We start from the raw sequence: 144,179 nt of genomic DNA, 5'->3' as shown, positions 1-144,179 counted from the left end.
AGACGCTACACCTCCAGGCACACTCAGAAACACAGCAGATCGATCAGAGGCACACTTGCATATTCATGCACACTCACACACATATACAGCCCACACCCCTATACTCACCTCCCACATCCTCACACTTACACACACACATAGAGATGCTCACACATGCATACGTACTCACACACTCGCACACGCCTGCAGACACACACATACATGCTCACATACCCTTATACACACATTCCCAAAAACATGTAAAAAGTGCAGTACATAAAATAATTTTAGGTTATTCACACATTTTCAGAAATCTTTAATAGTTAGTGATTTATTTTAATATGTAATAGAGAAAAAATGACCAGCCTATCAAACCAGGGACTTCACAGCAGTGATTGTTTAAGACACAGCTAAGAGGGGCGCCTGGGTGGCTCAGTGGGTTAAGCCTCTACCTTCGGCTCAGGTCATGATCTCAGAGTCCTGGGATCGAGTCTCAAATCGGGCTCTCTGTTCATCGGGGAGCCTGCTCCCCCCCTTCTCTCTGCCTGCCTACTTGTTAACACCCCCCCCGTGAAATAAATAAATTAAATCTTAAAAAAAAAATGACACAGCTAAAGAAGGTAGAGCAAGATTTAAGTGAAAGGGAGTGAGTTGCTTTAAAGTAAAAAGTTGAGGGGTGCCTGGGTGGCTCAGCGGGTTAAAGCCTTTGCCTTTGGCTCAGGTCATGATCCCAGGGTCCTAGGATCGAGCCCCGAATGGGGCTCTCTGCTCAGCAGGGAGCCTGCTTCCTCCTCTCTCTCTCTGCCTGCCTCTCTGACTACTTGTGATCTCGGTCTGTCAAATAAATAAATAAATAAATATCTTTAAAAAAATATATAAAGTAAAAAGTTGAGTAAATTGTGGCAAAGTTATATGAATGATCCCAGAAGGTCCTCGGTTTGGGGAAACACGGTAGCAGGGGGAGTGGAGGGCTGGGGGCTTTGCATGGGACATGTCGGGGAGTGTTAAGACCTCAAGCTGCAGAGGAAGCATGTCAGCCATGGAGGGAGACTCAGGGACTCTTCTAGAAAGGAAGGGAAACGTATTGGTTTCTTTCGTTTAGGTTTACTACTTTCTGTGTTCCATCTAAAAAATAATTTGTCTACTCCAAGTTTATGAAGAGGGTCTCCTATGTTTTCATACAGAAGCTTTAGAGTTTTGGCTTTTACGTTTAGGTAAAAGCCTAAACGTAAAACTAACTTTTCTTTGGTTCTTTTTTATATATATATAAGTTTTTGGTTTTTTTTAAAATTATATTTATTTTTTTAATTTCTTTTCAGTGATCCAGAATTCATTGTTTATGCACCCAGTGCTCCATGCAATGCGTGCCCCCCATAATACCCACCACCAGGCTCACCCAACCTCCCACCTCCTGCCCCTCCAAAACCCTCAGTTTGTTTCTCAGAGTCCACAGTCTCTCATGGTTCGTCTCCCCCTCCAATTTCCCCCAACTCCTTTCGAACTAACTTTTGTGTATGGTAGGAGACGGGTCAAGGTTCATTTTTTTCTATATGAGTAACTTGTTGTTTCAGCACGCTTTGTTGATGTAACTTTCTTTTACCCACTGAACTGCCTTGATGTCTTTCTCAAAATCAATGAACTATATTTTGCATGGATCTGCTTCCGGGCTCGCCTGTCCTACGACCACACTGTCTTGATCATCCTGATCATCACAGTCTTATTACAAGTCTTCAAATCAGGTAGTGTGGAGTTCTACACTTTTTTCCTTCTTTTTAAAGATTATTTTGGCTATTATTAGTCTTTTGCATTTTTTAAAAAATATTTTATTTATTTATTTGAGACACAGAGAGAGCACAGCACAAGCAGGGGGAGAGGCAAAGGGAGAGGCAGGCTCCCCACTGAGCAGGCGTGATCCCAGGACCCAGAGATTACAACCTGAGCCCAAGGCAGCCGCTTAACCAGCTGAGCCACCGAGCACCCCGGTTCTTTGCATTTTTATATAAGTTTTAGAATTTGCTTAGAATCGCATTAAATCTATTGCATTGAATTTGAGGAGCCCTGATGTCTTCACAATACTGATTCTTTCGATCCGTGAACAGGGCCTATCATTCTGCTTGTTTGCTTCTCAGTCTCCTTCAGGAATGTGCTCTCATTTCCAGCGTATAGCGCTTACACATCTTCCATTCAAATTATTCCCAGGGGGTGCCTAGGTGGCTCAGTGGGTTAAAGCCTCTGCCTTCGGTGCAGGTCGTGATCCCAGAGTCCTGGGATGGAGCCCAGCATCAGGCTCTCTGCTCAGCGGGGAGCCTGCTTTCCCACCCTGGCTGCCTGCTTCTCTGCCTACTTGTGATCTCTGTCAAATAAATAAATAAAATCTTAAAAAAAATTATTCCCAGGTATTTTAGGCCATTATATGTAATTCTATTAACATATGATATATGTAGTTATATATATATGATTATATATATATATATATATATATATATATATGCATTTTTTAAAGTAATCTCTGTGCCCAGTGCAGGGCTCGAACTCAGGACCCTAAAATCGAGGGTCACATGCTCTACCAACTGCGCCAGCCAGGCGCCCCAGCTTGTATGCATTTTTAAAATGACATACATGGCATTGTGTTGTGGATGTCGTTCTGTTTCTTAGTTTTTATTCTCAGCCCTACATTTTCAGACCCATCCCTGTTGCTCTGTGCACATCTAGTTCATTATTCGCACCGAGAGCATCACTCTTCTGATCAGTAGTCTGCATTTGCCCCTTGAGCTTTCCTCTCCACCTGTCTCCTTCCTGCTACATGCCCTGGGTTCCCTTGCCCTCCGAACTCCCAGGGGGTGTGGCCAGTCAGGGACACAATCAGGAGATCAGAGGGCAGGGAGAGAGAAGAGAGGTGTCGGGATGTGTCCCTCCCTCCTTACTGAGCCCTTAGCTGAGCTCCTCTCCCTGACGCCGCAGCCTCTGCCAGGTGGCCCGCCCTTAGAGCTACAGTTCTGGTGGATTTCAGTTGTTCTCGCCACTCGTCCCTCTTGTTAGATCTCAGGCTCTACCATTCCTTGTTGGTCTCCCTGAGCCATGCCCACACCTTATAACCAGTCTTTTCCTAAACTATCCTCACTCACCCCTTTCAAGCCTGCATCTGGGTCCTGCGGGGACCCAACTGACACAGTAACCCATGATGGACATGCACCACACTTTGCCTCTTCACCCCATTGCGATGGACCCTCAGATAGATACCTCTGGTTCTCTGCCACCCATAAACGCTGCTCCACGGAATGCTTTCCAGCAGCCTTCTACCAACTTAGGCACTGGCTGGAGAATCCATTTAGGATACTCACCCGGAGCATGTCCTAGGGAACCTGGGCCTCATTCGACTAGCTGCTGTCCGGTTAAGCTTCAGAACAGCAGCTCACCTGCTCAGCAGAAGTTCATGGGAGTCCCTCTTTACCCACCTCCACACCGAAGCCAGGCATCACTAGCTCTCCTATGTTGCCCGTGGATAAGGTGTAAAAGGAATCTCGTTGTTCCTCTCATTTGCATTTCTCTGATTACTCATGAGTTTGAACATCTCTTCAGATGGTTTTTAGCCTTCAGATTCCTCTTTTGCAAATTCCTGGTTTATACTCCCTTATCACTCTTCTTGGGAGATATTTAAAATGTAAAGCACTGTACAGGCATCAGTGGGCAAGCCTGGCCTGTGGGAAGACTGTTTATAATCTTTACACGAGTCGAAGATTTTCCCTGCCTTGCCTCCACATTTTACTCTCAGTGGGCTCCCCTCCCCTACTTTGCTGCCTAACCCTCTCCGCGGCTCCTCAGCTTGACCTTTTTTTTTTTTTTTTTTAATATTTTAGTTATTTATTTGACAAAGAGAGATCACAATAGACAGAGAAGCAGGCAGAGAGAGAGAGAGAGGGAAGCAGGCTCCCCGCTGAGCAGAGAGCCCAATACGGGGCTCGATCCCAGGACCCTGGGATCATGACCTGAGCCAAACGCAGTGGTTCAACCCACTGAGCCACCCAGGCGCCCTCAGCTTGACCTTATTAGCACAGTGATTGGCTGAAAAGTCAGTCTATCACAAACACTCAGCATGGAAAATTGGCATATAGATAGACCTTGACTCACTAATTTATTCATTTAAATAAGCTGGACACTAGGCAAACCTCTGGGCTACAGATACAAGTCCTTGAGAAGCTCCTAGATGAATACTATCCAGTGAACTCCTACTACACAGGCAGACTGGGCTAGATAGGGTGGGACAGAGAGGTCATTGTGGAATAAAATATGTGAAATCATGCTGAATAATAAATAGAATCACTTGCATTTAGGAAGCACTTAGAATGTGCCAGGCACCATGGCAACTGCTTTGCATACATCATCCTGTCTGATTCTTACAACAACCCTAGAGCGGCAGTTCTCAAAGTATAGTCCGCTGGCCTCTGGGGATTCCCAAGACCCTTGCAAGGGATCCCTCAAGGTTAGAACTATTTGCATGATACTACTAAGATGTTATCCGTCTTCTTCGCTGTGTGGACATCAACACCAATGGTACAAAGCCATGGTGGGCTCAGGACGCTGATGTGGGAGCAGGAGTCAAGGCAGTGGCACCCAACTCTACTAAGGGCCGTGGCCTTCTTGGCCGCCACACATCTGCAGATTCCAGTTTCACCGAGGAATGTCCTTGACGAGGCAGTAAGAATTATTGTCTTGTTAAATCTCCCCCTGAGAGCCTATCTTTTGACTATTCTGTGCGACAGAATGAGAAGTACACAGAAAACACAACGATTGCCCTCTACAGTACAGTGGCTGTCTCGAGGAAAAGTACTTGTATTTTTGGGTTGGGACTTAAATCAGCCACCGTTTCATGGAGCATCATTCTGACTTGAAAGACAGCCTGACAGACAATCACGTATTCATATTTGGGTATTTGGCAGGCATTTCCTCAAAAATAAACAAAATGAGACTGCTGCTTCAAAGAGAACAGCAAATTTGGGGAAACTTGTATCTGACACCGTGAACTTGACAGCTTCCTGATGCTTACAGACTTTTCTGATGAAATTGGTGGTATTAGCCATATGGGTTTTTTTTTTTAATGTTGATAACAAATGTTATCTAATGGTTTAGAAGATTTGCAGAGTCAATAAAACAATATTTTCCAAATGACAAATGCGTGACATTGCAAGATCCTGCGTGGGTTCAAGATACACTTGAATTCAAGACAGACAGGGATTTCAATGGGACAGACTATGAGAAGATTTTTGGATAGATTCAGGTTATGCATCACAGTTGATCTTTAGGAAATTGCCACTTGATTTTTGGTATAATGTCGAAAAGAATATTCACAATAATTTGAAATAGACCACGCTAAATACTCCTGTCTTTTCCAACTGTATATCTCCATGAGACTGGATTGTCTTTGTATACTTCGACCAGAAGTACGTATCTCAACAGATCGAATATAGAATAAATAATGAGAATCTGGCTATCTTCCATTGAAAAGACTTGCAAAAATGTAAAAGAACATCATTCTTCTCCTAAGTATTTTTGTTTTGGAAAGCACAAATAACTTTTAAAACTAAAAATAACATTGTTAACATGCAATGGGTTGGCTATTGTTCTTTTTAAAGGAATAAATAAATGTGTTTTAATTTCTCAATTTTAATTTTTAACATGATACATACGGATAAACAAAAATATAGCTATAAATAAGAATGTAACTTTTTAAAAAAGATTTTATTTATTCATTTGACAGACAAAGATCACAAGTAGGCGGAGAAGCAGGCAGAGAGAGAGGAGGAAGCAGGCTCCCCACTGAGCAGAAAGCCTGATGCGGGGTTCGATCCCAGGACTCTGGGATCATGACCTGAGCCAAAGGGAGAGGCTTCAACCCACTGAGCCACCCAGGCACCCCAAGAGTGTAAATTTTTTTATAAATAAGTATTCAGCTATAACCTGCATAAATAAAAATTCTTCCTGGGTCATGAGACCAAAACATCTGAGAAGTGTTGCCTTAGAGGTGGTTATTAACCAAAATCCATGGATGAAGGGACTGAGGTGTGGAGGTAGGTCACACAGCCCATGGGAAGTGACGCCAGGATCCAAGCTTTGCTTACCCACCACACAGGGCTGCCCTGCAATATGTCAGAAAACAAGGGAAAGATCTGGAAGGAGATTGTGTGGGTCCCAAAGAGATAGCAAGCACATCTGAACTGGGGTGAGAGGTCGGCATAAGGAACTAGGGAAAACCTCTCAGAACAGGGGACACCTGAGCTGGGATTTGAAAGACAGGTAGGATTTTGACAATTCAAAAATTATGAGAGACTCCATGAGTCAGTTTGTTTTATCTCAACAAAGTCTAGACTTGGGATTCATGAGGACAGTCTGATGGACTCTGGCTATTGAAAGGTAGAACCTGCTGCAACCAGTCTCGAGTTCAGGAGTCACTGGCTCCTTCCACTGGTGTAGACTTGGCAGCTGCCGGTGAAGCTCTTCTGCACGTATTATTTCATTTGATCTCTGTAAAAGCTCTGGGTGGGAGGCTGGCGAGTGTCACTGTTCCCATTTCACAGAAAAGGAAATTGAGGCTCCAGAAGGTTAAGAAGCTAATCACTGTGGTTAGTCAACTCCATTGTGGAGACCGAGGATTCAGGAGGCAAGGGTGGGAGGAAAACTGTGGTTACTGTATATCCTTTTGTGCCTTGAGTTTTTTTTTTTTTTTAAGATTTTATTTATTTATTTGACAGACAGAGAGAGATCACAAGTAGGCAGAGAGGCAGGCAGAGAGAGAGAGGGAAGCAGCCTCCCTACTGAGCAGGGAGCCCGACGCAGGGCTCGATCTCAGGACCCTGAGATCACGACCCGAGCCGAAGGCAGAGGCTCAACCCACTGAGCCACCCAGGTGTCCCTGTGCCTTCTGAGTTTTATACTTTGCAGGGACTAACAATTCAAGCACAGACATGAAATGGCTTTTATAAATGAGGTCACATAATTTTCCCAAGGTCACGGAGCTAAGAAGTGGTGGAACTAGGATTCCAACTCCAAACGCTGGGTCCCAGAACCCACATCTTAACCATAATGCTTTCTGCCCTTCTAGAATATGTTATTTTCCAGTTTTAAAAACTATGAAACATGGACATAAATGGAAAACATTATTATCATTATTAATAATAGAACTGGAGGGGCGCCTGGTGGCTCAGTGGGTTAAAGCCTCTGCCTTTGGCTCAGGTCATGGTCCCAGAGCCCTGGGATAGAGCCCTGCATTGGGCTCTCTGCTTAGCAGGGAGCATGCTTCCTCCTCTCTCTCTGCCTGCCTCTCTGCCTACTTGTGATCTCTGTCTGTCAAAAACAAAACTAAACTAAACTAAAGTAATAGAACTGGACTTTGTGAGAGGCTGAGACTTGCGCCTGTCAGGAGCTGCTTTAGTCTAATCAATAATGGGAAGTCAGGCCAGTTGAAAAGGGAGGGGACATCCTTGGACATGAGAGAAGGACAGCTCCTCTTCAGCCCCATCCTGATCAAGCAAAGAAAGAGAGAGAGCAGGTGAGAGACAACTGACCACTTACACCTATGGTGGTGAGGGGTGCAGTTCACCAACTCATTAGCTGGTCCCCAAGTCCAGATTCCCTTCTGTCCTGTTAACCACCCTCTGGACTTGACCCTCCCTTTTCCCACTTCTCCCACTTCTCCTTTTTTTTTTTTAGAGAGAGAGAGAGAGAAAGAATCCTTGCTCACAAGTGGGGGTTGGGGGTGGAAGAGGTAGAGGGAGAGAATCTTTTTTTTTTTAAGATTTACTTATTTGAGAGAGAGAGCACGCCTGAGCAGGGGGTGGGGCAGAAGGAGAGGGAAAGGGGAAGCAGACTCTGCTGAGTGGGGACCTCGATCCCACAACTCCAAGATCACTTACGACCTGAATTGAAACCAAGAATCGGGCCCTCAACCAACTAAACCACCCAGGCACCCCGAGGGAGAGAATCTGAAGTAGGCTTCATGCTGAGTGCAGATCCTGAACCGGGGCTTGATCTCACAACCCTGAGATCACAACCTGAGCTGAAATCCAAAGCCCAATGCTTAACTGCCTGAGCCACCCAGGCACCCCCATTTTTTTTTTACAAGATTTGTTTATTTAAGTAATCTCCACATCTAACCTGGGACTTGAACTCATAGTCCAAAGACCAAGAGTTGCAGACTCCACTGAATGAACCAACCAGATGCCCCTGGACCTGACTGTTTTCACTTGTGACAGAGTGGAATGTGTTTCTGCTCCTGGAAACCAACCAAATCTGACTGAGTCCCTGCCTTAGGCACCTGCTGGGCCATTCACTTCACTCTTGTACTTGATACGCTCCTTTGGCTGGGATTACTGCCACAGTCTCCTAGCTGGTCTGCCTATTTCAGACGTTGCCCCCTTTGCTTATTTTCCATGCAGCAGCCCACAAAGGAGATTCTGCTAAGCCGTCAAGCGGATCATATCATTCCTTTGCACAAAATGCCCTAGTGGCTTCCTCTCACTCAGAGCAAAGGCCAAAACCCTTTCTACAGACTGCAAGACCCTGAACAATCTGACATCATTTCCCACTATGCCTCCCTCACCCAACAACAACCATATGGGCCTCCTTACTCCCCAAACACCAGCAGTACTCCTGCCCCAGGGTCTTCACACTTGCTGTTCCCTCTGGTTGGAGCCCTCTTACTCCGGAGACCTGTGTGACTCACTTCCTCACCTCCTTAATTTTTACCAAAGCATCATCTTCTCAGTGAGGCCTTCCACTCTGGTTGAAATTAAACCTCCCAACATTCAAAATCTTGCTTTATTTTTATTTTATTTTATTTTATTTTTATTTTTAATGTAGCACAGAGTATCATGAAACACACCATAGATTGTGTGTTTATTCTAAGTCTTTACTATCATATAAGCTCTATGAAGATGGAGATGTTTGTCTGTTTTGTTCTTTGATGTACCTTAGTTATCAAGAGCAGTGACTGCTCTCTCGTGTGTGCTCAATCACTGTATGTGGGATTAATGCATTATCTCATTTAATCTTCATGACAACCAGGAGAGGAAGGTCCTGTCACCTCTCATAACCCATGGTTAAGTGGCTATGTACTTGTCGAATAAGCCCAAAGAACTTGGCTTATTGGATCAGAAAACTTTCCCTACTGATCACTTTAGGAAGGGGTGAAACTATGACTCAAATGAAAATATGTCATCCGGACAGGTCAACATCAACATATCATCAGTCATCAATACCTCGGCAAACACTCATTTATACACTGTAATCAACTTATTGGATTTTTTTTTCTTTTACTTCTACCATGTAGAAGCTAAGAGCTAAGAGCTGTGAGAATTCCCAAGATGAAGCAAAAACATAGAGTTATGGAGGTAATAGTTAAGATACTATTGATTCATAATCAATCGATACTCAATCAGAAAGAAAGCAGGAAAATGAACAAAGTAGAAAACAGGGGTGCTTGGCTCGTTCAGTCGGTAGAGCATGAAAATCTTGATCTCAGGTTTATAAATTTGACCCCCACACTGGGGTGGAGATTAACTAAAAATAAAATCTTTTAAAAAATATAAAAAGAAGGGGCATCTGGGTGGCTCAGTAGGTTAAGTGTCTGACTCTTGATCTCAGCTCAGGTCTTTGTCTCAGAATCTTGAGTTCAAGCCCTGCATTGGGCTCCAAGCTGGGCATGGAACCTACTTCAAAAAAGAAAAAGAAAAGTAGAAGACATATAGTAAGATGATACATTTAACCCCAAGTGTATTGATATTTACATAAAGTAAAATAGTCTAAATATTCCACTTGAGGGCGCCTGGGTGGCTCAGTGGGTTAAGCCGCTGCCTTCGGCTCAGGTCATGATCTCAGGGTCCTGGGATCGAGTCCCGCATCGGGCTCTCTGCTCAGCAGGGAGCCTGCTTCCTCCTCTCTCTCTCTCTCTCTGCCTGCCTCTCTGCCTACTTGTGATCTCTCTCTGCCAAATAAATAAATAAAACCTAAAAAAAAAAAAAAACAAGAGTTGCATGCTTTACTAACTGAGGCAATCAGATGCCCTGAAGCAATTATTTTAATATTAGACAGAGTACACTTCAGAATAACAAATATTACCAGGGATAAAGAGGGACCTTTCAAATTATAAAGGATCAATTCATCAAGAAGACATAGTAATCCTAAATGCATATAAACCTAATAAAAGAGCTTTACAATATATCAAAAGATAAAAGGGAGAAATTGGAAATCCAAAATTATAGTTAGAGATTTCAATACTTTTCCTAGTAATAGAATAAATAAAAAATAAGAATATAGAACAACTTGATCTAATTGATATTTATAATATACACTTAAGGACAGTATTACTTAATTAAGTTCCTTTATAGTGCACGTGAGAAACAGTCAACAAAACAGACATATTCTGGGCCATAAAACAGTCAAATAAATGTAAAGTGATTGAAGTGAATCAGAGTATATTCTCTGATCACAAGAGACTTCAACTAAACATCGATGAGAAAGATTTCTGGTTAATTTTTCAAATATTTGGAATTTTAAAGAACACTTTTAAAGAAATCTAGAGTCAAAAATACCCCAAACCACAAAAAATCCAAGGGACATAAGGACATACTGTGAATTGAGTGAAAATATAACATATCAGAATTTGTGGGATACAGTCAATGCAATGCTTAAAATAAAACTCATAGTGGGGAGCCCGGCTGACTCAGTAGTACATGTGACTCTTGATCTCAGAGTCATGAGATCGAGACCCACGTTGGTTATAGAGCTTACTTGGAAAAAAAAAAAAAAAAGATTTGGAAATGTCAATTGTATCTCAATAAAACTGAAAAGAAGTTACAAATACTCATAGCATCAAACACTTATATTAAAAAAATTAAAGGATCTCAAATCAATAAACTAAGTTTGCACCTTAAGAAACTAGAAAAAGAAGAGCAAATTAAATTAGCCCAAAAGCAGGAAACAATGATAATGTGGAGATTAATAAAATAGAAAATGAAAAAGCAGATTAATGAAACAAACAATAGAGAAAATTGATGAAATCAAAAGCTGGATCTTTGAAAAGATGAATAAAATTCTTAAACATCTAGATAGCCTGATCCAGAAAAAAGAAAGGAGACATAAATTATTTCTATAGGAGGGGTGCCTGGGTGGTCAGTTGGTTAAGCATTTGTCTTTGGCTCAGGTCATGAACCCAGGATCCTGGAATCAAGCCCCAGATCATGCTCCGTGCTCGGCAGGGAGCCTGCTTCTCCCTCTGCCTGCCACTCCCCCTGCTATGCTTTCTCTCTGTCAAATAAATAAATAAAATCTTTTTAAAAAACTTATCAATCAATCAATCAATCAATCATTCCTGCTGAAGTACAAGACTTACATATTGAAAACCACAAAACTGGGGTGCCCAGTGGCTCAGTCATTAAGCGTCTGCCTTCAGGTCAGTTCATGATCTCAGGGTCCTGGGATCCAGCCCTGCATACGGCTCCCTGCTCCGGGAAGCCTGCTTCTTCCCTTTCCCACTTTCTTTGCATGTGTTCCCTCTCTTGCTGTGTCTATTTCTGTCAAATAAATAAATAATATCTTAAACACACAAACACACACAAAATAATGTTCAAAAAATTAAACAAGACCTAAATAAAATTGAAATCTACTCCATGTTCATTGATTGAAAGAGTTAATATTGTTAAGCTAGCAATACTCCTCAAACTGATCTACAGGTTCAGTACAACCCTTGTCAAAATTCTATTGGCCCCTTTTGCAGAAATGAACAAACTGATCCTAAAATTCATATGGAAATGCAAGGAACTGAAATAACCAAAATGATTTTGAAAAGGAAGAACAGGGGCTGCCTGGGTGGCTCAATGGGGAATCTGCTTCCCCTCTACCCATCCCCCCGCCCTCTGTCTTGTCTTTCTCTCTCTCTCTCAAATGAATAAGTCTTAAAAAGAAAAAAAAAGAGGGGTGCCTGAGTGGCTCAGTCATTAAGCATCTGCATTCAGCTCAGGTCATGATCCCAGGGTCCTGGGATAGAGGCTTGCACTGGGGCTCCCTGCTTGGCGGGAAGCCTGCTTCTCCCTCTCCCACTTCCCCTGCCTTGTGTTCCCTCTCTCACTGTGTCTCTCTCTGTCAAGTAAATAAATCTTAAAAAAAAAAAAAAAAAGCCAGAAAGAAAAGAAAAAGGAAGAACAAAGTTGGAAGACAAACATTTCGTGATTCCAGAACTCACTACAAAACTATCATAATTAAAGCAATGTGGTATGGACAAAGGATAAACATGTCTATCAATGGAATAGAGCTGACCATCCAAAAATAAACTTATACCTCTATGATCAGTTCATTTTCTATAAGGTTGTCAAAAACCACTCAATGGGGGAGAAATACTCTTTATAACAAATGGTGCAGAGATAACTGGATATTCACATTCAAAATAATGACATGGAATTTTTATGTCACCCTATATTAAAAAGTTAACTCAAACCAGACCAAGGATTTAAATGTAATAGGTAAAATGATAAAACTCTTAGATATAAATGCTTGTGATCTTAGATTATGTTGTAGTTTCTTTTTTTGTTAAGTTTTTTTTTTAAAGATTTATTTATTTTGAGAGAAAGAGAGAGCAAGCATGAGGAGGGGCAGAGGGAGAGTGAGAAGCCCAAGCAGACTCCCTGCTGAACAAGGAGCCTGATACAGGGCTTGATCCCATGCCCCTCAGATCATGAGCTCAGCTGAAATCAAGAGCCAGAGGCTCAACCAACTAAGCCACCCAGGCACTCCTATTCAGTAGTTTCTTAATTATGATACTAAAACCGCACGCAACCAAAGGGAAAAAATTAAATTATTATGCATCAAAGGACACTATCAAAAATGTGAAATCACAACCCACAGAATGTGATATTTACAAATCATGTATCTAATAAAGGTCTAATATGTATTCTAATTTTATGTATTCTAATATCTAGAATACATAACTCAACAATAAAAAAGACAAACAGCCCAATTTAAAAATGGACAAAGGATTTGAACAGACATTTCTCTAAAGAAGATATAAATATGGCTAAGTCATTAATCATTAAGGAAATGCAAATCCAAACCACAATGAGATACAACTTCACATGCACTAGTATGACTATAATAAGAAAATGGAAAATAATAAGTGTTGACAAGGACATGGAGAATTCGGACACCTCATATACCGCTATCAGGAGTATAAAATGGCCTGGCCATTTTGAAAAACAGTCTGGCAGTTCCTCAAGAAGTTAAACAGGGTTACATATGAACTACTAATTCCACTCCTACCCAAGAGAATTGAAAATACATGTTCCCATGAATTTGTACATGAGTGTTCATAGAGGCACTATTTGTAATAGCCAAAACCAGGAAACAACTCAAGAGTCCATCCTGATACACGGATAAACAAAATGTGGTATATCCATGCAATGGAGTATCATCCAGCAATAAAAATGAATGAAGTACTGATACATGGTACCCATGGATGGATCTTGAAAATATTATGCAACGTGAAAGAAACCAGACACAAAAAGCCATGTATTATATTATTTCATTTCTATAAAGAATCCAGAATAGGCTAGTACATATAAACAGAAAGAAGAAGTGGTCAAACAGAGAATGGGGGAAAGAGGAAATTGGGAGGTATGAGGTTTCTTTTTAGGAAAATAAAAAAGTTCTAGAATTAGATAATGGTGATGGTTGGGCGCCTGGGTGGCTCAGTGGGTTAAGCCGCTGCCTTCGGCTCAGGTCATGATCTCAGGGTCCTGGGATCGAGGCCCGCATCGGGCTCTCTGCTCAGCAGGGAGCCTGCTTCCTCCTCTCTCTCTGCCTGCCTCTCAGCCTGCTTGTGATCTCTCTCTGTCAAATAAATAAATAAAATCTTTAAAAAAAAAAAAAAAGATAATGGTGATGGTTGCACAATGTTGTGAAGATAGGAAATTCCACCAAATTATATACTTCAAGATAGTTAAAATGGTGAATTTCATGTTACATGGAATTTATCACAATATAAAAATTATTTTAAAGTAAATTGATTAAAAAAAAAAAATCTTCCCACAAAGGAAACTCCAGGTCCAGATGGCTTTAATAGCAAATCCTACCTAACATTTAAGGAATAAATAAGATCAATTCTACACAAACTCCTTCAGAGAATGGAAGAAAAAGGGCCACTTCCCAGTTCATATCTCAAGGCCAACACTATCCTGATATCCAAGTCAAACAAAAGATTTGATTAGAAGATTAAGAAGAAATGAATCTCTAAAGTACATAGACCCTTAACAAAATTTTAGCAAATCAATTCTAACAGTAGATAGAAAGGGAAATGAGGCATGTCCAAATCAGGTTTATCCCACGAATAAAATGTTTATTTACCATTAAAAAATTAATCAATGTAATTCCCCATACTAGAACAATTTTTTTAAAAGCCTGCATGATCATCTGATTAGAGTCATAAAAATTTTGACAAAATTCAAAAGCCCTTCAGTAAACAATAGAAGGGAATTTTCCTAACTTGATAAGGACATCTTTTTTTTTTTTTCTTCCTTTGGGTAGGTGCCACAGTGTGGAGCCCAACACAGGGCTTGAACTCACAACCCTGAGATTAAGACCTGAGCTGAGAATAAGTGTCAGATGCTTAACCAACTGGGCCACCCAGGTCCCTTGAAAAGAACATCTTTTTAAAAAACTCTGGGAGGCCCAGATGGCTCAGTAGGTTAAGTATCTGCCTTCAGCTCAGGTCATGATCCCAGGATCCTGGAATCAAGTCCCTTTCTCCTTGCTCACTGAGGAGCCTCCTCTTCCCTCTCCCTGCCTCTCCCCACTGCTTGTGCTCACTCTCTCGGACAAATAAATAAAATCTTTAAAACAAAACCAAACCAAAAAACTTTAGCTAGGGGTGCCTGGGTGGCTCAGTCAGTTAAGCGCCTGACTTTTGGTTTTGGCTCAGGTCATGGTCTCATGGACATGATCTCATGGCTGTGAGATTGAGCCCCAGCATCTCCAGTACAATGTGGAAAAGAAGTGGTGAATCAGACATTTTTGCCCTTTACCCTTTACCCAATCTTTGGAGAAGAGCATTCAGTTCTTTCAGCATTAAGTATTATGTTAGCTGAAAATTTTTACTTTTTAATTTTTTTTTTAAAGATTTTATTTATTCATTTGACAGAGAGAGATCACAAGCAGGCAGAGAGGCAGGCAGAGAGAGAGAGAGAGGGAAGCAGGCTCCCTGCTGAGCAGAGAGCCCGACGCGGGACAAAATCCCAGGACCCCGAGATCATGACCTGAGCCAAAGGCAGCGGCTTAACCCACTGAGCCACCCAGGCGCCCTACTTTTTAATTTTTTTAAAGATTTATTTATTTGAGAGAGAGAGAGAAAGAGAGTGAGTGGGGGGAGGGGCAGAGGGAGAGAATCTTTAAGTAGACACCCTGCTGAGAGTGGGGCCCAGGATTCGGGGCTCAACCAGGGGCGTGACCCCATGACCCATGAGATCACAACCTGAGCTGAAACCAAGAGTCGATGCTCAACTGTCTTGGCTGAGACATCCAGGTGTCCCTTACCTTGAAAATTTTATGAACACCCAATTAAAGGGACAGATACACCATGTTTATGGATTGATAGACTCAATATTGTTAAGATATCAATTCTCAGGGTGCCTGGGTGGCTCAGTGGGTTAAAGCCTCTGCCTTTGGCTCGGGTTGTGATCCTGGGGTCCTGGGATCGAGCTCCGCATCGGGCTCTCTGCTCAGCGGGGAACCTGCTTCCCCCTCTCTCTGCCTGCCTCTCTGTCTACTTGTGATCTCTCTCTGTCAAATAAATAAATAAAATCTTAAAAAAAAAAAAAGATACCAATTCTTCTCAAACTAAGCTATTGGTTCAAAACAATTCCAATAAAAATGCCAGTTGGCTTTGTTTGTTCGGAGAAATTGAGAGGCTGACTCTAAAATGTATGTGGAAATTAAAAGTATGTAGAATATTCAAAACAATGTTATGAAAGAAGAAATTTAGAGGACTTATGATATCTGATTTCAAGACTTATTACAGGGTCACCTGGGCGGCTCAGTCAGTTAAGCGTCTGCTTTTGGCTCAGGTCATGATCTCAGGGTCCGGTTCCCTGCTCAGTGGGGAGTCTGCTTCTCCTTCTCCCTCTACCACTCCCCTCACTTGTGTGCTTACGCTTTCTTTCTCTCTCTCAAATAAATAAAATCTTTTTTTTAAAATATATTTTTTTATATTTTTTGTTTATGTATTTATTTGACAGAGATCACAAGTAGGCAGAGAGGCAGGCAGAGACAGAGGGGGAAGCAGACTCCCTGCTGAGCAGAAAGGCCGATACGGGATTCGATTCCATGACCCTGAGACCATGACCCGAGCCGAAGGCAGTGGCTTAACCCACTGAGAAACCCAGGCACCCCTAAATAAAATCTTTTAAAAAATAACTTCATGAAAAGCTACATAATCAAGACTGTGGTATTAATATAATGGTAGACATATAGATGAACAGAATATTATAGAGCTCAGAAATAGACCAAAACATCTATAGTCAGCCAACATTCTTACAAAAGCACAGGTTATTTACTGGAGAAATAGTAACATTTTCAACAAATGGTGCTTGAACAACTTTATATACATATGAAAAGAGCTAACTTCACCCATTACCCCACATCATATACAAAAGTTAACTCAAATGAATCCTAGAAATACAAGTTTTTTATATTGACTTTGTATCCTATGACCTTGCTAAAGTCGCTCGTTAGTTTTGGCTAAGGAGATGGGCAGGCAGGACAGGAAGGAGAGTGGAATGGGGGTCATGCTTGGGGCTGCCTGATTTAGATTAGGTGGTCAGGGAGAGGTGACATTTGAATAAATTTGAAAAAGGCAGGAAGACATGCTGGGGACAGCCAGGCATGGACCTCTCTGAGAGGGAGTTAGTGTCTCCCAAGGCTGCCTGGAATCTGCACACACACCGGTGATGGGAGCAGAAGCTGGGGGTTGAGCCCGGGTGTGCCCCTCAGTAACAGCCTGTGGGAAGGGGCTTCTTTGGGCTGGGGTAATACCTGCCATACTTCTGTGCACCCAGACTGATGCTAGTAGCCGGTTGACAGCCTAGTGGGCAAGAGCCTATTGTCTGGGTAGCATGGGGCAAGGAAAGTCACTTGTCACTTCCCTGGGTGGCAAGGACACCAGCACCCTAGCTGGGGACCCACGAGCCTCCCTGATGTCTACTGGAACACAGCTTATGTCACAACATGGGACTTTATATACTTATTCCCTTATTTGTCATCTGTCTGTGTCATGGTCTCCTTGGGGACAGAGACCCTCGAAAAACAAGCAAGAGACCCCAGTTTCCATGTTATGAGCAATCTGACAAGCCCCCTCCCTTCCCCCTAACCCTATGAGTCCCCAGGGATTCCTGGTGAGGAAGTCAAAGTGGAGGGCCGGATGCCGGAGCACACAGGTGGTTCAGGCTCCGGGAACACACTTGAGCGGGGTTGATTCATAGTTCTCGTCCCACACAGTGAAACTGGAGACTACGCTGCACATTCCTTTTTCCCGCAATTCTCACAACTGCTCCACTCTACTTTTGCCATTTCCCAGATGAGGAGGACCCAGCTTAGAGTTTAGGAAATTTCTCCAAGGTCCCACGGCTAACAGGTTGCAAATGTGCTTCTCTCCAGCAGCCGGTGTCTTTCTTTCCATGCTCGTACACACTGGCCAGGACGCCTGGCGGGCTGAGCTTCAAAATGGGGCTCGAAGCCATCGGCGTTTGTCACGGTGAAGGTGAGCTCGGATAGGCGTTCTGAGAGGCTGTTGGCTCCTCTCAGACACCAGGAAGCCTTGGGAAGGAGAGGGGACTGGCTGAGAGCCTGCTTCATGTGTGAGCAGCCATCCTGGCCCAGAAACACGGCTACTCTGAGGATCCCACTGGGGCTGGCCAAAGACCCCAGACACAAGGGCAAATCTATTCATTTGGAGGGAGGATCCCATAACAAACGGAATCATCAGCCAAAGGACCTAGCTTGCAGCACCTGTGAACTCACGGGGTTGGGGGACGACAGCCCACCTAGGGAGACATCAGATACAAAGCTGGGGCGGACTCACAGTAGGTGCTCAATCTCTGGTTGCTGTTGTTATAACAGAGACTTCATTTCCTCATGCAAAAATTGAATTGGAAGCTGAATTTCCTTCTGAGCTGAGACCCAGGGAGCTCTTCAGGGTGAGGGCTGTGGAAACCAGATGAAATTTGTTCCTAATGGGGGTTCTGTGGAAGCTCAGCAAATAGTCCTATCAAATTAGCAGGCCCAGTGGACACGAGGGAACACATTTCTTCCTGAGCCTGGGCCCTGCTTTCCCTCGTCCCTTGGAAATCAGATTATGAGAAGGGCAGGGTTAGGGAGGAAACTGAGCTAACACAATTACCAGCCCTGGCTTGTTCCCCTCGGCCTGGGAATTGGGCAGGGAGGAGGGGGAGGCAAAGGGGAGACAGAGCTTCGGTCAGGAAGCTGCAAATCCAAGAAAGTAGACAGGATGAACCTGTTCCTGGTGCAGGGCCCCATCTCCACCATCCCACCCTGGAATTAGCTGTCTCGTCTCCACGCTGTTCTCATGCAATGTCTGTAACAGAGCTTTCCGTCCTCTCTTGGAGATCAGTGTGGTCATTCCTTTTATAGCCAGAATGCCATCTAGCCTCGGCTTGAAGCTTCCTAGTGATGGGGTGATGGGGTTTTATTACCCATTAAGGCCTCTATTCCATTATTGATTCAAAAGCAGCCAACTCTAGGCAACACCACTAATGTGTGGTCTCAGATTTGCCACAAACGGGATGTACAAACTTGGGCCCCAGTTTTCCCATCTATAAATGAAATATGGGGTCCTGGAGTAGGCATCATGTTCGTGTGCTCAATGTCCTTCCACCCTCGCCCACTGTGAGGCAAGTTGTGATTTTTCAGGTGAACTGATTTATCAAAGCTCATCAGCCCAGCACCAGCCTCTCGCCGCCATGGCCTTAGGAGTGTCATGGGCATTGCCCTGGCTGTAGTGGTCCAAAGAGAAAAACTGAGACTTACAAAAGTAGTACTTTAGAGTCACACAACTGGGGCACCTGGCTGGTTCAGCCAGTGAAGTGTGCGAGTCTTGATCTCAGGGTTGCAGGTTCAAGTCCCATATTGGGTTTAGAGATTACTTATTAAAAAAAAAACAACAGGGTGCCTGGGTGGCTCAGTGGGTTAAGCCACTGCCTTCGGCTCAGGTCATGATCCCAGAGTCCTGGGATCGGGTCCCGCATCGGGCTCTCTGCTGAGCGGAGATCCTGCTTTTCTCTCTCTCTGCCTACTTGTGATCTCTCTCTGTCAAATAAATAAATAAATAAAATATATTTTTAAAACAACAACAACAACAACAACAACAAAAAACAACTTTCAAAAAATAAAAAAGTCTCACGACTAATGCTGGCAAAGCCAGGAAGGAAAAACATGGCTTCTTAGTGTCACACTGTCGACTAAGGATAAACTTATGGTTGGTTAACAGAACGCATAGGCCCTGAATATGTCCTTTCTAAGTTCCATTGTGAGAAAACCCTCGGCTGCAGTCTGGCTGAGAGCCACATCAGGGGGTGGAGGAAGGGAGCTGTGTGGAGCCAGTCAGTCCTGCCCTGGAATCAGCTCCGAGTCAGTTCCAGGGCGCTGCAGGCCAGTGCTGGGTTTCCAAGCCGGAAGGCCAGAGGCAAGTGTGCACCATTTGAGGGCAGTGGCCCATGGGCAGGGTTAAGGTAGGTGAAGCTCACCCAATTCCAGTACGAAACCAGAAGCACAAAGAGGAAGGACCCACGGGAAACCACATGAGCATACTCTCCATCTTGTTTTTCTTTTTCTTTCTTTCTTTCCTTTTTTTTAAAGATCTTATTTATTTATTTTATTTTATTTTATTTTTTATTATTTTTTTAAATATTCTTTTTTTTTTTTTTTTTTAATTTATTTGAGAGAGAGAGACAGTGAGAGAGAGAATGAGCGAGGAGAAGGTCAGAGAGCGAAGCAGACTCCCCATGGAGCTGGGAGCCTGATGTGGGACTCGATCCCGGGACTCCAGGATCACGCCCTGAGCCGGAGGCAGTCGTTTAACCAACTGCGCCACCCAGGCGTCCCTTATTTATTTATTTTAGAGGGAAAGAGCATGTGGTCAAGCTGGGAGAAGGGCAGAGAGAGAGAGAGAGAGAGACTCCCAAGCAGACTCCGAGCTGAGTGTGGAGCCCAACATGGGGCTTGATCTCACAACCCTGAGATCATGGCCTGAGCTGAAATCAGGAGTCGGAAGTTTCACTGACTGATCCACCCAGGCACCCTGTTTTTCTTTTTAAATATCTTTATTGAGGCGTCCCTGGCCGGCTCAGTCAGTGGAGTGTGCCACTTTCAGTCTCAGGGTTGTAAGTTCGGGCCCCATGGTGGGTGGAAAGATTACTTAAAAATGAAATCTTAAAAAACAATGAAAAGATAGTATCGTCGTTGAGATAAAATTCACATACCGTGAAACTCACCCATTTAAAGTGTACCATGATTTTTAGTGTATTTACTGAGCTGTACAGTCACTACAGTCTAACACATTTTCATCATCCACAGCCCTAGGTAACCTTAACGTACTTTGTTTCTCCAGATTTGTCCATTCTAGAAATTTCATATAAATGAAACCGTACAACATGTGGGGGCTCCAGTGACCAGCTTCTTTCATCCAGCATGATGTTTGCAAAGGGCATCTGTGTTGTAGCATGTGTCCCTACTTCATTTCTGTTTATGGCCAAATAATACTGCTTACATGGATAGACCACCTACATTCATCCACTCACCAGCTCATGGACATCTGGGTTGTTTCCACTTTCTGGGTATTATGCATAATTCTGCTATGAACATTAATCTACACATTTTTTTGTGGCCCTCTCTTCTCTTGGTTTATTCATGCATCTTCCTTCCCCCACGGAAGACAGTTCTCCTATATGTCATATGTATCTTTCATTTAATGTTTTTATGATAAATGTGCATTCCTCTTCTGTGCATGCATTTTTAATCTGCATACATGGTATGGTGTTACAGTTCTTATTCTGTTTGACGTTCCACTCAGCCTTGTGCTTTTAGGATCCATCTATATCGCTATGAGTAATATATTTGATCCATTACTGCCTGCGGCTGTGTGGCCCTCGGGGGACTGGGCTGCTACCACATTTGGCATACCTACTCCACAGGGAGGGACAAATACTTCCCTGGCACCCCCCACAAACCCACAGTGGACATCGTGGTTCAGGTCCCCTTCAGAACCTTGGTGAGAATGTTTAGAATAGGGTGCCTGGGTGGCTCAGTGGGTTAAGCTGCTGTCTTCGGCTCAGGTCATGATCTCAGGGTCTTGGGATCAAGTCCTGCATTGGGCTCTCTGCTCAGCAGGGAGCCTGCTTCCCTCTCTCTCTGCCTGCCTCTCTGCCTACTTGTGATCTCTCTCTGTCAAATAAATAAATAAAAAATCTTAAAAAAAATGTCTAGAATAGGCATCCAGGAATGGACTGCTGGACATGGAATCCATGCATACTTACTGTCAGTAGTGCCGGTTGGGAACAAGATCAGGGACACAAGGAGGAGATGGAATTGCTTTCATCCATGTTTCCCGCACAGCCATAATAGCCAAGACATACATTCACCATCCAGCCTTGCCAAGGCCCGGGACACCAGTACCGAGACGCACTGTGCCTACTGAAGAATAAAGATAGACCTTCATTTCTCATCTTTTTCTTTCACATTGCATCACTTTGCTAAGTTTTTAACTTAATCCCCTAAAGCTTCTGGTCTCATAAAGGAGGGTTGTTCTTTATCCCTTGTGGATTACAATTCTGAAGGAAGACTACTGTTCTAAACACTTTGCTTTGTTCTTGGGGTACAAAGATCTTTGACCCTGTAATGACCATTTTCTCGTTTCAAACTGGGGAGAAGGTGCTGGCAGGGAACTGGCTCCGAGAATCCTGGCCAGCACTCAGGAGTGCCAAGGAATGGGAGGAAAAGGGAGAATTCAAATGATCCACTGGGAATTTTTAGCTCTGATGTCAGTGACTTCCTAGAGAGAGAGATTAAAATCCTCATGGATAGTAGAACCTGAGAAATTTCTTCCATGGGGGAATTTCCTACATGTGGGGACGGTCACCCATTCGGGCAAGGTTGGGGGTTGACAGATCACTGAGAGTGTACTGAAGAGGAGTGGTTCCTTGGTTAAGTACTCACTCAGAGCTTACCTGACACACCCACACCCAAGGGGGCCTCTTCTAACACAGCAGATGGGCACCATCAAAAGCCTTTTGCAAGGAATCCATTTGTATGTAATATGAATCCCTTTGTCCTCATTTTGGTTTCCTGAGTTTGGATTTCTCTTGATTGGCTTTTCTGAAAGGGAAAGCCATAGTCCTGGACAGACCAAAGCTCTCTGCACTGTCCCAGCAAGTGCCTGGGACGGGACACAGTGACTGTGTGTGCCTCTTGCTTCCTTGGCCGGCTGCTACTTCTTTCTCCTCACCAGCGGCTTCTTTTCAAACTCTACGTCTGTGGAGACGCTTCTATGGCTGGCTTAACTTGGAAGGATTTAGGACAAAAAGAGAACCCAGCATTTCCCAACACTGATGTTTGTTTCTAGGATTGGGTTCTCGTAAATCCCAAGAGAGAATAGGTGGGAGAAGGTGACATCTTTGAAGTCACCGGGACTCCCTACTTCTGCTTGTCCTCAACACGGTGCTTAACACCAGCATTGTGGACATGGGGTGAAAGGTCAGCAGGTCACTGGACTTGAGTGAAGACACGATTATGATGACAATAGGAGCAGCTCTCCTTATCCAAAGCCTGCTGCGTGCTAGTCATTGTGTCGGGGGCCATGTGTGTGCTTGCACAAATCCGCACGATAGCACTGAAGGTAAGCCTCATCTCAACTTTGTGCATGAAGAAATTCAGGGTCAGAAGTATTAAGTGACCTGGCCCATGTCACAGAGTTTCCGGGTTTTACTTTCTGCTTCCCCAGGCTACCTTGGACCTCCACTTTCCACCCCTCCTGGGCCCCCATCTCGCCCTGACTCACTACTTCTGCTATTCTAAGGCGACTGGGCTCTGATTCAGAGCATGAGGGAAGGAGGTTTCTTGGCACCAGGAAGGGACACAAGGCTCAGGAGACAGTTTACAGATGGAATAAAGCTTGTTAGTTCCCTCTCTGCTGGGACTGAGGGGAAGCAGCAGCTGGACAGAAATGCCCAGACGTGGGGGCGGGGGGCAAAGGAGGGTCTGGTCATGAGAAAGCAGGGCCAATGCAGTAGCCCCTTCTCAGTCTTACCCTCTGACTCCACTGCCCCTTCCAAAGCGAGCCCATGTGCCCCTGAGGGAGGCAGGCTGAACAGCAGAAGCAGCCTGGGAAACTGGGCAGCTGAGCCTCTCCTAGGCCTTGAAGTCACACTGGGGCCCAAAGGGAAGGAAGTCGATATGACTGTGGGGCTCAGCAGGTGGCACAGATCTGAGCTGGGCTCAAGTTTTCCCTCCAAGTGCCCACTTTCTCCCCACCCACTATGCAATGACCTGGGCTCTCAGGCTGGCTGGCCATGGGGCTGGTGGACCTGCCGGGAAAGAGGAAAGGAAGATTGGGTAGGGGAATGTGCCGCACTCTGGGGAAGAGCCCAGAGTGCACTCGGCATGGGGGCAGGGAGTGAGTAAAGGAGCAGAACTGTGGAGCTCAAATGTCTCCCTTTCTGGACTGGGAGCTCCACTTGACGCAGCCTGCAGGCCTGTGGTATACAGCTGGGCCAGGAGTGCCTCCCACAGCTCCAGGATGGGCTGTTCCAGCTGAATGGTAGCCCTCAGGGATAGGCAGAAGCATAGGCAGATTCTTGCCTTCCGGTGTCTAGAGATCATCTTAAGAGGCTTCCCATCATTCCAGATCTTGAAGGTGGGCACCCTGGAGCTTAAGCACCATCCAGGAATTGAAGAAGCTGTCACTTATCCTGGGGTCAGGTGTCCCCAGCAAGGGCCTGGATAGAGATCCCCTTCTCCCCTTTTTTTTTTAAGAATTTATTTTTAAGTAGGGGTGCCTGGGTGGCTCAGAAGGTTACAGCCTCTGCCTTCAGCTCAGGTCATGATCCCAGAGTCCTGGGATCAAGCCCCGCGTCAGGCTCTCTGCTCAGCAGGGAGCCTGCTTCCCCTCTTTCTCTGCCTACTTGTGATCTCTGTCAAATAAATAAATAAAATCTTAGGGGCGCCTGGGTGGCTCAGTGGGTTAAAGCCTCTGCCTTCGGCTCAGGTCATGATCCCAGGGTCCAGGGATCAAGCCCCGCATCGGGCTCTCTGCTCAGCGGGGAGCCTGCTTCCTCCTCTCTCTCTGCCTGCCTCTCTGCCAACTTGTGATCTCTGTCTGTCAAATAAATAAATAAATCTTTAAAAAATAAATAAATAAATAAATAAAATCTTAAAAGAATAAGAATTTATTTTTAAGTAATCTCTACACTCGATGTGGGCCTCGAATCCACAAGTCCAAGATCAAGGGTCACATGCTCTACCAACTGAGCCAGCCCAGTGCCCCCAGAGATCCCCTTTCTGACTCCCAAGTCCTTATTCCTGGCTCCATGGGCACCCAAGGCTGCTGTGGCAGAGTCTTTGATCTATTACTACACATCAGCAATCACAAGAGCCAACCCCAACTGCAAACAAAGTCTATATGATCTTGCTGGACAAAAACAAGCTGATCGTCTTGAATGAAGACAGAGGCCTCTAGGGCCTGCTACCCCAACCACTCCAGTCTATCCTGTAAGTTTGACTTCTTTCTGAAGGAGACCCAGAGGCACACTCACCTTGGTCCTCTTTTCAGGCTCTCATCCCTCCTCCTGGCTCCCCCATGCTCCTGTTGTCTGGTGCACCGACTTCGGGATCAGCCCAGCCAAACCTCTTCCCTCCCTTCCAAGCGGAATCCAAGGACTTGCTTCTTCCTGAGTTCTCCGTTCCACACATTAACACGAGGAATGAAGAGGTAAAAGCGGTGTAGCCGTTAAGGAGGCAGGGGATTCAAACCCCACTCCTCAGGTATATCTCAAGCAGGCTTGCTGGTCTTAGGGGGAAGGATGGTTGCTGCCTGGACCCCAAGTCAGGGGAGGAGAGAGGAGTGAGTAGGTCTCATGTAGCTGCTGCCTAGACTCTACTGGTTTCACGAGGAATACCCTCATTCAACAGGAGCCCACACGTGGGACGTCTTCACAGGTCCCTCTACAGAAGCACAAGCTGGGGGAGATGCAGGATTTGGACACGGCCTGAGTGGAATGACAAGCTTGCCTTTATGCCAGCCCTTGGCCCACAGTCAGACTTGGAATGAGGCAGTCTCCACCAACCTTTCCCAGGAGGCGAAGCTTGGCAGCTCCTGCCCAGGGAGTTCCAATCTGCTACTTGGGGAACAAAATGCAGGAATTTCCTTTGGGCAGCAAAGTTTAAGACAGGAATAAAGATAAAGGGGTCTGAGCTTTAAGCGGCTTCTCCCAGCTCATTTCGGAAAAAGATCTCACCAGGACCTGACAGCTAAGAGGAGCACAGTGGTTTGAAGCAGTCTTCCCGGCCCTACAACTGGGCAGATACCATTTCAAATTTGTTCCATCCTCTTCTAGTCCTGGAGTGCTCACAACTCGAAAGGGTCTGCTTCTGTCCTTAAGTCCCTGCATACCTCAAGCCCCGCCACCTCAGCTCCCACCCTCTGGTTCCTTTGATCTCTTCCTCCAGTCACCAGGCATGTTTAGTGCTCCTCTCTGAAAGTCTTCCAAGGGATTTATTGACATCTCCAGGGGCTGAAATGTTAGGGAGGCATGCAGCAATCCGGGAGGGGTCAGACTTGCTGAATGGTGCAGGGATGGGGGGCGTCAGTCTGAGTTTAAGGACCTTGTGTTGATTTTCTGGGGGCCTGGGTGGTCCAGGCGAGGCTGACCTGGATTTTTCTCTGCACCAGGCCCTTCTCTCCTCACTGCGCCTCCTTGCCAGCCATTTTCAATTGTGCTGCTGTGGCTGTGTATTGTAATCAGAGCCTGGAGTCACGCTGGGTGAGGGTGAGACCAAGGGAAGCTCCTCCGCCCAAACAAAAAACCACTTTAGGAACAGCAAGATGTCAGGAAAATGCTAGCCTCAGAGGCCAGGCCAGGCCATTTTCTCTCGAACATGCGGGGGCTAAAGTGGATGATGGAGCTAACCCCCTCCTCCCCCCGGGTCCCCTCCACCTCCTTCAGGACAAGGTCAAAAGTGCTAATTTAGGTCTGAACACTTCCATGCCCTCCAGTGCCCCCCACCCTTGCTCTGGCTTCTCTTCTGGTGCATGTGTTCTATTTGAAAAGCTTTCCCCCCCCCAAGTATAATTCCATTGCCTCTTTCCACCAGCAATTCAAAACCCTCCTGTCTCATGTTTCTCTGCCTGTCCTCTTCAAGCGCCACGAGTGTACCCTGTTCTAGGTCTGTCTTGAGGGTTTAGTGGGCTGGGGCCCAACTCTCCCACTTTTACCCCTTTGGCCTAACCAGACCACTGTTGGCTTTGTTATGGCTCAGCTTCTTCTTGAATCAGATGTTACAGAATCTCTCTCTCTCTTTATCTCTCTCTCTCTCTCTCTCTCTCACACACACACACACACACACACACACACGCAAAACAATCCCGCATGGAAAACTCTGGTCAAAACTTTTCCTTGGCACACACCCTGAGCATTTCCATGGCTTGCCACTTTCCTGATTCTCTAGGGCTGGTCCAACGCCAGACTGGGGAATTTCAGCTCTGAAGGCCAGAGACAAGTTTGCTGTCCCAGCTCCTGAGGTCTGGGTCATCTCCAGCAGTACCACAACAAGACTACAGTTTCATGAAATCTGCCACTCCCCTCCTACCTCTTGCAGACTTGCAGACTTACTGTCGTAAGCAAGGAGAGGTGAGGCACCAGCCAGCCAGGCCTGCCTTTTTTTTTTTTTTTGGAAGCTCCCAGCTCACAGGCATAACCCTGAGATTATTGGCTTCCCAAACTGGAGGGGATATTCAAGGCCTTACACACTGCTTTAGAAAGGTCCATTTTAATGGGGGATAATGTAATTCTTTTCCTACGGTTTCAGATTAAGGTTTGCTAATAAATAGTAAATTCTCCAAGAGAGAAACATACTGTCTATATTGCTTGGCAGACCCCATTTAAAAAAGCCTTCTACATGGTATACACATTGTTAGCAATAAGCAAGGAGAGCCAAAAAGAGAGGATGTGTTGGGGCGCCCGGGTGGCTCAGTGGGTTAAGCCTCTGCCTTTGGCTCAGGTCATGATCCCAGGGTCCTGGGATTGAGCCCCGCATCGGGCTCCCTGCTCAGCGGGGAGCCTGCTTCCTCCTCTTTCTCTCTGCCGCCTGCCTTCCTTGCCTACTTGTGATCTCTGTCAAATAAATAAGTAAAATCTTAAAAAAAAAAAAAAAAGAGAGAGGATGTGTTAATGACAGCACACATTTTAGTGCTTTCTATGTATCTGGCACTGTTCTAAGCTAGATTTATAGTTGCTCATTTAATCTGCTAATGATACACAGAGACAGGCACTCTCCCCAGTTTATAGGTGAGGACCTTCAGGCTCTGAGCAGTTGCACACCTGCCAAAGAACTCGGCTCACCGACCGGTTCTGGTAGACATGGCAGGGATGTCTCAGGAGTGAGAACTCCACAGGATGGGACCGAAGAACCCATGGAATTGAAGGAATCCAATTTTAGAATTGAGAGGGACCTCAAGAGTTTGAGTGACTTGCCCAAGGCTCATGCAGTGACTCTGCTGAAGAATTAGTACAGAATCCACTTCTTTTGCTAGTTCAATGCCATTTCCAGCCCAGGTAGAGGTAACTCTTAGGAGGAAGAGAGAAGAAGTTAGCCTTCATGATTAAGGTAGGGTCTTGGAGAGGCTAGAAATGTTAGAACACACTGACATGAAAAGAAAGTTAAGAAATGATAGTAGGGGTAGGCCTCAAATACCATCACTAACCCATCTAGGACTAGTCAAGATGTCTGTCACCCCTTGAAAACCTATGCAATCTCCAACAGCCACATACTCATCTGTTTTTGGTACATGTGAGAATGTCCTGGTGTTCAGACCGTTATAGGATCATTATTTCATGGAATGTATGCATTCTTGCAGAGAGAATGCATACATTCTGCATATACCAATATGCACACCAATCTGCATACCAATCCTGCATATTCACTGACTTCCACTGTATTTTTATTTAAGATTTTAAAGGAATCTCTACACCCATCATGGGGCTCAAAATGACGACCCTGAGCATAGAGAGCTGTCCTCCACTGACTGAGCCAGCCAGGCGCTCCTTGACTTCCATTGCAAATTAAGGTTTTTACTCAGGGATTTTGGTGCATCTTGATGACCAAGTGTTTTGGAGGCCAGTCCATGGCATGTTCAGTGCCAATTCTGTGGATCTGGAAAGCTGCTGAACTCACCTAGCATTTCATTTCTCCCATTGCAGTCTTCCCTCCAACTGCCTTCCCTCCCAGCTTCCCAAGGCCACAAAAACATCTCACGCTGAAGGATCCTGGGTTGGCATCCAGTTATCTCAATGGTTTATTGCCTTTCTCCAGCCTTGGTGGGGGTACTGACAAAGCCAGATAAGAGGGAGACTGCAAGCTGCCATTCTATACTTCAACTGGACTATTCCATTAGCTCATGGCTTTGGGTTAAAGGAGCTCATTTCCCAATTCAGTAATTGGAAATACTAGCTACCCCATTTCCCTACAATGTGACTGTCTTGTCAACAGGCACTGCAGGACCCTTCTGCACAGCTCAAGTAAACCCTGCTGAGTGGAATGGGGCAACTCCTCCTGCTTGTCCCCGGCCATGTTAGTGCTGGCCTCAGGGAAGTTTCTCTTTGCCTCTTAGACTCTGTTGAGTACCATCGCATCACCTCTGCACTAACGGTGAAATGCAGTTAGGGTGTACATGGTTCAGATTCTTTTCAGTTTTCTTCTGTTGCATGTGAAAAAATTCAAAATTACTTCCAAGCCACTTGAGTTCCTGTTCTTTCATGCCAGTGTGAGCTGAAATACCCCATCTTGGAGAGAACCACACACATTGTCCATAGCCATCATCTTCTTAGGCAAGTCTGCACTCACTGGGCCTTACTTCACCTTACGGGCTTCAATGCCGGCCCATTGCTTTGTGTAGGTCGGAAGGAGCGGATGACGGCCTTCCTTTGGAAGCATCTATCTTCCTCACAGGAGTCTTGGTTGGCAAGAACTTTTCAGTTAATGGAAAGAGGCAGCTTTACAGGCAGGATATAAAAGGTCTTTTTCCTTTTTCTTAAGGAAAACGTCTGCAAACCATGCTTGGAACAGGGCAGAAAAAGCAACTTGGTATTTGGAAACATCAAAAACTTTCCTTTGGGGCTGTTCAATGTCCCTTCACTGCACCACTCCCTTAGTTCCAACTAATAGAAGGTCAATTCCAGGATCTCACAATCATGAGTCCGTCCTGGTAAAGGAGACCAAGTAGATACCTCCTTTCACCCTACAATTCATTGTCTAGATGTGACTTTGTTCCATCCCTAGAGAGGCAATGACCACTGGCATGAACATGGAATACCGGTTTTTCTTCTAGTCCTCAGAGTGGCTTTGAATCAAGTTTCAACTAGGTAAGAACTGAAACAGGAAAGACGGTTAAGGACCAGGGGTGTCTAAGCAACTAAGTCTTCCCTGGAAGAGAAGAGGAAGCCGGGAGAAGTGAATAATAGGTTTATTTGCATATACACAGGAGAAGAGCTAGCTTTGCTGGGAGTCACAGGAGGGGCTTGTGAGGAAATAAGGCTTCAGCAGAGGAAGGCACCTTGACAAACAAGGGACTCCTGGCTTAGTAAATCAAGCACAGTTGCAACCTTCTTTTGCCCCCAAGCCAACTATTCATTTAACGCATTTACTGCTGTCCTAGAGACACTGGAATCACTTACAAAACCAGACGGAAAATAAAGTGGAAAGAAACGGTTTTACCTATCTGGACCAGCCACTTAAAAATTTATGTACAGGATGCAGAAAACAAATCGTAAGAGGCACTTTCGAATAGTTCTTAATCTAATCAGTGCCATCTGTCCAGCTAGTAAAAATACCATCACGGAAGAATTTGGGGATCAAATGAGCCTCCAAAGTTGGGGCCTCAATTAACAAGGATTTTGGCGAAGGGACTCTAGAAATGGTTCCTGCCAGGTTTTCAGGCCCACGATCACAAGACAGGAGATTTCTGGAAAGGAGAGTAGAGTGGCTACAGAGACTAGCAATTCTCTGCCTCCTCCAGTTATCTTGTGGGCTTATCTCCTGGCAAGTTGAACCTGGGGTGCTGGGAAGAGTCTCTCGTTGCTAAAAAAACAGTCTTTCTTGAACACTAAAATTAAACCAGAATGAACTTGACTTCTCTTTGGAGTACCCAAATAGGATTAAGGCTTTTAACCTGAAAAGACCCAAGTTCTGCGTTTGGAAACTGTAACCACCAAGTGGCAAGTTCCCAAGCGAACTTAACTTCTTTTTCTCTAGGAAAAGTGGATTGTCCTTAGAGAAATGAGAAGGGGCTAGCTACCGATTAGATTAAATAAAACAAAACAAAAAGATTAGGTAGGCTGGCTAGGAAGGGGAAGAGAAACACACACTGAGTGATTATATCTTTTTTTTTTTTTTGTATATAAAGGATTAAAAAATTCCAATTTAATAAATTTTGGAAAAGCAAATGTAAAATGACTTGGGCTTATAAAACCAGAATTTACAATTATCTGTGAATAGTCAAAGACAAATCATAGAACCATTTTGATTACAAATCCAAAGTAGTTCTAATGGTTACAGAATCACTCTCCCACTCCCCCTCCCCGTGAGATTCCAGTTGTTCAATCGTAAGCATCCCCACTGCTACTGATACTCCATCTCCTCCTAAGACAGTGTTTTCACACCCAAGTCACATCACACATACCAGGCACGTCTTCCCTTTCACAAAGCTTAGCCAGATGATGTCTCCTTTTGGCTTAGATCAACAACCTTCCTTTTATAAATAATCCCTCTTCCCCCAGTGCCTAAATTCATCCAAGTCTTCATCCTCCACATGGTCCCGGTCCCAGTAGGACAAGTCCTCCTCTAAAAAGAACGTTGGATCGGAGAGGCCACACCAGTCACATATCTGGTCCTTTCTATGCCAATGCTGGCTGCACCCAAGTGGTCTGGCACCTCTGCACCCAAGAAAGTTAAGTGTGTGCTTCTTTCTCTCTCTCTTCCTCTTTTCTTGCCACTATTCTGCCTTTTCATGACATCTGTGACGACGGGATATCTGGTCCTTCCTAGATCTTCCTGTCTTGTGCAACCCTTCACTGATAACCAAGTGACTGCAGAACCACTGTGATGCTGAAAATCTCTCGGGTTTTTCCCCCTCTCAGTGAAATGGAGTCTCTTCTAGGAGCCAGAAGCCTTAAACCAGAGACTCCTCTCTGCCTCCTAACATACCAACTCAACTGGACTCTGTTTCTTCGAGATGCCCACTGCTCTGCAAGATCTGGTCAGAACACCACAGCCTCTGCTACTTGCGAGCCTGCGGGAAGATGCCAGTTCCTTCAATCATTTTGGGTTGAATTAAATGAATATAGTACCACACTCTGCTCTTCACGACACTTTTTCATTAACATACCTAGAACGTCCGCTTAAATAGTCTGAGCACAAAGCTCTTGAGAGCGGTCTCTACCCCCTCCTCTCCTCACACAGGACCCCGGGAGTGCCCACTGGCCCTTAAGAGTGTCTCTTAGGAGCTAGCACCTAACTGGTTAAAGTGTCACCCGCAACTAGTCATGTTTTCTGGCCCCCGTACAGTGTGGGGCCGCACTGCTCAACCTGCCACAGGTGAAATGTATCAGGGGATCTGTGTTCTCTGGAATCTGATCTTAAGTGCTAACCTCTCATTAGCATTAAAAAGGCTTCACTTTTAGTACATCCACATTAAATGCTCAGAGAAGAAGTGCTACTAAGAGAAAACATGGAAGATTTCTCTAAGGATGGACCCATGCTTTCCATTCCAGCCAGCCAATGGGCTGAGGGCCTGTTTCATTCTCCCCTTCGTTCTTTCAGCATTAGTCCCATTAGTCCACGACTCACGGGCAGAACAGCTGGATGCAGCAGGCACTCACTGTTAAGACCAGAACACCTACAGCATATAAACAAGGTGAGATGGCAAAAGATACAGATCCACAGATCCTTTCTCATGGAGAAGGGAAAGAAAAGCCTCTGAGACAATGAGCTCACACGGCCGGTGAACACACACGAGAACAAGTCAAATGTCTCAACAAGGATTTACTTTAACAAAACGCACAAGTACGCGATGCTCGAGTCTTACTAGAAAGGAGTCACTTGGATTTTTTCCTTTCCTCACACAGCACAAGCCAACGGCCAGCTAGACATTCAGACCCATTACTGAATAGAAGGGAGCAGCATCAGACACAAAATTTCAGGCCCTGGTTTTATGTGCCTTTAATACTTTTTTTCCTTTCCTTTGTGTTCACTAAACAGGATTTAAAAAATTTTTGTAAAGCTACTTTTCATAGCTTTTTGTTTTCCCTTTGTATTTATCATGTTTTAAATTTCTTCTCTGAAGAGGAATTCTCTGAATCTGTATCTTCCAATTCGACTCGGTGCCTTTTGAGGCCACTATGGCCATGCACAGCCCTGCTGCTGTCTGTGTCTGCGGGGTCAGTGGGGTCCTCTCTCATTCCAGCACTGGGGGTCTCACAGGCCATTTCAGACCCACAACAATCTTTGTGTAGGAGTGGCCCTGTCAGGGACAAGTTATCATGGTCAGTATCTGAATGTCCCGGGGAAGAGCATGCCACTGCCTCCAGATCTCCAAAGTTCTGCCCATTGTTGTGTGGATGAGGGGGGCGGGGGTGTAAGCGTCCATTGTTGTGGTTGGCACAGATGGTTTCAAGGCTCCTCTCCTCACTGTCATCAGACTGGGTCCTGGGACAGCTGCCAGACCCACTGCTGAGAGTGGAGCCAGATGCCTTGGGGACAGGAGGAGAGGGCGGCTCCTCAGCCCGGCTGCTTAGGGCTTTGCTCAGGGCCTTCCCATTGAGCTTCTTGGTTTCAAAAGAGTGTTCTACAGAGCCACCATTGTTAGCATCCTGGGAGGGGTCCTCTGGTGCCTCTGCCCAAGGGTGGCTGCTGTGCTCCTGGCCTGGGCCACTGCTGGGATTTCTAGCAGAAGTCCCTTCTTTAAAAGCATCTTTGCTGCGACCTTCAGGGGGCAGGTCCTGGTTCCTCTGGCCTGCGGGGGTGCTGAGACAGGTTTCCTTACTGGAAGAAGGGGCTGGGTTGTCCTTGTGGCTGGTTCCTGCCCTCCCTTCATCTGCCTCCCCAGACACGAGGGAGCTCTCTCCGTCTTTGTTACTGGAGTAGGAGATATAGGAGTAGCGGAGCCACTTGTACGCTTTATAAATCTTCCGTTCGACCGACTCCATGTCGGAAGTTGGGGAGGCCCGGCTGGGCTGAATCTCCAGCGTGGAAGTGCTCCGCTCAGGGGAGGAGGGCGGGGAGGAGGAGAGGTCATCCACCTTGATCTGAGGGTAGTCACAGTTGTCCTCTCCGATGTAGGCGCTGGCGGGCTTGCTGGGGGGCGCGGGCCTCTCCTCCCGGGCCGCCTTCTGCCGGCGCCGCAGGGTATTGCGCTGCCGCGTGGCTGTTCTGCGCTCGTTGAGCTCCTCCTCGTCGTCGGAGCTGCTGGAGCTGCTGGAGCTGCTGGACTCGTCCTCAGGGCTGGGAGACCGCGGCCGCGGGAAGAGGTCTGTGTCCAGCTCCACCTCACAGGCGTTCTCTTCGGAGTCAGACTCGTTGGAGAGGGCCAGGAGGCGTTTGTCCTGGTAGCGCCGCAGAGCCGACAGGCGCTGCTGGCGAGACGCCGCGTCCTCACATGTGGGTGGTGGCGGAGGGGACGCCACTGAGTTGGCGGCGGGGACCCTCAGGGGCCCCAGGTGGAAGGCGCTGTCGGCATTCTCGTCCACTGTGGGTGGAGGGGAACGGGGCAGCGAGGCCGAGGACTCGGAGTCGGTATAGCCGGACCGCTCGCTGACCCCTGCGTGCAGCTGGAGGATGGTGCTCTCGCTGAGGTCGCTGTCGGAGTCAGAGCTCCAGCCCTCGATCTCGCGGCGCACCAGGGAGTCAAAGAAGGCCATCATCCGCGGGTCTTCCTGCACGGACTGGTTGGCGTAGTCATGTGACAGGCCACTCCCACTGTTCAGCACCAGGCTGATGTACTCTTCATGGGTATAGAGGCAGCGGGAATCATCCTCAATCCGACCGTCTAGGTCTCCTGTACACCCCGGCTGCTTGTATGGGCTCCAGATCTGCACAGAAGGCAAAAACAAAACCAAGGAGGCCTGATTGAAAGTACTCCAAAGCTGGTGGTGATAAAGAACACTGAGGCAGAGCTTCTCCGGGCCCTTCCTGTCACTTAGCCAGGACTTGCTAACCAGCTTTAAAAATACACTCTTTACCAGACTGTATTATGTGGGCCACATATGAAAACAGAGGCTTCTAGAGTCAGGTGTTGGAAAAAGCATCGTCTAGGACATAGCATTAGCCTAGGGTCAGGAGACCTAAATCTTGTCTCTTGACCCAGAATAGTCACAACCATCTCCCCTACCAGCCCCCTCCCCTTTAGCTTCCTCTGGGAGTAGCTTGGAAATTACAATAACCCCCTTCATAATTGCAAAGGGTAGGGGATGACTTGAAGATTGGCCAATATGTTCAAAACTCTCAGAAGACTGAAGCTGTGCACAGAGAGGCACCACTTTTCCAAAGTGAAAACAGACCCAGCAGTCAGTCCTCTGTAGTAGTTAATATTTCAGCCTATAACTCCATTTCTCCCTAACTGCAACATTTCTATTTTTAACTAATGGGAATTGCTTACTGGCGCTTGATAAGAATAGCCAACTGCCTACACTGCATTTCCCTCCTGGACATGCAGGCATTAGTTACCCAGGAAACTGGGTTCTCTTAACCAGGTTGCTGCTGACCTGCTCCCCAACTCTCCTGTTAGCTGTAGGAATAGGCAGGACACCCCCCCAAAAGACCATCACCCCACTTAACACTCCTCCATGCTATCATCAAACACATGGGCCGGTAGCCAAAAGAATTACGCACAATTAGGACTCAAACTCAGGTCTGCCTGACTGCAAAGACCCAACTTTACAAGCAGAATAAGTTATGCAAAAATCAAGTTCAAGGTAATTAAGCTGTCACTGCAGATGAGAACAATTAGCTTCACCTGACTACCAGACTGGTCCACAGAGCAGCACACAGAAGCTCAGTTACATCAGCCGGTAGCCATGGCAACTCAGATGAAATTCCAGGCGATTCTCTTGCCTGACAGGCTGGTGTCTATCTTTAGATGGCACCCAACCCAGAAAACAGAGCTCTTCATTCTCTATCCTCTATCAAGACAATGGCTTTGCTTTCCCAAAGCTATCCAAGGACAAATTCACCTCCTTTTGAGTACTTTCTTGAGGCCCCATCCTTCCCATGCTTTATTTGCAACTTCTGAGAGGTAGCACCTTTTTGGAGGCTCTTCAGTTCAAAAGGGGCTGGAGAAACCTAGGTTGGCTCTCTTCATCAACTCCCAACTCAGATTCATTTCTCCTTCAACTGTTCACAGCCTACACCTCCTGGGCTGTTCTCCTTGCTCCATCTTCACCACCTGACCCGGGGGAGGTTTAAGGCAGTGGTTCTCACACTCAGGAGTACACAGGAGTCACCTTCAGAATCTTAATGGTGTTCACTCCTGAGCCCCACCCTTAAGAGATTCTGATTCATGAAGTCATCAGCAGGTACCAGGGCTCTGCAGTTTTAACAAGGGGAAGACTAACTTCTTAAGAAACACTAGAATACAGTTAGAAAATAAGTAGCAGAAAATAAAGGATTTGCCTGAAGAGATTCTTAAATTCTTTGTGAGACCCTATGTTTTCAGCCATTTAGACTGGGCCCTCAACAATGGGCTCAAGCTACGCATAACTATTTCTACAAACAAATGTCCAAGAGAATTAAAGTTCGGTAGCTTAGAAAGGAAACTGAGGGGTCCCTTAGGACTTTGGGGCGGAGTGGGAGGGTCTTATCCTATATTCCAAGGCCAGATCTCTTACTCTCCCACTTTAAAAATGGTAAAATTTTACTAACCATGCTGTCTAAAATAAAAGATAAATCTCTACGTGCTTCACAGAAACACAAAATTTGTTAACAGAAGTACAAATATTAAGGGTGGTCCAAGTATGCAACAAGCCAGTTTCTAGGTTCTAATCTACCATTCAGTCCCTGAGTCTTCACTTCAGGAATGAAAATCATTAACACTGAAAGCAGCTTTTATTTGGGCCCTGGAATGTATTAAGCTGAGGTAGACTTTCATTCCTGAAGCCTGGAGTAATGGAACAAAACGCTGCATCAGGAGGCAAGAGACGTGAGTGTGGGTTCCTACTCAGTTTGGGCTGACCTCAGATAAAGCTTAGCCCCAAACAGTGAATTAGATGGGTCTCATCCAACCCTAAGATTCAGAGCAAAACAAAACCATTATCCCAGACAGCCAGTCTGCAGTCCTCCAGGGACTTGTGGCACCGAGCTGCAGGGACAGGCAGAACAGGTAGGAACCCCAGCCCCACAGGGCCCTGGGCAAAATGACTTCACTCTCGAGCACATCTTTTCTCATCTGTAGAAATGACAATGATGAAATGACATAACCTATACCAAAGCACAAAAAAAATGTGGTGCTTTCTCTTTCACTTGGCAGCTGAATTCCTCACCCAGAAAGCTTTAGACCCATCCTCAAAGAGACTTTTGAACATCAGAAGTATGGACCATCCCAATTATCTTAGTCCTCATCCTAAGAATATTTTGAAATATTTGTGAAAGTATTTATTTCTTTACACTGAAAGTCAGCAACTCAGAAGTAAAGCACCAAAAAACACAACCTTCTGCCCCAACATGTTAAATGTGGATAGACAAGCCTCCTCCTGGGCACGTTTCATAAGAAAAGGAGGAGAGGGATGAGCAGATTTCTCTCCAAGCTTCTCTGAGCTTCTCTCCAAGCTCAAGAGATTGCTGAGGGGGAAAGATGCCCTTCAACTCTTATTCAAACATTGTCAAAATGGAAAGCAATTAAGTAGCAAGTGTTCTGATCTACACAGGTGCCCAGGATATGCCTGACATAGCAGCTCTAAGCCCTCTCCTCTTTGTACTATTATATTAAATTAGGAAATCTGGCCATTTACCAAGAAAATCTACACTGAAAGGGACCTAACTGCTATTTAAGGGTTCTCCACTCTCTCTAATATGGCTTCCAAGACCTTCTGGGCCCACCTCCTGCTCCCCTTCCTGCCTTCTATCTTAGTCCTCCATTCTTGTGCTCTTTCCTGTGGCCAAACATGGTCATTTTCTGAACAGGTCCTATGCTTCACTGCTTCTGAGCAATTATTCTTAAGTATAATGCTAGAACACAGTAGGTGATCAATAACTATTTATTAATTCAACAAAATAATTAACTCTCCATTGCCTCTAACTTAGAATGTTCCTCATATCTTACTCCTTCCTTTTGCAGTCTTTATTCTCCAAATTCTAGCTCAAATCCTACCTGCCCAAGGTTATCACAGATGGGACAAAAAAATCTCTCCCTCCCGCAGAGCAGTTCTGTTTCCATCTCTTATGTAGCTACTGCACTTTTCATTGTATTTACTTCTTGTCTCTCTTATAGGGTGACCTGCATTACCTTTTCTCGCCTTTATGTTCCCCATAGAGTCTAGCACAAATGGCACACGTAGGGATATCATACATATCACAAATATCATAGGTAAGACCATAGGAATGGTCTTTTGAGAAAAAAATGTCAGCATTTGCTCTGTCTTGCCCCTCCAGGCTTAACTATAAAACAAACCCCTCCTTTGCTAAACATGCACATTCAGGGGACTGAAGAAGAAGAAGCTGATCCCAACAACTGGGATTCTTCTCTTCTGGGCTAGGACAGAAGCAGTAAAGGACAAGGGAGAAGGTGGAGTAAAGTGGAGAGAAAAAAGGTCTCAGGCTGGTATAGATATTATGCTCTTTAAGCCACTGATCCTCTCAGAAATGGCAAGCAGGAAAGTGACACTTATAAAATAGTCAGAAATTATCAGGCACAGGTAATCCACAAGGAACTCCTGGATGGCAAGTCACCATAGATATCCTCACTTGACAGATGGGGAACAGGCTCAAAGAACTGTCCAAGGGTACCAGCTGTACTGACTTAAGGTTTCGAATGGCTAAATGTGCCTCCTGGTGGGGAAGGATTCAGACCCCACTGGAACCTGGAAGCAGTAAGCTCCATAGTTCAGCCTGGATAACCTCCCAGAGAAAAAACACTTTCTTCTCTCACTCCTCTGAGAACTTGGCTGGTTTCCAAACTATGACCTTTAGGGTAAAGACTCCAGTTGACTAAATAATTGGGGAGACTAAGTACAGAAGCATCCCAGAGTGCACGGCCAAGCAGGAATCTCTCTTCTAAAGGAGATGCCCAAGCAGAGCTCTGAGAAACAGAATGACGTCAACAGGCCTAGCAAGGACATGCTACTGTGCCAGCCCATTAGTCATAGGCCAAAGGAGAAGAGAAGGCAATTCAAGGGACAGGGCCAATTCCATGACTGTCCAGTGAAGGACGACTGAGGTGACCACCTCCAGCAGAGGCCTCTGGCTCCCTGTTGCCTTCCCTCCAGCATGGGGAAGGTGACAGGCCACTGGTAAGAACAAAGAACAGGGCTCTATCCTGACTTTACTACTAACTGGCTGTGTAATTGACCCCAGATGGGTAGTTTATAATTGAAATCTCATCATCTCTGAAAAGAAAAAGTCAGTAAAAATGATCTAGAAGTCTTGCTCTAGTGCTGTGGGAAAACATGCGCAATCATGAAAGTCAGCATTGATCCACAGGACCAACAAAACTTTACATAAAGGAATCTGGAATGAGAACAAATAAAAATATTGACCCATCCTCCAACATTATATTTCTGATAGCTTCCCTTGCTTCAGATACAACTTGGCTTAACTCTATATGAAGGGAGGGAGGGAGGGAGGGAGGGAGGGAAGAAGGGAGGAAATGAAAACCACCAAACCATCACAAACCAATTTTTACTTCTTCCCTGATACCTTCCCTCAGGTTTTCAATATTATTTTAGGAAAAAAACATTAGGGGTTTTAACTTTTAGGGGGGGTTATCATCTATCCTTACTTAAAAATCAAGTTATCAGAGAGTCCTAAAGGATTCATCATTTGCCCCCAAAACCTTCATTTTCACAGATGTGGAAAAGGGTCACTAGCAACTAGAAAGTGAGGGATAGGTAATAGGTCACCTTCCTGTGGACACAGGCCAGGCTGGGTCTCTTAGCTGCAGGCTCTAGACAAATTCCTTGGCTGGGTTAAGTTCATTCAGTCACTGTGCAATTAATGCAAGTCCTTAGCCTCGATCACAACCACATGCAGTGGGTTTTGATATGTTCTGAGACAATTTAGCTATGGTTCTGGCAGTCACTTAGTGATGTCTGTGCCATATTAGCACAGCAATTAATGCAAACTACACACCAAGTAACGGAGGGGATGGTGGCTTCCAGATGAGGTTTGGAAAGCAGAATGCATCAGATTCAAGATCAAAGGCCATTGGAAATGCAGTGGCATACAAGTGGTGTCTAGTTTCAAAGCCTAGTGACTATTTTTAAAAGTGGTCCTGAAAAGAGGGTTTTAAACCACTTTTTAATATAATTTTAAAAATATTTTATAATGTTAAAATAATTGAAAAAAATTTTAAGTAATCTTGATCCCCAACATGGGACTTAAACTCACGACCTTAAGTTCAAGAGTCGCATGCTCTACTGACTGAGCCAGCCAGATGCCCCAAAATAATTAAGAATTTTGATAGACCTTTAGTATGATTAGGTATGAGGTCCTATATATATTGTTCTAGTTTCTTCCAATTATGAATTGTAATAATTTGTCTAATGAACAGAAGGGGAAGGTGCCTCACCTTGATAATCTTTTCTACACCAGAAGAGCAGATCATGTAGGTGTGAGGGTTAAATCGGACCTGGTTAACAATAGACCGATGCCCTTTCAGCACCATGAAGGCTCCGTTGACCACCCTACCAATGCCACCTGGGAAGACAGAAGGAAACAAAAATCAAATGATGAAATGGATAAAAGTAATAGGTTCCAGTAATGGCACACAAACAGCTCTGAAGTGGAGCCAAGATGTTTTATTAACTATGCCACCAGCAGAATGCTTAATCTTCAGATAAAGTTGCTATGGAAAGAGGGAAGATGAAATATTCTCTCAGCATATGTGCTCTTACCAAGAGCCTTTATTTAGCCTTTAAGCATTGCCCACGCCCACCCACTGCAATTCCATTGTCAATGAAGCCACAGCCACTTAAAACATTTCTCAAGTTTTTGATCCCCAAGATAGAACCCAAGTGTTACCTTAGAAAAGGCCAGTCATGAACAGAATGAGACTGAACTACTTGGGAACAGTTAGGCATCTGAGCCAGGGACATGCAGAACCAGAAGCATACAATTACCTAAATGCACAAAAAAATCTCGGATCCATTTGCCCTTAATTGCTAGGATGAAGGCTGCAAACAAACAAACATACAAAAGCCACTGGGAAAATAATGGAGAAAATCCTTCTGTTACCCTGATAGCAGGGAGTGCTAGGGATAAAGAAAGATTTGGGCCACTTTCCTGATAGGGAGAGCCCAAGTACTAAGAATCTGAATTAGAATAAGGGGCTAAAAGACAGGATGTATGGATTAAAATCAAGAGGCCACTGATAAAAAGTTAAGGACCATCCTATAGGCTTTCTTCTTCAGTGACTGGGAAAAGCACTAGATGCTTGGAATTTATAACACAAATGAATATGTCATCATTTATAAACCTGGAATAATCTCAAAGGTTTGACTTCAGTGGATCACACACAGAACACATACACCCGTGTTCTGAACAAGGTCGCTTCTGGGTAACCATCAACAGCTCAGTACACATAGGCGAACCTGTGTTCCCAGCCAACTGGCAAAATATGATGCATTCAGACACAAACAAGTTAAGTGTTCATTTATCTAAGCCGTGAATACCATCATAGCCCCCCCACCCCAGGAGTATGGCGCCATTAGGGAACAAAGTATCAGTAGGCAGCTTCCACTCCAAATGCCTCTACTTCACTCCCAACTCCACCTTGTTTAAACCCTCATTCCAGACATTTCTCATCTCACTGTCTACAGGGACAATGACTACACAACATCCCTTCTCTAAAAATAATCTGGTTCTGGAGAAGGGGTCTTCTGCTTTTGGCCTCCTGACACAACCCCCACCCCCTTTTTTTTTTTGTCACAACTCCCCTTTTGACTCATGGAAGATACTCCTCTTGACTGCCGTGTACATAAACATCTCTTTTATGACAATAGGAGCTTTCAGATCTGCCAACTTAACTAGCACTGGGTGCTTACTCTACTTGGTCAGTGACAAAAATGTTCTTTGCCTAAATTTTCCACCATATTTGCTGTTATTTTTAAAAGAGTTTGTTTGTTTGTGAGAGTAAGAGAGAGTGTCATGGTGGGGGGGCAGGGGGAGAAGCAGAGGGAGAAGGAAAAGCAGACTCCATGGTGAGCACAGAGCCTGATGGGCGTCTTGATCCCATGACTCAGAGATCATGACCTGAGCCGAAATCAAGAGCTGGAAGCTTAAACTGAATGAGCCACTCCAGGAGCCCCTGACATTATTAATATTTGAATTATCCAGGATGGATAACCCACTTAAAGCTATCCATATGCCAACCCAACATCATCAAGTTTGGTAATAAACCATGAAGGAGAATGACTCGGGCATTCTCCTTTATGGACACATAAACATAGGGCATATGTTTTCATGGATCAGGAAAGGTTAGGGGCGCCTAGGTGGTTCAGTCGGTTAAGCTTCCAGACTCTTGATTTCAGGTCAGGTCACGATCTTAGAGTTGTGAAATCAAGCCCTGCATTGGTCTCTGCACTGTGCATGGAGACTGCTTAGGAGTCTCTCTCTCCTTCTCCCTCTGCTTCTGCCTCTCCTCCCCAGCCTGTGCTCTCTCACCAAAAAATAAACAAACAAACAAAAATAAAAGGAAAGGTTAAGCACCAAAGCAGGCTGCTGTGATGGGAAACCCTACATAGCCTCAGTGTACTGGGTTCCCAGAGTGGAGTGGAAGGAAGGGAAGGTAACCTGAGCCTAGTCAAAATAAAAATAAATGAGAAAATTAAGGAAAAGAGATCTATGGGAATGTAAAACAGCTGTTCCCATACAGGGATCTTACCCTCCTCAAAGGAGTTCCCTTGTTGTTGTTGTTTTCCTATGTAAGGTTGATTCAAAAAGTAGCATTCCCGGGGCGCCTGAGTGGCTCAGTCGGTTGAGCGACTGCCTTCAGCTCAAGTCATGATCCTGGAGTCCTGGGATTGAGTCCTGCATCGGGCTCCCTGCTCGGTGGGGAGTCTGCTTCTCCCTCTGACCCTCCCCCTTCTCCTGCTCTCTCTCTCTCTCAAATAAATAAATAAAATCTTAAAAAAAAAAAAAAGTAGCATTCCCACTCATGGGTCCCTTCTGAATTCTGTTTCTAATATCCTACTCCTACCCATACCTGCACTGGGGTAGTCACTAGCAAAGAAACTTTGGGTTAAACCTAGTACAATCTCTTATTTAATCTTACTGCCTCCAAGAGAAGTAATTTAAGTAACTCAGAGAATTTGATTGACTTCCTCCTAGTCAAGTAAATGGCAGAGTCAAGATTTGAACCAGTCTGTTTGCCCATAATGCCCCTAATATCCTTTCCACTGTAACAGCAGCCTTTAAGAGATGAAAGGATTTGAACAGGGATGGAGTCTGAAGCTCATAAAATATTTGGAAATCTTTCTGGCAGTTACCTTAAGAGTCGGTTTTCTTTTTAAGCCCTCAACTTAAAAATGGGAAGGGGCAGATTTTACCCAGTGGTATCCAGAGCACAAGCTCCACTGTATCCCCCAGGACATTTCATCATATTGCCAACACTGAATAGTTCATGAGAGCTTGCACACCTAGCATGGGAGATGCAATGGCTGGACTAAAGCAGGTGCTCAGTAAGTACTTGTTGAATGGCCAGTGTTTCAGGAGAGGGCGATTCTTTTTTTCTTTTCAGGATTTTTATTTATTTATTTGCCAGAGAAAGAGCACAAGAGGGAGAGTGGCAGGCAGAGGGAGAAGCAGGCTCCCCACTGAGCAGGGAGCCCTATGCAGGACTCGATCCCAGGACCCTGAGTCATGACCTGAACCGAAGGCAGACACCTGATTGACTGAGCCACCCAGGCATCCCAGGAGAAGACAACTGTAGAATAAGTACTACCCATAGGAGGACAGATGGAAGGTCTCATGTCTTAAAGAATCAACTACCATAGACCTAAAGCTTATCAACCAAACTGACCTTTCTGCCAAAGCTGATTTGGAAATACAACTTCAGTAACTTCTGGGCCTGAAGAATAACTAAAGGGTCTCAACATCTGTAAACTCAGACCATGGGAAAACTTTCTATTCTCTCATACAATGTGACCTCATCTGGTTTCTCTTCATGGCAGCAACTTTATTTATTTGTTTACTTTCTCTTTCAAATCATTTTAATAAGCTTGCAATGATTCAAACTGTGGAAGGAGGATTCAAACTTGTTCCCTTAAGAGGGATGCTACCATGACTGCTTCACACAAGCATGATCAAAGGCAGTGATGAGACCAGATTCCCAAGAGCAAGGGTGGTAAGAAGGCTTCAAGGCTCAGTTTGAAGAGCTTAGTTTCATAAAGTCTCTGGTAGCAAAAGAGACATGAAATGTAAGGGACCCTCAGAGGGCGTGGTTGCTGGGTCATGAGCACCTCGAAGCGTTTCTTGACGGTGATTCAGTGTTGAGAGTATTCGTCATCTGGGGAGAACTGAGCAGGATGGGCGGAGCAGGTCTGCTGTCCCACAGGGTCAGGCTTCTTCAGCATACAGACCCAGTCTCTCTGCTCGTTCAGATAATACTGGAGGAACACAACCACACCAAAGCCAGAAGTTCCAATTCTGCCCATGGCAGCAATTTTAATACAGGTCTTTCCTCCTTCTTCCTGCCCAAACTGGTAACTAGGAAATCCACAGAGCCAAGAGACTGATGGTGACAATGGCTATAGGAAGAATTATGGCTGCCATTTGTTTAAGTCATCCAAGGCTGTGTACACAGAATCCGAACAGTGAATGGGCTTCAGGGAGGCTCGATAGTCTCTCTCCTGGTTTCTGGGTTTCAAATGACTGAATACAGCTGCTACTGTACAGTTTAGGTATAATGATTATTAGAGAATAGATTTTTATCAGTCCTGGAGATTTGTATAAACCAGATTTCTTCTATCTGAAATAGCTAAAGATGCCAGTATCAGTAAAATATCAAAATAACAATAATGTTATAAAAAATAACAGCATATATGAGAACTTAGGGTCTCCTCTCTCCATTACTTAGCTAGACTGTACCCATCAAAAGGAGGATCAAGTTGGCAAAGAGTCAGGCAGGGAATATTCTTTGCTAAGAACTATGTAAGCTACAAAATGTCCCTTTAGCTGATGATTCACAGACCTGTAACCCTCAGGCAAATAATACATTATATGTTAATTTAAAAGAAAAGTCCCTTAAGGATCATCTCTCAGACAGCCGTTAGGGGCCTGATGCAGATCAACCTCAACCATGGTTACTGAGCTGAGTCAAGACCTCATCACTAATAATGGACACCAATGACTGAAACAGCACATACCCGGGGAAAACCACCTCATTCATTCTTCAGCTGTCATTTGTTTATCCACTTCTGTACAAACCAACGGTCATTTCTCTCAGTCATCTGTTCTCACTGGCCCACCAAACACATTGGCATCACTCTGTAGGGTTTTTTTCTTTTTTTTACAAAGCCAAAATTCTACATCTCCATCTTCCCTTTGGATCAGAAGGGAATGGGATGCTAGGGAGGTGAAGAAGGCTATAAATCCCCTTACCTATTTTCCTGCAAGGTCTTGGAAAAGCAGTGGACCATCTTACAAGATTCCGGTATCAGTGACTGACTGACTACCACAGGGGGATCCCAGGAAACACAAAGGACTCAGAGAAAACACTACTCAGAACCCCAATAAACACCATTCTAAAATGCCAAAGCCAAGTGTCCCTCCAGAGAAGACAAGGGGCTAAGTGTATATTCCTCATTTCACTTCCCTTTACCTATGCTCCCCTTTCTACAACATTCAGCCAGAGATTTGTCCCCTCAGGACTTCAAGGGTCAGGACACCACTCCCATTTCTTGACAACTTCTGTTACTTCTGTTCTTTGTCAATTTTATTTGCTTTAACAAAATCCTCTAAGAATGATGATGTTTTCAGCTGAAGAAGTAAAAGCAGCCAGGTCAAGATTTCTTGATACTTTAGTCTAAGGTCAGTACTCTGTTACTCAGAAATGCAAATTTATCTCTTGCCATCTTAATTTCTTGTCTTCCATCAGCCCCTTCCAATCATCTGGTCCCTTTTCCGGGTCCCTTACTACCACTTTCACACTTTACCCTCCCTAATCTCAGTGTTACCCACCATTTCCCCATCCCATTCTCAGAGCGGTGTTTGTCCTACCCATTAATTAATGGAAGGGGAAGGCAAAACCCAAAAACTCTGGCAGCAAAATTAATACTGGTATTTTATCCAGTTGATTGATTTGGGACTGATTTGGGATTTATTTTATAACAAAATACTTAAAATGTCCTGTTCTATAGCCCCAACTGCCATTGAGGACCTCTTCCCAGTAAGATTGATTAAGTTGCTCTTAGATTTCTGTTTTGTTTTGTTTTTTTTTAAGTTTTAACTTTTTTTAGTAATCTCTACATGGGGCTCAAACTCATGAACCTGGGATCAAGAGTTGCATACTCTTTTGACTGACCCAGCCAGGTGCCTCCTAGAACATTGTTAATGGTGATATTTAAACAAACAAACAAACAAAAAACCCTTGCACTCCTGGGTAGCTCAGGTCATGATCTCAGGGTCCTGGGATTGAGCCCCAGTTAGGTGCCCTGCTCAGTGGGGAGCCTGCTTCCCCCTCTCCTCCCAGCTCATGCTCTCTCCATCTCTCTCTCTCAAATAAATAAATAAAATCTCAAAAAAAAAAAAAGAAAAAGAAAAAGAAAAGAAAAGAAACCCTCAATACTCAGATAAAAATGACAGATTATGGTAAAGGAAATGCTTTTAGCATTTCATGGGCAAATCCTATCTGGTGGGCTCTAGGTTAGAATATCAAACAAAATTATGCAGAATGTATTAATAGGGCAAAATAATGAGCAAATACATAAAAGAGTGGTACCACTTTACAGGGGGAGGGGTGCAGAGAAGTTGAAAAAGGTGGCACTCAAAAAGGTGGTTACTCAAATAATAAAATGGATATCAAATCTCTGTAATTACACAGTCCTTCCCTAACCTCGGAGATACCAAAGAATCCAATGGTTTAATTCAGTCCTCATTCTACTTATGGGACTTATCAGCAATATCTGATATAGTTGCCTCCCCTTTCTTCACTGCCTTCTTAGGACCACCTTCTCATGGTTTTTCTCTTATGTAATTGGTCACTCCTTCTTGCTTTCCTTTTTGGCTGCTCTCCCTGACTCCATAACACTGGAATGCCTTAGAGCTCAGTCGTTGCTTCCCTTCTCTTGACTAGCTATACTCACTTGTTTGCTGATCTCATCCAGTCTTGTGGCTTTAAACACTACTTATATGCAAACAAAACTCAAATTTTTATCTCTAGTTCAGAACTTCTCTTGAAATCTCGAATTTCATACCTCTATTATCCAAACTGTTCAACATCCATCTCCACCTGGATTTTTTTTTTTTAAAGATTTTATTTATTTATTTGACAGAGAGAGATCACAAGTAGGCAGAGAGGCAGGCAGAGAGAGAGGAAGGGAAGCAGGCTCCCTGCCGAGCAGAGAGCCCGATGCGGGACTCGATCCCAGGGCCCTGAGATCATGACCTGAGCTGAAGGCAGTGGCTTAACCCCCTGAGCCACCCAGGCGCCCCTCCACCTGGATGTTTAAGAGACATCTCAAACTCTACCTGCTCCTCCTCTCCCCCAGTCCATGATCAGGATTTACCTTCAAAAAACGTCTAGACTGGGGGTGCCTGGGTGGCTCAGTGGGTTAAGCCGCTGCCTTCGGCTTAACCTTTGAGGTTTTGCTCAAATGTGATCTTCTCAAAGCGGTCTATACTGAACATCCTACCTAAAAAGCTTCAATTCCCTGACTCCCCAATACCACTTCCATACCCCCTTATTCCACTCTATGTTATCCTTTTCCTTAGCATTTCTAACCTATTAAACATAATCTAATTTATTGTGTTTACTGTTTATTGTAAGCTTCTCTTGCTAGAATATAAGCTCGATGATGGCAGGGTCTTCTGATATACAATCAAGCCTCGAACAGTGCCCAGCATGGACTAGGTTTTCAATAAATGTTTGACAAGTGAATGAAAAGATATGAGTGTATTTGACTGCAGAATATTAGTATACTGGATAAAACTCAATCTCCATTAGTGTCCCCATCATCCAATGTGTGGGGTATCCAAGTGTTTCTCCATATTCCTTCTGAAAAATTTGGATATTTCTTTTATGGCATTTTTACTATAGTAAGAGCAGAGAAATAAAGGGGCTAAAATCCTACCTATCCGTCATGGTCCTCTGGAATGCTGTTTCCATGAAAACTTTACTGATCCGCAAAATCTCTTCAAGCCTCCCTTCATTATCTTTTTCTATGGGCCCTGGAACCCACTTTTAAATTCAGCATGTGCATATACACACACATCCCCTTTTCTCATCTTTCTTAGACTAGAAGTTCTTTGAGGGCAAGAAAGTATTTATTCTTTCAGTCACCCATAGGGTTTTGCATAATGTCTTTTTTTTTTTTTTTAAGATTTTATTTATTTATTTGACAGAGATCACAAGTAGGCAGAGAGGCAGGCAGGGTGGGGGGAAGCAGACTCCCCATTGAGCAGAGAGCCCGATGTGGGGCTCAATCCCAGGACCCTGAGATCATGACCTGAGCTACAGGTAGAGGCTTAACCCACTGAGTCACCCAGGCACATTGGGTTTTGCATATTGTCTTATGTTAGGATACTTAGTAAGTGAACAGACTGAAGTAAATCCCCTTATCATTTTCTCTGGAGCAAGGCTTGAAAGAGAAGGCTAAAGCTATTATCTACCAAAATGAGGTTTGGCAAGTACCTTTTGAGGCAATTAATCTATTTCATTTTTGATACCACTGGTAGAATTAAGAGGTTCCTGTTCTGAGGGGCAAGGAACTACTTCTTTACCTTGCTATGTCTAAAAGAGTTGTCCAAATAACCTGAGTAATTCCAAAAGGCCTGAGTGAACATCCCCTGTGTCTCTAAGTTTCAAATCACAAGAATTAAATCAGAGTAGGGAGGAGCGCTTGGGTGGCTCAGTCGGTTAAGTGTCTACCTTTGGATCTGGGGATCAAGTCCCCATATCAGGCTTCCTTCTCAGCGGGGAGCTTGCTTCTCCCTCTCCCTCTGCCACTCCGCCTACTTGTAGTCTCTTTCTTTGTGTCAAATAAATAAATAAAATTCTTAAAAAAAAAAAAGAATTAAATCAGGGTAGTGACAACACAGAGAGTGGTGGATGCCTCCTAAGGAATCACATAACTACCTAAGACTTAAAGAAAAAAAAAAAAAAAGTCCGATGGGGACAGTCAATGCTCTGTTAAAGCTCAAAGAACTCCACAGACAGCAGTGCTTAACTGCACAACAAGTCAATTATACTAGTTCTTCTTTGATCATCTGTATATCACATGTGTTTACAACCAACTACTTGTGATCAATTAAAAACAGTTCTTCTTCCAGGCATAAGGGAGGGGGAAAAAAAAGGGCAGATGCTCAGGCCTAACCCACTGAGAGTGAAAACAGGTCTAGAAAAAGGAAGAGACACAGAGCACACACACATGTGCAGGCCCGTGAAAATGCATTTACAGCTGTTTCCAGTGGCCCGCTGGCAGTGGGGGTGGCTGCCGTGACTGGGCAGTGAAACTGCACGTTTTCCCCTCTGTTCAGGGAAAAATCTGTCACAGAACCTTAGCACTCCTTCAACTACCAATGAATCAAGAGCAGCCTTGATGCAACAACTCAACCAGCCATTCCTGAGGGAGAGGAAGACAATGTCTTGGACTCTAAGGAGTTTTTCAGAGAAGAGTCCAAAGGGTGAAAGCTTTCTTCCAGAGGAGTAATAGTCATGGCAGAGCAGCTGCTAAACACCCTCACCGGCACCCTCAGGAGGTGGATGTTATTACGCTGGCTGTACTGTTGATAGCACTAATGTTCTTGTCTTACAGATGAAGAAATAAGTTTGGCAAGATTAAACAATTTTTCCGAAGCAGAAACTAGACGAATGGATCAGGAGTTAAATGCAGGCCTACCAACTCTATTACATTACGTTTCTTTCCATAAATAGGAAGGTCTTCACATAGAAGCAGATCTCAAGGGAAACAAGTCTTATCTGTAAAAACCTTAAAGCCCTTTCCAACAAGAATTAGGGGAAAGGGAAGGAGAAGATAATATGAAGATTTTCCAGAGACACCCACATGCTGCCGAATTCATTACTTCCATACCTAAGTTACTAGGGAGCAAATGCTTTGGAAATTACGGATCTGTGGACGATGATCCTATTCTACAAGGCAGTAACAACGTCTTACATTTGAAAACACACATTTTTCAGAAAGCTCCCGAGACTGTTAAATCATTTCGTGATATGAGGACTTGGGAGGGGAAGGGTTTTTACAGCAGAAACTAAAGCTCAGACAATTGCTGTTACATAACTTGCCTAGAATCACTCCATCAGCTAGTTAGTGGCAGCACTGGACTGGAATCCAGGTATGATTTTGAGCCTAATGCTCTTTCCAACATACCACACTGGCTCTATACATAATTGCTGGTCTGTTTATTTTATCTTCAGAATCACCACATTAAAACAGATGCTCTTCCTACATACTTGAGAGGTGTAAAACATTCCGATGGGCTTTTTCTTTGCCACAGCCAAATTCCCAGTTCTAGTCCTTTAATTTTTGGAGAGGTTTTTAGAAAATGAGTTATTATTTGATATCAACTGAAAACCTGAGCCTAACCTTGCCAGGTAGCAAGTTTTATGGTGGTTATTAGGTCTCACATCTCAAAATGATTTCCTGGGGCGCCTGGGTGGCTCAGTGGGTTAAGCCTCTGCCTTCGGCTTGTGTCATGATCTCAGGGTCCTGGGATCGAGCCCTACATCAGGCTCTCTGCTCAGCGGGGAGCCTGCTACCCCCCCCAACCCTCTCTGCCTCCCTACTGCCTACTGTGATCTCTCTCTTTCAAATAAAATCTTAAAAAAAATGATTTCCTTAGCCTACTATGAAGCCCTATGCAAATTACTTAAGAGATTTGTTAGGTTTATACTGTTTATATAATAAATACATTTCATCTCTTTGGAGTTTGGAACTGCAATTCCCCAGTGACTTTCTCTCTTTCTGAACAGGAGAGCAGAGAAAAAAAAGAATGTCCTTGCTTTTGGCTAATGCTCAGAACTGCTCTCCCTCTAGTTTTCTCAGCATCTGGTATGCACTGTGAAGCACACAGCAGGTCTGCAATAAATGCTGATGGCCCGCTGGACCATTAAGGCATAGAACAGCAAGGCTGCTTCCCCATATTAGCCTGCCTTAGTATCTTCTGTTCAACAAGCATGCAGGCATGAACTGAGAGAGCAAACTCAGCCTTGTCCCATATTTTGATTAAATCAATGAGGAGACAGATTAGAGTAAGGATTTCCCCACAGACTTTTTGTCATCTAAGCATTCAAAGCTAGAACCCAAGGGCCACATCTAGTCCTCATATGTCTGGCTTGCCAAACATTGCTGAGTATTTTTAAAATTATGAACTGTCAACATTTAAATATAGAGATGTTACATATAAAAATGAGAGGGGCTAAGTATCCCTGAAGCCAGGCTTAAGAGTAGGGCCAGAACCAGGAGGAATTAAAAGCCTGTATAAAGAGCAGTTACACCATTATACTTCTCCTCTGAGCACATATGGCCAGGAAGCTCCCCATTCCCCAACAGGCAGAGACCGAGGGGTTGCAAGCTGAAGCCGACCTAAAGAGGTTTTGGACTGGAGACACCAGGTGCAGTGGAGGGTGGGATTAAGCAAAAATCTGTGCATAGACCTATGAGATTCACAGCTCTATTCCCTTATTTGGCTCTTGGAGTCATGGCTCAAATGCCAGGCAAATATCCTGCAGATCCTAGATAAAGATTCCCTTCTGGAAAGGTAGCCGATTTCAAGAGTAGAAAGGCAACAGAGAATGTCCAAAACTGAAAATTCAAAGATAGCATGAATTATAGGAAGAGAAAGGAACTGTTGCATTTTAAAAAAATGTTTTATAATATCTTAATTTGATTTAGAATTATGTACCTGTATTATTTTGATAACAAGAAGTACTTAATTATAAAAACAGTGAAAGTTATAGAAAAAGATAAAAAGAACAGAAAGAAAAAGAAAAGCTATACTAACAAAGGAAAAGAATGTGGGTGGGTCATCAGAAGAGTGGCAGGAAGGTTGAATTCCCCAAATGAGCCAAGGTTTATGAAAAATAATCACAAAAGGTGCTTAGTTACATGCAGAACAAGATGATGATCAAAGAGACAGACTTACTGTGATAACCTGATGATGTAATGTGGAATGGTAATAAAGAGAAAACAAACCCCTCAATTACGAGTTAGTGAACCCAACAAGAAAGACAAGCAATCATAAGAAATCCAAGCATCAAATAAAGAATGGGGATCCAGAACCAACGACAGCCCACGTAGACACCATGGGGGCCCCTAGCCAACTCTAAGTTTGAGCAGATCACGGGTTCTGTGACCTCCAAAAACAGTTTATGTGATCTTGAGTGTACTTCCTGAAACACCCTGCAACACACTTAATATCAAGGAGCCAAGATTTTCCTCTGGTCTAGCCAGGCTACATCTGCTGAGCTTATTTAGTTAATCCTTAAACAAAGGTAGAACAAATCTGGAGGAGAGAAATCAGTACGGTAAAGAAACATTATAAAATCATTTCTTTTGGGGCGCCTGGGAGGCTCAGTGGGTTAAGCCTCTGTCTTCAGCTCAGGTCATGATCTCAGGGTCCTGGGATCAAGCCCCGCATCAGGCTCTCTGCTCAGCAGGAATCCTGCTTCCCCCCCTCGGAGGCTCTCTGCCTGCCTCTCTGCCTACTTGTGATCTCTTTCTGTCAAATGAATAAATAAAAATAAAAATAAAAATCATTTCTTTGAGAAAATGCAAAACTGAACATGGGGCGGGGGTGGGCGGAGGATGCTATCTCTGGAGAGATCTAGAAGAGGACATGAAAGCTACCTTCAAATGAGCAAAAGGCTACGAAGAGGAAGAGAGGCCATTCTCAGTAAGACAGCATTCAACTCCTGGGAAACAGAGTAAGACTTACGGAAGAACTTTCTAATTGCTGGAGTTACCCTGGAGCAACAAGCACTTTATTATGTTGGACATCCTGGCATAGATTTAAGTCACTCCTCAATAAAAGTGTACTTTACACATGTAAGTTGTAACTCAAGAAAAAAATTATTGTCGGGGTGGGTACGTGAACAGAAAATTTTATAGTCAAATACCCCTGTAGTATCCATGAGATGAATTCCAGGATGACTTGTTTTCATGTTTAGTTGAGAAAATTGTATTTTTATTGTGATTTATTCTTTTTTTTTTTTTGTGATTTATTCTTTGACCCACACTTATTTCCAAATTTTTTTCATCATTGAGAAATTAAAAAGATACAGAAAACAGCACAAGAAGTGGAGCTTAATAAAGTTTTTTAAGGTGAATACTATCATAACTGACATTCAAGTCAAAAAATGCCATTTTTTCTGGCTATTTCCATGCCTCATGTGCCTCATTTCAATTACAACCCTTTTCCTCCCATGAAATCGGCTATTACCTGATCTTTATATTAATCACCTCCCTGCATTTTTAATAATTTTATTCATCCAAGTGTGCATTTCTAAATAGTTTCATCTGGTTTTTGTTTTAATATGTCATTTATGTTTCCTTTTTTTTTTTTTTAAGATTTTATTTATTTATTTGACAGAGATCACAAGTAGGCAGAGGCAGGCAGGGGCAGGGGAAGCAGGCTCCCTGCTGAGCAGAGAGCCCAATGTGGGGCTCGATCCCAGAACCCTGGGACCATGACCCGAGCCGAAGGCAGAGGCTTTAACCCACTGAGCCACCCAGGCACCCCGTCATTTATTTTTCTTATACAATAGGCTTCTTCCTGTCCATCCCTTCCTTTTTTCAGTAGGATGTATTTACTAGAGAAAATGGGCCCTTTGACCTAACGTTTCTGAACTCTGGATTTTGTGGACTGTAAGCTCACAATGTAGTACAATATGCTCCTCTGTCCTCTGTGCTTCCTGCAAACTGAAAGCTGGATCCTGAGGTTTTATTCAGAGTTGTTTTATTTGGCAAGCCTATCAGTAGTATTGTGTTCTTTTTATCAGAAGGCACATAATGTCTAATTGCCTTTCTTATTAAGATGTTGCACACCTGTCACTCCTCAGTATTTAGATGCATTAATTCACTGAGGGCTGGAAGCAATTGCATTAAAATTCTATAATTTCTTTTTTAAAAGTGTATTTATTAAATCTACATTTTTGGTAGATATTTTCCCTGGATATAGAATTTTAGGTTGGCAGGTTTTAATTCTCTAAGCGCCTGAGAGACATCATTCTATTATATTCTGGCTTCTATAATTTGGCCATCACTCTTACTGTTGCTCATTTACAGGTAATTTGTATATTTTCTCAGGCTGCTTTTGGGCTTTTTCTCATTATCTTTTGTCTCTAATAGTCTGACGTATGATGTGCTTAAGTGTATTGTATTTATCCTGTGTGTGGTTACTGAGTTTCTTGAATCTGAGAATTAGTCTATTTCATTTGTTTTAGAAAATTCTTCTAGCTATTGTCTCTTCATATATTGCTTCTGCTTCATTTTCTCTCTCTTATCCTCCTGGGACTTCAATTTCATCTATGCTGAATCATCTGTGCACCTCTTATCTCTTACACTGTGCTCTTTCTGTTCTCTGTTCCCATTGTCCTTTGATAGCTTTTATTAACCTGCCTTTTATTCACCAAGCCTGTCCACTCACTGCAGGTTAAACCCGCCCAATAAAGTCTTAGTTTTAGATACAGTTTTCAGTTTTATAATGTCTATGTGATTTTCTAAATAGATTACAATTCTCCACTGAAATTCTCCATCTTTTTTTCTATTTTGTTTGTTTATAACATTTGAAGTCCTTATCTGTTAACTTCAATATATGGATAATACTATGGATGGCTCCTATTGATTATTTTTTCACTCTTGATTACTAGCCACATTTTCATGCCTCATTATTTGTTATCATATGCTAGACATGGAGTATAAAAAAACCATAGAGACTGCTATGGACTAAATTATCTCCCCCAAAACATATGCTGAAGCCCTAAATCCTAATGTGACTGTATTTGGAGATAGGGCCTTTAAGGAAGTAATTAAGGTTAAATGAAGTTATAATCCTATGAGACCGGTATCCTCCTAAGAAGAAGGGACACCAGTGATGTGTGTGCACAGAGAAAAGGTCATGTGTGCACACAGTGAGAAGGTGGTCATTTGCAAGCCAAGGAGAAAGGCCTCAGGAGAAATCAAACTTGCCGGCGCCTTTCTCTTGGACTTCTAAGCTCCAGAACTGTGAAAAGATATATTTTTGTGGTTTAAGTCGCCCATTTTGTGGGATTTTGTTATCGCAGCCCTAGCAGACTAACACAGACCAAAGCTGATTTCCTCCTTATGGCATTCCCCATTCTACTCTTGAGAAAATAAAGTAAGGGCTTGATCATCCTCAATCTAATCAGGAGGAACCAGTTCAGTGCTGGGTTGCTTCTTTAGTAAGAATACATCTACTTCTGGCTTCAGGTATCTCAAGTCAAGACCTAAAGTGTGCTTGTTGCAGGTGCCTTTCTCAAACTGGGGTCTGTGTCCTAAGCACCAGGAGATTACAGGATAGTTCACTCATCCTTCCTGGTCCAGCCCATCCTTGAGTGTAAGCCTTTTGGGCCTTTTTTTTTTTTTTTTTCCCAAATTAATCTCTATGTCCAATGTGGGGCTTGAACGCACAACCCTAAGATCAAGAGCTGCAGCTCTACAGACTGAGCCAGCCAGGTGCCCTACCTCTTGGGCTTTTAATGGAGAGTCTGGCAAGTCTCTGTTGTTCTCTGCTCTGAATGTTCTGTCCTTTAGAGATTTTAAGCTTAGCGCTTTATCCTCCTTTCCCCGGTATGCTCTGGCAAAAGCTCCATAGAGCAGGCCCCTCCCATGGCGGGGTGTGGGGGTGGGGTGGGAGGGGTGGGGGTGGGCGGTGCTCTGTCTCCAAAATACTGTGTTAAGGTGGGACCCACCTGCATTCCACCTCTCGGGGCCAGTCCTGTAGTTCCCAGGACAACCCTAGCACTCAGCAAATGTCCTTCAGGGAAGACTGGCCATGGGACTGGGGCACCTCTAGATTCTGTCATATCAACCCATGTGACCAGTGCAAATTCTGATTTCTTCTGTGGTGGCCCAATCTGTAGGCTCTGTGCACATGCCCCAGGACAGACGAGGGGCAGCACCTGTGGGTGGGCTAGAAGGGCTCTGCCTTCTTCAGAACTTGAGTGTTTCTAGCACACTTTGTTGCTACAGACACCTTTATGGCTTTTGTGACTGTTGTAGTTACTGTGCAGTGGGAGCCACCACTGTATACTCTGTGGGATCTGAAGCCCTACAAGTAATTTTTTTGAAATTAAAAAAAAAATTTTTTTAAAGATTTTATTTATTTGACACAGAGAGTGATCAAAAGTAGGCAGAGAGGCAGAGAGAGAGGGGGAACCAGGCTCCCCGCCGAGCAGAGTGTGTGGGCCTCGATCTCAGGACCCTCAGATCATGATCTGAGCTGAAGACAGAGGCTTTAACCTTTAACCCACTGAGCCACCCAGGTGCCCAAGCATTTTTTTTTTTTAATTTTATTTATTTATTTGGCAGAGAGAGAGAGATCACAAGTAGGTAGATAGGAGGGCAGAGAGTGGGGGAGGCAGGTTCCCTGAGGAGCAGACAGCCCGATGTGGGGCTCGATCCCAGGACCCTGAGATCATGACCTGAGCCAAAAAGGCAGAGGCTTTAACCTACTGAGTCCCTAGGCGCCCCTACAAGTACTTTTTAATTTATTTTTTATTTTATTTTATTTTATTTTAAGATTTTATTTATCTACTTGACAGAAAGAGAGATCACAAGTAGGCAGAGAGAGAGGGGGAAGCAGGCTCCCCACCGAGCAGAGAGCCCGATGCGGGGCTCAATCCCAGCACCCTGAGACCATGACCTGAGCCGAAGGCAGAGGCCCAACCCACTGAGACACCCAGGCGCCCCTACAAGTACTTTTTTAATAGAAATTTTACATCATTCGTTTTTCCTCCTTGAAATAGTATTTCCACATTACCTATTCCCGCCCCCTGCCCCCAGACATTTCAGCCTAATATATTTTTGCACCTTGGAGGTTTTTACCTTTTAGAGCAAATGGTTGGAAATTTATGGAGTATTTTTGGTTTTCTGGGTTTTGTTTTTGTTTTTATTTTCTAATGTGAAAGAATAGGAAAGGGGAAGTGGGAAAGGAGAATGGGTACTTTCCTAGGAATACTGATTTTATGAAAGAATACATATAGAATTTGAGAATCTAGAACTGGAATACCTTTAAAGCAGCTGTGCCTAGAAAACCCTTGGAAAGTCTGGGTATCCATTTCCCAGTTTTAATACTGGAATCCTAAGTCAGCTATCAGATCCCTGCTGACCTGAAGACTGCATAGTCATCTATATTTTAAAAGTCAGCCCACTGTGGCCCATACCTAAATCAGTACAAAAATAAGCTGGGAGAGGAAAAAAATCTGCAATACTATTGTTAATTCTTCCCTATTCTCTCTTTATACAAACATGAAAAAGATTCCAGAGAACAGCTCAGTGGAAGGGGGTTATCCATTTTCTAGTTTAAAAAATCACACTGACTTGGGGCGCCTGGGTGGCTCAGTGGGTTAAGCCCCTGCCTTCAGCTCAGGTCATGATCTCAGGATCCTGGGATCGAGCCCCACATCAGGTTCCCTGCTCAGTGGGGAGCCTGCTCCCCCCCCCGCCCCGCCTGCATCTCTGCCTACTTGTGATCTCTCTCTGCCAAATAAATAAATAAAATCTTTTAAAAAAAAAATCACACTGACTTAATAAGTAAAAGCTTTTTAAGATCAGGTAAAAGATATAATTAAGCCCAAAGATTAATTCTCAGATAATCAATCTATAAGACCAGGGGGTGGAGACATAATAGTCTAGTGCTAGAATATCACTTTTGTTCAGCTAGACCGCTGCTGTCCCATGTGGTTGTGCTTCATAGGTAAGATGCTTCACTCATGCTTTCTAAATTCCAGAAGGGAAAAAAGGTCTTTTGCAAATTGTTTAGTAACCAGACCGCAGTAATAGGATGGTTACATCAAAAGTGGGCTTCAACAAGTTTTGAAAGGCAGACATTTGGTAACAATATTGTTAATTCAGCAACAAGCAAACCAACAACTTCCCTAAACACTGAGGACTAGACAAATTTTAGGTAATAAACTTGGCATAATCCTCTATTACTTTCCTAATGGCCATTTTCCAGTTTGATGCCATGTATCACCTGGAGCAGATGGCTATACTGAGCTGTCCTGAGGATAAAAAACAGACATTTTTCTACCAGTAGAAAGCAACCAGTGGAAGACTGAACTGAGTACGTGAAGACACCATTATCAAGAATGAAGAATGATCCATGATGTTTGAAAGCTCAGATGGCCTAGATGCAAATTCATGGAAAGCTGCAGGCATTTTTCAGAATACATCTAGAGAAAATGCAAAACTATTTCTTTCTAAATTTCTTTGATATCTGGGATCAGCCAAACCCCAGGGACTGAACTTGTCCATCAACAAAGAAAGCTACCCTTTAGTTACCATCATCAGGGAGGCCAAAGGAAAGGAAAAGACCCTAGAGAAATAAACAAGAATATGCAGATGGATAAAAAGAGAAAGCAAGATAAAAATATTCCAGGGGTGAAATAGGAGCAAGGAAAATGGACATAATGGAGATCTATGAAGTCTAAAGAAAGTTCTTGGGAAGAAATATGAGCATCACTAAGTCAATAAGGATCTGTCTGTATGAGGTTATAGTGAAACCTGGCTTCTATTTTTTTATGTTTAAATTTCCCTTGGTCACTTTTCTGATAAACTTACTATATTAAAAGAGAAATATCCCATTTCTACAGATCACTCCTTTCAGGGCACAACATATGCCAAAGGTCAATCAACAGAGCCAACATTAGCAGTAGGTTCATGCTAGGGATATACTTACCTGCTTCTGGATCTGCAGGAATTCTCCACATGTACAGGTTGAAGTCATCAGAGCCTGAAAGGATATACTGTTGGGATTAAAAAAAAAAATACATATTTATTATTTATATCTTGACTGATAAAATATCTACATCTATCTACCTATATATATAGAGAAAGATTTTTTAAAAAATAAATGAGACAAAATGGGAAAATATTCATAAGGCATCACACAGCAAATACCCTCTTTAATGTTATTTGCCAATTAAAAGTTCACTGGCTGAAACTCAGCAATAAAAACCAAACAACCTAATTCCAAAATGGGTAAAGGACTTGAACAGCTATTTCTCCAAAGAAAATATATAAATGCCTAATAAGTACATGTAAAGATGCTCAGCATCACTAATCATTAGGGAAATAAAAATCAAAATCACAATGAGATACCATTTCATAGTCATTGGGATGGCTAATACCAAACAAAACAAAACAAAACAAAACACACACACACACAAGAAAAGTAACAAATAAAACAAAACAAAAAAACAGAAAACAAGTGTTGGCAAGGATGTGGTGAAACTGAATCCCTGCGCATTGTTGGTGGGAATATTAAATGGTGCAAACACTATGGAATACAGTACAGAGGTTCCTCAAAAAGTTAAACATAGGGGCGCCTGCGTGGCTCAGTAGGTTAAAGCCTCTGCCTCTGGCTCAGGTCCTGGGATCAAGCCCCGCATTGGGCTCTCTGCTCAGCAGGGAGCCTACTTTCTCCTCTCTCTCTCCCTCTGCCTGCCTCTTTGCCTACTTGTGATCTCTGTCAAATTAAAAAAAAAAAAAAAAGTTAAACATAGGGGCTAGGTGGCTCAGTGGGTTAAAGCCTCTGCCTCCAGCTCACGTTATGATCTTGGGGTCCTGGGATCAAGCCCCACATCAGGCTCTCTGCTCAGTAGGCAGCCTGCCCCCCCCACCCCCTCTGCCTGTCACTCTGCCTGCTTGTGATCTCTCTCTCTGTCAAATAAATAAATAAAATCTTAAAAAAAAAAAAAAACACAGAACTACCATATGACCCAGAAATTCCACTCCTAGGTATATGTTAAAGAACTCAAAGCAGGGACTTGAGCTATCTGTACATAAAATGTTCATAAAAGAATGCTTATAACAGCCAAATGTGGAACCCAAATGTCCATCGATGGATGAATGAATAAATAAAATGAGGTATACACATATAACAGACTATTATTTAGCCTTAAAAAGGAAATTCTGACCTGTGCTACAATATGGATGAATCCTAAATGCATTATGCTAAGTGAAATAAGCCAGATACAAAAAGACAAATATTGTATGGTTCAACTTATATGAGGTGCCTAGGGTACTCAAATTCATAGAGATAGAAAGTAGAATGGTAGTTGCCAAGGACTAGGGGGAGGAAGGACAGGAGAATTGCCGCTTAATGGGTATGGAGTTTCAGTTTAGGAGGATGAAAAAGTTCTGGAAATGGACGGTGGTGATGGCTATACAACAATCTGAATGCAGCTAATGCCACAGAACAGCGTACTTAAAAATGATTATGATGGAAAGTTTTGTTGTATATATACATATATTTAAGTTTTGTATTACTGAAGCATAGTTGACCTACAATACTATACTACTTACAGGTGTACAACATAATGTTTTGACATTTCTACATATTATTCAATGTTCACCATGATAAGTGTAGTTACCATCTGTTACCACACACTATCACATTATTATTGACTATATTATCCCTATGCTATACTTTGCAAATCCATGACTTACTTATAACCGGAAGTGTGTGCCTTTTAATCCCCTTCACCTATTCCACATCTCCCTAACCCCCCCTTCCCTCTGACAACCACCAGTTTGTCTTTCTCTAGGATTTGTCTTTCTCTGTCTGACTGATATCACTCTAGTTCCATGCACATTGTTGCAAATGGCAAGATCTCATTATTTTTTATGGCAAATATTTCATATATATATATATACACACACATACATATATATATATACACATGTGCGTGTACGTATACACTTGTATACACTCATGTATTCACTCATGTATGTGTACACACACACACACACACACACACACACATCTTCTTAATCCATTCATCTATTGATGCACACCTGGGTTGCTTCCATAGCTTGGCTACCATAAATAATGCTACAAAAAACACAGGGGTGAATGTATCTTTTCAAATTAGTATTTTCATTTTCTTTGGACAAATACCCAGTAGTGGAATTACTGCATCATATGGTAGTTCTATTTTTAATTTTTCCAGGTGCCTCCATACAGTCTACACAGTGATTGCTATGTTATGTACACTTTATCACAATTTTTCAAAAACACTTCTAATGCAGAACAAAAAATTAGGAGCTTCCCAGAGATCTTATTCCAAGTGTAAGCATCCTGAACGTCCCTGCTGTCAATGGACATCTTTGAACAGGAAGCCATCACCACACAGCCATGAGTTAGTGCTACGATCATAAGCAATCCCCATCTATGTGGCAGTTTCAAACTACTTGATCTCAGATAGGACACTGAACCAGACTGATTTTAATGAGGACTTATAAAAGCATTGTCTAACATTGCCTAACAGCAACAAGTCAGCAACCCTGACAGCTCATTTATTTGCAAAGATTAACAAAAGTATACTGCTTTAAGCTGAAGTCAGCACTACTTTCTGCCTTTTGGCGTCATCCCCTTATTTCCTAGAAAAAGAAAGGCCTATAGTTTTGTTTTCTTCTTTGTCTTCTTTTTTTATTTTTTATTTTTATTTTTATTTTTTTTAAGATTTTATTTATTTATTTGACAGAGAGAGATCACAAGTAGGCAGAGAGGCAGGCAGAGAGAGAGGAGGAAGCAGGCTCCCTGCCGAGCAGAGAGCCCGATGCGGGACTCGATCCCAGGACCCTGAGATCATGACCCGAGCCGAAGGCAGCGGCTTAACCCACTGAGCCACCCAGGCGCCCCGTCTTCTTTTTTTAAAAAGAGGCATGGAGGGGAGGGGCAAAGGAGGAGAGAGAGAGAATCTTAAGCAGGTTGCAAGCCCAGCACAGAGCCTAATGTGGGGGCTCGATCTCACAACACTGAGATTGTGACTTGAGCTAAAATCAAGAGTTGAACAGTTAACTGACTGAGCCATCCAGGCCACCAGGGCCTACATTTTTCTACAGAAAACTTGACTTAAAAATGACACTGAACAATTGCAAAAACTGTGAAATTCAACTGACACACAACTTCATGCCTTATGTAAATACTTTACAATAATTAAAAAATCAATTCACCAGTCCTCAAAATACTTGCAAGAAAGTGAGAAAGGAGGCAGAGAAAGGCCTGTTTAAAGATAAAGAAAATGTTATCCATAGGGGTTAGGTGATTTAGCCCAGGGCACAGTGGAAAAAGAAAATGGGCCCAATTTCCTCACCTGGTAGCTCTCTATTATTTTCTGAATGTTTGTGTTCCCCACCAAATATACATTTTGGAATCCTAATGCCCAATGTGATGGTATCAGGAGGTGCGGCCTTTGGGAGGTGATTAGGGAATAGGGTAGAGCCTTCATGAAAAGAATTAGCAGTCTTAATAAGAGACCCAACAAGGCCGCCTGGGTTGCTTGGTCAGTTAAGCAACTGCCTTTGACTCAGGTCATGATCCTAGGATCCTGGGATCGAGCCCTGCGCTGGGCTCCCTGCTTGGTGGGGAGTCTGCTTCTCCCTCTCCCTCTGCTCCTCCCCCTGCTTGTGCTCTCGCTTATTCTCTCTCTCAAATAAGTAAATAAAATCTTTGTTAAAAAGTCCCATAATAGGGGCGCCTGGGTGGCTCAGTGGGTTAAAGCCTCTGCCTTCAGCTTGGGTCATGATCCCAGGGACCTGGGATTAAGCCCCGCACTGGGCTCTCTGCTCAGCGGGGAGCCTGCTTCCCTTCCTCTCTCTCTCTGCCTGCCTCTCTGCCTACTTGTGATCTGTCAAATAAATAAATAAATAAATCTTTAAAAAAAAAAAAAGACTCATAATAAATAAATCTTTTTAAAAAATAAATAAATAAAGAGACCCAACAGAGGTCCCAGGTGCCTTCTGCTATGTGAGGATACAGAGAGAAGTTCATGTTCTGCAACCCTGAAGACAGCCTTCACCAGAACCAGCCATGTTGGTACCCTCATCTTGGACTTTCAGCTTCTAGAACTGTGAGAAAGAAACTATAATTTATAAGACACCCAGTCTGTGCTATTCTGTTATAGGAGCCGTAACAGACACTCTCTAAAGCTCCTTTAATTTAGGATTCTATGCTTTCTCTGTGAGGGAATGGTGGAAATCTGATTAGAACTAGAAGTCTCTAAGCTGCTGGGTCATGGTTACTTGACAAATCACTTCATAAATATGCTCGAGACAAGGAAACCCAAAGACTAATCCCACAAGACTTCAATTAAAAAGTTTCCTTAGACACATTTGAAAACAATTTGAGTTTATCCAAAATCTATAAAGAACTTAGCAAACTCAACACCCAAAGAACAAATAATCCAATCAAGAAATGGGCAGAAGACATGAACAGACATTTCTGCAAAGAAGACATCCAGATGGCCAACAGACACATGAAAAAGTGCTCCATATCACTTGGCATCACGGAAATACAAACCAAAACCACAATGAGATATCATCTCACACCAGTCAGAATGGCTAAAATTAACAAGTCAGGAAATGACAGATGCTGGCAAGGATGTGGAGAAAGAGGAACCCTCCTACACTGTTGGTGGGAATGCAAGCTGGTGCAACCACTCTGGAAAACAGCTTGGAGGTTCCTCAAAATGTTGAAAATAGAACTACCCTACGACCCAGCAATTGCACTACTGGGTATTTACCCTAAAGATACAAACGCAGTGATCCTAAGGGGCACGTGCACCCGAGTGTTTATAGCAGCAATGTCTACAATAGCCAAACTATGGAAAGAACCTAGATGTTCATCAACAGATGAATGGATAAAGAAGATGTGGTATATATACACAATGGAATACTATGCAGCCATCAAAAGAAATGAAATCTTGCCATTTGCAACGACATGGATGGAACTAGAAGGTATCATGCTTAGTGAAATAAGTCAATCGGAGAAAGACAACTATTATATGATCTCCCTGATATGAGGAAGTGGAGATGCAACGGGGGGGTTAAGGGGGTAGGAGAAGAATGAATGAAACGGGATGGGATCGGGAGGGAGACAAACCAGAAGTGACTCTTAATCTCACAAAACAAACTGAGGGTTGCTGGAGGGAGGGGGTTTGGGTGAGGGAGGTGGGGTTATGGACACCGGGGAGGGTATGTGCTATGGTGAGTGCTGTGAAGTGTGTAAACTTGGCAATTCACAGACCTGTACCCCTGGGGATAAAAATACATTATATGTTTATAAAAATTTTTTTAAAAATTAAGTTTAAAAATGGGCAAAGGACTTGAAAAGACATTTCTCCAAAGAAAAAAATATGTAATGGTCATACACAAAATGGCCAATAAACACATGAAAAGATGCTCAACATGCTAACTAATAATTAGGGAAATACACATCAAAACCACAGTAAGAATCTATCTCACACTCATTAGGACGGCTCATATCAAAAAAAATACCCAAAAAATTCCTCAAAACATTAAACATAAAATTATCACATGATCCAGCAATCCCACTTCCAGGTAAATATCCAAAAGAATTGAAAAGAGGATCCGTTAAGAGATATTTGTACACCTATGTTCATAGCAGCATTATCACACTAGCCAAGAGGTGGAGCAATCCAAGTGTCTATCAACAGATGAATGTATTAAAAAAAAAATGTGGTATATACACACAATGGAACATTATACAGCCTTAAAAAAGGGAATTCTGACTTGTGCTACAACATGGATGAATCTTGAACATGCTAAGTAAAATAAGCCCAATCACAAAAGACAAATACTGTACGATTCCACCTATGAGGTACCTAGAATAGTCACATTCATAGAGACAGAAAGTAGAATGGTAGTTGCCCAGGACGGGGATGGAAGGGAGGAATGAGGAGATGCTGTTTAATGGGTATGGAGTTTCAGTATGGGAAGATGAAAACTTCTGGAGATGGATGGTAGAAACGGTTACATTATGATGTGAATATACTTAATACTATTAAAGTATATACTTTTTAATTTTATTTTCTATTTTTTAAAAAAAATTTTAAAAGATTTTATTTATTTATTTGACAGAGATCACAAGTAAGCAGAAAGGCAGGCAGAGAGAGAGGGGGAAACAAGCTCCCTGCTGAGCAGAGAGCCCAATGCAGGGCTGGATCCTAGGACCCTGAGATCATGACCTGAGCCGAAGGCTGAGGCTTAACCCACTGAGCCACCTAGGCGCCCCTAACGTATACACTTTTTAAAGGTTTCTTTAAAATAAGAAAAAAAAGGAAAAAGAAAAAGTGAGTCCTCGTTGCCCTGACTTTAGGATTCATCCAGTAAGTCCCTGAAGTTTCTGATACTTTCCTTACAGGAAGTTAGGAAGCTGGAATTCAGGAACCCAAGGGCTTTCTTCTCAAACCTTTTTACAAAACCACCTACTAGTTAGGGGGAAAGATTGGCCTAATTACATAATAACTGGGCACTTATGTGCCAGGTACTCTGGGACTTATGAAGACATGTAAGGTAATAGCTGGGTTCCAAGAAGCTATGGTAGAAAATATACATGTGTGTATTCATAGACACAACTACCATGCCAGGAAGTAGAGATCACTAGGTACCATATTAAGACAAATAAGATGTGTGGTGAGTCGTAAGGGGCAAACCAAGATAGATTTGAGCACGGAGCTGACCCTGGGTAAAGACGTTAAAAAGGTGAAAGGAAGGGGGCAAAGGGAAAGCAATGGGTGCTGTTTCAGGAGAAACAGGAAGCAAGGCATAGCTCAATCCTCAATGATACCCTGCTCACATCCCTCAGGCCTTGCTGCTTCATACGATCTACCTCATTGCCAACTGCCAGTATCAAAATCAAAGCCTAGGAGACAGCAGGCTGCTCCGGTGAACGAACATTTCTTTGAAGCTGCGCTCAACTGATGACTGGCGGAAGTGGGTGTATCAATATTCCAGCTTCCTCGTTCCGGGTGGGGAGAAGGAGTAACTCTGAAGTGCGCGCTCAACACTCTCCTCCCAGGATCAAGCCCCAACTGCCCACAGCTGTTGCTGACTTGCTAAGTCACCCTTTCTTTCCTTAGTGTACTCCCCCACTGCTCTAGCATTTCTTGCATTTCCAAATTAACCATGCGCATCTGAAACTTGAACCCAAAACAAGACACATGGGGAGAGGGATCCTAAGAGAACTATCTGCTCCTTATTTGTATACATAGTATATACTTTACTTATTACTCAACATCTCATTTCATGCTCTGTGTTTAAAAGGGGCTACAAAACTTCATACAGAATTCCTGCTACTCTGTCCCCGCCCCCAGAACTTTCTCAAACTAGACAAACAAAAAATAAATATTAAAAAAAAGTAGGAGGGGGGGCCTGGGTGGCTCAGTGGGTTAAGGCCTCTGCCCTGGCTCAGGTCATGATCCCAGCGTCCTGGAACCGAGCCCCACATCCACTCTCTACTCAGCGGGGAGCCTGTTTCCCTTCTTCTCTCTCTGCCTACCTCTCTGCCTAATTGTGATCTCTGTCTATCAAATAAATAAATAAAAATCTTAAAAAAAAAAAAGTGGGGGGAAAAAAGTGAGACTGGCTGGGCTTATCACAGGTTTAGTATTTCATAGTGAAGGATCAGTGATTTCTTATTTGCTCAGCTATTCAGCAGGGAAAGTCATGAAAAGGTAAAAGGGGACTCCCAGACAGAATGCTGACTCAGAAGACTGCCTTAGAAGGAAGAAAACTCCCACAGAATAAAGGCCTCTGAGATTTAATATGACAGCTCCTAAAATATGTAGAAAATGCATACAATGTACAGGCTTCACCTCAGGAGTAAGGGCAATTCCTGACCCTCTCTTCCTCTTGGAACCATCACAAGGGAACAGCTTGGGATGATTTCCAAGGCGGGGGTCTTGACCCACTGCCGTCTAGTCAGACCGTTTAAGTGTTCACACACTGGAATCACAAAACTGCCCTGGAATTCATTTATGGCATTTCATGGTTGTCTGCTGGGCCCCTTCCAGCATTAAAAGTTGGCTGCCTGGGATACTGCTGACTGTGGGAGACTGAAATAAAAATGAGTTCATCCTTTATTCATTAAACAAATATTTATCCAATGTCTACTATGTGTTGGGCACTGTGCCAAGGAAAGAAATACAGAATTGATTTAAAAAAAAAATGCTATCCCTGCCCTCATGAAGCTTCTTATATTTTAGTGTGTGGGGAGAGAAAAAATTACATGCACATGTAATGTGAGAGAACAGTGGGTAGAGGAAAAAAAGTTAAGAATATATATGTGTGTCTGATGGTGGTAAGTGTTATAAAGAAAAATTGAGGGGCGCCTGGGTGGCTCGGTTGGTTAAACAGCCGCCTTCGGCTCGGGTCATGGTCCTGGAGTCCTGGGATCAAGTCCCGCATCAGGCTTCCAGCTCCATGGAGAGTCTGCTTCTCCCTCTGACCTTCTCGCCTCTCATGTTCTCTCTCACTGTCTCTCTCTCAAATTAAAAAAAAAAAAAAAAGAAAGAAAAATTGAACAGGATATTAGGACATATATGGGGTGCTGGGGGTTGGCTATTTCTGTTTTACATAGACTGATCACATAAGGCCTCTCTGACAACAAGGAATTTTGAGCAGAGCTCACATGAGGAACAAGTTGTATGAATATCTGGGAGAAGTGTCCTCCAGGAGAGGGCACAAAGTTCTGGGCTAATTTAAAATATAAGATAGCTGGGGCGCCTGGGTGGCTCAGTGGGTTAAAGCCTCTGCCTTCGGCTCAGGTCATGATCCCAGGGTCCTGGGATCGAGCCCCACATCAGGCTCTCTGCTCAGTGGGGGGCCTGCTTCCTCCTCTCTCTCTGCCTGCCTCTCTGCCTACTTGTGATCTCTGTCTGTCAAATAAATTAAAAAAAAAAAAAAAATATATATATATATATATAAGATAGCCAGAAGAATTCTTTTGTCTTTTTTTTTTTTTTTTAAAGCTTTGCAAAAACACAGATTATTTCAAGCAGGCTGACTGCAGAGATATGTTTAACATCATCAGAGCAGCTGGAAATGGTCCCTCTTCTAAGGGTGTACTGGAAGGGGCCATCTCCTCCCAGGGTCAGGCTGGAGCCTACGACTGAGGCCCTGCTAACAGACAGTGCTCAAGAAGACAACTGGGGCACTGCTAGTCTTGACCCGCCTTCTCACAGTTAAGTACTTGCTGTGGGATACAAGGAAAAATGAGCAAGAGAACAAAGACCAAATAGTGCCAACACCAATCACCACCAAAAGAAATCACTACCCAAACTGCGTAATTATATCTAAATTTAGTAACATGGTAATTACTTGAATTAACCAGAAAATTGAACTTCACCTCAAGTGGTGAAACTGAAGGTACAGGTTTCTTTCTCTTTTTTTTCCTTTTTATGTTGATATCTAATTTCAAATAGTCTCTGCATATTTTTACCCAGGGAATCTGGTGTTGAATCTGAGGCTGACCTGGAGTAAAGTCTTCTAGCCTAGATAACAGAACGGTTCAGCAGCAGGTAACCCTTTAAAAATAGGTAAGCTACAGAAATATAACAGAAAAAATGCTTGCCCCAAATTCCCACACTTAATATTTTTACTCCCTTTTATGATGGAGGACTTCGCAAGCAAAATTCACATTTAAAACACTACCAAGGGGCACCTGGGTGGCTCTTCAGTTAATCGACTGCCTTTGGCTCAGGTCATGATCTTGGAGTCCCAGGATCGAGTCCCACATCGGGCTCCCTGCTCGGCAGGGAGCAGCGTCTCCCACTGACCTCTCCTCTCATGTTCTCTCTCTCTCTCTCTCTCTCTAATAAATAAATAAATAAATAAAATCTTTAAAGAACAAAAAACAGGGGTGTCCGGGTGGCTCAGTGGGTTAATGGGTTAAAGCCTCTGCCTTCAGCTCAGGTCATGGTCTCAGGGTCCTGGGATCGGGCCCCATATCCGGCTCTCTGCTCAGCAGGGAGCCTGCTTCCCCTTCTCTCTCTGCCTGCCTCTCTGCCTACTTGTGATCTCTCTCTGTTAAAATAAATAAATAAAAAAAATTAAAACAAAGCAAAACACTACCATGAAAAAACTTAAAGATTGCTGTTCCATTTTAGAAAAGCAAAAACTAAACAAGGTGATATTAAATTTATCACCAAGTAGGACATGAATGTAAAGAATCACCTTCTCTTAGGTCTTTTCTTTGACTTTATTCTAAACAGTGTGGGAGGTAAATGACAAATTAAAAACTCACTTCATGCAAATCTTTTATTTTATATCCTAACTAAGAGGAACAGGGCAGGGCTCCAAAGAAGGAGAAAAATATTTTGTAGTCCAGTATCTAGGCAATCAAAGCCCCATTTCCCAAAATGCTCTAGATTACGGGGGGAGGTGGGAGACCCACAAACTAGTTCAGATCAGAGAATGGGAAACATACTTAATTTTAGTTGGACTGTGTGGGTAAAATGGGTGACACCAATGCAAACACAACATTAAGTTGTGGGGATCCATGTCGTCCACAATCCTCCCCAGCTAGCTGACCACAAAGTTAAAGGCTGACCACACTCTGACCCCCCTCACTGTTCATTCATTCTACAGTCCCAAGAAGACAGTCTGTTTACTCACCTCCATGCAGCTCAGTTGCTTTTCAGTTAACACGAGGCCAGGGCATTTTATCTAATGCTTTTATCTAATCCACTATCAATATGGAATATTAACTTGGTCAAGCAGACGGACACAACAGCTGTTCTTCTCAATAGACTTTAAGAAGGAACCACTACCATCAGCATGAAAAAAAGATGACTGCATTAGCACTGTCGCTGTCTCATTTGCCCACATATCCATGTCAATCCATTAACCTTTATAGAAAACAGCCATTCACCTAACACTTCTGACTCTCTGGTAGGCCGCTGTAATATCCAGTGTCCCCTCCAGGAATTCCTGCCCCTTTCATCTCTTAGCATTCTCCAATTACACAAGTTCTGAGAAAGACCTCTGTCTATTTGCAAAGGCATTTTGTTAGCTGAATACCCAGAGAAGTCCCTGCCTCTAAAAACAGAGACCACCTTTATAGAGTCACCCAAGTCACAAAAATTTTTTAATAACTTGAAGGGTCAAAGAGGGATCTAAGCATAGCCTGGCCTGCCACAGCAAAACTGCCTACTAAATAGAAGCTTCTTAGAAGAAAATGGGAAACAAAACAAAACAAACCAAAAACCCCCAAATGTATTAGCCATCGTCTAGCAAAGAAATTATTTTTCCTTCCCTAACACCTTTATTTAAAGGTGTTACAGATAACCTTACCAACAATATTCTAAGGCCGCACTGGGTTTAGAAACATTATAGAAGCAAAAACTGCCCCCTTCTTCCCACCCAAAATCCACATTAAAAAGAGGAAAATGTTCTAGACAGCAGGAGGGATAGGCCATCACCTGATATGCTCCAAGAATAACCCGTTAACAAGCCTTTTGATAACAGAGAAATATCTTTCTGCTCCATTTCTAAGTGTATGTATATGTATGTGTGTTTGCACTGCATGTGATATTCCCAAACATCTGTTGATAAAGAAGGGAACATATCAATCAGTTTCTATTCATTGAGTACTGATCAACTTACACAGTTTTCTCTTGTATTATGGCTCCTTCCATAATAATTGATTAATTAGTCTCTAGTAAATGGCATGCCTGCCTAATTAACTGTATTGACTAGGACAGAAAAACCAGATGGCTATTCTAGCCTAGATTAATAACAGCTGAGAGACTGCTATTTAAATCTTACTTCTGACCTTTTGTCAGAAAGGGAAAAAAATGTGATTGAACAATTTCATGATGTGCTCTTTCAAAGATTATTTCCAGAAAAAAGTTTGCAACTGGTGTATAATATTCATATCATTTACACCCAGTACCTGCCACAAATGCCATCTAAAGCAATCAGTGCAATTTTGCTTTGGAAATGCCCAAAGCCGTTAAGTTTATTTTATCTTATTTGTGATAGGAGAAACAATTCCCTTGGCTCCCAACAAAAGAATAAAAATACGCATATCCATAAGACTACCACTATTTTTGCTCAGGTAAAGTTACATGACTCTTGCTTCCACTTGCCATTTCAACTCCAATAGGTTCCTGGAATTCTTTGGTTTATTAAAATAACCAAGTAGGAAAATTCTATTAATAAAGAAATGTTCCATAAAGACAGCCAATAGTAGTCAAATAATCAGTAGGGAAGAAATATAAAAATGCTCTAAGTATCCAATAGCTGCTTGTAACAAAGTAGGCTGCATTACTTAAATATGAATTTTTATTTGGCAAAACTCTTTTGGAAAGCTGGGCAAGAGGAAGGGCAATCAACCCAATGGCCTTTGGCACCAATCTCCCTCTGTGGGCCTCAGTTGCTGGATGTGGGGCCTGGGCAGTAGAGAGACAGCATCACTCATTTCAGTCTGCATAGGAGTATTTATACACATTGTTCAAGCCAGGGTCTCCTACCACTCAGAGGAAGAAACATTACTTGCCTTTTTCTCCAAAGTCTGAAGACACCGGAAAGAGAGGCAAATCTCTACAGGAGATAGGGCAGGTAGAGCAGGAAAGGTAATATTCTGTTCCCTTCCTGGGTATCTACCAGCAATTTCCTAGTAGAGTCCAGCCTCCAAGCCAGAACTATACATTGAGGGAGAACTATCATGTTGTATCACCAGATCCTATCAATTCCTTTTGTTCCTAAGAAGAAATCAAGCTCACCTGTGTTCCTTCTTCGCTAAACACTTATAAACCAGACCGTATCAAACAAGCTGTTATACTCCAGAACCTCTGAAGCTTTCAAAGCTCTAAAACTGCATCAGTAAATGAACTAAGGGATCTAATCCATGGGTAAAATCTTAATTCAGGATGTCTAATACCCGAAACTGCCAGGTTTCTGGAATTTCATGAACTCTTTAATTTTATATGCAAAATGATGTGCATATGTACATTTTCCTGAATAAGTGTTCGTAGCTTTTAGACTTTCGAAAAGGTTCAGGATTCAAAAAGAGTTATACACGGCTGGTATTATTTTCATGCTACCTTCTCTCTATAAAAGCCTGTAAAATAATTCACCTAAATAATATATACAACAAGGAATTTCTGTAAGTCCATGGAATATGCTACCAACACTTCCTGTGTAGAACCCAGGTAGCAAGCTCGTCTATGAGGAAGAGAAGAGAGCATGATCACAAGCAAGAGACTGAGTCCAGTCCTCCTCTTGTGACCGATGACATCTGCTGTTTCAAACACTCTAGCCTCAGCTTTGCATTGGGGTGAAATCTGTCACTGGGAGGATTCAACATGAAATGAAAAATGCCTCAGAAGCTAAAGGCTAAAAATATACAAGATAGAAAAGGAAGATGAGGAGAAGAAAATAATAGCCTCAAGTCACAAAGCAAGTCAAAGGACAGACCCCAAGAGGGTGCCTTTATTTCAGATAAAGGAGAACATATGGCATGCCACACCCCCAGCAAGATTAATCAGGGCTACACGAAGTTATAGAAAGAATCAAGTTAAACTTTATGGGCTTCACTGGCCTGGAGCACACTCACTGGTGAATGCCTGCACCTCTGCTATACCCACATAATGTCAACATAGAAAGGCTGAGTGATGATGTAATGTCTGAGGCCAGGCCACGTATTCAAGGCCATTTTGTTGGACTCACGGGGAACAAGTCAGCTCTTCTCTCCAGGGGATGAGTTAGGATGATTTCATTCTCATGATTTTGGGGGCCCCACCATCTATCAAATTTAAAAGAAAGCCCTGGGTAAGTGATTCCAGTGCTCAGAAACTCCAATGTTCAGCCCTTTCGAGAAAATGTTATCATACTTCCCCTTTCCTTCCCCATCCCATATTCAGCAAGAGGTAGAACTATAAGTCCAGGCTTTAGGTTAAAACCAAAGCAAAAGAAGATTTAAAAATTACCATAGCAGGGTGCCTGGTTGGCTCAGTGGGTTAAGTCTTTGCCTTCGGCTCAGGTCATAATCCCAGGGTTCTGGGATCGAACCCCGCATTGGGCTCTCTGCTCAGCGGGGAGCCTGCTTCCCCCTCTCTCTCTGCCTGACTCTCTGCCTACTTGTGATCTCTGTCTGTCAAATAAATAAATAAAATATTAAAAAAAAAAAATTTACCAAAGCAAGGACGCCTGGGTGGCTCAGTGGGTTAAGAGCCTTTCAGCTCAGGTCATGATCCCAAGGTCCTGGGATGGAGCCCCACATTGGGCTCCCTGCTCAGCGGGGAGTCTGCTGCTCCCTCTCCCTCTGCCGCTTCCCCTGCTTATGCATTCACTATTTATTGCGTTCCCTCTGAGAAATAAATAAAATCTAAAAAAATTTAAAAAATAACCACACTGGGACGCCTGGGTGGCTCAGTTGGTTAAGCAGCTGACTTCGGCTCAGGTCATGATCCCAGTGTCCTGGGATGGAGTCCCACATCGGGCTCCTTGCTCGGCAGGGAGCCTGTTTCTCCCTCTGCCTCTGCCTGCCTCTCTGTCTGCCTCTCTCTCTCTCTTTCTGACAAATAAATAAATAAAATCTTAAAAAAAAAAAAAATAACCACGCTGACCATTTCCAGACTACATATATACCTATTAGCCTGAAAGACTGACTTCCCAGAAGCCTGAGCTCTGGTGGACTTTCACAATCTAGGGCAAGAACCATTTAAGGAATTGTGAAGGAAAGGGAACAAAAGCAGAATGCTGCCTTACAAGTGTGTGTGCCAGAAGAGCTAGCAGGTGGAAAATTGGCCTTCTTTTTAACCCTGTTAAGAGACTGGCTCACTGAGTATGCAGAGGGGAGTGTGAAGCTTGGGAGACAGAATGTACCCAGTCAGGATTCAGGGAGAAAAGAAAAAACAAAAAATCCGAGTACGATGGTGATAGCAAGGAGGAGAGCCCTTGGATTTAGGCAGCCTCCAGAGGAAGGAGTGCTATTTTACTGAAAGATTTCTTTTCTTTCTTTCTTTTCTTTTTTTTAAAAGATTTTATTTATTTCAGAGAAAGAGAGCACAAGCCGGGGAGACAGGCAGAGGGAAAGGGAGAAGCAGACTCCCCATTGAGCAGGGAGTCCAATGTGGGGTTCGATCCCAGGACCCCAGAACATGACCTGAGCAGAAGACAGACGCTTAACTGAGGCACCAAGGTGCCCCAACTGCAAGATTCCTCACCATACTTTAAGACTAGAAGGTGGGCTGGTTTAAAAAAAAAAAAAAGTTCAAGGCCGTATTTGGGTTAATTGTTTCTGTTGATGTTCAGCCAATCTGATGGCACTTATACCAGCTTATCTGATGACAGAAGTTATAAACTTGAATAATTAAAAAGACTGTATGAGAAATAAATAAACTATGTATTTTTGGCCAGGAGTTGGGAAGACAGATTGTATATAGGGCTTTCAATGAAAATCATGAGGCCCCTGGCTGTCCTAGTCAGAACATGCAACTCCTGATAGCAGCGTCAGGAGTTTGAACCCCACATTGGGTACAGAGATTACTTTAAACAAAGTTTAAAAAAAAAAAAAAAGACAAGAAAAAAATTTGAAAGAGGTTGTTATTGGGTAGTCGTGTGTTTTTGTTTGTTTGTTTTTAAGATTTTATTTATTTGAGAGAGAGAGAGAGAGACAGAGCAGGAGCAGGGGGGAGAGGCAGAGAGAGAGGGGAAGAAGACTCCCCACAGAGGAGGGAGTGGCAGTCATGTGTGTACCACAGCCTCTGGCACACAGTAGATGCTCAGTAAGTATCTACTTTCTTATTTTAAAAGATGGGAGGAGAGGAAGGCAGGAAGTAAGGGTCCAGTAGGAGACAGGAAAAGGGAACTTGTCTCCACTCACCTATGAATTAGGGACAGACCAAGAAACTAAACATGAGAGAAAAATATCCTGCTGGAGGCCAGAGGTTTCAAACTGGTGGCTCCTAATGTAGAACAGGTATGATGTACAGATTAATTTTTTCATATAGTAAGGTTTTAATTTGTTGTGATATTTTAAAAATCGGGAGATTTTTACATTAAATCTTGATCTCCGGCTTCCCTTGAAAAAACCCAGAGACCCTCATAGGAACAATGGGCTAAAGCTGAGTCAAAGCTTCATTTAGATGGGAGTCAATTATATTTAGATGGGGTGGGCTCCCTTTATTGGCCATTGTCACCACCACCTCCACCGATACCTTCTAACCCAAATCACTCATTTTTGCTGCTTGCCTTGCTTCTGCTGGCATCAAGGTGTAGAGTGAAAAGGGCTGTAATGTGAATCTTGATCTCAGGGTTGTTGAGTTTGAGCATCCCCCCACCCCTACACCCCATTGGGTATAGAGACTACTTAAAAATAAAATCTTATTTATTTTATTTTATTTTTTATTTTAAAGATTTTATTCTATTTATTTGAGAGAGAGAGAGCATGAGAGGAGAGAGGTCAGCAGGAGAAGCAGACTCCCTGCCAAGCGGGGAACCCGATATGGGACTCAATCCCGGGACTCCAGGATCATGACCTGAGCAAAAGGCAGTTGCCCAGGATGCTTGGGTGGCTCAGTGGGTTAAGCCGCTGCCTTCGGCTCAGGTCGTGATCTCAGGGTCCTGGGATTGAGTACCGTGTCGGGCTCTCTGCTCAGCAGGGAGCCTGCTTCCCTTCCTCTCTCTCTGCCTGCCTCTCTGCCTACTTGTGATCTCTCTCTGTCAAATAAATAAATAAAATCTTAAAAAAAAAGAAAAAGAAAAAAGAAAGGCAGTTGCCCAACCAACTGAGCCACCCAGGCACCCCTAAAAATAAAATTGTAAAAAGAAAGGGGTTCTACTGAGATCTCAAAAATCTGGGTTCTAGTCTTGGCTCAGCTACAAACATGTATTTTGTCTTGACTTATGTCCCCAACATCTCTGAGACTCAGTTTTCTTCCTCATCTATAAAAGGAGGGTTATACAAAATGATCCTCTAATAGCTCTATAATTAGAATTCATCTACAATGCTAGCGCTGAGCATAGGTGAGACACAAAGTAGGCTCAGCCTATTTCACACTCTATTCCCTGAATCCAATTTCTTGAAATGTTAATTTCATTTTGAGACTGAAGAAATACCTAGTGAACCTAGCTTAGTCTGAAAGGAAGTATAGGCTCTCTGGCACAGTATCTGGGCCCATTTGTGTGGAAAGACTAATCTCACTGTAATTAAAAGCCAGAAGACTGTCTTAGATACACAGATCACTTAGTGTCTTTCTTGACCATGTTCATTCCTATTATGGAAATTCTCAGATTCCTCTCTGGGATGGTTACCCAGCCTATGACTAAATGAAGAGTTCCAGAGCACAGAGCCTCCAGCTGTGGGCGTTCTTAAAGTATACAAAAACAAGAGCAAATATAAAGACCAATATAAGGAAAGAGTAGGCACTGGAATTTGAAAGCAGCAGGAAAAGTGCTGTCTGGACTAGTCAGAGAATATGTCAGTCCTGCAGATCATACTGTAACCGTGGCAGCTGCTGCTTTAGCTCTGAGTGTGGAAAGTCAGAGCCTATAAATCACCTCTGAGAGACATGTTCTAGCAATGAGAGAGTAAGTTTGGCCTCCTGCACAACACTTAGAAAGTATAAGCTCAGTAGATTAGTCTGACTGAAAATCTTTTAATTTATCCTCATAAAGCCCCTGGAAGTTGAGCAGGAAAAAATGGTACTTATCAATTCTGATTTATAGTCAGAGAAGCCTCAGGCTTAAAAAGCTAAAAACCACACGTTGACCAAAGTATTCAAGATTTGCTTCAACAAATATTTATTGTGCTTTCACTGTGTGCCAGGTATTAGAGACAATGAAGAATTAGCCACACTTCATTTCTTAGTCCCCAAAGAGTGAACAAAATAGCCTAACATAAATCTCTGTACTTCCTATTCCCTACGTTATATACTTCTGATCATCTCTATGGGGATTATGAACAAACTTGAAAGACTCTACCTCTGAAATGGATCCAAAGGTAGATTCAATGACTCTGCATCCTCCTTCACAGAAAACCACATGTCCCAACCAAAAAACAGTCTAGTTTGTTAGAGAGGATACAGTACCCATAGACTTTTTCCATAGGATAAAAAAAAAAAAAAAAAATCACACATAAGAAGTGCCTGGCTGCTTCAGTTTGAAGATCATATGACTCTTGATCTCAAGGTCATGAGTTTAAGCCCCATGTGGGGTGTAGAAATTAAATATTCTTTTTAAAAACACACATAATAAATTGGTCAAATCTGAAGAGAAAAAAAATCAAAAGCTATTCAATGTTTTTATCATTATGTATAACCTTAAAGGCAAAAACAACTACATCTTGCCAATGTATGTAACCAGGACAATCATGAACACTTCCTCTGGTTCTACCTGTGGAAAGATCTGTCCCAGTGTATTTGGGCAAAATGGTTATTATAATCTAGGTCAGAGTTTCTCTGTCGGGGGCAATTTTCACCCAGGGGACACTTGGCAAACTCTAGTGACATTTCTGGTTGTCTGGGGGATGACTAGGAAGACATCACTGGCATCTAGTGGGGACAGGCCAAGGGTGCTACTAACTATCCTGAAGTGCACAAGAGAAGCCCACAAAACAAAGAATTATTCAACCAAAATGTCGGTATTGCAGAGGTTAAGAAAGCATGGTCGGGGTGTTCTACATATTGGCTAGAGTAATAACTGGCTAGACTCATTGGCTGGGTCTTTTAAGTGCTCCATGCAGACAGGTTCTGGCCGCTAATATACGAACTGAAAGAAAATTAACATCTATTTTCCTTTGTATCTTTCATCTTTCCCTCAGCCCCTGTGTTTCTAGTAATAAAACCTAATAAACCATTACATTTAGTGTCTGCTTTTTATTGGTCATTGAAATAAAAATCACAAGAGAGTGACAGAAGATGGAAAATAAACTTAAAAGCAAGAAAGGCAAGAAGGAAGAAAGGAAGGGAGAAAGGGAGGGAGAGGCTTGGTTGTCATTTCCATATCTAAGTGAAACGAAATCAACCAATCGAAAGAGTGGATAATGATCTGTTCTGTCGTGAGTCTGATCTTGTCTAGAAACAATGCTTATTCCCACCCCAGGAACACAGAGCCTGTAAAAACTAAGTCATTCAGGCATTTTGGCTTCTTCAAGGAGACATCGCTTATATGACTGAGGCCACCTAGTGGTTTCCAGTGTGGCTCACAGCTAAGTAGGCCCTAGGCCCCTTGACTCCAACATAGTTCTGCTGTTAGATACATATTCTTTATTTACAAAAGGGACGTCCCTAGTCTAGACAACCTAAAAGACATTTTCAGTTTCTCTAACATTTAACTCAATTCAACATGTGCCCCTACTGCATATACTAGTCTTTAAGCTCTAATGTTGGGGAGCATGTAGCAATTTCAGTCTGGGAAGAAAAACCACAGGTTCTGCTTTCAAAGAGCAGGGTCTTCACAGGTTCCCCAAGAACTGTTTCTTTTATGTCCCTTGCCCGCAAATAACTCTAAAGAAGCAAGTAGAGCATATGAGAATTGTATGTTAATGATGATGATGAGCCCAAAGAAAACACCAAGTATTTGCATGAAACTAAGGTCTCTCTCTTCCCATCTAGATGTGAAATAGCGTGAGATTCGTTCTGCTTGAGAAGGGGGAAAAAAAAAACCAATTTGTTTATTTGATCAATGCTTCTTTATATTTGTCTTTATTCAGCTTGATTACTGAGACCAGTCTAACTGGTCCACACATTGACACCCACTTCAGAACGTCTATGGCCAAGAAAGGTGCATGAATGCCAAGCATGTTTTTAAACTGCCAGTTCTAAGTCAACATCAGTATTTCAATTCCCAGTGAGACTCTGAAAAGGCTGGAAATGCAGCTTGGATTCTCCTTCCCAGTTGTGAGGCTGGCAATAAAAAGTAAGAGTCAGCATCTGGCTTTCTCTCAAACAAAGCCGCTCAGCCCATCTCATCCACAAAAAAGATGCTATCCCAAGGGGCCATTCAAGATATATGTCTCTTGGATGGTACTTAGGGTGTTTCATTCATCATTGTGTTTTACTAATACACACACACACACATACACACAGTCTCTCTTTTTTCAGGAGGCTCATTTTCCAGGGACTCCCTCCTTCCTTCTGAAATGACACATTCTTAGAACCTTAAAGTCTGTTCACAAACCTGGCAAATCTTGGTTGCTCAGAACTATACTGTGGCCGGCCTTGGTTCATGGTGTGTGCCTCGTATTACTCAGAGGCAGCTCTGATAAAAAAAACTCAATAATATGCTAGAACGTCCACAGACATAGTGTGCCTCAGTAGTTTCTGACATGATGCTAAAGAGAAACAGACCAGCACAGAAGGAGCAATCTGAGAGGAAAGCACGAATGTAGAATGCAGGAGACAGAGGGCACCTACCTGATCGCGATCCCCTGCAAAGCAGCAACTTTTCATGGTGCAAGAGTTGAAGTAACCCTGATTGTCAAACTGGAACACAGGCAGGCGGGAGTGGATGTCATAGAGCACAGGGGGCAGGCGACGCCTCAGGGCCAGGAGCTGGGTGCCGTTGCTGTTGAATCGCACGCTCATGGCACTCTGGAGGGAGAGATTGCCACCATAGCGCAGGAGAGAACTGGAAGGCAGGAAGCAGAGGGATTGGGCATGAGGTGGATGGACAAGAGTCTACAAAATAACCACATTTACTTCTTCCCAAAATGTATCCAGAACCTCCTGCTAGGTTTGCACAACTGGAAGTATTTCTATACAGTAGGCTAGACGATAACAATGGGATAAGAATGGCTCCTTGATTTCATTAGAGCAAGTTATTTAACCTATCAGTTCCTCTTTTCAATCTCCAAAAGGTGAATTACCAGTTAATTTAAAGGAAATAAAGAACAAAAGCATCATGAAAGAAGAGACATATTAAAATGATTAGTTACTTCATTTTCCTAGCTAACTACATAATCAAGCAGATACTCACCAAGTCCCTGCGAGATAAGTTGTGTCCACTCCAACTGGCTAATCGTGGATGACATTTAAGGGACATATTTATCCTTGTATTAGAGATACAAAGCACATCAGCAAGAAAAACAGAATTTTACTGTTTAATTTGGATATATTTCTTAAGGATTTTATTTATTTGAAAGAGAGAGAATGAGAGAGAGAGCCTGAGAAGAGGGAGGGTCAGAGGGAGAAGCAGACTCCCCGCTGAGCAGGGAGCCTAATGTGAGACTCAATCCGGGGACTCTAGGATCATGACCTGAGCTGAAGGCAGTTGCTTAAACAACTGAGCCACCCAGGTGCCCCTGGATTTTTTTTTTAACAATGATCATTTTATTACTGGGGCACCTGGGTGGCTCAGTCTGTTAAGTATCTGACTTCAGCTCAGGTCATGATCCTGGGGTCCTGGGGTGGAGCCCTTGTCAGGCTTCATGCTCCGTGGCACGTCTGCTTGTCTCTCTCCCCCCACCCCTGTGCTCCCGTGTACACTCTCTGTTATGAATAAAAAAATCTTCTAAAAAATCATTTTATTACTTAAGCATTTATTTTTGAATTGTTAATCTGTTCACAGAAACTTTATGTTCTAGGTGGCATAACTAAAGAGTAAATATTAAACAAAAATTTTTAATTTAAATGCAGGGTAAGTACTGTAACAATCAGAGAAGCAAGATGACTTGTTTTCCTGTACAATTCCCAACAAGTCTATATGTACTTTGGCTAATATATTTATCTAGTTTCACTAGGGAGACTGATACACTCTGGTTCGCCTACTATTCTTCTGGAGTCTCATAATATTCCTAACATTAAAACAAACTCACACAGTATGGTTCCAAATAATTTTTTGATGACTCAGAAGATACTTTCAGTTTTACAGTGAACCAGATTGGCCACGAACATTAACAATTATACAATACTAAACAGCAAAGGGTGTGTATCCGTGTGTTTATCTTCCAGTAATTAGTGCCCTTGATTAACCAGACTCTATTTCATTACGAAGGGATGAACTACTCACTGACCATATCATAACCAACTTCTTTTGTACTCTGTGTTCAGCTCTTGGGGTGCTGAATTACTGGCAGGAAAGTGAGGTTAAGTATATACACCGGGAATGATGCAGAAATTTATGTGACATCAAAACTACGAACTCATTTTGCCTCACACAGATACTGTTGTCCTGGAAAGAAAAGAGTCCTAGCAGTTTTAGGGAAAAAAAACAGCTTATAAATTCTAGGGAATCACAGAGCTGGAAACGGCCTTGAGAGACCTAAATTAGAGCCTGGCAGATTTATCTGAACATTTTTAAGAAAGAAGTTTTAATAGCATTTTACCAAGTGAAAACTTAAAAGAGCTATAAACTACCAGAAGAGATTTAATATTGAATGAAGACAACGCATTTTCTTTTTTTGCTGTGAGCATGAAGGATAAGATTAAGGGGGACAGGAAAAGAGATATCCCATAGGAAAAGAAGCCCCTGGAACCACGTGCAAAGGCAGCAACCCGGCCTAGTCGTCAAACCATCTACACCCACACGAGCGTGGGTCAGCCCTGTGTCTTCCAGAGCAGTCTTCTCACCAGAGGGAGGCAAGCTCTGCTATTGCAGCTCCATGTGGAAACAAGGCTTGGGGCAAAACAGGCTTTAATCCTTGTAGGATTGAAAAGAATGGAAAGAGAAAAAAGACTTAGGAAACAGAGCCTAGTACTCCCAACATCAAGAAGAAGGCTTGCAGGCCCCAAGTAATAATCTCTGCAGAGAAATGTTCTCATAATGGTCCTCAACAGAGGCCACACTCACTCACATACAGAGAATGAATGACGGGGCTATTAGAGTCCAGGCATTTCCTTCACAGGGTGCCCTAGCTGCCACAGGCATGTGGTGTTATCTAAACACTGAGCTCAAAAACAATGAGAGGCTTTCAATCCCACAGCAGCACAGAGTGTACAAATAAACCACCATCTGTAGGACTGAAGAGGAGCTGGGGGTGGAAACAAGACTCCACAGCAAGAAACTTGGCCAGCCCCACACCAGCAACAGCAGCAGGGTGTTGCATCTGCTTGGGCACCTCTGACAGGAAAGCTGGGGCCTCTGGCAAACGCCCTTTGCATTGGTTAACAGGAATTTCCTCTGCTGATTCTAGTCAGACCTGTCGAAGTCTGCCCAGGACAGGTATCAGGCCCATCCCACCCCCACCGGAGCTCTTTGACCGATTTTTGCATTCTAGCCACCCTACAGAGGTCTGTTTGTGGGCTCTAGGAAAGTCACTAACTTTTCTCGCCTGTGCTTCTGGGCAGGGAACTCCTTTCTCTCACACAGAGGGAAGGGTGTAGAACTTGCTCCTAGGAGTCTGGGGGTGCTGTCTAAAAAGCATCAGCTGCTAAAACAGAATTCTTCGTATTTGGGCACAAAATTCAACTCCTTCCAGAGGGCAGAATGATACCTGAAATCCAGAGAGTGAACGATGTTAACCATGATTTCTCCGCAGGGGCTCTACAGCTGGCTCTTCCTGGTGAGAATGGTAAGGATGATCTAGTTCATTAGGAAGAAAAAGCTTAGAAGCAGTCTGCCCTCACAGTCAAGATACAAAGATTATGTCAAAGATCTGTAGTTTAAGGTTCCAAGTGTAAAGTGCCTGAGAAATCATCTGGGACTCTTTAAAAATGTGGATTTTCTCTGAGACGCCTGGGTGGCTCAGTTGGTTGGACGACTGCCTTCGGCTCAGGTCATGATCCCAGAGTCCTGGGATCGAGTCCCGCATCAGGCTCCCAGCTCCATGGGGAGTCTGCTTCTCCCTCTGACCTTCTCCTCGCTCATGCTCTCTCTCACTAATAAATAAATAAAATCTTAAAAAAAAAAAAAAGTTTAAAAAAAAAATGTGGATTTTCTGGATCCACCCCCAGATATTCTAATTCAATCTGGGAAGTGGGCCCAGGAATCTGAATTTAACAACCCCAATTAATTCTGATGCATGTGACTTTCAAACCACCTTGAGAAAGCTGGTTGGTTTCATTTTTGGCATTTTGGGCCAAAGAGAGAGGAAGAGAAGAGAGAATGGGGTCAGGAGGAAAACAAGGTAGAGAGAAGGTAGATTACCAGAGGTTCAAAAAAACCAATTATACAATATGGCACTTTTTACAGTCCCATGTCCATTAGCAGAAAAGACTCTAATTCCTTTTGAAAACCAGAGTTCCTCTCTACCAAGAGTGCCTGAAATGTCTTTTTCTTGTCATCAATACATTCCCCAATGGAGAATTTTCTCATTTCCTCTTGGAGAACTGAGGGAAGACTGCCTCAATCTTTACTTGCTTTTTCAACTCTTGATCTTGGTAAGGGAGAAGGCACTATCCCCACTCTTCAGAAAAATGGCCACCATTATGCACCCAGATAAGACGAGCAGTATCTTGAAAGGCAAGCAACAGATTAAAATGTATTCAACTCAAAATATCCTTATTTAGAAAAAGAAAAGCAAAAATTCTATTCCCAACCTATCTTCAATCAATGATTTGTCATAAAATGCAACAAGAATGGGGTAGGAGGTAATCCAAGGGTCAGCATGTAAAAGATCCAGGACGAAAAGCAGGAGAACCACAGAACCAACAGGAAAATATTTCTCACTAGTGTGGTCTCCTGAATTTTTCCTTTTTTGCTACCTCCCACCCCCAGTATTCAAATGGACTTTTTTTATTGCTCTTACAGAGTAAAAAGAACATTTTTAAAAGTACTTGGCCAAGGATAAGGGCTTGGAATAGAAGAGAAACAGGCTAAGGCTGTTTCCAAGGAAAGTAACTGGGAGAAAGATACATTGTGATCATGTTCAACACAAGACAGGGCACTGCTAACTTTTCCAAGATTAGATTCTATGGACCTAGATTTCCATAAAACCATGACTAAGTAATTCATCTGCCGGTACCAACATGATTTACCAATGCCCACCAGCATGAAATTCCTTACATTTTCCAAGTGAAAGCTTCAATAACACCCGTGAAATGTACTGTTATCACAGACATCAGACCTGGTATTGTACCACCAGAGTGGCAAAATCAAAATCCTATATAGGTGGGGGAAATCCCTTTCTCCCCTCCAGTTTCTGCTTTAGGATGGGATAACCTCTAAGGACTAAAGGACATTTTGTACTCGCACAATCCATAGAATATGACAAATCCTAGAGAACACTAGAATTAGAAAGCAAACAAGTTCAGGGAGTCACAGCCCACACCAATCTTATTTAAGAATGCTCAGGGTCATAATAATCCCTTAGCCATTTATTTTATGTGAGTTGGCAGGAGAACCTGGGGTTTCTCTTTTGTTTTTTCTAACGCAATCCTCAATTCCAAGATTGAGACTTCCCTAGAGGAAGCTGGAACTATTAGACAACTAGTATGAGAAAGATAACGCTGTGATCTGTGTCTAAACAAACTCACTTTCCCTAGAACATGAGTCACTGCCAAACCTCTCTGGTTTGAAATATAGATACAGGTTCAGCGTACCTGATAAGATTTCCTTCCCTTCTTGAATACCCAGAAATTCAAATTTGACTGAAGTTGGCAGAAGGGCCTGGCAAATTTCTAATAAAGAGATCTTTGGATAGGGAAGCCTGGCTGGCTCAGTCAATGGAGCATGCAACTCTTGATCTCATGGTTGTGGGTTTGAGCCCCATGGTGTGGGGAGAGAGATTACGTAGAAATAAAATCTTTTTAAAAAATCTTTTTAACACATCTTTAAATGATCAAATGACATATCTAGTCCCTCCACAAAGCAAACGTGGATGGCGGGCTTGTAGTGTTTCTAATCACACCATCTTCCAGAAAAGGGACATACCCAAAGTTGAAGTGATTTGGAACCTAAATTTTTGCATTTGGCCCAGAGATCCCAAAAACCACACAGAACCAAACAAGATCTCAAAATAAAGTAAAAGGCACTGCCATAAGCAAAAGATTTGTTATAGGACACTCACGAATTTCCCACAGAACAAGGACTCAACATTTAGTCATCTTGGCTCATCAGACGGCCTGGCTTACTCAGAATCCCCCTCCATCCCAAGCTACAGAAAACAGAGAGGGATTTCGTAAGCAGCCATTTCATCTTCACTTACAACTAACTACTCCTGGTCCTACCTTCTGACATATTTTTACATTAGCATCAGCCCCGACCTCACAGTACATAAAACTGGAAAGGAAGAGTTTAATGAACAGTGGGTGGCAAGAGGCAGGAAAAAGCCAGGGGAAGAGAGAGACTGGGATGGCAGCTCCTGTAGCAACGGTAGCAGTGCTGCAGGAGGGGGTGGGAATACATGCAGGTAAGCAGGCAGTCCCTGATGGCAGGAGGGGAAACTGGGGTGGGTACATGACTGTTAGGGTACAAGATCACAAAGCTGGAGAAACGTTAAAGAGGAAAGAGGCAATGTCTGTAAAAAATCCTAAGCAGAAGAGGGTCTGAAAACAAAATCTCAATTTCTTACCTTCTAGGAAGAACTCCTACACAAATAGTTGAAAATGAGAGATGCGAGGGATGCAAAAGAAAGGGAGGGAAGGCCAAGCCAAACTGCTGACTGATGGGAGAAGAAACAGGAAGCCAGCCTGTTTCTCACAGGAGCCGCTCACTGAGAACGTATCCAAACACGAAAGTCCCTTCTAGTTGGCAGTCATAGAACTGTCTTAGAATAATGGCTTTGAAACTTTTTTCTAGCAATCTTTTGTAAAGTACATTTTATACCGCATCCCAGTACACCCACATCTTTTAGCATAACTTCATTAAACAATACTTACCACCTACTATAATGCTATGCACTGATTTTCTATTCTATATTTTTTTAATTTAATAAATACTTGTGACCATCTACAATGATGTCGTGGCCCACAGAATTATTAAAAGAGCTTCCTACCTTAGCCTCCTTACTTCCACTCTTGACCCATGCTTCATTTATCTTGAATAACACAGCCAGAGGGATGGTGAACCATGAGTCAGAACACAACATTCCTTTGCTAAAGGTCATCCAGTGGCTCCCCATTTACACCAGAGTAAAAACCAATTCCTTATGACACCAGTAAAACCCTAGACAACCATCTCCCCGACCCCTGTATCTCTGACCCCACCTTCTAGCACTCTTCTGCAGTCAAATGCTCTACCACTGAGCTATACCCCCCTAGCACTCTTCTTACCTGGCTCTACTTCAACCACATTACGCCTCCTTGCTGACCCCAGAACAAGTCAAACATGCTTCTGCTTCAGGGTCTGCATTTGCAGATCCTGAAGTCCAGAAAGGTCCTCTCCGGGGATGCCCATGATTCTTTCTTCAAGTATCCTTCTCAACCACGCCCTTTCTGACACCCTGTGCAAAAATACAAGCTCCCCAGTACTCCGTCTCCCTTGCCTGCTTTATTGTTCTGTAGTACATGAATCACCACCTTATACACTATATATTTTTATGTATTTATTTTGTTTCTTATTTGTCTTTTCCCACTAGACTGTGAGCTTTTGTTTGTTTTCCCCATATATCCCAAGTGCTTAAACAGTGCCAGACACATAATCGTCATTCAATAAAGAGCTGCTGAATGAGTTATAAGTAGTAGTCAGAATGGACTTCAGCTTTATTCAAAGTTTTAAAAGGAGAACATTACTAAGACAGAATTCATATTTTTTTAACTTCTAATTCTGAAGCAAGTACAGATTCAGAGGAAGTTGCAGAGACATGTACAAAAAGATCCTTTGTACCCTTTAGCCACCCTCTCCCTGTGTTACCATCCTAGATAACAATAGTAAAATATCAAAACCAGGAAATTTACATTGATACACTCTATAGAGCTTATTCAGATTTTGCCGCTTACGCATGCAATCATTTGTGTGTGTGTGTGTGTGTGTGTGTGTCTTTGTAGCTCTATGCAATTAGATCACATGCACAGCTCATGTAACCACTACAATTAAAATACCTGTGGTGCTTGCTTCAGCTATACTAAAATTGGAACGATACAGAGATTAGCATCGCCCCTGCGCAAGGATGACACGCAAATTCGTGAAGCATTCCATATTTTTTTTTTAAAAAAAAAAGAAGACACGTATGTTACCATCATCACAAGACTCCTTCATGCTACCCTTCCTTGTATGGCCACATTCATCCCCACTCTATCCCCATTGCTAACATCTGGCAACCACTTATCGGTTCTCCATCTGTTCAACTATATTAGTTTGTGAATGTTTACAAGGAATCATGCAGTATGTATCTTTTGAGACTGGGAAGTTCGTTTTTAATCTATAAAGGAACTACCAAACTATGTTTCAGAGTGGCTATACGATGGTACATTCCCACCAGCAATGCAGGAGCGATCCAGTTTCTCCACAACTTCAGCAGCACCACTTGTATTTCAAAAAGCCAAATTAGAAGTCGGTCAATGTATTTTAAAACAAACGTAGAGACAAAGCTAGACATTTTTAGCATCCTTATGGATATATCTAATGCCACCTATGAAATATTTTTGTAACAACAACCAAAAAAACCCCCCAAAAATAAAACCACCCACAAAACCCTGAATCACTTCAAACCCCTTAATCTAAAAACAGTTTATAAGAAAAAATGGGTCAGAAGAAACATGCGAAATGACGTGTAAAATGCAATCACTATAATCTAAAATGTGAGAAATTCTGTAAGATAAATAATAGTTATTTTAACAAATAGATTTGCAATGGAAAAATGAGAGAGGCGGGAATAGTTATTGATTAAGAGACTCAGCGGCCCTATTAAATAATTGCTTTGTATGAACCCTATCTAAATCCTGAATCATTTGTAGCATTCATGAGACAATTAAGGAAATTTTCTTTTTTTAAGATTTTAAGTAATCTCCATACCCAACGTGGGGCTTGAATTCACAATCCCGAGATCAAGAGTTACATGCTCTACCAAATGAACCAGCCAGGTGCCCCAACAATTAAGGAAATTTAAACACAATTAAATAGATGCAATGACATTAAGAAGTTATTGTTATTTCTTAGGTATGATAATACTGGGATTATGTTTTTTAAAAGAATTATCTTTTTATGGAAAGTAATTTGGCAGTTCCTCAAGAAGTTTAACATAGGATTACCATATGACCCAGTAATTCTACTGCTAGCTATATACCTGAAAGAACTGAAAACAGATACTCAAAACAAATACTTCTTCATGAATGTTAATAGTAGCACCATTCATAGTACCAAGAGTGTAAACAACTCAAATACCTATCAAAGGGTGATTAACAAAATGTGGTATATCCATACAATAGAATATTATCCAGCCATAAAAAGGAATGAAGTACTGATACATGCTACAACGTGGATGAGTCTTGAAAACATGATGATAAGTATAAGTAGCCAGACCAAAGGTCACATAATGTATGAAACAGCTGGAACAGGTAAATCCAAAGAAACAGAAAGCAGAGAGATGGTAGCCAGAAGCTACCAAGAGAAAAGTATTCTGGGGAGTCACAGCATAAACGGTATGAGTTTTAATTTAGGAGAATGAAAATGTTTTGGAACTAGATAGAGGTTATAAAACACTGTGAACATGCTACATGCTATTGACCTTTTCACTTTAAAATGGTTAATTTTCTGTTATGTGAATTTTACCTCAATTTATTTACTTATTTATTTTTAAAGATTTTATTTATTTATTTGACAAAGAGAGACACAGCCTGAGAGGGAACCAAAGCAGAGGGGTGGAAGAGGGAGAAGCAGGGTTCCTGAAAAGCAGAGAGCCCGATGTGGGGCTCGATCCCACGCCCCTGGGACCATGACCTGAGCTGAAGGCAGACACTTAACGACTGAGCCACCCAAGTGCTCCTGAATTTATCTCAATTTAAAAAAGAATTATCCCAGGGCATCTGGGTGGTTCAGTGGTTAAGCGTCTGCCTTCTGCTCAGGTCAGGATCCCAGGGCCCTGGGATGGAGCCCCACACTGGGTTCCCTGTTCAGCAGGGGGTCTGAGTCTCCTTCTCCCTCTGTCACTCCCCCTGCTCTCCAGCTCTGTCAAATAAATAAATAAAATCTTTAAAAAATAAAAAGGAAAAGAATTATCTTTCAGAGATACATATTAAAGTATTTATAAAGAAATGAGATCATGTTACAGGGAAATCGATTCAAAATAATTGGGAAGGGAGGTCACAGATGAGGAATAAATGAAGCAAGACTGTCCATGGGTTAATTACTGAAGCTGAGCAATAGGTACATTAGTATTCCTTTTACTAATATTTGTTATCTAAAATTTTTTTTACCACAAAATTTTTTCAAAGAGAAAAGATTTGATTTTACAACAAGAAAGTCCACTTGATTTAAGGATTTGATATCACTTCCTTCTAAATAGCAATATTCGGCAATATTAAAGGAAGGATATGGACTGGTACATGCTTCCAGAACTCCCATCCATTCCCCAGATGTTCTGAGTTCTCTTTTATAAAAGGCACATTTGTGCTTGTGCAAAGGAATGGGAATGGGGAAGCTCTGGCCTAAAATTCAAAGACCCTGGATCAGAATGAACACAGAAATAAATTTAACATGGACCTTCCCCGACCCCCCCAACCCCAACCGCTTTTAATAACCAGAGCTCCCATCTTGCAGGAAATGCGACGTTGCTTAATCATCTGGAATAGCCGTTGCAAATGGCAGATTCACAGGTCCTGCCTCAGGCCTTAACAATTCAATCTCTGGATCTGTGCTCCAGGAAGGAGCATTTTAACTAGATTCCCAGGTGATTCTGATGCCCTCTAAAGTCTGAGAATACCAGGGGCCCGTGTGCCTTCCAATAGACAAAGCTGATTCTAGAGCTCCACCTCGTGGCCTAAAATCAAGACAGCAACTTCACCAGAATCTCTGGCTTCCCCACAGAACTCTTGAGAGGCAGTCAACAAAACCCAGGAAGAACTCTTAAAACCTCCTTTAGGAAATTATTCCTTAGAGACAAAATTTTGACCCATGCCATTACACTGAAGGAATTAAAAGGTCCAGAAAACATTACAGAAAGCTTACTCTGAAAATGCAGACTATTTGGGTATAAGTATAAAACTGCATTCATTTGGTATTTACTGAACACAATAGTCTAAGTGTTGTTCTAGGTTCTAATGATCAAAGATAAATAAAACATGGCCCTATCCTTAAAAATCCACAGGAAAACGTGACAGAGGTGCCTGGATGGCTCAATCGGTTAAGCGTCTGCCTTTGGCTCAAGTCATGATCCCAGGAATCCTTGGATTGAGACCCACATCAGGCTCCCTGCTCAGCAGGGAGTCTGCTTCTCCTCCTCCCCACTGTTGTTCTCTCTCGCTATCTCTGTCTGTCTGTCTCTCAAATGAATAAATAAATAAAGGAAAACATGACAGGTAATAGTACAGCCCAGGACAAGCACTTCATTTCTGAGAAGCAATTCCTGGGTACTGGGAAGGAAATAAAAAATATACTCTAAGTCTAGCTGGAGATAAACACTCCTATCAAAAGATCACTAATGATGGCAAAAGCAGCAATGGAGCCACTAAGCCAAGCAACATGCATGCCACAGACTGTAAGTCCTTTACAGAGGCTCTGAATAGAGATCCCTCACTGCAGAAGAAAAAACTTCATGCACTGGCACATATTTTGTACCCAGACTGTGCTAGGCGTTGGGGACACAGTGAGTAAAAGAAGCTTTTTATTTTCTTTTCAGAGTACCATGTACGTATGTATGCATGTATTCATTATTATTATGTTCAGTAGCCAGCATATAGTACATCATTAGTTTCTGATGTAGCATTCAATGATTTATTAGTTGCATATAACACCCAGTGCTTAAGAATATGTAACAGGGGGCACCTGGGTGGCTCAGTCGGTTAAGTGTCTGCCTTCAGCTCAGGTCATGATCCCAGAGTCCTGGGATTGAGCCCAAGTTGGGCTCCCTGCTCAGTGTGAGTCTGCTTCTCCCTCTCTCTCTCTACCCCCTCCCTTGCTCTCTCTCTCTCACGCTCTCTCTCAAATAAATAAAATCTTAAAAAAAAAAAAAAAAAGGTATGCAACAAGGAGCAAGGGTGCTTTTCCTGAGGAGTTACCATTTGACTGTGGACCCTGACAACTAACTAAAATTTGGCCAAAGAAAAGCGCAAAAAAATTAGAGACATACTCCTCTATGTGTATTTGTATATGGAAGAGAGTACAAGGAGAGAGAGAAGGGACAATGGCACCAGAGAAGCAGCAGACTGCTTACTGAAGGAGTTTTTATTTTATCCAATAAAGCAGGTCATACATTCATTCCAAAAAACATTTTCTTAGAGCATCCCACACATAGGTTCTGGGGATATGGCCATGAACAAAGATATCACGAATCCACTAAAACTCCTGGGTAGGGAATGGCAAGAGCGATGTTTAAGGAAGTGTACTACATGGCAGAAGCAAGAGGCAAGCTAAGAAGGCAGTAGTCAGTCCCTTCTGAATAGAGCCATGGGCCTGAGATGGAGCTAGGGCTTTCAGAACTGAAAACAGTGGCCAGGCACTAACACATAGCAAGGCTAGGTATGGCAGAGGGGCAGAGAGATAGAAAAGGAAAATAGGACTCTGGGCTTTGGGCCAGGATGATTGTGGGAGTGATGGTGACACTGATAAAAAGAAACAAGAAAGGAATACAGTTTTAGAGAGAAAACAAGTGTTTATTATAGGTTTTGGTGGATGGAACACCTGAGTATTGTATAGGTATGTAAAGATGGGGGAGTGGGGAAAGAAAGAAAAAAAGGAGTGGCTAACCAGAAGGCATGTCCCCCAATTAGAGCTAATCATTCTGACAACTAAATGCCAATGGTCCCCAGCTTTTCTCTTGCAGTATTCTACAACACCATCCAAACTGCTGGGTCCTCCTGACTGTCCTCTCTCCCTCTTTTGTTCCTTCAAACCATTTCCTAAAGAGCTGGTGATATTGCTGCAACCACTGGCATCACAGGGAAGGCAAGTAACCAGGTGAAGATAATAGTGATCTTGGATTTTTTTAAATGTACTTTAAGATTTTATTTATTTACTTATTTGAGAGAGAGAGAATAAGAGTGAGAGGTCAGAGGGAAAAGCAGACTCCCCGCTGAGCAGGGAGCCTGATGCGGGATTTGATCCTGGGACTCCAGGATCATGACCTGAGCCGAAGGCAGTCTCCCAACCAACTGAGCCACCCAGGTGCCCCTTTTTCAAAAAGATTTATTTATTTATTTATTTATCTATTTATCTATTTATTTATTTGAGAGAGAGAGAGAGAATGAGAATTAAATGTACTTTAAATACATTAAGTAGGGTGTCTGGGTGGCTCAGTTGATTAAGCATCTGCCATCAGCTCAGTTCATGATTCTAGATTCCTGGGATAGAGTCCCATGTCAGTTTCAGTCTCCTTGCTCAGTGGTGAGCCTGCTTCTCCCCCCCAACTACCAGCTTGTGTGTCCTTACTCATGCTCTCTGACAAGTAAATTAAAAAAATACATTAAATATACTTAAGTAAAGTATACTAATTCTAAGTATATAGCTCAGTAATTTTTTTACTGAAGTATATACCCATGAAACTACCACCCAGATATTAAACCCTGGAAGCTTCCCTCATGCCTCCCTAAGTCAGTACCCTTCCCAAACGTCACCACTATTCTGACTTCTACGACCTGCCTGTTTTTGAAGGCCATATACACTTCTATATCTATCTGGCTGATTTCATTCAACATTCACCCACGTCAAAGTGGGTACCTACAATTCATTCTTATGTCTATGTGGTGTTCCATTGTATGGCTATTCTGCAGTTTACTTATCCATTCTCCTTCGATGGACATTTGTATTGTTTCCAGCTTTTGGTTGTTATGAATAAAGCATCTGTGAATATTATTATACACATCTTTGGTGGAAGTCCGTACTCACTTCTCTTAGATATACCTAAGGGTGAGACTGCTGGTCATAGAATCACATGTGGAGTTTTAGCAGACACTGACAGAGTTTTCCCAAGTGGTTGTACCAAATTACCCTCAACTAAAATGTATGAGATTTTCAGTTGCTCCACACTCTTATCAACACTTGGTACTATCAGTCTCTTTAATTTGAACCATCTAGGATCTACAGTGATAACTTACTGTGGTTTTAACTTGCACTGCCCTCAGGAGTAGTGAAGCTGAATGTTTTTCAAATGTTTATTGGCTATTTGGTCTACCTTCTTTTGTGAAGCACCTATTCAACAGTCCTGCTCATTTTAAAAGTTCCATTTTCTTTTACTGATTTGTAGTTCTATTGCTGATCTGTAGTTCTATTAGAATAGATTCTATAGATAGGAATTCTTGTTCAATACATGTATGATGAATATTTTTTCCCAGCTCATGGCTTGTCTTTTGGCTCATCTTTTCACTTGAGTATCTCTGATGAACCGAAGTTCTTAATTTGAATGAAATCCAATTTAACATTTTTTTTCTTTCATGTAGAGTGCTTTTTGGGTCATGTTTAAGAAATCTCTGTCTACCCTAATGGCCTTGCATTCTGGTCTGGACAGGCTCATTCTTTGAAGTTTCAACAAATACCAGAGCATGACACCTTCTCCAGCCTCTGAAGCTGTATCCTGAGCCCCATTATAGCATAAGCAACCCTCAAAATGCAATGCGGAAGAGATGGTCTGGTTTGTTCAGAAGGCAAGGAGTTATATTTAATTTGGTCTCTACAGCAGCAGAACTGAGAGAGTCCCTGCAAAACAGACATCTAACCTAGAGGTCTCCCAAAGCCAGGTGAGGTCCTGAGAGCAATTTCTTTTTTAATAGTAGGAATTTGCACTCATTGCCCAATTTCATATGTGTCATTTACACAAGACGTGAAAGCACCATCTTATAAGGTAAGTCTTTATAGGAATTCCTGGCTTGCCCTAGGTTTATTATTGAGTAGGAAAAAATCACTCTCCTTATTATCCTTGTCAAAGCAAGACACTACTACCTGTCACAGAACTAACAGTTTCTGACAGCAAGTGACAGAAATTAAAGATTCGAGAAGGGAGAGAGGTGGTGAGTGAGCAGTCAGCTGAAACAGGGAATGAAGAGGATGAGACAAGCTGAGAAACAGCAGGGGAATCTTTACTTTTTCTGAACTCCCTCAATGTTAGAAGATGGCAGATCTGAAACCCATTCAGAGGCCATTGCACCAGTCCAAGCAAGACATAACTGGGATGTTGGCAGTGACAAAGAACAGGATGGCTGCAAAAAGACATCAGCAGAGGGGCGCCTGGGTGGCTTAGTGGGTTAGGCCTCTGCCTTCCACTCAGGTCATGATCTCAGGGTTCTGGGATCAAGCTCCACATCGGGCTCTCTGCACAGCAGGGAGACTGCTCCCCCCCCCCGCCCGCCCCCCACCCCGCCGCCGACCTGCCTCTCTGTCTACTTGTGATCTCTGGCAAGTAAATAAATAAAATCTTAAACAAATTATAATAATAAGTAAATAAATAAATATAGAACCATTAATACGCTGAATAACTTTTTCTTCTTGTGGGTCAAAGGTCTCTAGGAGAACCTAGTAAAAACTCTTTCCCAATCCCATGTGTACTCAGTTGAATACACAAGCACACACAATTTTACTTGCAATTTTAAGGGGTTCACAAATTTCCTAAAATATCTCTGTAGATTTTAAGTATCCCTTAGAACAGATCTACTTTGTTCCAGGGTTGTCGTCCCAGGGGATTCAGAATTGCCCCACAATCTAGGTTGAGGTTTCTAGGCAGCCGTGTTCAGGAGACAAATCATCTACTGCCAACTCAGCATTATCAATCCTGCATGGAAATGACAAAGCACCCTCTTTTCCTTCCCAACACCAATTTATACTGAGAGAATTCAAACAGAAAAGATCTGTAATTTAGTCCCAAAATACCAGCAGATGAAGAACAGGACCCCAAGAATATTTCATGCTCCTTTTCCGCCTCACTCCCATAGATCCCCAAAGAACCTTAGAAGAGTTGAAAGAAACAGGTAAAAACATCCTAGTCCACTGTGCTCCTTCTTTTTATTCCAAGAAAGGAATCAGTTAAGAGTATCAATTAGCCTTATTAGATGACTTTTCTCCCATATGGGCTTTGAAAACTACAGGTTACCAAGGAAACCATATAACCTCACCCATAATTAAAGACATAAGCAAAACAGGAAGAGAATATTTCCCCCCATAAGACACTGTAAAAGTGTTGGCAAGGGTCTGGACAAATGTGTAGTCATGCATAGTTGGTAGGTTTGTAAATCACTACAGTCTTGTGGTGACAAGACAATGTGACCATTTTTATCAAAAAATATAAAAGCATACACCATTTGATACAGCAATTTCCTATAGATATTTTTGCAAAGGTAGGCCAAGATAGCTGTGCTAATCAAGCTCAAGGCAGCACGGTTTATAATGCCCAAACAGGAAACAAGAAGTCCTGGCTGTTGGATACACCATATAAATGGAATATCATGCAGCCATTAAAAGAATGTGCTAGAGGGGGTGCCTGACTGGCTCAGTCAGTGGGGCATAGGACTCTTGATCTCAGGGTTGAGAGTTCGAGCCCCACGTTGGGTGAAGAGATTACTTAAAAATGAAATCTTAGGGCGCCTGGGTGGCTCAGTGGGTTAAGCCGCTGCCTTCGGCTCAGGTCATGATCTCAGGGTCCTGGGATCGAGTCCCGCATCGGGCTCTCTGCTCAGCAGGGAGCCTGCTTCCTCCTCTCTCTCTGCCTGCCTCTCTGCCTGCTTGTGACCTCTCTCTGTCAAATAAATAAATAAAAAACCTTTAAAAAAAAAAAAAATGAAATCTTAAGGGGCACCTGGGTGGCTCAGGCGGTTAAGCATCTGCTTTCAGCTCAGGTCCTGATCCCAGAGTCCTGGGATGGAGCCCCATTGCATGGAAAATTGTGTGTGCTTGTGTGTTCTCCCTCTCCCTCTGCGTGCTGCTCCCCCTGCTTGTGCTCTCTTTCTGTCTCAAATAAATAAATAAGATCTTTAAAAAAAAAAAGGAAATTGGGCGCCTGGGTGGCCCAGTGGGTTAAGCCGCTGCCTTCAGCTCAGGTCATGATCTCAGGGTCCTGGGATTGAGTCCCGCATCGGGCTCTCTGCTCAGCAGGGAGCCTGCTTCCTCCTCTCTCTCTCTGCCTGCCTCTCTGCCTACTTGTAATCTCTCTCTGTCAAATAAATAAATAAAATCTTTAAGAAAAAAAAAAAAAAAAGGAAATATTAAAAAAAAAAAAAAAAGAACACGCTAGATCTGTAAGCGCTGATAGGAATAAAGCTCCAATACATATTATTAATTGAAAAAAGAAGTTGAAAATGGTTCCTTTAGCCTCAAGTTTTTAAAGGATAGATATACATGCTAGTACATGTATTAAATTATGTTCTGATACATAGAAACTGTTCATTATAGTTATCTTTGGAGAATATGACTAGAGACTAAGAAGAACTATACTGATATATAAACATGTAGAAAATATAAGAGAGGTAATCTGGAGGTGAGATTTTTTTCTTTTTTTTTTTTCTTTCGTTATATTTCTCTGGATATAAACCTTATACTTAATACATGTTATTTTAAAAATAAAGCAATAATCTCATTTTTCTTTTTTTTTTTTAAAGAAGCCATGTTTAGTGAGGAGGTAAGTAGAAAGAGGTGATACAAAACAAAACACAGTAGGAAACTGCTGGGGGTGGGGTAATAGAAGGATTAAAACACTCAACCTCTCCTCTATTCTCAAGACACTGCTACAGCATGCACTGCTCAAGCTTTCCACTAGAAATGAATAGCTCAGGACCCCACTCCAGTAGCCAGCTATTCGTTACAATGGTAAGCATGGGAGGTAGCAAGCTGGGAGAAGGCTGGCAGAGTTAACCCAGTTCCTACCCTTTGTAATATGGATAAGGCAGAAGAGCTGTTCTTGAGGTGCTTGGGTGGCTCAGTTGTTGGGTGTCTGCCTTCAGCTCAGGTCATGATCCTGGGGTCCTGGGATCGAGCTCTGGATCAGGCTCCCTGCTTCTCCCTCTCCTACTTCCCCTGCTTGTGTTCCCTCTCTGGCTGTGTCTCAAAGATCTCAAGTGGCAGAGAATGTTACAGATGAACACAGGGAAACACAGACGGGGAATGAGTGTCCCCAAGCATACAGTGCAAAGGCACAGTAGGGGTCCCGCCACTATACGCATTTCAGTAGGGGGGAAAGCAAGGGCTGAGTGTATATGTACCAAAGGGCGGGAGAAACCTCTGCTGCCCTACAGAGCTTCAGGGAGTCCTGCTCAACAAAAGCAGCACCTCTCTGGCCTAACAGATCTGCTGCAATAGTTGTAGATCCCTGTGACGGCCCCATGGAGAGAATTAGCTAGAACTTAAAATCACCAAGGAAGATAATCCTCTGTACCTAATTGCCTTTTTCATCGAGATCCATGAAATAAATTATAACCTCGCTTACTTTCCATGATATTCTTCTACAATACTGCTTTACAAAGTAGGAAGTTACCTCCACGCAGAATTTCCAGAAGAGCAGACAATGCATGTAAGTCTTTTATTAAGCAAAGCTAGCTTTAAGTACAGGTGCCATAAAAAGTTGTCCATGGGCTTTAAGGAACATGAAAAAGCCTCCTACTCAACCCCACCTACACATTTCCCTTCGTGATGCCTGAAATTCTCCCATTAGTGACTTGTATACCATTGGTTGAAGATTGTCTTAAGTGTACTCTTTTAATAATGCAAACAGAAGGGAAAACACATTAGGTCCCTAACACTATAGTGCAGTGGCTCTTAGCCTTTATTGTCTTAGCCACTGGTTTGAGACACTTAAAAAAAAGCAAAAACAAACAAACAAAAAAAACAAATAAACTCCCTTCACAGAAAAATGCACTTAGATGGGTACATAATATAATTTCCACACAATTTGGTGGATTCACAGTTCTCTCAAAGCCATGTAGAAAACTCCTCCTGCCTGGAGCTAAGAATCCCTGGTTCAGTGGCTATGAGTTCGACAAATTCTCCTCCTCCGTCTCCTCCATCCCCCCTGCAAGAGTTCCCAGGCATCTGAGGAACTCTGGGCTTAAAGACAGAAGGCAGTACTGAAGGGAGGCTCTCATCTATTTGCCTAGAACTGACTTGTCTAGAGTCAGATTACAATTTATGAGTCCTTCAGCAAGGAGTGTGGATTTCTCAGACTGCCTGTCTCTTGGGGACAGGGCTCCCCTGGCTTCACAGGCACCAGTATATGTCAGGAGATGGCCAACTGAGATCAATGGTCAAACAGGTTTTCACGACCCTGCTGATCACATCACCTGAAAGTTGAGGCAGGGGCAAGTTTTAACACCATATGAATAAAGGGGGCTCACCTCTGAGGTTTTCGAATATCCCAGAGTCCCACTCCTTCCTTTGAATTGGCTGTGGCCAATAACCTGGGCTCCACAGGGTTAAACATGACACTGTGAAAAGCTGATGGATAGTTTGCCAGGCAGAAGGGCTCTGTGAATAGAGAAATGACAATCAGCCCCAGAGCTCATTCAGTGCCTCTGGGCCAGAGGCAGTCAAAGCAGGAATGTGACCCTGTAGAAACCATCCTAGTAGCTGGAGCCCCAAAGCAGTACTTCACCCCAGCAGTCACCCCTGCTCATTCTCTGCACACACTTACTTCTGAAAACAGCAACTCTATCACATATAAACAAACTGGGAGCTATAATACTCAGAAACACTGAGTATTCTACCTCTTCAGATCCTGTGACAAACGGAAACGGTCACAGGAACTGGGAAGGTAAGCTGTTTTACAGTAAGTAAGACTGAATTCCACATGAGCTGAAAAAACTCACAACCGATTACTGACAGGATTATTGTACCTTAATCCAAATTTATTAGTTTTAGAAATTAAAAGTTTTTAAAACTATACCAAGATTTAATGAAGACAAAGCAAAACAATGAGAAAATTGAAGGTGAGGAAAAACAATAGCACAGTGTTCTCTCTAAATTGCTCCCTAAACAATCTAAGAGCCTCAGACGAGAATTCTATGATTTCATTCCCAGTATTGGAATATTTAAAAAAAAAAAAAAAAAGACGAAGAAAAGGAAGGAAAAAAAGGAACCTAATACCTGAACTCTTACATCCAGCCAGCTCCTAATCAACTTCACTCAGAAACCTTGCAGGCCGCTGCCTGTATTAGCAGGCTCCAGGCGAGGAAGGAATCACTCTGCTACCCAGGATATACTTTTGTGTGGCAAGTGTTTAGAAGAAACAGACAGAAAGCACTGCCCAGTCTAGGATTTCCACATGGGACACAGCAGAGACTCTGGGCAGTCCAGACAGAGGAGGCTTTCCTCCCCAGGACATGGTGACTCAACCCCAGCTGCTCCTTGCAGCTACCTTATCTGCCTGACCCCAGAAACAAGCTTTTCCTATAGCCCGAGTCTCTGTGATGAGGCACAGCTCTGCATGTTAAACGCTTTGACTACAGAATAATAAAAAGATCCAGATCCTGTCAGACAAGACAGGCAGGAGAGTAATTCTGTGTACACAGGTATGATCAAGACAAAGCTGCACTGAAGGTGGGGGCAGGGGGAACACCGAGGGTGATGCTGGAGGAAAGTCTTTGAACAAAAACAAAGTTACAGAGTGAACGCTTTACTCAGGAAACGAGCTGAAAAGATGCATTTCCTGAAAAACTTCAGAGAAATTCAACAAAACAATCCTTCATTTTATACTTCAGAAGCCCAAAGAGCACACCTAGAGGAGGAACTCACCTGGACAATCTCCCTTAAATGGGGTGCATCTGCCATCGTTTGCAGTTTCTATACACCAACACCAGAACACCCCCGTTCTCTGTGAATAACCAAGAACTGTGTGTGTCAGCACCATATGGAGCTGGCCCCTGGTAGCTGCCCTCTACAGTGAAGCCCTGCATCTTCTATTCCTTGAGGCCACTGAACGCCAACATACGGTGGCGTTTCTGACAGGCCCAAGAGTTTGTGGAGGCTCACAAACGGCTGAGAAGGCCTAAGAAAGGTGCCTCACTTCTGGCTTATGCACATGATGGGACGTCTACAAACACACATCTATGCCCCACCATGAGAGCTGCCTCTCCCTTTCCAACTCTCCCACGCAGGTTACTCAGGTCATAAACTGCCTCTACAATGAACCTGACATCAAACTCTTCAACACAGTCCAACAGCCCTTTGACCCTACCTCCATGGGGAGACTCCCGGATGTCCCAGATGAGAACCCGGCCATCATCTGAGGAGCTGGCAAAAATGTTGTCATTCACCGGACTCACTGACAAGCCATATACTGCATCTTCGTGAGCAAACACATCCAAGGTCTCGCTGCTGAGAGACAGAGAGCAGAAAGAGGCACACAGGCACACACATGCACACAAAGACTGCAGAGTCCCAGCCCTCAAGTTCCTCACATAGGGCTCTCCCTCATTTCCAGTAAAAAGTAAATCGAGCGAAACCCAAAGGATATTGTATTTCCTTAAAAAGTAGGTACCCAACTTTCAGGTAAAAAATAAAAATTCATTAGAAAAGCTTTTTATAGATTTCATGGTTTGTTTTTTTGCACTAAATGAGCATAGTTGAAAAAGTGATTCAGTAGATGAGTTTAGTGTTTTCACTTCCTGCGGAATGTATCTGCTTCTGTACAGAGCTGGGGGGTGGTGCTTGATTTTCAAAAACAAGGGAACTTCAAAGCAGTCAGATCTGGTATCAGCAGGGGAAGAAGAGGATTGATGTGGCTGTCTGGTATGTGAGCAAGAGCATGGCCCTGGGACCAGGCAGCCCAAGTTCAAATCCCAGTACCACCTGACCCTAAGTTACCTAATTTTCTACACCTCAGTTTCCTCAACCACAATGACACTAGAATCGTACAGCTTTATAGAATCACTGTGAGGATGAAACTGATGAACACATGTAAAGCACTTAGAATAGTACCCCACATAAAGATTAGTTATTATTATGCTGTTGTTTCCTTCTCTTCCAACCTCTTCCTTTAAATTTTCACCTAAATAGTCTAAGTTCATTCCAACTTTACAAATCTCTCCTTAATCAAAATTTTATTTCAAAATTATTACAGAAATCTGTTTCAGAAAAGGACAGCTGGCTTCATGTTATTTCCTTCAAAAAACAACTACTTCTGTCTAAAGAGATATTTGCCTTTCTTCATGTGAAAACCAGAGTCAGTCACCTTCACATACCAACAATCTATTTACCTTTCGACATCATGGAGGATAACTTGCTCATCATTTCCTGTAAGGAAGAAAAGTAGACATTTGATAATTCCTGCAAAGTGCTACCTGTCCATATCACAATATGAAATTTTCAAGTTTTCAGAAAGCATATGAACAAAGTCAATGTTAATATAAATTAGGAGTATTAATTAGAAAAAAAGTTTTATAAAAATAATTTCAGAAAGATACAAAAGAATTTTCGAAAGCCTAGTAGCCAACTAGGTGCTTTTCAAAATGAATTACTAAATGGATTATAATATATACATATATATATGTACCTATATACATATATATATATATATATATATATATATGAAATTAAAAAAAACAAAAACTGTGGCCATTAAGAAACATAAAAGAGTAAATGATCATGGGTAAATTAATTCATCCAAGCTAGCTTTTTTTTTTTTTTTAAGCAAAACAACTGTGAGACTTAGAATACAGATAACCTATGCCTCAGTTTGTTTATCTATAAAATAAGGGTAATTGTTTATAGGGTCATTGCAAAGGTAAGAGCACATTCGCAAAACCATTCAGAATAGGGCCGAGCACTTACTAAGCGCCTAATAAGTATCTCCTGATATTCATTATCCTTATCATCTCACAACATTAAAATCTGATGATTGTGTGATTATAAGTGATGGGAAAATTTTTAAAGATTTTTTATTTATTTATTTGACAGAGAGAGATCACAAGTAGATGGAGAGGCAGGCAGAGAGAGAGAGAGAGAGAGAGAGAGATTGGGAAGCAGGCTCCTTGCTGAGCAGAGAACCCGATGTGGAACTCGATCCCAGGACCCTGAGATCATGACCTGAGCCGAAGGCAGCGGCTTAACCCACTGAGCCACCCAGGCGCCCCCACAACTTCTTTCTATTGCATTTTTCTTTATTCCATCAAGGAATCTAAAAATATTACATTCACAATATGTGTAGTCCTGCCTTCAAAGTGCTTATATAAGCAAACATAAAAACCTGAATATGAAAAGAAAAGTAAAAAAATTCCCACTCTACACTGAAAGCACAACCAACAGTCACTTCAATAGAAAGTAACAGTAGCAGTAGAGATGTGGCCCGGGACATCCTAGATCTCTGGCTATAAACTCTATTGTGGGTGCATACCAAGTAATCAAACCCACACTAATGCCTCCTAGGTAACAGGCACAGCTGAGGTGCTGGGGATACGAGAAGAGGAAGAGGACGATTCTGCCTGGCCCTCAAAGAACTTCCAGTCCATCTATGCAGCAACTAATAATGACAAAGTGGGTTGTTATGTTGTAGTGATATGCTCTATAATGGGGACACAGAAAAAGGAAATAATATTTCCTTCAGGAGTGGGTTTGAAAGTACATGGCAGAAAAGGAGAACGTTTTTATGGGGAAGAAGTTATCTGAACAGAAACTCCAATAACTCAAAACTCTTAACAGTAGAAGACTTAGGGGAATTAGTGGGGACTGGACAATTAATCATGATCCATGAAGGAAGAGCAAGAGAAAATGATACAAGGGCACCTAAGATGGCTAGTGGTTTAGTGGGCTAGAGTACAAGATGCTGGGGAGGGAAATGAGGCTCGAGAAGTAGAAGTTTACACTTCATCCCGAGGACACTGTAGGGTCAGAGGCTGACACGGTTAAACTTTATTTTTAAAAGAAAACTTGTAATAAATAAGGAGAGTTACAGACAGGTTGCAGAAATCACAAAGGCCGCTGCAACAGTCCGGATCAAAGATAAGCACCCGAACCAGGGCAGTAGGTACAAAAAGAGAACAGAAACTAAAGGACGAATATGAGAAGCTTGCAAGTCTAGTTGGTGAGTGACAAGATACTCATGAAAGAAAGGAAGGTTTGAGGAGGACTTCAAGATTTCTGTTAAGCTGAACTATGTGGAAGTGTCATTTTTATAGTTAAAAGTGCTTCAATATTAGCAATTTCTGAAAGTTAAATTTAATAGCTTAAATCACTATGTGAATGCTGACAGTAACTGAGAAAAGGAATCCAGGGAACACGAGGAAATATTTGTACAGGAGGAAGACTAATACTCTTGGCTTTAAGATCTGCCGCACTTAAATTGCTTTTAGAACACATAGCTAGATATTCATGGCAAAATCTGCAGTGCAAAAGAGAGGTCAGAACTAGAAATGTTGTGGTCAGAAAGGAGTGTGGTTGATACAGGACCACCGAGAGGCTGGTTTGAGCCCAAGCCATTCTAATTGTACCCTAACACAATGTTTTTCGAACAGGAGCCATCCATGGATCACGACATCAATCTGAGTCACAAACTTTAAGTTCTTTAAGAATAAAGTAGCATTTTTTAAAAATCAAAATGTACCACACATAGTAAGGTTAAGTACTATTTTAAATATGCGTGTGTGTTTCTGCATGCCAGACTGCAATGTAGGAAGTTTTCTACCAAAAACAAAAAAATGACAGTGAAGAATCAAAAGAACAGAAGGAAGGAAGGAAGGAGGGGAGAAGGAAGGGAGGGAGGGAAGAACTGCGCTCATATACCTGTCTAAACTGCTGTAATGCGGGAAAGACAAGCTATGGGAAACCAGTAATTCTACAGCTCAGTGAAATAAAGAAAAACAAGGAGTTATTTTAGCACTTCTTTATCTAAAATCTCAGCCACGGTGAATTGCCCAAAGTAGAAATCTCCCTTCTCCTCACCTCCAGAGAATACTTTGGTGTTCCCACTGTTGAAAGCCAGGCAAAAAATGTTGGAATGGTGCTCTCCTTTCAGCTGTATGGGCTTGACTCTGGAGTGGATAGCTTGTTCCATGTGCCATAGCAGAACCCGGCGGTCATCTCCTCCTTGAGAGGGGAGTTAAGAATCTAGGGTTAAAATGGCTGACACTTAAGGCTGACACTCAGTTTTGCCAGCCCTGAATCCCATCCTTTCCAAAACTGCAACTCCCCAATTCTGTAAGATTCTCATGGGGCACATAAACCCAGGACTCTACCCTCTTAACCTTCAGTAGACACACAATCCCTAAGCCACTCACTTTTCCCCAGAAAAACTTGGACATATAGAAATGGAAAGGGATAAACATTGATATTGAAACCCTCAGAGCCACCCTATTCCTGACTTTCCAGATACTCAGTTTAAATATTTCTTCACTTGGGGCACCTGGATGGCTCAGTTGATTAAGCATCTGCCTTTGGCTCAGGTCATGATCCCAGGGTCCTGGGATAGAGCCCTGCATCGGGCTCCCTGCTCAATGGAAAGCCTGCTTCTCCCTCTCCCTCGGCTGCTCCCCATGTTCGTACTCTTTCTCTCTAATAAATAAATAACATCTTTAAAATTTTTTTAAATAAATATTTCTTTACTTGCTACCTAAAAATCCTTCTATAAAGCCCCCCATTTAAAAAAAATATTTATTTATTTGACAGATAGAGAGCACAAGTAGGCAGAGTGGCAGGCATTAGGAGAGGGAGAAGCAGCCTCTCTACTGAGCAGGGAGCCTGACCTGGGACTCTATCCCAGGACCTGACATCATGACCTGAGCCCAAGGCAGCTGCTTAACTGACTGAGCCACCCAGGCACCACCATCCCCCCACCGCCACCATTTTTTGTCTAACAGAAGCTGAGCTGGTTTCTAATGCTTGCAACCAAAGAACTCCACAGTAATACTTCTAGCATACTAGTTTTCTCTCCTTAATGTGACCTCATTGACTATGGGACAGCATGCAAGTGACAACTAAGGAACTGCCTGCCCCAGCACCATCTAGACAGAGACTAGCTCTCATAATGCCCAGGCCAGCTCTTCCCTCTGCATAACTCACAATCATCTGAATTAAATAAGCAGTATTATACTGCATGAGCCAGCTTCTAACAAATGAGAATATGTATATTCTATGTATTTTCCATATTTGCAGATGCATTAAAAATGTCTGAAAGATGAGTAACTTCCAAGTGTTAACAATGATTAACAGTGGTAACTATTTTCAGGGAACAGGATTAAAAGAGGGGGAAAAAAACAGATTGAAGGGTTTTTACTTTTATTTGATATATTTGGCACTGACTTTCTACAACAAGTCTATACTATTCTCCCAATAAAAATTTAAGTTACAAAAGGGGCAAACACGAGCAGCAAACCACAGCTCTCTGTACCTCTTCTTTCCCTCCTCCATTCCATCCAACAGACACAAATTATAGCACATCCATATAAGGGCATACCGTGCAGCCATGAAATCAGTAAATCTGTAAAAACTAACTTGGAAATGTGTCCATCTTTATTAAGGGGAAATGTAAGGTATAAAACAGTATGTGTATCAAACTCCATTTTGTGTAAAACAAAATTTTTAAAAGCTCCGTGACTGAAGGACCTTTGTCAATTTTGTACACTGCAGAGTCCCCAAAACCTAACTGAGTGCCCCCAAAGAACAGACTTTGAACTAACATGTTCATATTTGCACATATATGCTTATATTCTCCTACTTATCTGGCTATTATAAAAATTGTTTATAGTGGGGACGCCTGGGTGGCTCAGTGGGTTAAGCTGCTGCCTTTGGCCCAGGTCATGATCCCAGGGTCCTGGGATCGAGTCCCACATCGAGCTCCTTGCTCGGCAGGGAGCCTGCCTCTCTCTCTGCCTCTGCCTCCCTCTCTGCCTGCTGTGTGCTTTCTTTCTCTCTTTCTGACAAATAAATAAATAAAATCTTTATTTAAAAAATTGTTTATAGTGGACACCACGTCCAGGCTAGAGTTGGGAAACTTTTTCACTGTGGAAAATTTACATATAATGTGAAATTTAGCATTCTAACCATTTTTAACTATACAATTCAGTATATCTGCACTACTGTGCAACCATCACCACTATCCATCCCCAGAATCTTCACATCATCCCAAAATGAAACTCTGTACCCAGTAAACAACAACTTCTCCCAACCCCAGTAACCACCACTCTACTTTCTGCCTCTATGAATTTAACTGTTCTAGGTGTAAGTGGAATCATACGATAGTTGTCCTTTTTATTCATTTTGCATAATATCTTCAAAGATCATCCATATTGTAGCATGTATCAGAATTCCACTCTTTTTTGAGGCTAAATAATATTCTGTTATACACACTTAACACACCATATTTTGTTTATCCATTTATCAACTGATAGACATCTGGGTTGTTTCCACCTTTCGGCTATTCTGAATAATGTTGCTAACAACATGGATATACAAGTATCTGTTCAAGTCCCTGCTTTTAATTCTTTTGGGATTCTTTTAATTCTTTTGTGAAACTTTTATACTTTAATTTTTACTTTATGCCTTCTTGTAGTACTTGACTTTTTGTCATAAACATATTTCCTTTTATAATAATAAAAAAAAATCAAAGACGGTACAGTAGCTAAGTCAAAATTATTCTCCCTCCCCTAGAAAGAAGTTGCCTTTGCCCTTTCGGTTCCTTCCTTCTTTGTCAAAATCAAGTTCTATATCCCCCTCCCCCTTCATTGTCTACCAAACTGTACCCTTTAGTGTGGCTCAGTTCCTGTATCTAATTTGCCTGTTTCAACTATGAGTTCTCTGGCCTGGGATGTTTATCTAAAAATTCTGTATCTTGAGGTGCCTGGTTGGTTTAGTCAGTGGAGAACATGATTCTTGATTTCAGGGTTATAAGTTCAAGCCCCATGTTGGATGCAGAGATTACTTAAAAAAAAAAAAAAAAACTTAAGAAAAATTCTGTATCTCTTTCAAGTTAAAGTCATAAAAATAAAAGTGTGTGTTTTTATTTTAATGAATAATGACACAAAGGAATTTTTTAACCTATTAATAGATTCTTAACAGGCAGTGGGCACTTTAGTTCTCCATAGTTCTACTCTTAATGTTTTTCCCCAACACTGAGGCATGGCTTTTGCTACTGTGTATCCTATATTGCAGAAGTATTTCTCTGTACCCAGGTCTCTACCAAAAGTGTAAAATTAAAAGATAAAAAGGTCCACATGTTTCTTCTACTTACTCATGTTTCTAATCTAATCTCTCTGAGCCTGAGTTTCATCAAATATAAAATGGGGATCATAACAGCTCTACCCTTAAGGGTTTTATAGATTATACAGCTAAGTATACAAGAAGGTTAAGTAACGTACCATGGTCACACACATTAAGTAATGTGGTTGAGCTAAGATTCAAAAGCAAACATTTAAGACTCTACAGCCACCATTCTTTTTTAAGATTTTACTCATTTATTTGACAGAGAGAACACAAGTAGGCAGAGAGGCACACAGAGAGAGGAGGAGGAGCAGACTCTCTGCTGAGCAGGGAGTCCGATGTGATGTTGGGATCAATCCCAGGACCCTGGGATCATGACCTGAGCCAAAGGCAGATGCTCAACTGACTGAGACACCCAGGCACCCCTATAGCCTCCATTCTTAACCACTATTCTGGGTTGCCTACCTTACAGAACCAAAAATAAACCATAAATGAGAAAGCGGTTCATCTAATGGACAACTGAAGGGATCCCCCATCTTGGTAACATAACTCAAAAATGTGTAGGTTAGAATAGAACAAGGGAGCATAGGAATAAAAATAGAAGCTGACTAAACTGGAGTAAACTAAGGGGCCAGGAACAAGGGAGGGACCAGGAGAAGACAGCCTGAGTTGAAAGATTTTAACAATACACAAAACTGACAACGGCTTAGGAGCCAAAATATTCAAAGAATTACTATGAATCAATTCTTAAAACCATTAGGAAAAGAGGCAAATATGACAATTCACAGAAGAGAAAATCCATATAGCCAAAAAATGTAACAGAGCATCTCAACCTCTAAAGTGATCAGGGGAGGGGCGCCTGGGTGGCTCAGTGGGTTAAAGCCTCTGCCTTCGGCTCAGGTCATTATCCCAGGGTCCTGGGATAGAGCCCCCCAGCGAGCTCTCTGCTCAGCAGGGAGCCTGCTTCCCCCTCTCTCTGCCTGCCTCTCTGCCTACTTGTGATCTCTGTCAAATAAATAAATAAAATCTATTAAAAAATAATCAGGAGAATGCATATTATAATTTACATACATTTTACAAAAGTGGCACAAGGAAATGCACAAGAATGTTCACTGCATCCCTGTTTATAGTAGCAAAAAGCAAACAAACCCGTGGACAACCTAAATATTCACTAATATATAAATCAGTAAGTTCCACTAGAACACAAATACAAATTAAATCAAACCAAATAGAACACCATACAGCAGTTAAAATGAACTAGAAATATGTGTAACAACACGAGTAAATCTTGAAAACCTAATGGTAAGTAATAAAGTTTCAGAAGGATATGTAAAAGATAACATTGTTTACATTTTAAATATATAAATACCATAAATTGTAGACAAACACATCTAGTAAAAGGGGACTTCGACTGTATCTGTAAAGTTCTGTTTAAAAAAAAAAGGCTACAAGCAAATTTAATAAACTGTCAACATTTTGTCAAACCCAATTACTTTCTTTGCTTTTTTAATTAATTTTTTAAAATTTCAGTATATTTAACATACATATTATATTAGTTGCAGGTGTACAATATAGCAATTCAACAATTTTATACATTCCTCAGTGCTCATCTCTCTACTTTTGTGTTATGTTATTAAGTAAGCATTGTTATGTCTCTTATTTTTTAATATAATTTTTAATTTTTTTTTAAAGATTTTTTTTATTTATTTGTCTGAGAGAGAGGGAGAGAGAGAGAGTGAGCACAGGCAGAGAGGCAGGCAGAGGCAGAGGGAGAAGTAGGCTCCCCGCCGAGCAAGGAGCCCCATGTGGGACTCGATCCCAGGACGCTGAGATCATGACCTGAGCCGAAGGCAGCTGCTCAACCAACTGAGCCACCCAGGCGTCCCTAATTTTTAATTTTTTTATTAACATATAATGGACTATTTGCTCCAGCAGTACAGGTCTGTGAATTGTCAGGCTTACACACTTCACAGCACTCACCATAGCACATACCCTCTCCAATGTCCATAACCCCACCACCCTCTCCTTACTCCCCTCCCCGTGGCAACCCTCAGTTTGTTTTGTGAGATTAAGAGTCTCTTATGGTTTGTCTCCCTCCAGATCCCATCTTAGTTTCATTTATTCCTTTCCTACTTCCCAAACCCCCCATGTTGCCTTTCAATTTCCTCGTATCAGAAAGATCATATGATAACTGTCTTTCTCTGATTGACTTATTTCGCTAAGCATAATACCCTCCAAGAGTTCCAGCCAAGTCATCGTCGTCGCAAATGGCAAGATTTCATTTCCTTTTAATGGTTGCATAGTATTCCATTGTATATCTATACTACATCTTCTTTATCCATTCATCTGTTGTGTTATATCTCTTATTTTAAGTAGGTTCCACACCCAAGTTGGGACTTGAATTCACGACCCTAAAATCAAGAGTCACATGCTCTAGCAGCTACACCAGCCAGGCCCCCTAGTACTGTCATGTTTCTTAAGTATAATAATGGCATTGTGGTGCTGTTAAAAAGAGATTTAAAAAAAGCGCTCATCAATTAGGGATGCATAGTGAAATAGGTGAACTAATATGTCTGGAATTTCCTTTAAAATATTCAAGAAAAAAAAGATAGGGGGGAATAGGTGATCAATAAAATGTTGGTAATTATTACAGATTGGTATACTATAATGTTGTGAATGCTTGAACATTTCCATAAAATAAAACATTTTGGATTTTTAAAATGTTCACAATAGAGGGGCGGCTGGCTGGCTCAGTCAGAAGAGTATGTAACTCTTGATCTTGGGGTTGTGAGTCTGAGACCCACAATGGATGTAGAGCTGACTTAAATAAAAATTTTAGAAAATGTTCATGACAGAAAAAGAAAAATGAAAACAAGACTTCCCAGGATGGGCTGGTTTACTCATGGCAAAGAAATATAGAACTGATGGCACTTCTACTTATTCAATCAGACCAATGCCAGGTAGCACAACCTCCCCTGAATTGGAGCAGCTTAAAAAAAAGAAGTTTAATAAAAAAAAAAATAATATCTACACCTATGCACTTAAAGACATAACGAATCTCTGGCATTATCATTAGTGTTCATTCTAGACATTTATATGATGATTTAATTTTGCCAAATAATGCTTAGCAATTTAAAATACGTAGTTATTTGTAGAATGCCTTGAGCAAAATGATGTGTCCTTAGTATCTAACACGATGATGACAGCCCAAGTCCATAGGAGATTGGAATCACTGAGTCAGAAATTATGGCTATGGCAGGGCCTGTTTCTTTCACTTTGCCCTCGAGCTTAGTGTCAGAAGATATAAAGCGCACCCCCCACACACACACATTTCCTTAGGCAAGGTATTAAGAATTCTGTGCAAAGACAACACTTTTCAACCATGTGTTGGCAAAAACCACAGTGGGTGCAAACTAGGTTATCACCTGAAATTGCGGAGCTGCTTTAGAGCCAGTAGAGGGCGCATAACAGCTGTGGCCAAATCTCTGACCCCACAAAGCAAAGGAGGGCTAGTGGAACAAGGATAAATCAGTTCAGAACCTGAAAAAAACTGGGTAGTTCTCCTCTCTCTGTGAATCATCTAGAAAAATTCAAAGGAGCGGAGATGTATGTGTGCTTCCACGCAGAGAGACTGTTGGACCTGCATATAATCAAGCGGAGAACAGGATCCATAAAGCCAGCTCTGAGCGCCGGCCAGTTCGGTCCTTCTGCAAGGCTGGTTGTCCCCAGTCTCTCTAGGGCTCCTGGGGAGCACAGGGACCTCATAGGAAGGCAAGGCCTTTCTGCTTGGCACCAGGACCAAGCAAGCGACAAGCAGAGGAAAGGGCTTCTAAGCCTGGTTTACTCATGAACGACTATTTAGCTTTAATTCATCTGAGAACTCCAAAGGAATATAAGCTACTCTGTTGCTGGTCATTTGGGATTGATTTAATTCCGCACTAAACTCACCAATTCATCCCAAAATGTACTATAATCACACTGCGGCAACAGTTTTGAAGTTACAAAAAAGCTTTATATTTAAAAGAGTACTCTTGGGATGCCTGGGTGGCTCAGTGGGTTAAGCCTCTGTCTTCAGCTCAGGTCATGACCTCAGGGTCCTGGGATCGAGCCCCACATCGGGCTCTCTGCTCGGTGGGGAGCCTGCTTACCCCCAATTTCTCTCTGCCTGCCTGTCTGCCTACTTGTGATCTGTTAAACAAATAAACAAAATCTTAAAAAAAAAAAAAAAAAAGAGTACTCTTTCAAGGTGCCTGGGTGGCTTAGTCAGTTTAAGCATCTTTATCTCAGCTCAGTCTTGATCTCAGGGTCATGAGTTCGAGCCCTGAATTGGGCTAATTTTTAAAAATTTTTAAAATTTTTAAATTTAAAAATAAATAAATAAATACTCTTTTCAAAGGGTTCTGAGTTATAATAGAAGCAAAAACTATACAAGCCCTCATGGCATACTGTAACAGAAGTAATTATTTAAAATTCTTATTTTATAGCCCAGAAAAGCTGAGGCCCAGAAGGAAAAGAATTTGTTTTGGGCTTCCTCAGAAATTCAGGCAAGGAGAGGACAGGACTAAGAGAGCATTCAAAAACTTGAGCCTTCAAATACTCCTGCAGCACACTGTCTGAAGAGCAAGAAACTAAACCATTTAAAAGTCCATCATTAGAAGTCGGGTTAAAATTACTGTTCAGTAAAATAAACCAAACACAAAAGGACAAATACTGTCCAATTCCACTTATATGAGGCATCTAGAGCAGTCAAATTCATAGTGACATAAAGTAGATGGTGGCTGCGGAGGGGGCGGGGATGTTGTTTAATGGAAACAGTTTCAGCTTTGCAAGATGAAAAATTCCTGGAAATGAAAGGTGATGATGGTTGTGTAACAATAACAATGCAAATGTACTTTATACAACTGAAAGGAATAGTTAAAAATAGTAAAAATGGTAAATCTTGTGTTATTATATTTTACCACAACAAAAATACAAGAAGGTTTATTGTTCATGTATGTACCATGTATTATGATGGGGGAAGGCATGAGGCGTTTCTGTCTGTACTGACATGGAATAATCACTATGACCAAAAAGTGTTTGTGACTGTACTAACTATTCAAAACAATATTTTCTTTTTAAAAATGGAAGAATGGGATTAGATCCAGGATTTGCAGTCCTAGTAAATAAAGGTGGTACTATAGAAGGGTACATGAAGTACATGAAGTACAAGTTCTGGAAGAACCATCTATGTGTCTTTGGGTAAGTTACTCTACTTCTCTAACCTCAGTTTTATGATTCTAAAATGAAGAAAATACCAAATATCTCACAGGGTCATTGTCTGTATAGATATAAATATGTAAAAACACTTACCCAGTGTGTCATATATTAGGTATGATATACATACCTAATATGTATACATAACCCTCAGAATGTTCTAGTTCCTTGTACACATCATTCATGAATTTGCCCTAATGTTTCTAACTCTTATTTTAGGTAGCACAAGAGTATGAATAGTATGATACATTTTTTAAAAGATTTTATTTGTAAGTAATCTCCACACCCAGTGTGGGGCTTGAACTCACAAGCCTGAGATCAAGAGTCACATGCTCTACTGATTCAATCAGCACTCTGATACATTTTAATAAAACATATACGTATGTACACACACACACACACACACAAATTTGTAAATGGAAGAGCAGAATCAAAATGTTTAACAGAGGTTATCTCTTGGAAAGAGCAATTTTAGTTAATAACCCTTTATATTGTAGGGACATCTGGGTGGATCAGTCAGTTAAGTATCTAACTTTGGCTCGGGCCCTGATCCCAGGGTCCTGGGTTGGAGCCTCTGCTCAGCGGAGAGCCTGCTTCTCCCTCCCTGCTCTGCCACACCCCCTGCTCCTGCTCTCTCTCACATAAATAAAATCTTTTTAAAAAAATCCCTTTTAGGGGCCCTGGGTGGCTCCGTGGGTTAAAGCCTCTGCCTTCAGCTCAGGTCATGGTCTCATGGTCCTGGGATCGAGCCCCGCATCAGGCTCTCTGCTCAGCAGGGAGCCTGCTTCCTCCTCTCTCTCTCTGCCTGCCTCTCTGCCTACTTGGGATCTCTGTCAAGTAGATAAATAAAATCTTTTTTTAAAAAATCCCTTTTATATTGCTGTAGTTGGTTTTTTTTTTAACTTACAGAAACAAAAGGAAAATTATTCAGCACGCCTTAAATCTTTTTAGCCTATTTACTCCTTCTTTGCAGTGTATATATCGCCACTTTGTGAAGCCAAACTTTTTGTGTGGCCTGTATCTCTGCTGAGTTTTAAGAGCAGGCATGGAGATACAGAGGCTCAGCCTGTGGGCCATACAGCCAGCCACTTCAGTGAATGGGAAATGAAGTCTGTTTTGCTATTTTCCCAAAGATGAAAATAATTAGCATTATTCTCAGCACAGAAATTCATTCACATACATCTCTGCTTATGAAATAAGGATTATATAAACCCTTTTTCCAGATGAGGATCAGAGAGACATAATGACTTGCTAATAATCCAAGGAGCTAGGCCTGGAGCCTAAAATCAACTTGTATTCCTCTTACCCCAAAGTGGGGAGGCCAAAATACTACTATGAATTTTAAGTGAGTCTGCCCTACCACATTATACAGGAAAGAAAAGCATTTTCCATTTTGTCTTCATTATTTTTCTCCTAGAGATGCCTGGCATTTTGCTGGGTTTTTAAATCATTTTCAAGTGTAGAGTTTTGTGGCATTAAATACATTCACATTTTCACATTGTTATGCAAGTATCACCACCACCCATCTCCAAAACTTTTACATCCTCCCAATCTGAAATTCTGTACAAAATAATAAATCTCCATTCCTGCCTCTCCCCTGCCCTTGGCAACCAGGATTCTAACTCTAGAGACCCTATTTCTGTCTCCAGGAGTTCAACTACTCTAAGTATCTCATATATATGGACTCATACAATATTTGTCCTTTTATGATTAGCTTATTTCATCATAATGTCTTCATGGTTCAATACATATTTTGTGGCATGTGTCAGAATTTCCTTTTTAAGGCTGAATAATATTCTATTTTATGTATATACCATATTTTGTTTGTCCATTCATGCTCCCAATCTTTGGCTACAGTGAATAATGCTATTCTGAACATGAGTGTACAAATTATCTGCTCAACTCCCTGCTTTCAATTCTTTGGGGTTTATACCAAAAAATGAAATTCCTGGATAATACGGTAATTCTGTTTACTTTTCTGAGGAACTGAAAACTATTTCTGAGTATTGTTTTCCACAGTGGCTGTGCCATCCTACATTCCCACCAACCAACACTGCACTAGACTTCCAATTTCTCCACATCCTCACCAACACCTATTATTTTGTTTTGTTTTGCTCTTGTATTCTTTTTTTTTAATGTCCAGCGTTCATAATTCGAGGGCCAGCGCTCTTTCCCCACCTCAAGTTTATAAATTTTTGATTGGCTTGTGAGGCCAATAGGGATACTTCTTGTCTAATTTGGTTTCTGGGAAGGCTTCATTCAGGTCCTCAATGGTCATCTGATCAAATGGAGCTAGGTTCTTTAGCTTCTCCAGCTGTGTCTCGTATTCCACAATCCTGGCCTTTGAGACAAAAACTTGGCACAACTTTTCACATCTTCTTTTTCTTCAGCATCCACCTGAACAGTGTATTTATCCTCTGGCACAGGAATCTTCAGGGCATTGAACTTCTTCTCAAAGTCATCTACCAAGCCAGCCTTCGCCACATTGGCCTTATAGTAACCCCAGTCGATAGTAGGGGGTTTCTCAGGGACAGTGGCCAACTTGGAGGTAAGTGTCTCATTCCAAGATTTTAGGGAGTTAGCAATGGCCTTCTGGTTTCGGGGTATGATCTCCCCAAAAGCTACCAAGTCAATAGTTATTAGAGCAAGTTTTCACCCAGACATCTTGAGATCCTTCACTGACCCTGGCTGCCTAGAGTCCACGGTCTTGTGTTGTTTTTAAGTAACAGTTATCCTAATGGGTTTGCAATGTTTGCTGACCTTTTTGACCTTCAAATAATACACCAAAATGACTCTCAAGTCCTTACTAAATATCTTGAAGCACATCATGCAGTCTGTTATTTTTCTTCATTGTTTTATTTTACATTTACCTACTCTAAAAGTCAGTAGTAATCAGGGGCACCTAGATGGCTCAGTCGGTTAAGCTCCAACTCTTGGTTTCAGCTCAGTTATGCTGAGGGGTCATGAGACTGAGCCCTGGTTTGGCTCTGCTGGGTGTAGAGCCTACTTAAGATTCTCTCTCTCTGTCTCCACCCTCACAAGCTCTCGCTCTCCAAAAAAAAAAGAAAAGAAAAGAAAGAAAAAGAGAGTAGTCACTCTTCTGCTCTCTCACTCCATCTGGACAAAAAAAGTTGCCTGCAGTTTATCCTCATTGGTTTGGTGCTTCACTACTGGAAGGAAATGATGTCATACATAAATTTGAGATATTTATATGCATACTCTCCTCAAATCATATGCATACTCTCCTCAAATCACTTACGAAAACATTAAGAGCACTAATCTCCATTTACCCAAGCCTGCCACTTCTGTAATTAGACCTATTTTAGAGGCAGATGTAGCATGAGGCAGCACAGCATTCAAAACCACAGGCTTGGCATACAAGTGCAAAGGTTCAACTCTCGATGTCACTACCACTTACTAGCAGAGTGCCTTCAGGCAGGTAACTTAACCTCTCTCACTTGTATCCTCTCCTCTGCAAAACTGAGAAAATAACCCCACCTGTTTTATAGTGTTATGTTAGGATTAATGAGATAGATCTGTATGGAGGGCTTGGCCCATTGCCTGATACACAGTGTGAGCTACAGAAATGTTAGCCAAATGTATGCCGTTTGAACTCCAACAATAGCTAACATAGCTAAATTTACTCTGGGCCAGGGGCTATCCTGAGGGTTTTACATTTAGTGGCTCCTCTAATCCTTTTAACTATCTTATCAAAGAGGTATTGTTATCCTTATTATCCAGATAAAACTACAGAAAAACTAACTATCCTGAAGGTACACAGCAATCAAGAGTGGGATCATGGATCTGAATCCCAGCCAGGTACTCTGGCTCCAGAGACTGTACTCCTTACCAGGATACAATTCAGCCTCTCAAATACAACAGGGGCCAGGACAAAGCAAATGAGGGAAACCTGTCAGAGTGAAGGGTCGACTGGAGAACATAAAACCCTTTTAAAGAACAAGCTGCGACTGAGCTCCAGCCAGTTATAGCCATAGAGGAATGCAGCCTCAAGATTGCCTGATCTTTGAATTTTTCAAGAAAAGCCAGCAACCTAAGGAAAAGGCTTTTTTCTTAAAGATTCTATTTATGTATTTGCTTATTTATTTAGAAAGCATGTGCACATGTGTGCACACAGGAGTGAGGAGGGGCAAAGGGTCAAAGGGAAAGTCTCAAGGAGACTCCCCTACTCATGACCCTGAGAGATCGTCATGACCTGAGCCTAAACCAAGAGCCAGCTGCGGAACCAGTTGAGCCACCCAGGCGCTCCCACGGACCGAAGGATTTTAATGTAACAGACCGACAATCTCTCCAGTATGGTTTCAGATCCTACAGTGCAACGGATCTAAGAAACTTCCACTTGTTGAGTTTTGATATAATCTCAAAGAATATGCACAGTCATCTGATAAGGCATTAAAATACTCTTCCCTTTTCTAATTACATACCTGTGTAAGGCTGAATTTTCTTCATATATGTCAGCTAAACCAATATTCCACAACAGACTAAATGTAAATGCCTTCATAATGTCTGACATTAAAAAGGTGGAAAGACGTGACAATGCTACTCCTCTCACTATTATTTTGGAAAATAGTTACTTTTCGTTATATTATTATGTTAATATAAGGTTTATTATTTCCAGTCTTAAACGAATTTTTAAGCTTTACCAGCTTTAAATTCTAATACAGTAAAAACTGATAAAGATGACCCACATAAAGTTCTTTGAGGTCTTCAATGACTTTTCAGAGGTCCTGAGACCAAAGAGTTTAAGAATTTTTTATTTCGAAAGTGGTTCTCACCCAGAGTGATCTCGCGCCTGAACCATTTGGCAACGTCTGAAGACATTTTTGGTCATCACAACAGGGGAGGTGCTGTTGGCATATACTGGTCAGAGGCCACGGATGCTGCTAAACATGCTACAGCGCACAGGACAGCCCCCCATAACAAAGAATTACCCAGCCTCAATGTCAATACTGTTGAGGCTGAGAAACCCTGCTTTTGAGAAATATTCAATGACCTACCCCAAAAATGTTAATATTAGGAAAACAGTTACAAAGTAGCAGAGATGACCTAATTCTAATTTTTTTTAAATATTTTATTTATTAGAGAGAGAGAGAGAGAGAGAACACAAGCAGGCAGAGCAGCAGGCTTGCTCTGCCTCCACGAGCTCTTGATCTTCACGGAGCAGAAAGCCTGATGTGGGGCTTGATCCCAGGACCCCAGGATCATGACTTAAGCTGAAGGCAGCAGCTTAATTGACTGAGCCACCCAGGCACCCCCTAATTCTAATTTTAAAAAATAATTTTTTTTAAAGATTTATTTGAGAGAGAGAGGGAGAGAGCATGAAAACACAAGCAGAAGGAGGAGCTGAGGAAGAGGGAGAGAGGATCTCAAGCAAACTCCCGGATGAGCACAGAGCCCAACCTGGGGTTCCATCCCAGGAGCCTGAGATCATGATCTGAGCTGAAATCAAGAGTCAGACACTTAACCGACAGAGCCACCCAGGTGCCCCCCAATTTTATTTTTAAAATATGTACACATGCATACAAAAAAGGCTAAAATATGTCGCATGTGTCAAAAATGGTCATCCTGAGTAGGTGGGTGTACTTCCTTTATCTCTTTATTTTCTGAATTTCCTACAGTTAATATATGATCTTTTTAAAAACTTCTGAATAAGTGGGAAGCCTGTCTTCTAAGTACCCTATTCTACTGACTTGCATGATTCAACAGGAAATTCTCAATAGTAAAGGAAGGAATTAATGAGATGTCAAAGAACAAAAGCTCCTCAAATAAAGCTAGGGGAACACTAAAAACAGATTCTTGTGTCTCAATAACAGTAAGGATTCACAAGGAAGTTATTAAGATAGTATGATGCACTATAAGGTACTCCCAGACCACAGATCATGTCCAGTCTCACTTCTTCCATACAGAACTAACCTGGACAATATGTCTCCTGATTATATCACAGACACTCTCTTCATTTATTCTGAATAGTTTCTGATTTTTTCCTTTTTAAAAATAAAAACACTGCCTGCCTAACTTTTGCAAAATTCCTTGCATAAGCAATATTAGCAACATAATAAAGCTTTCTTTTCTCTGCTTGAGCAATTCTAAATAAGTTGAGCCAATGCAAGCCCAATGCTTTTTAGTCCTTTGAGGAAGGGACACGACACCCACCCACAAGCAGGTATAAACAGAGATGTCAACCCTGAGAGTCAAGGGCTGCTTGAAGCGGTTGCCAAACAGGCAAATCTCAATTGTTTCTTGCCAGTATGTGGAAGGCAAAAAAACACATGCTTCAGTCATCTATGGCAGGGAGTGAGTGGTATCTGTATAAACCATCAAACTTGGTCAAGACACCATTAAAAAAGGAAACAAAACAATCCTCAGAGGTTCCAATTAATCACTTGGCCTTAAGTAGTAACACAGAGGATACAACTGAAATTAGATACAAGACTTGAATGGAAATTCAGAATGAGAGAAGCTGTATAACAAGATTTTGACAGGCACCTAGGTTTGCAGAAAATTCCTCCTCCTGAGTAAGGTTCTTGGAAGGAAACAGACTTTCCAAAGTAGGGAAGTATAGGCTGACGAAGAATTAAAACTCAAAACTCAGCCAGTGACAGAGTGCCTCCAACCTGGAAAATCTCTACTGACTTCTCTAAAATAACGGCACTGCCAACTTACTCAAAACAACCATGTTCAGGGACAATGAAACTGCACATAAAATGTAGTAGCAGTGGGGTGCCAGGATGGCACAGTTGGTTAAGTGTCTAACTCTTGATTTCAGTTCAGGTCATGATCTCAGGGTCCTGGGATTAAGCCCTGTGTTGGGCTCTGCACTCAACAGAGAGTCTGCTTGAGGATTCTCTCTCCCCGTCTCCCTCTGCTCCTGCCCCCCACATACACACTCTCTAAAATAAATAAATCTAAAAAAATAAATAAGGAAAGAATGTGGGGTGCCTGGGTGACTCAGTGGGTTAAGCCTCTGCCTTCGGCTCAGGTCATGATCTCAGGGTCCTGGGATCGAGCCCCACATCAGGCTCTCTGCTCAGCAGGGAGCCTGCTTCCCCCCCTCTCTCTGCCTGCCTCTCTGCCTATTTGTGATCTCTCTCTCTCTCTCTGTCAAATAAATAAATAAATAAAATCTTTTTTAAAAAATAAATAAGGAAAGAATGTAATGGCAGAGGAAGCCAACAAAAGAGTTTAACACTTTACCTGAGTAAAGCCCTTTAGAAACACAGAACCTTGTGACTTTCCCTACTGAGAGACCAGTTTTTAATCTTGACTGTACTACTTAACTAGTCGCAAACTACTGGGCAAATCACTTCTTTGCTCTTCTGTGTCCCTATAAGTAAAATTAAAAGCTTCAATTAGATGACCATTCATCTCTTCCAGCAATAAAACTCTATGATTCCACAGAGACAGAACATTAGTAGTAAAAGAGCACAGTGACAATGGTGAAATCAGGCCTCTAAACCAGATCGCTTAAACCCTTTTTTAAAGATTTTATTTATTTGACACAGAGAGACAGAGAGACAGAGAGCGAGCGAGAGAGAAAACACAAGCAGAGGGAGTGGGAGAAGGGAGAACCAGGCCTCCTTCTGAGCAGGGACCCCGATGTGGGGCTCCATGCCAGGATCTAGGATCATGACCTGAGCCGAAGGCAGACGCTTAACAACCAAGCCACCAGGTGCCCCTAAACTTCTTTACTGATGTCATTTCACAACATGAAAAATAGTCTAGAGCCAACTGGCCATATACCTGAAAAGCTACAATTCCTGAAAATCCTTCCCAGGGCCAATCTATACATTTGAGGGCCAACTTTTACTCCAAATGTATTCTGGTACTGGGCAGATACTCCATAACATGGAGTTTTAACAACATAGCTTTTTTTTTTTCTTTAAGATTTTATTTATTCATTTGAGAGAGAGAAAGAGAGTGAGAGAGAGAGCATGAGAAGGTCAGAGAGAGAAGCGGACTCCCCATGGAGCTGGGAGTCCGATGTGGAACTCGATCCCGGAATTCCAAGATCACAACCTGACCTGAAGGCAGTTGCTTAACCAACTGAGCCACCCAGGCGCCCTTAACAGTAGTTTTAACATCAGCATCACACCACATTTTGGATAAAAACACCTTAGGGGAAAAAAAAAATCCCACTCAGCGGGGAATCATTCCCCAAAACACCTTTCCTTAAAATGAACTGCCAAAGAAAAAACCCCCAGGAAGACTTTTTTAAAGGGGGGGAAGGAAGAAGGTACAAGTGAACATCAGAACAATAACTCTAAGAGGAGGTATATACAAAGGAAGGGGTAACTTTTAGGCTCTGGATGTAGCATTTTCTTAACAGTTTTAGCTGTCTCTACTGCCTTCTAATAAGAAAGGTAGGAACAAAGGTCTAACCAACCATTCAGCCTCTCGGGCTCAACACAGTACCTTAAAAGTGGCAGCTAAAGGCCTGACAACAGAATGGAGGCTTGCAGGCTTTCTCACAGAGGCATTCCATGGTGAACACGAAGAGCTAAGAGTACGGCTTCAGTTTGACTTGAGTACCAGGCAGCTCAGGTGATTATGAGTAGGTAGCCATATAACTTACCATTGAAATTAGGACTTTTTTTTTTTTTTAGAATGAAAGGAGTGTTAATAATTGTACTGACACAATGGGGAAATTGGGATAGTCCCAAGTAAACCAGAATATATGGTCACCTTGTTATCAGGTGACCAGATGGCAGCAAGGTAGGAGGGGGACCTACAGAGTTACCTTATCAACTATATAAGGTAATCTTACCTTGCTGTATCAAGGGGTAGGAGCCAAGCAGAAGCAAAAGGGAAGATGGGAATCAGTCTTTCCACCAACATCTCCACTACTAGGATCTGTTATAAACCTATCAATTTCCTCAGGTGCCATTTTCTCATTGATTCCTACATGCCCCAATCCTCCAGAATGTAACTTCCATTTTAAAATTGGCCAGAATAAGAAAAAAATTCTCAGGGCACAGGGACTTGACCTCCAATGCATGTCAATTCTGCATCCTGAGAGGTGTGTGATAGAATCTTGGGTATCAACACTGCAAAGTGCAATGAGTGAGTAAGGTATCAAGGAAAGTGTGACTTTAAAGGTATGGGGAGAGCAGATAACAAAAGTGACAAACTGCTGTTGTCAAGTCTTTCCCTGAATTCCTGACTTAGGATAACTGATGTGAAAAGCAAGTGGATTCTAACCCTCCTTGTTAACCTAATCTGTAAATAACCTTGGAAAGGAAATGCCGCCTTTTTCACAGAAGCAAAGTGCAGTTGCTGGTGACAGGAGTAAATTTTATTTGCAAAACAGTCTAGTTAAGCTCACTAAGGATTAAACAGGTTTATCATTTGGTCTAGGAGTCATACCTTCCTTTGTTGATATTGTGTCGGAGCCAATGTACTTCCAAATGACTTACCAGTATTCTCTGGGCATATTATCCCATGTTACACTGTTTAAACTTCTTCCAAAAAGCACTTTATCGTTATTCATCTATGTCCTTATGAGGAGACACCTATTTCTTGTGGATAAAATCAGGGAAATGTACTCAACCAGTATGCTTTCAGGAGATAGCAAAATCAAATTACAGGCTCAGTAAACAGTATGAGTCATGTATGTTGTTTGCATTTTTGGTTGGGCTAATGGAGAAGAGGAACCAAACCGGTAACCAGAATATACCAACTCCTAATTATACTTCACTAAAGCAGGTCAAGTTTAACCCAGTGTGAAGTTACATGGTTTATGTAAGCAAGTGTAAACACACAAAGCGTAAGGAAGAAGGAGACTTTAGATGACTGTCAAGACCAACGAACGTCTAGGTGAAGTGATTTCCAGCACCAAGAGAGATCTGATGGAGGGTAGCTATGACTAGAACTATGCTTACTGGCTTGAAGCCCACTCACTGATCTATCCCCACAGCTATACCCCTTTCTTCATTTACACAAAAGCAGAGGGAAAAGCAGTTAGCAAAGTATCAGTGTGATAGCAAGAGATGAGAATGTTGGGGAAAAGTCAGAGCCTACAGAACAGTCTACGCCTGGGTGGCTCAGTTGGTTGGACGACTGCCTTCGGCTCAGGGCGTGATCCTGGAGTCCCAGGATCGAGTCCCACATCAGGCTCCCAGCTCCATGGGAAGTCTGCTTCGCTCTCTGACCTTCTCCTCGCTCATGCTCTCTCTCACTGTCTCTCTCTTTCAAATTAAAAAAAAAAAAAAAAATCTTTAAAATTTTCAGAGTAGTCAGCGTATCTCAGCTGCTCCAGCAGACTCCGGCTGCAAATCCAGCTCTACCACAAACTACAGGAGCCTTGGAAGTCACTTAACTTCCCTGTGCCTCAGTTTCTTCATATGTAAAATAAGGATAACAGCACTAACCCTACTGTTGGTAAGGTTAAGTATTAAATGTGGTCACATACATAAATGTGCCTGACATAGGAAACACCCCCAAATAATATGTGATAAATGAATGATATGCTAAAAAATTAGCTGTTTTTTGTTTAACATTTATCTTTTTGAACAGCAATGTCTCAGATGAACATCAGGTAAGGCATTCCTATTTAATTTGGTGGACCCTGGGGAGCACTGTAGATTTTTTTTGAGGGATCAGCAGCAGATGTGTGATCACGACAGTTAAGTTCTGGGAGGCTTATGTTGGCAGCAGTGACTAATAAGTATTAAAGCTGAAAAGAACAAAAACTTCAGAAGCAGCTACTGGAACCAAATTTTCTACAAAGACCAAGATAACAGGCCAAGGTAATAACCTTTCTTCATTCCTAGAATTATACTTTCACTTCATTTTAACCAGAAACAAGGAATTCCAATAGCTATTCTTCCACCAATGCCCTACCTGTTCTCTGCATTACAGAACCCTCATTGATTGGTGTCCTTTCTTGATTTTTTTAGCACCTAGTTATGACAATGAATACAAAACCTTCAAATGACTAGGCCATAGATAACACTGGCTATTCTCCAAGTGGCAAATAAAACACATGAAGTGCTTAGCAGAGAGCCTGGCATACATTATAAACTAATTAAGATTAAAGAGGCACACACAGTATATTCCCATTAAATATTTTTAATGAACAAATAAACATAAGATACCTGTGTGGAACAAGTTAACTTTATTTACAGCAAAACACAGAAATATAATTAATCATCTAAGAGGAGCAACTAGAGTTGCACATGCGCTCAGAAATTGCTCATTTTTCAGTTTTCAATTTTTAAAAGATTCAGAAAAGGTAAATTATACTATAAGAAAAGGGAAAGAAAAATATAAAAAGGCAACTCAGAAACAGCACACGTCACAGAGCAATGGGCCCTACTTGACCTGCGGACTGCCAAACACTAACAAGGCAGCTCCGGGAAAGTCATCTTTCTACTTTTCCATTCCCCTTTCCATAATATGATTATCTTTCCTTCTCTCTGACTCAATGAGGAAGAAAGAAGATAGAAAAAAGACTACCTAATGCAGTACTTCCCTAGCTTCAGTCAATTTCAATCAACTTTTGATTTCTGCCATATCCATGTAACACATTCACCATTATTTTTCTTTACATTGACTTTAAAAAATTTTAACCTCACCTTAAGCAATAAATTCATTAAAAATATTTTATATATGCTGGTTAGCTTTTCCATTTAAATACTGATTCAAAGATCACTTAAAATCAGCTTACATATCCATAGGCAAATAGTAACCTAACCCTTGTAACTTAAAATCAAAATTTTAAACACAACAGAGAATCAAGCAGAAAAGAAATGTAATTTCACATTCTCACAATAATCTGAGGTTAATCTTAACAGATAAATATTCAGTTCTTTAATTGTTAAGAGACAATACTTATGTGGGTTACCAAAAATTGAAAATAGAACTGATTCCCTCTTAAGCTACACAATCTTCATTTGAATTAGGGTTTTAAGATAAATGAAACTACTTCTTAACTCACAATTCAGAAGGCAGCATCTATCTGTGTTTCAAGTTCTACTGGTCAGTAAAGCTTCCCTGATCTAAAGGATTCCAACTGCACTTTACAACCAACTCTAACAATAATCAGTGAATGAGCACTTGTGTCATCCCAGGATACATAACTGAGGGCTACTGCTCCTCTTAGAAACTCTTAGTAAAATCAAAAACACATTGGCATTAAGTCAGTGATGATCCTTTGAACAATACAGAACACAAAGACAACTTTTTGCTGTGCTAATAATGTGTAATAAGATTGGTGGGTCATCAGTTCAACCTCACTGGCTTATTTTATTTTATTTATTTATTTGACAAAGAGAGAGAGACAGCAAGAGAGGAACACAAGCAGGAGGAGTGGGAGAGGGAGAAGCAGGCCTCCCGCTGAGCAAGGAGCCTGATACAGGGCTCAGGGCTCCATCCAAAGCCCGGGGATCATGACCTGAACCAAAGGCAGACCCTTAAAGACTGAGCCACCCAGGCACCCCCTCACTAGCTTATTTTAAAATAGAAGTGACAAACCTGGGCATAATTCTAAATCTGCCAATCTCTGATAGGTATCAATTAGCTGACTGAAGAACAAGTGGGAAAAATAATGTGCATCTATAAATATCCATGTTACCTTATCCTTATGACATGATCTCTATAATTCATCATAGCAATGTCTTCCAAGGCCATCTCTAATGAACCCTTTCTTTCCCGCTAAAACTCATAAACAAGAGGATTATTTGCTATAATAAGTACAGCAAACCAGAGAAAAATCAGGTATCTACCAAAGTATCATAAAGCAGAGGGGAAACATTTTTTAAAGGGCCATGGACTGTTACAGATGATAAATAAATGTTCCTAAAATGCAAGGTTAAGAGCATGGTTTATACCTAATTCATCATTTCTGTTCTAATTGCTTCTGCTTTACAAAATATGCACTCAAAAACTATTTGTTCAATTAATTAATAGACCAAAAGATAAAATTTAACACCTTCACAGCAATGGATTATGGATAAATAGAAAGGCCCAGAAGAAAATCCAATAACTGATTCCCTAATCACCTTATTGAAATGTATGTACTATGAAAGCTTTTTCGAGTCACAAATCTGCCCTACCACTAGCCATATTTTTCCTGATAAACTAACCACTGGACCAACAAATTCATTCCAACTAAACACATGAAAAGTTCTAATAAGGCTAAAACTTTATTCCACTGGCTAAAGCCAAACACTTTACCTGTAGATAACATGCTCTTAGATGAACTGACAAAAAACCTGATTCCATAAAATTGATAGAATTACTGATTGGGAAACAGTAACGATCATTAATTGATAGGTTCAAATCGAGCATATGGTTATTATCACAGCTATTATTTGATGTTTAAAAATACGCTTTGATGAGAATACTGGGGTTAAGCTTATTTACAAAGCACTTTTTTTTTGAAAGATTTTATTTATTTCCCTGACAGAGATCACAAGTAGGCAGGCAGAGAGAGGGGAGGGGAAGCAGGCTCCCCACCGAGCAGAGAGCCCCATCTGGGGCTCGATCCCAGGACCCTGGGATCATGACCTGAGCCGAAGGCAGAGGCTTTAACCCACTGAGCCACCCAGGCGCCCCTTACAAAGCATTTTTAACAGTTCTTCTCATTGAGAGCTTTCTCAATTTTTCACATTGTATGGTCCTATACACAAAAGAATGTTAGCTATTGAAAGTCATAAGCACAAATAAATGTTAGATATTGAAAGTGTCAATCTCCTAAAAGCTTTTGGTGAGGGTCAAGCTAAATAACCATACAAAGCTTTGCAGCAACAGCAACCAGAGCAAAAACAGGGGCTAGGCTCTGATGCTAAGAACTTAACAAGTGTTATTTCTAACCAGAAATGTGTCCTCACCACAACCCTGTGGGGTATCACTGCTCTTAATATATAACTGAGGAATCGGAGAGTGAGTGACTTAACAAAGCTAACCCAGTTAGCAAGTAGCTGATATTCACCCCCAGGCGGCCTGACTCCAGAATTCATGCTATTAATCTCTACCTAACTTATGATAATAAAGTCAGAGACCCCCCCATGAAACAGAAATAGAACTAAACAGTTATCACTTATAAATATTATGACCAAATAGATATAAATGTCTCTCCCCATGCACAACTCCTATTAACTAACGCTGAAACAGTAGTTACAGATGCTATTGGAAAAACTTCTGAAGGTGCTTTTCCTACATTTAGTCATAAGAATCAAGAAAGAGATCATAATCTCTCACTGAAACTTAAAACTTCATACTAATGGGTTATTAACCTGCTAGTTCTACAGGTTCTCATTATCAATTAGTCTTAAATATCAATTTCAGGGAAAATAGTATTATTAGATGCAACCAAAGACTTCAAGGGTAAACCCAGGATATCTCCCAAATATGTGTTCTGGCATAAATTCCTTGATGTTGGTAGGATCTCTTATATGAGTAGTACTTCAACGTACCTTGTGCCTTTTCATTCCACATCAAAAAGTCACAAAACTATCCTGTCTGCCCCATTTGCACAGGTCTGTTACCAATACTGTAAGAACAAGTGTCAGCTAATAATATTACAGGTTAAAAGTACCAAAGGGAAGGAAAACAAGCTCAGCATTTTCTCTGAGAGACAGGTCACACTGTTCAGCTCACAAACCTAAATTTTACCTAAGGTAATTCTTACAAGAGCCCTTCAGGTAGGTGCTGGTACATCAGGAAGCAGACCCAGAGAGGCTTAGCAACTTAACTACAAGGTCACACATTAAATGACACAACAGTGATTTCAACTATGTATATGCTATACCCCTTAAAGGATAGCAAAGTAATGACCTTTTCAGATCAACAATAAAGAAAAACACTTTTTGGGCGCCTGGGTGGCTCAGTGGATTAAGCCGCTGCCTTCGGCTCAGGTCATGATCTCAGGGTCCTGGGATCGAGTCCCGCATCAGGCTCTCTGCTCAGCAGGGAGCCTGCTTCCTCCTCTCTCTCTCTGCCTGGCTCTCTGCCTACTTGTGATCTCTCTCTGACAAATAAATAAATAAAATCTTTAAAAATAAAAAAAAATAAAAAAAAAGAAAAACACTTTTTAAGTTAAATATATTTTAATGTTTAAAAAAAAAAAATCCTCCCACTTGTTGCTGTCACAGTCTCACTGCCCAGCAGAACACCCTTCTCCTTCCTGATTTTCTCGGGCTTACTCTTAATATCTGCTGGCCTCACTGCGCCCTGGAAAAGGGGCCAGCTGTTAGAACAAAGCAGCAATGATGTATCCTTAACAAACCACATTTTATAAGGCCACAGGAACCATGCAAATATTTTTGCCCTAGGTATAAGTTAATTCTGCCAAATAATTATGTCAGTTACAAGAAATGTGAGCCTGCCCAAACATTTAGGAAATAAAAACAGTGAACAAACTATGAACATACTATCATTTTACTCATGGCTTTCTGAAGTCTTTAACCAACCCAGACAAGATACAAGAACAACAAAATGCAGAAAGGTAATCTCATTGCCATCATAGAGTCTGGCCTCCCACCACATTATTGTGAAACATAAGGGATACACAGCATTAGCCTCAAAATCCTAAGAGCCCCTCCCCTGGTTTTAACTGCTAAAGGACAGTGACAGATAAGAGAATATGTAAACCTGACACTTTAAATAGTTTTAAATTGGAGAAGATTATTGAAGAACTTCCCAGAACAATATTTAATTAGCTTTAACAAGTTAAGGTGTATTTATGACTCCCAGAGGGGGCTTCCTTATCTGAAGCAAACAGGAGGAAATTTCTGTTAGCATAAGTTGTACTGATAATGGAAGGTGAATAGCTAAAAAGGCTTTTAACCAAAAGGTTTTGTTCAGGAAATAAGAAAGAAAAGCTAAGTGTATCTGAGCTGGGGGTGGGGAGCGGTGCAGGCCCCTCTGGGTCCCGTTGCACGGACTAGAAACAAGGACAGGAGTAAATAAAAAGGAAACAGGAAGGACCGAGTTAGAGGAAGTGTGGAGGGGAAGGAGGAGGAGTAAGGAAGGAGCGAAGAAGACTGAAACCCAGAAAGTAATGATGGAGATGGGCAACTCAGGCCTAGAAAAATAAGGAAATAAATGCCTGAAACCAGGTTTGCCAGAGCCTGCCCTGTGGAAAGGACTCTCCTCTTCTATAGGACTACAATTAAGATAAATTAACTGGCCAAGACTAGAGAAAAGGGGGTTCATTTGAGACACAGGGGAAGGTTCTGAGCAAGGGTTAACTTACTGAGAATAGAGACAACATTTCAGTGTTTCTTCAAAAATGTTAAGTTAAACTGGGTGAGTTGTAAGGCATGTAAATTATATCTTAATAAATCTGTTATTTTTAAAAAGTGTTAAGCCGGGAAATGTATGACTGTACCGTAACTAGTTCAGCCTGTAAGAGTACCCCCCCAAATTCCCTCACCAGTAGGAAGAATTTCCTTGTGTCTGGGGACATCTCTGTTGGAAAACATCAGTCTGTTAAGGAGACTAGAGTATAATAAATACAGAAGGAAAAACAAAAACAAACAAACAAACAACAAAACGGTGAGCTCTCTAAAGAGATCTTCCCCATTTCTGCCCTCGGAATTTTTGGCAGTGTTGGGGAAGGAAGCTTTTGTTTGGAGTATGCCTTGAAGTAGAATATCAGGTTTCTTCAGCGGATGATCTAGGGCCAAAATCTACCTAGTCAAAGAGAAAACGATCTAGGGTGGAAAAGTCAAGTGAGTTCTGGAGAAACCCCAGAAGGTTTATCGTGAAAGGATCACACAAGTCTTATCTCTGCTACCCCTAAATTGGACTGTACGCCCGTGCCACTTCCGACTGTTACTCGCGATGAAGACGGATGCTTTGCCATGATCGCAGAAGTTTCTGGCCAGCTGCCCACTGACGTAAATTAGAAAACCATTCGGGGACCGGCCTGGGTGAAGCGAAGCGCCACGTCCAGCGCTGGGCTCCCGCTTCCTCCCTCTCAACGCAGGAAAAGGGACGGAGCAGGGTAGAAGGCGAGCCGTCTTCGCCCTCCCCCCCCCAACCGCTTTCGGGGAGTCGCCCGGCGGACCCCATCCCCAATCGTCCACCTGGGGCCCGAGACACCCCCCTCCCGGGGGAGGAGGGCGGCGGCGGCGACGAGCGCCCCCGCGGGCAGCAGGCGTACCTCCCCCGGGGCAGCTGTCGCCGCGGCCCGCCCGGCCCGGGCCTCCCCGGGAGCAATAGGCTATCGATTCAGCTGCCTGTCGCTAGGAGCCCCGGGAGAGCGAGGCCTACACCGCCGGGCCAGAGCCCCGGCCTCGATTTCGCCACTTTCCCCACACCAGAGGGGGAGCCCGGGGGCAGTCGAGCCCAGCTGGGCTGGAGGGAGGAGGCGCGGAGACCACCTGCAACGGGCAGCGGCCGGCAAAGGGGGTGCGGGCGGGGGGGCTGCAGCCAACAAGTCTCTGGGGGTCGCCCACCCACCACCCCCCGCCTCACAAGTTACGCGTTCAAGTTCTGGCCGGTGCCCCGTAGCCTCCAGAGCCCCCAGTACTGCCCACACCGTAAGAAAAACACGACACGGAAGAGGCCACCACAGCAAAGGGGAGATGGAGCCGGGCCCCTCAGGGCGCCGACGGGGGGGGCGGCCAACAGCTACCCGCCCGGCTCCTCTCCTCGCTCACTCAGCCAGCCCCCCCGAGTCGCGGCCCCCGACCCCTCGGCGGCCGGCCCTGTCACCGCCCGGCCCCCAGCCCCAAGGCCCCTTCTCCCGGACGCCGGCGCCAGGGACTCGAGCTCCCCCTGGCCTCCGGCGCGCCTCGGCCTCCTCCCCCTCCGAATCCCCAAAATGCCCCCCGCACCTTTTAAAGTACACCGAGCAAGAGTTTCCCATCAAACTTTGTCAGGCGGTAATCTCGCCCCCCCCCATCCCCGACCCACACTTCCAGGGCAGTCATCAGGAGAGATCACTTTGCACTTGGGATAAAGCGAATTAAGGACCTGTCAACCATTTTAGGTTTTTTTTTTTTTTTTTTTTTTTTTTTAACAGAAGACATCCTCCCCTTCCCCTCCCTCCCCTGCAAGGGTTTGAATTTGACACCAAACCTTCCCACCGCAGAAGAGGGGTTGAGGAGGGAGGGGGTGGGGGCGGAGGGCAGAAGGAGGGTGGCGAGGGAGAGCGAAAGGGGAGGTTGGAAGGGGGCCGGGAGGCGCGGGGCGGGGAAGGGGGTTGATTTACCTGAGACCAGCCACTGGCCTCCATTGTTGGAGAATTCAATGGCATTGACACAGCCGAAGTGGCCGAGGAGGTCCTTCTTGTAGAGGTTTCTGCAGCCTCGCAGGCGTCTCCTCTGAAAGTCCTGAGTGAGCAGGGGGTCCCCATGCAAGCCCCGCTGGGACAAGAAGCCCACCACTGACCTCATGCTGCCCCCCAGGCCAGCTCTCCTCTTCATGCTGGAACCGCCGCCGCCGCCGCTCGCGCCGCCGCCCCTCCCTCGGCCTCACGCGCGGCCGCCGCTCTCCCCCCACCCAACCCTCCCCCCGCGCTGCGATCCGGATGGTTCTTTAACCAGCCATGGCAAACGGAGCGAGGTGTGCAGACACTCGGTGGCGTTCGCGGCTTCCTGAGGGTCCCCTCCCTCTCTTTCCCCCCCTAGGCTCCTCCCTCTCCTCCGCCTCCTCCAGCAGCTGATCTTCAGCTGCGGCCGCGCTTCCGCGACGCGCGGCCCTTCCGCCGGCCGCCGGTGCCGGGGAACGCGGGCGGCGGCTGCCCCTCCCCCGCCGTGGGCTGCTGGCCGGAAGAACGCGGGCGGCTGGCCTGGAGACCGCGGGCGGCGGCACGGCTTTCCCGCCGCAGCTCCTCCCGGCGCTGCGCCCCTTGAGTGCCGCACTCTGTGAAGTTGAGGGCGCGTAACAATCGGAGCGGTAGCGGGGCTGCGGGCTCGCCTTCCTCCCCCGGCGGCCGGCGCTCCTTCCCCACCCGCGGGCCCGGCATCGGGGCGAGGTCGGCTCCCCGCTCCTCTTTTTTTCGGTGGGGAGAATGCACCCCGGGGGTGGCGGAGGGGTGGAGGACGGGCTGTGGTCGCCCGCCCCAGGTTCGTCTCATCCTCCCCCCCCACCCCATACCAGTCCAAGGAAAGGGAACCTGGAGTTAGGGCTGGACACGGGGTAAGGCCGCTTGGGGGTTTTGTGAGTGCATCCGTCCCTCCCCTACCAAGTAAATGTTTTAATACTACCCGCATCCCACCCCACCGCCCCCGGTTCAGTTCTCCCTTCCTACAGCCATTCAGTAAAAAGGCTATACTGTCCGTCTAGAAGATAGTAAGAGTGGTATATGGGAAGGGGTGAGGGTGGGGGTTCTTAATATGGAGGGCGAAAATTGCCCAAACTGAGTTGAGAAAGCTCCGAGAAACAAAGTACTTTCTGTCCTTTAGTTCTAGGTACATTCATTCGCAAGACACAAGAAGCTTTACCCGAAAACAGCAATATATGTTATTTAATTGGGTGCAGTGAGCTCTTCAAGGTCTTGAGTGTGGAGCCCTGACGCTGTACAGCTGTTAACCAGCAGCTGTGTTCCAGGCCAGAAGTAGCTGCACTACAGTAGACCGGGAGCCTCCCTGTTGACCCCAGCAAGAAGACTGGGTGTTAAGTGCTTTGGAATTCTACCAGATGCAGTAAAAGTCCCCCTGTCCGTGTGTTGTAGTTTTGCTAGAAGCTATCCTCTGTCGTTGAAAGAAACCATGGTCGACTACTGAAACAGGCAGGTGTCCGTTTCGCCTTTTCAGTTTAGCAGGAATTGCATCCTCTGTATCAGAGATGGCACAGGGGCGGTTGAGTATACACCCATCAAAGGTGGGCTGAACACGGAAGAGGACACCCATCAGGCAAAATCACCTACTCCTACTTTTTGCAATATGGCTAATCATACCCATAACATATGCAATTAAGTGTTTAAAAGTCAACATAATAGCAAATGTTATTTGATAGCTTAGATAGTCACCAAATTTGAGGAATTATGGTTTTAATGGAGATTATTTTCCTAAATAGGATAATTTCTAGTGCTATCTTTTTAAAAAGTTTTGTTCTCAGGATGCTTCATTGTGTTTATTCGTTATAATAGCCCCATAAAGATCAGTAGTCGTATACCAGCTTGATGAATGATTTTTTAGCACCCAACATTTTTTTTTAAAAGATATTATTTATTTGAGAAAGAGAGAGACCGCACGAATGGGAGGGGCAGAGGGAGAGAGAGAATCTCAGGCAGACTCCATGCTGAGCTTAGAGCCCAAAGCAGGCCTGAATGCCAGGCCCCTAAGATCATGACCTGACCTGAAGCCAAGAGTCCCTCACTTAACTGTGCCACCTAGATGCCCCCCAACATCTTTTCCTCATAGCAATATCATAACGTGTAATTGCACATTTATTTTTGTGATTTTATCAGACTGTCCCCGACTCTGCTGTAAGCTCTCAGAGAGGGACCATGTGTTTCTTGTGTCCCGAGTCAGTACATCCTGGCACTCAGGGACCATTTGAATATTTGTTGAATATTTGAATGAACTTAAGGAGTGGGGAAGAATATGGAAGGGAAGGTAATGACTTCTGTTATAGAAGGATTGAGTTTGAGATATCCGTACTTCATTCCAGTGGAGATGATTTCAAAACCAGTTTCCTATCTCACTGTTCCTTTGCTTAACACAGTCAGTCCACATATTCAAAAACAGAAGTCATCTGGCACCTTCTAGATCAATAAGACATCATTTATACCTACCTTATTTGCTTGCAAGGGGAGAAATGGACACAGTGATGATGGTTGAAGTGGCCTTTACTGTGGCAATATATGACACACTCTCAATCTCTCCTCTCTTTAAACATATACCTTTTCTCCACAACTTTAAATGTAACTTGCTTTTCCCCAATCCCTGGAATAACTGTCCCATTTACCGCAGCCTAAAAATAGACAAGGATCTGATCACAAGCCAGCCCAATTCTAGGACTTTGCTAGAAACTTCCTTAACTGTTCAGTGACCAACCAGAACAGAAATGTAGGACCACTCAGTCTGTTTATCTCCTACTGCTGGTCTGGGCAGCTTTTTGTAAGGAGAATGCATAAAATCTCACTCTTCATTGTCCCATAATTGGGGTTGCCAGATAAAATGCAGGATGCCCACTTCAATATGAATTCCAGAAAAACAGTAGTTTTTAGCATATATATTTTCTGTACAATATTCAGAATATACTTATATTAATTATTCATTGTTTATCTGAAATTAAATTGGAGCATCAAATCAAATTGGAGCATCCTATATCTTTTGCTAAATCTGGCAGCCCTACCTATAATATAATCCAGCTTCAAAAGATCAAGTCCCATGATATCTATTTGCTTTTATTACGAATTTAACATTGTTTCTTGTGTCATTTATTGCAAACTAATATTATATATAACTTTAACATTTAATCAACTTCAGTGATCATATGAGGTTGGTCTTTCTGATACAGGCATTTATAGTGAAAAGTCCAGTGTACTTAACTTAAAAATAGGGAATGAAATTGGACTCTTGGATAATCTATCCACTACATAGAATGTACTGGGAAAGGGAAAAAGAGTGGAAAATTCTTATTTTTCTCACCTAGGCCCAGAAACTCCTACATAATGACACCATTTTGAATTTCATTCTGGAAGAACATTGTTTTGAAAACTCATTCTGGAAAAACCAAGATATGGAAATTACTTAGCATGGGAACCATTACTCCTTGCTCCACCATCAGAAGAATACTGATCAAACATAGAGTCCCCAGAAATTCATTTGTTCTTTAGCTTCTATTTTGTTTGAGCCAATATCACTGAAGGAAGGGTAAAAAGATCTTTAAAAACTGACTAGATGCTAAGGAAATGCTCTAAAAACAAAACAAAACAAAAACAAACTAAGAAAAGACTAAGCCTCTGCTCACATATTTACTAAATTCTAGCTTATTAAGAGCTACATATGGACACTAACATTCTCAGAAACTTTTTGCTTAAAAACATTTTCAACTCTAAAATAAAAATAAACTACTCATAGGTAAGAGATATTAATTCAGACAAAGATCAATGCCCTAACTATACATATAATTTGGCTGTCATTTAAATTTTAAAGGATGTTATTTATTGGCCATTTCAAATAGACAGCAGTCAATTTTAATTTTGAAAAAAAATTTAAATACAAATTCCTCCAACAAGATCTATAGGATCAGAAGATATAATTTTATAGTTTTAACTCTTACATTTAGGTCTATGATCCATTTTGTTACTTTTTTTTTTCAAGATTTATTTATTTTAGCGTATATATGAGAGAGTGAGCTGGGGCAGGGGCAGAGGGAGGGAGAGAATCCTCAAGCAAATTCCCTGCTGAACAGGGAGCCTGGCTCCGAGATTCCAGGATGCAGAGTTCAAGACCTGAGCCAAAGTGAGCTGCTTAACCAACTGAGCCACCAAGGTGCCCCAAGTTAACTTCTTATATAGTGTGAGGAAGGGGTCTAACTTTATTCTTTTGCATGTGGAGATCCTGTTGTCTAAGCAGTATTTTTTTTTTTAAGACTGTTCTTCCCCCCATTGAATTGCTAGTAAATAGAAAATGCAATAGATTTTTGTATATTGACCTTATATCCTGCAAACTTGCTTCACCAATTTATTAGCTCTAATAGTTTTTGTGTTTCTCAAAGTTTCTATATGCAAGACCATGTCATAGACTCATAGAATAGTTTTAATTCTTCCTTTTCAATCCAGATGCCTTTTATTTCTTTTTCTTACCCAATTGCCTTGGCTGGAACCTTAGGTACAATGTTGAATAGAAGTAGTAAGAGTGGACATCTTGGCAGCTTATATCTCATATTAGGGGGAAGCTTTTAGTCTTTTAGTCACCACTAAATAGTATGTTAGCTCTGGGTTTTATGTGATTTCTTTACAGGAATTGCAGAAATTCCTTTTTATTCCAAGTTGTTGAATGTTTTTATATGAAAAGGTGTTAGATTTTTTCAAATGCCTTTTCTTTGTCTATTGAGATGATCATATGGTTTCCTCCTTTGCTATATTATGTTGATTGATTTCATTAAACCAATCTCTCATTTCTAGATAAATCCTATTTGATCATGGTATTTAATCCATTTTATATGTGGCTGGATTCACTTTACTAGTATTTTGTTGAAGATTTTTGTGATATAAGGTTGTCTTTAGTTTTCTGATGATATCTTTGTCTAGTTTTGGGATCAGGGAAATACTGGCCTCAGAATGAGTTGGGAAGTCCATCATCTATTTTTTTGGAAGAGTTTGTGAAGGATTAGCATTAATTCTTTTTTAAACATTTGGTAAGGGAACATCTGGCTGGCTTAGTCAATAGAGCATGTGACTCTTGCTCTCAGGTCATGAGTTCAAGCCCCACGTTGGGGGTAGAGTTTACTTTAAAACTAAATAAATAAGGGTGCCTGGGTGGCTTAGCTAGTTAAGCATATGCCTTTGGCTCAGGTCATGATCTCAGGGTCCTGGGATAGAGCTTTGCATCTGGATTCCTGCTTGGCAGAGAACCTGCTTCTCCTTCTGCCACACCCCACCCCCCACCCCCACCTTCACTCTTTCTCACTCTTTCTCAAATAAATAAACTTAAAATCGTAAAAAAAAAAAAACCTTCTTATTTAAAAATAATAAATAAATACATAAAGCTATTTAAAAATATACTTTTTAAGATTTTATTTATTTATTTGACAGATCACAAGTAGGCAGAGAGGCAGGCAGAGAGAGGGGGAAGCAGGCTCCCCGCTGAGCAGAGAGCCCAATGTGGGGGTCCATCCCAGGACCCTGGGATCATGACCTGAGCTGAAAGCAGAGGCTTTAACCCACTGAGCTACCCAGGTGCCCCTAAAAATAATTTTTTAAAAATAAACATTTGGTAGAATTCACCAGGGACATCACCTGGCCTTTTCTCTGTGGGAAGGTTTTGATTACTGATATAATCTCTTTACTTGTTATAGTTCTATTCACATTGTATGATTTTTTTTTTCTTAAAGATTTTACTCATTTATTCAATGAAGAGAAAGAGACACAGTGAGAGAGGGAACACAAGCAGGGAGAGTGGGAGAGGGAGAAGCAGGCTTCCGCCGAGTAGGGAACCCGACGCCATGCGATGGGGCGGGTCCCAGGACCCTGGATCATGACCTGCCCCAAAGGCAGATGCTTAACGACTGAGCCACCCAGGTGCCCGTCTCTTTCTAACTTTTTAAGTTGGAGGGGTTGTTACTGATTTGAGATCTTTATTTCTAAAATAGATGTTTATAGCTATTTATTTCTATTTAAGCACTGTTTTAACTGCATCCTATAAATTTTTGTATGTTGTGTGTTTTCATTCATCTCAAAGTGTTTCCTTTTTTTCTTTTTAAGATTTTATTTATTTATTTGACAGAGAGAGATAGGAGAGGGAACACAACTGAGGGGAGCAGGAGAGGGAGCAAGCAGGCCTCCTGCTGAGCAGGGAGCCCAATGGAGGGCTCTATCCCAGGACCCCAGGATCATGACCTGAGCCAAAGGCAGACACCTAACAACTAAGCCAGCCAGGCACCCCTCAAAGTGTTTTCTAATTTCCTTAATTTCTTCCATGACTCTTTGATTATTTAAGAGCGTATAGTTTCTACACATTCTCAAATTTCCCAAATTTCCCTCTGTTCATTGATTTTTTTAAGATTTTATTTATTTATTTGACAGAGATCACAAGTAGGCAGAGAAACAGGCAGAGAGAAAAGAGGAAGCAAGCTCCCTGCTGAGCAGAGAGCCCGATGCGATGCGGGGCTCGACCCCAGAACCCTGGGATCATGACCTGAGCCAAAGGCAGAGGCTTTAACCCACTGAGCCACCCCGGTGCCCCTGTTCATTGATTTCTAATTCTTTTATTGAAGGGGGGGGCATTTTTACAGATCTTGAAGTGAGTTCCCAGGCTGTGTATTACTTGAATTCAATAAAGTCAGAATATTAGTTGTTACTAAAATTTTTAAACCATATTCCAACTTATTTTCCAAACTTTCGGTTCAAGTTTGCCATGCATAATTCTTCATGATGAATGAAATCTAGTTTGAAATAACCTTTATGGAGTGAAAGTGGACAAAAATTCTCAATGGCCAGGATTATTCATTTGGTATTTACTCAGTGACATTTTCTGCGCTATTCTATACCAACCATCTGGGTTTGTATATTTGAAGTTTCCTTGACGAAATCATCATGAGCCAGCTGCTTTTACATATTTTTAATTTTAGGCTTCCACATGAAAAATGAGTGGCATGAGAAACTGTTGACAGTTATTTATTGCACCAGGTATGTAGGCATATAGCCAAGATATCTTTTCCAGAGATGGTCCCATGGATTTAAAATGTTTGTTGAGGGACACCTGGGTGGCTCAGTTGGTTAAGCAGCTGCCTTTGGCTCAGGACATGATCCCAGCATCCTGGGATGGAGTCCCACATCGGGCTCCTTGCTCAGAAGGGAGCCTGCTTCTCCCTCTGCCTCTGCCTGCCATTCTGTCTGCCTGTGCTCACTCTATCTCCCTCTCTCTCTCCAAATAAATAAAATCTTAAAAAAAATAAAATGTTTATTGAGCATCTTTAGCATAATACCATTTAGAAAATAAATACTGTTCAAAAAATAAAACTGGGCAATTCCCTTTCCCCAAAGTAAAATATGCTCAAGGAGAAGTAAGAAGACTCTCTGGTACAGAAGTCAAATTTAAATCGTCTTCATGGGGGGTACCTGGGTGGCTCAGTGGGTTAAACCTCTGCCCTCGGCTCAGGTCATGATCCCAGGGTTCTGGAATCGAGCCCCGCATCAGGCTCTCTGCTCAGTGGGGAGCCTGCTTCCCCCCAACTTTCTCTCTGCCTGCCTCTCTGCCTACTTGTGATCTCTGTCAAATAAATAAAATAAAATATTTTTTAAAAAAAATAAATTGTCTTTATGGGGGTGTCTGGGTGGCTCAGTCATTATGTGTTTGTCTTTAGCTCAGGTCATGATCCTGGGGTCCTGGGATTGAGCCCGTGTCATCAGGCTCCCTCTCAGCAGGAAGCCTGCTTTTTCCTCTCCTGCTCCCCCTGCTTGTGTTCCCTCTCTCACTGTGTCTCTCTCTGTCAAACAAATAAAATCTTTAAAAAGAAAATTGTCTTGGGGGCGCCTGGGTGGCTCACTGGGTTAAAGCCTCTGCCTTCAGCTCAGGTCATGATCCCAGAGTCCTGCAATTGAGCCCTGCATCAGGCTCTCTGCTCAGCGGCAAGCCTGCTTCCCCCCTCTGTCTCTGCCTGCCTCTCTGGCTACTTGTGATCTCTTTCTGTCAAATAAATAAAGAAAGAAAATCTTTTTTTTTTAATTGTCTTTATGGGCTCAATGGTAATCAAGGACAGGCTTTTGGAAAAAGAACTGACCACAGCGTGTGTTAATAAACTTGTTCCCCCTTCCTTCTGAAGAAACTGCATGAACTCATATCAATGTAATTAACATTCTTGGCTACAGATCCTATTTAAGTTGGAGCTGGTGATGTACCTGGTTATCGATGAACTTGCTGGAAGATACTTATTATTTAAATCACAAAATGATAAAACTTATAGGATCTCAGAAATCACTTGGTCAAATCCCTTCACCATTTGTGATTTGTTTTGGTCACACTGAATCTACAGCATGAAGAAGAGTTCCTGACTCACTCGTTGTCAGGTGATGGAATCTTCCTGAAATGCCCCTCTCAGGACTCTCCCTTTTCTCTTTCATGTCAGGTCCAGATTCCTTTATCTGCCTGTCAATTCCCTCCATGATTTGTCTCCACCATATCTATAATGAGATTATGTTACCCCTCATCACATACACACCAGCTAGTCTTTTCCCCTATATACCTCCATATACTCTCCACAACCTTGACATATTTTGAGGTCCACCTCATCTATCCAAACCCTATACATCCATGAATGCCTTCTCTGACAAATCTAACCCACATTAATTTTTCCCCTTAGATTCTTGTTATGCTTATAGTTAACATCACAATCTACCATTTTAATGTTCAGCATCTCTATATCCCTATGTAGTTTTTAAAAATAACTTACATTTAAAGATTTTTATTTATTTATTTGACAGACAGAGATCACAAGTAGGCAGAGAGGCAGGCAGAGAGAAAGGGAAGTCGGCTCCCTATTGAGCAGAGAGCCTGATGCGGGGCTCAATCCCAGGACCCTGGGATCATGACCTGAGCTGAAGGCAGAGGTTTTAACCCACTGAGCCACCCAAGTGCCCCTTAAAAATAACTTACATGTATTTCAGCTTTGTAATAACCCTGTGCAGGTGGACATGAATTCACCATTCATTTGAGAAATGTTTATTGAGCACCCACTGTGGGCCACAGCTGTAAGTAGGCATAAAGGATACAATAGTGAGCAGAAGAGAAGACCCTGACCAATGTTCATGGTACTTATAGGACAGGGGCAGACTTTAACCAAATAATCATGCAGTAAATGTAAGATTACAGCAATACTAATAATTGATAACATTTATTGGACATTCACCAGATGACTGGCAGCGTTCTGAGTCTTTTACAGATATGAGCTCATTTAATATTCTCAACCACCCTACAAAGAAATTACTATTGTTCCATTTTGCACAAAAGGAAGATAACAGTTGTGGTACATGAAAGGATGTGATACCTCAGTTTCCACATACATTCAATGGGGTTGTTATGATAAGTTCTTATTGGGAGAGCCCTTAGATCAGTGTCCAACTTGTATTAGCTCTGATGATGATGATGGTGAGAGATTAAAAGAAGGAATCCTTTCAGAGACATTGAAGAGAACTGTGATCTTAAGAACAGGTTGTTGTGGGGCACCTGAGTGGCTCAGTGGGTTAAAGCCTCTGCCTTCAGCTCAGGTCATGATCCTAGGGTCCTGGGATCGAGCCCGCATCGGGCTCTCTGCTCTGCCGGGAGCCTGCTTCCTCCTCTCTTTCTGCCTGCCTCTCTGCCTACTTGTGATCTTGGTCTGTCAAATAAATAAAATCTTTAAAAAAAAAAAAAAAAACAGGTTGTTGTGGATGAGGCCAAGTGGATGGTTGGGGGTAGTGGTCCAAGCAAAGGAAACAGCACATGGAAAGGCTCTGTGGGGAGAGAAACCCAGAAGGCCCAAGTGGCTGAAAGTAAGATAGGGACACCGTATCTGGTGAGGGTGCAGTTAGACTGCTGCTTCATTCTGCAAGGACCTGCCCTATTTAAGATTTCAGTCTTTACCTAACACTCACTGGGGTGGGGAGTCCATGTTTGCCAGCGGCCTTATAGGATCAAACATGAATTTTAGAGGCACCTGACTGGCTCAATCAGTCGAGCATGCAAATCTTGACCTTGGGATTGTGAGTTCGAGCTCCATGTTGGATGTGGAGCTTACTTTAAAGAACAAAACAACATGCGTTTTATAAGATTACTTTGGTTGCTATAAGAAAAAAGGATCACAAGTGGCGAGGAGTGGATTGAAGTAGATGATTAGGAAGTTTTACAGTAATACAGGAATGAGAAGATGGTAGCTTAGATAAGGCTACTGAAAGTGGAGTTGGAGAGAAGTAGATGGATTTGATATAAAAAGATCGACTCTGGTGATGGATTTGAGAGAGTGGGAATGAGGGGACAAGACACAGGAAATGCCTAGGCTTTTTACTGGTATGCCCACTGAAATAGGACCCCTGGAAAAGGCTAAGTTTTGAGGGGAAATCTTGAGTTCAGTTATATGCTTATTGAATCTGAGGTGCCTCTGAAGCTTCCAAGAAGAATTGACAGTAGCTTGAGCTCAGATACATGATCAAGGCAGGAGTCATTGAGATGGAGGTGGTGGTTAGGTCTTAGGCATTGGCAAGAATATTCAGAAGTATCAATTGGGAAGAAGAGGGACGCCTGGGTGGCTCAGTTGGTTCAGTGTCTGCCTTCAGCTCAGGTCTTGAACTCAGGCTCCTGAGATTGAGCCCCACATTAGGCTCCTTGAGCTGCTTCTCCCTCCACCCTGCCTGCCACTCTCCCTGCTTGTATCCTCTTGCATATACACTCTCTCTCTGTCAAATAAATAAATAAAATCTTTAAAAATAAATTTTAGGGGCACCTGGGTGGTTCAGTGGGTTAGAGCCTCTGCCTTCGGCTCAGGTCATGATCCCAGAGTCCTGGGATCCAGCCCTGCATCGGGCTCTCTGCTCGGCAGCGAGCCTGCTTCCTCCTGTGTCTCTGCCTGCCTCTCTGTCTACTTGTGATGTCTGTCTGTCAAATAAATAAAATCTTTAAAAAAATAATAAAGTTTAAAAAGGTTATGGTGGGGTGGGGGAAAGAAAAAGGCTGAAGGCCTAGCATTGAGATGTTTGGATTTAATGCTTGAGTAGGGGAGGATATACTTACAAAGAGTGGGAATAACCAAAAGTATATATATATAAAAAAATCAGAGTATTATTGTTATGGAAACTGAACCAAAAGAGCATTTCAAGGAAAGAGTGGTCAGTTGTGTCAATTGTTGCTAAAACATCAAGAAGATGATTGAAAAATGTTAGATTTGTTGACACCAATAGTTCACTAAAGAGACACCCATGATCTCAATCAGAGCTCCTTCAGAGAGGATGGATTGAACAGCAAGTGGAAGGAAGAAAAATGGAGGTAGTTAGATGAGTAGCTAGAAAGGAACTTAAGATCCAGGAAGGATTTGTTTTTAATTGAAAAAAAAAATTGAAAATGTTTAAAAGCCATGGAAAAGGACCCTATTCAGAGGGAAAAACTGAAAAAGATACACAGATGAAGCCAGACTGTCTACAGGGAGGGGTTCTGTAGAGGCAGGGCAGAAGGGATACAAAGCACACGAAAAAAATTTGGACCTAGTTAGAAAGAGAGTTCCTCCGTTAAAATAGGAGAGAAGGAAGACAGGTTAGGTACAGGTAACAGTAGAATTATATGTTTGCTAGGAAAAAGAGTGCCCATGTGATAGTTTCTGCTTTTTTCTGTTAAGGAAGTCAAAGTCATCTATTGAGAGTATAGGCCAAGAAGAGGGGAACCAAGTTTTTTTGTTTTTTTTTTTTTAAAGATATTATTTATTTATTTAACAGAGAGAGAGAGAGAGAGAGATCACAAGCACACAGAAAGGCAGGCAAAGAGAGAGGGGGAAGCAGGCTCCCCGATGAGCAGAGAGGCCGATGCGAAATTCGATCCCAGGACCCTGGGATCGTGACCTGAGCCAAAGTCAGACGTTTAATGACTGAGCCACCCAGGCACCCCAGGAACCCAGTTTGATGAGAGAGGGAATGATTGCCTTAACAGAAAAACTGGAGAGTGAGGTGACCCAACCTGAATGATGTTTAGGGCTCATTTGGAAACTCTGTGGAACCAATTTGCCCTATTGCACAACTTTCTATAGCAGCGTGCAAACTGCCGGTAACTAGAGCCATAGAGAGCACAGATAAAGTCCATTCAGGTTTGGGGATTTTCCAGGTAGATGAAGTGAAAAAAGGAAAGAATAAGAACAATGAATTTAAGGTTGTTAATGTTGACAAAACAGTGAATTTGTAGATCATACACTCTAACCTGGATCAAGAGGGAGAGTAAGAAAGGAATTGAGAGAAAGCCGATGAGGGTCAATGAATGAAGGTTCCAGTGAAGTCGAAAAAAGCTAGAGGAGTAGTTAGTAGGCAATTTGGAAAGACAGGAGATTTTAGTTAATGAAGATGCTTGAATTAGAGATTCTGAAACTACACAGTTATAGATGATGACTGGGTCCAAAGGGCGATGGAAGGAGTGGGCGGCTCCAGTGAAGTCAAGAAAGATGTTGAGGTCAAAGAAATGAGCTTCCAGGACCCAAGTGGGTGGATCATCTTTTTGATTGTTGAAGTCACCCAGGATAATGGCAGGGCTTATGTTAGGAGTAATAGGCCAAAGTCTTTGTTCAAATGAAAGGGGACTTACAGGAGTACAACAGATAAAAGCAAGAAGAGGAAAAGAGTTAGGTAGTAGGTGAGTCACATGGACCTCAGAGAACCTAATTGTTCTTTTTCTTTTCTTTTTTTAAGGTAAATTCATTTTTTTAAAAGATTTTATTTATTTATTTATTTATTTATTTATTTATTTATTTATTTATATGAGAGAGGGAGAGAACACTGGCTGAGGGAGAAGCAGGAAGCCTGCTTCCCACTGAGCAGGAACTTGATGCAAGGACTCAATCCCAGGACCCGGGATCATGACCTGAGTCAAAGGCAGATGCTTAACTGACTGAGCCACCAGGCATCCCTGTTCTTTTTCTTTTTAAGCAGAAGTGTAAGAATAATAGCCAGGAAATATCAATGAGAAGCAAACAAAAACAGCAACAAAAAACTAGAACCCCACCTCTATTAAAGGCAAATTTTAAAAACTATTAAAAAAAAAAAGGAAAACCGACTCTACACAGATATAAAATGAAATGTGTTAAAGACCTTAGTTAACCACAATTAATGAGAGAACTGGTAAGATGTCCAAAGGTAAAGCCACATTTAAAGGTCAGGAAAATTGAAATGAACTTAAAAATACAGGCAAAACTGGCTTCTACCCATATTAGGGGAGGCAAGTCAATTGAATTTCCACTGGACAGAATTTACTGCATGGCTATAGACAAGAATTATTTTGCATCGTTCTCAACCGTCTATAGTTTACAGAGTTGCAAAATACTTCAAAAGCAATAAAAGGCTAGAATCTGATAAGCTGAAAGGGTCTGCTCTGAAGAATGCGTAGTTGTCCATTGGAAATACTGGTGATAGTTTTTGCTTATTCCAGATTTCCGCAGGCCTCTCATCTCTGAGGTATGTGGAACCTGAAAATATAAACAGCACCATTTGGGTGGGGCAACAGGAAAATCGTGTCTTTAAGGGAGAGTCAGTCAGATTTTAATAAAGATAAACTGAAGGGAAAGCTTGACAAGACAGGGATTTTTGCAAGTTATGGATAATGAGTTCCAGCGAGCACAGTGGAAGGAAGAGTTTGGAAGGTAGTAGAGACTGGGAGAGAGGCAAGGATGTAGGGAGTAATATAGGCATAATAGACTTTCCAACTGTGGTTCCCAGTGGGAGAGTAGGGTTGCTCTCATCCCTTAGGGGGTTGTCAGATAAAACACACGAACCTGGTTAAATTTGAATTTCAGATAAAGAATAGGATTAAAAATAAGTATGCCTTTTTGTTTTTGTTTTTGCTTTTTGTTTGTTTGTTTGTTTTGCTAAATCTGGCAACCCTACCC

The 144,179-nt window shown here is 42.5% G+C and overlaps 1 protein-coding gene, 1 long non-coding RNA gene, 1 other non-coding gene and 2 pseudogenes across 5 annotated transcripts; 1 reads left to right on the top strand and 4 right to left on the bottom strand.

Annotated features, from left to right (window-relative positions):
* Positions 1-21,630: 21,630 nt before the first annotated feature.
* On the bottom strand, positions 21,631-25,036 carry LOC122893939. The gene is made up of 2 exons (XR_006381724.1): positions 24,834-25,036; positions 21,631-21,717 (listed from the first exon to the last, which is right to left on the bottom strand). It is a non-coding gene; the product is annotated as an uncharacterized LOC122893939 (long non-coding RNA).
* A 4,706-nt stretch (positions 25,037-29,742) lies between these two features.
* On the bottom strand, positions 29,743-130,402 carry DCAF5 (DDB1 and CUL4 associated factor 5). Of its 3 annotated transcripts, none has more exons than XM_044231871.1 (9): positions 130,168-130,402; positions 103,485-103,628; positions 100,805-100,841; positions 99,784-99,923; positions 97,946-98,075; positions 79,082-79,295; positions 58,594-58,660; positions 40,067-40,194; positions 29,743-34,379 (listed from the first exon to the last, which is right to left on the bottom strand). In XM_044231871.1, the coding sequence occupies exons 1-9, from the start codon at positions 130,379-130,381 to the stop codon at positions 32,610-32,612; spliced, it is 2,844 nt and encodes a 947-aa protein (XP_044087806.1). In that variant the 5' UTR covers positions 130,382-130,402; the 3' UTR covers positions 29,743-32,609. The 3 variants fall into 3 exon arrangements, with proteins under 3 accessions (XP_044087806.1, XP_044087807.1, XP_044087808.1); XM_044231872.1 differs by having other exon boundaries at positions 99,784-99,920; XM_044231873.1 differs by having other exon boundaries at positions 130,347-130,391.
* LOC122894010 lies at positions 43,800-44,150 on the bottom strand (annotated as a pseudogene).
* LOC122894875 lies at positions 86,585-86,687 on the top strand. The gene has a single exon (XR_006381881.1). It is a non-coding gene; the product is annotated as a U6 spliceosomal RNA (small nuclear RNA).
* On the bottom strand, positions 114,082-114,653 carry LOC122894273 (annotated as a pseudogene).
* Positions 130,403-144,179: the final 13,777 nt, after the last annotated feature.

The sequence above is a fragment of the Neovison vison genome, chromosome 13, assembly GCF_020171115.1.
Source record: "Neovison vison isolate M4711 chromosome 13, ASM_NN_V1, whole genome shotgun sequence".
Taxonomy (NCBI): Eukaryota; Metazoa; Chordata; class Mammalia; order Carnivora; family Mustelidae; genus Neogale; species Neogale vison.
The sequence above is the reverse complement of the archived record's forward strand: the minus strand, read 5'-3'. Positions and strand labels throughout refer to the sequence as shown.

What these genes read in the sequence shown, in the direction of transcription:
- DCAF5 (XM_044231871.1), bottom strand. Translation starts at nt 130,381, where the DNA reads ATGAAGAGGAGAGCTGGCCTGGGGGGCAGCATGAGGTCAGTGGTGGGC. An exon ending in GATATTCGAAAACCTCAGAG is followed by an intron (nt 79,296 to 97,945) that starts GTGAGCCCCCTT and finishes CCTGCCTTCCAG; the next exon opens with TTCTCTCCTGCGCTATGGTG. An exon ending in TCCTGCAGATCCAGAAGCAG is followed by an intron (nt 40,195 to 58,593) that starts GTAAGTATATCC and finishes CTGTCTTCCCAG; the next exon opens with GTGGCATTGGTAGGGTGGTC.